This window comes from Sceloporus occidentalis, unplaced genomic scaffold (genome assembly GCF_023333645.1).
Source record: "Sceloporus occidentalis isolate IW3139 unplaced genomic scaffold, rSceOcc1.0.p SCAF_16, whole genome shotgun sequence".
In the NCBI taxonomy this organism is placed as follows: domain Eukaryota; kingdom Metazoa; phylum Chordata; class Lepidosauria; order Squamata; family Phrynosomatidae; genus Sceloporus; species Sceloporus occidentalis.
The window spans coordinates 3,542,760-3,666,139 of record NW_028316996.1 but is presented as its reverse complement, the minus strand read 5'-3'; the positions used below and the strand labels follow the sequence as shown (position 1 = coordinate 3,666,139).

At 37.1% G+C, this 123,380-nt stretch overlaps 1 protein-coding gene across 1 annotated transcript; it reads left to right on the top strand.

Moving 5' to 3' along the window:
• Positions 1-10,986: 10,986 nt before the first annotated feature.
• LOC149302949 (putative histone-lysine N-methyltransferase PRDM6) lies at positions 10,987-70,487 on the top strand. Its single transcript, XM_089481916.1, has 7 exons — positions 10,987-11,440; positions 24,155-24,462; positions 48,914-49,041; positions 51,494-51,618; positions 54,756-55,098; positions 64,986-65,162; positions 70,373-70,487. The coding sequence occupies exons 1-7, from the start codon at positions 10,987-10,989 to the stop codon at positions 70,485-70,487; spliced, it is 1,650 nt and encodes a 549-aa protein (XP_089338042.1).
• The last annotated feature ends 52,893 nt before the right edge of the window (positions 70,488-123,380 follow it).

Sequence of the window (123,380 nt, the reverse complement as noted above, 5' to 3'; positions counted from 1 at the left end):
AAAAAATAGGCCCGGGCATTTAAGACTGAGCAGCCCATTTTTATTTATTTCATTTATTTATTGTTAAAGCCCACCCTTCATGTACCATCTTTGCATTTCCCCAAATCACTTAAACATTCATGATAGACACAAACACTTACTCACTCATTCACACAAATCATTAACACATATTCATTAATGCAGTCTCACAAATCATTCAAGCAATTCATCCACACATGAATTCATTAATTCTCATACGCATTCACACAATTCATCCACACACTTATTCATTCTCGTACGCATTCACACTACCCCCTCTCCCCATCTACCCCTCCCCTTCCTATCTGCCCCTTCTCACTATGTTCCCCTTATCACTATGTACCCCCTCTCACTATCTATCCCCTCTCCCCCTTTCTCACTATCTAACCCCTCTCTCCCATCTGCCCCTTCTCACTGCACCCCCTTCCCTCACCCTACTTACCTTGTTGCCGGAGTAAGCAGCAACTGCGACCGGGTCCGCCACTCTAAGGGGCCGGGCAGCACCCACCAGGGCCGGCCTTAGGGGTGTGCGGCCTCACAGGGCATAGGCCCAGTCACTCCGGTCCTGACTGAGCCTATTTTAAGGTAGGGGCCTGGAGCTGCAGCTCCATCAGCCCCTACGTCAATCCGGCCCTGGGCCGCCCGGCTAGTCCGGGCCTGCACCAGCCACACATTTTTTTTTCCAGAAACAAAATGCTGGCAAAACTTGGTATTTGTATGCAGTTGTAAGACAGGTGGCCTGAACTCACAAGGTGCTATTGGAGATGGTTTGGTAAACCCCTAATCAAGCACCCATGTACCATCGTGTTCTACAGTCACAATAAGGTGGAAACAAGCGAACAAAGTTACACTGTAAATCAAATACACTATTTCATGTATACACATAACCCTACCCCTGCAACACATAAAACCACACCACCTAAAACCAGAGTGTCCCTTGTTGACCTAGGGAGGGACGACAAATGATAAATGGTATTTTGCCCAAGCAGACTGACATATCTCCACTTTTGGGCCACAAGGAAAGTCAAAAGTACAGCTCTCTTGTATGTAGATTAGACTTGGGATAAAAAGGTTTTCTATTTTAAAAAAAGGATATGAGACTTAGGGCAAAAGTTAATTTTATTAAATAGACAACGCTCTTTATACAGATCGGCTTTACATACACCGTGAACCAATAAACACCGCACTACAAGACAAAATTTACCAATAAGGACAGTTAATAAAATCATTTACAAAGTACAAGTTACAGGTTCAACTAATCAGCGGGTTGTAGAATTACACTTGAACATCTCCTAGACGTTGCAGTCAGTCCAGACGATGTGAAAATCCCACTCCTTGGTGTTGTTGTTTGTGTAGAAGAGAGGAAGTTGTGGGGGTAGATGCTGTTTCATAGGCTTTAATTTCTAATTGTTCCAGATGTTTGAAACATTCCCAACAACTGTAAATGGAATGTTTAATTCAGACTTGGCCTTTAAGAAAGCATCCCAGCCCTGAAGCATTTTACTCTGAGTCATGTTGCGGCTACGTGTTACACTTCTTACCAAGTCTAAAATATTGGAGCCTAATACAACGGTGTCTTTATAAATAAATCCCCCCACGTGTCATTCCAGTCTACAAAGTGTTTGCAATGTAACATTTTATTCAGCAACAATAAATGCTGAACATAAAAGAGTTAACAGTCACCTAGTATCTATAGGCAATAGCAAAGTAACAATATTTCTTTTTTTGAGGTTTGCTTTTCATACATGTATGTTGTAGGTATGTCTGGTGTGAAGAGACATGTTCTCCGACCGAATTCTTCTGCTGTTGTAGATCTTAAATCTAAAATCTGGCAAATTTGATTTCTGGCCAAATTTACCCCACAAAGAATTTTAACAATCTGTCTTTTTGTAGGGTGTATCTCTATTTGTTCAGGTCTTAACACACTGTTTAGCAATATATTCTGGAATATACTTTTTATTCTTCTCTTACCACTGGTGCGCCAACTTTGGTAACCTAAGGCCCCCTGTTTATCTCTGAGATGCACTATAAACAATTCAGTGGTGGGGTTGGGGAATTGCCAGATTTCACGGATCTTACCCATGCGATAACCCTTTTCCAATGCACACTGTACTTCAACAATGCACAGAGTACCTGTAAACGTGGGGTTCCCATTGTTATGTAAGCAAGGTGCTGTCATGCTATTTTCTGCACGTGTGGAATAAGGTGAACATGCGTTTACCATGCATTTTAATAGGTGGCACCAGAATGGATAAAGCTCTGGGATGATATACCTTTACTTTACCAATTGCAAAGTAATGATCAATTGACTTGAATTACTTGATTGCTGGGTGACCTATTAGGTATATTTGTTTTTTTCACATATGGGTACAGATTAGTAAAATCATAATAATGTATTCTCTCATGCACGGCTGCTTTATGATACAATTTTTTTGGATTTGTACAAACGGGGCAACCATGGTAAAAGCAACCCTGGAATTCAAACAACCTTTTTCACCGTCTTGTAAAGCATGCTGCACGGTGATCCCCTTCTTGTGTGAAATATACGCTAGTTACTGTATAGATAGGGTAGAAAAATGCTTCTGTTTATGGTAATTATCACTTAGTATAATGGATTTTATGTCCGCTGGTAAAAAGTTAGATCTGTACATAGCCACGCACACAGAGTTTAGTGTAGTCCGTTGAAATGGTGCAATATAATGAATGACTACCTCTAGACCTGATTCAGCCTCAGCTGTTTTCTCTTTGTGTTATTCCCTTCACATTTTCTCTGAACCACACAGTCACATTTTTTAGGATTACAACATCCTTGGTGCAGTTTTTAAGCTCAGCTTGAAAATTTAATTCTGGTTTTCCTGATAACACTTTAAAAATAAAAAAATGTTGGAATGGGCCCAACATCATTTCGATTCTGTGTGGTTAAAAAGTGAGGAAAATAGCTTTCATGTTCTAAAACCCCATGGCTGTTGCTAATGTCCTCAGTTTCATAGGTAGGAAAAATAGTAATTTACCACTCTGAGCTAGCAGCTTAAAATGAATTTTCTCTTTAACCATCTGGTTCTCCACAAAGTAGGCATTATATTGCCTGGCATTATGGGCTATGAATGTGTTGCCGCTAAATGGTTTGTCTTTGAAAGCTTTCACAAATAGACGTGTTTTCCTTTGATGCTCCCAGCATTTATCACCTTCTAGCTCTTTAACGTAGATATAGTTTGGAATATTTAGGAGAGTGTATTTTCTCATATAACAGACATGATCGTCAAAGATTCAACCACCACATGCGATGCCATTGCCTTTCACCTCTACATATGACACATTTTTTGTGATGAAACTGTGTATGACAGTAATCACAAATGTTATGTTCCCCAATGAACAGTTTTTTATTTTTAATGCCATGATAATGATCATCATGATGATACATAAACAAACCTGTTTTTTACATTGTTTACCGGAGTGGAAGAACATCCATGCACCACAGTTGTGGAAGAGAACCTTAATGGTGGCATCTAAATGCTTTTCAAATGCCGGAATGTTGCTAAAACTCACTCAACTGTCATCAGGGATACCCATAACATTATGAATTTCAACAAGAATGTCTTTAAAACTGTTTAGAGACCAGCAGAGAAGACACAAGTTATTATCAACATTGATTCAGTAGAGTCTAAAAGAAAAAACAACCAATCCCTACCAATGTAATTTAAAAACATTCAGAGTTTAGCGTACATTTAGACATTCTAAGAGAGTGTAACGGTCTGCTGAGCCCACCTCATCCACTTTTAACTTAACAAAATCATTAGACGTTATTCTATTTAAAAGGGTCTGAACAGCATCATGTACAGCATGACTTTCCACTTCAAATGAAGGAATTCTATCTAGATTTACAAATCTAAAATGCTCATCATATTCAGAAGGGAAATAAATGTGTATTTCCCTGGAATGTTGTTGAATATGTTCCAAAATACACGGTTGGCTAGCACATTATTGGGGCAGTTCATGTACTTTATTATGTTCAGGAGGGGCTTAAATGAGTGGGCAGTTCTACAAGGCTTGGTGTCCCTTGATGCACATCCTGTGATTGTGGTACCTGAGATGCAACCATTTCATCATTTGTGTGTGTGTGTGTGTGGTGTCATGGGTGATACAAAACTAACACAGGTGAAACTAAACCAAGGTGCTTACCATATAGCAGGTAGGAAAGAAACAGAAGAGCAGTGTGAGGCAGGTTTAGTACATGGCACAGAGAAACAAAGTAAGGTATAGGCATACAGGGAACTGAATGTATACTTATGTGGCGGACCGCAAAACATGGGGCCTGACATAACCCGTCTTGAAGGCGCTGCCTCCAGACACGACCAACAGGAGGCCCAAAAAAAAAGACCAAATGTTACAGAGGAAGAAAAACAAAATACATGAAGTAGCAGAGGATACTAGACAAAAGAAGAATAACCATGGTGAGCAACCTGGGGCAAGGACCAAGCAGCAAGTGGTACCAGATCCACCCTGCAGGCAAGCCTATTGACTGGAAACTTAATAGAGACAGACTGGCAAACAAGCACATGGGACAACCCAAGGCCACAATGGTCAATGTTACAGAAGGCAGTAGTCACACCTGACATCTCTAGCTCCATCAAAGCGGCCCAGATCCAATAGATTCAGCTAACAAGGCAAATAAGAAAACATCCCCAAAACAGGCTCGGGTTTGCTGAACAAAAAAAAAAACACTCGACAGATTCCCAAGCCTTATCTACAGCTATAATGACCCACAGAGGGATCTTGTGTTGTAAGATGTAGTCAAATAAGCAGATGTACCTAGATGTACCTAGTAGTGGGCATCCCGTACAGATATGTGTAAGTCATACCTGCAGGATCTGTGTGCAGGCCTGGTCTGATGGCGAAGGTGCCTATGCAAATCCAGATGACAAGCAGGCATATGGCCATAAGATATAACTTTGCCACCACTTTATGAAACTTCACGAGGCAAGTCCTAACACTAACTCTAACTAAAAAAGTAAAGTATCAAAACTAAAACAAAGGAAACCAAGCCACAGTGCTTACCATATAGTAAGTAGGAAAGAAACATAGGAACGGGTTGGCTTAGGTTAAATACAAGGAACAGACAAATGTAAAATAAGGCACACATGTACAGGAACTGTGGCAGCATGCAATACATGGAGCCTGACACAATGATTTTATACAATTCTTTATTAATTCTTTGCCTTTTTCTGCTTGTAAGCAGGGACTTCAATGATTACTTGGCATTGGTAACAAAATTTAACTGAAACATTACTTTTTCTCAGGCCTTCCTTATACTTGAACCATAACAGTCATTGATTCTTGGAGAGTAGAAGGCGATGGGTGTCATAACCATACACTTTTTTGTTAGGCACACCTGAGTCCTGGAAAGATAACATTCAATATTTATCAAGACTTTCAGTTGTTGGGTACCATAACATACACTGATTCTCAGGAGTGCCAGGTTCAAACATCCAGAGTTTAAATATGTCCAGTTACTAAGTCTGTGTAAAGAGAAGATCCAATCTCCCCTCTCTGTCTAATAGCTTTGTAAAGAGTGTTCCACCAAATCTGCTTCTACAATAGATGGACACTAAATGGCAGTAATTATTAAACTGTAGGTTTCCAATCGAAATAGGGAAAATGGACATAGCTGTGTTGGACCAATAGTTTGTATTGGAAGTTGATACCTTGGACTAATATAGGAGAAGATGAAAAGGCACATAAGCTTTAAGGACCCCATGGGTCCTCTGATTTCATATAATGAAAGCTTGTATATGGTTACATCTTTTTCTGTGTTGGCCTATTAAAATGTATTAACTTCAACTTATGAGTACAACAAACAGAAACTTGAAGCATGCTTCAGCTATATACATATAGGGTTGGTGTCTAATAAATTGCATAAAATGGAACATTTGGAATCTGCTGATGCTTATATATAAATAAATGTAATTTAGCTGTACTACTACAATATTTTTCAATTAATTTTATCGAACAATAAAATATATTTCTTAGGATTAAAAATGAATATTAATGGAAAGTAGGCAACCTACATTCCATTATAAGTATTTTAAAATGAATCATTAAGTATTTAAACTATGAATTATAATGCCCTCTAGTGGACAACGTATGCAATGCAGCTCATTCCGAATCGTACTGCAGCTAACTGGGAGAGGACAACGAGACTTCATGTAAGTGATGGAAGAAACTCCGACTACACTAGGATGTCTTAACTCCTTATGACAAAATAATGACCTATTGCATTTTTCTCTCCATCACGTAGAATGGTTCTGCTCTCAAAGTATAGGTTAAATATTATAATATATATATATATATATATATATATATATCATCAAATTACATCACTGTGTATACTCCCGTCACATCTAGGTATCTGAGTACCATTCCAGGTTTAGGTGGGTATAGATAGGGGTGGATGGCCCAGCTCTCTCTCATAAGAAATAATATCTGTATTAATGAATTATTAACCCTGCAGACCATGACCATAAAACAAGTCATCTGAAGATGCTTTGGGTCCAGAAAGGCTGCAGAATTCCTTATCGTCTCCTGTCAAACTGTTGCAGTCCATTTGTCTTTGGTGGGCTGGAGAGAATTCGTTAATATAAAATGCAAACTTTTTAATTGAGTGTCAAACGAAATCAGATGAAAATGTGACTCTGATGTGAAGCTTGGATTCTTCCTGCAGCTTTTCATCTCTCCCCGGAAAATGATAAATTTGGATACTTAATTTATTGATCCCAAATCCTCTTTCTTGCTAGTTTTATTTTATAGGTCATTAATCAATGGAAGAAAAACATCCCCAGGTCTCCCCTCTTTATTTTTTCTTTAACTCCAATACACTTCCAGTCCTTGTTTCTGCAAAACTAAATTTCCGAGCTGTTTCCCTAATCGATTAGTTAGAGGATGAACATTTGTTAAAGAGTTTGATCTCCTGTTAAGTGGCCCATGTGTTGGATCTGGTTCAGTTTTCCTGATCTGAAAGGCTGCAGCAACAAGATATTACAGTGAGGGATCGAGGAGAGAAAAAGTCAGCTGGCTACCACTCCTATCATCATTAGCAAGCCATGTTAAGGCTGAGCACAGTCGGAGTTGCTGCACCTGTCTTAAGAAGAGATCGTCAATTTGTTTAGCAAACTGCTCAAAAAATTCATAAAAGCAATTTACTTGATAAAATCTAATTAAAATCTCTCTATAAAGGATGTCTGAGAGGGATTGCACTAACACCCCTTAGGAGATCCAGTCCCATGGATCTGGAGTGGGGGGCAACGGTGTTTATATTTTAAGTAATCACAGCAACATTTTTTACATTATCCATGGATTTATTAGTGAAAGAAACTGTAAAACACTAGCCAACGAGCGGATGAGCCTAATGGGAGACTGTAGGTTGTTGATCTGTGTAAGAGAACTTTATAATTTATGCAATTCTTATAATCCTGATAAGGAAAGAAGCAAAGAACCAAATGTCTCCCAGAATGCAAAGCACAATATATGGTGTACAAGACAGAAAACATATTTCAATTAGAAAGGCATGAACAATGTGCACACATACCGTTACTGTTACAATAACACAAGTGCAAGCATTGTTATTGTTCTCAGTGTTACTATTGGGAGGCAACCCCTGCCACATCCAAGCCCACCCCCTTGCAAACACAAGCCACACATTTACTGTATTACACAACCCACCCACCTGTCATACTACACAACTCACCCATTTGCTATATTACACACCCCATCCCGTTCCTATACTTCACACCCATCACACATAGCAGTCTCTTTCTGCTATATTATACCAATGGGATCCTTACTCATCACTTTGCTGATTTACACCATTAATGCCACAGATGCCACAATCCACTAGTCCCATATTTTATAATATATTATTATACGATACTATATTATTATATGATACTATATTATTCCATACTATATTATATATTATTATGTTATATTATATCCTCCAAGACAGCACCACCTGCTACATACACCCAGTGTACACTATGCTGCTATTACGCCATATCTTATTGTACCACATCCCATTAAGACACTACAGGTGTGTATAAAAAGTGATTATACATTTGAATAAGTGATCTTAACCCAACTGCACCGTTGTCTTTGTTAATGGGACAATGGCATGGGTTGCTATGGCGACAACGCCAACACCTAAACATTGCACCACCAACTTTTTTATACTTTACATCTCGGATTAATTTATACCAACAGATGGCTTATCCTTTAATAGTAAAAGCACATACTGCACCCAGTAAGTTAGAATTTACCATCACTCTACCCTCTGGGCTATACTTTACGACTGTGATATGGTTTAACTCCCTGTGTCCCAAGACAGTGCTCATCTGCTGTCTGTCCCCTTCTACCAAATCATCACACCATTCTTTTAAGTAGAAATGTATTGGTTTGCTTTAATATACCAGTACAAATGTATTTTATTACCAGTACAAACAATCTCATTGCAATAATGTAACCATGCAAAAAGTCTGCAGTAAACTTACACATAGTATTAACACATTAAACGCTTTAACTGGATAACAAGCTTTTGTGGAAGAGTTAAGTCATTACACTCAAAGGGTTAATCTAAATTGTCTTAAGAAGAAAATACATACAGTATTTAAACAATTTCTTGATAAAGCAAAGACTCATTTTTGCTCCATTCTATATGTAATTCATTTATTTTTTTTATATCCTGGCACATAATTACGTTTAAAATAAAAAAGGCAAAAATGTAATTTAATGATCAAATACATAAAATTTATATTATTTGATTTTTTTGCACTGTTACCATTTAACTTTTATTAATTCTATTTTTTAAATGTCAAAGTTTTTATTTTTGTTATTTAAAAATTCGATGGATTTATGTAAAAAGCGAATTTTAGGGAAAGCAGATTGATGGAGAAGAGATTTAAGAAGCTGTGAGGGCTGACATTATCAGGTTGATCTAAGTTATTAGTGGTCTTTTACTTGCAGAAAATCCGTCTTTTCCAGGCTCTGTTTTCCTTGGTCATCGGTGTTATCAATCCGTGCTGAGGATGACTGATGACCTTGTCAAAATAAAGCAGTCGAAACGTTTCTACAAGTCGCTTTGTTCGTATTCTTGTAAAACTTTCCGGCCGCATACACCAACAGACCCCAAACACAGTCCCAGTTCCAAGTAATTTCTCAGGGAAGCGATACTAACTGGGATCATAAACTGGGAGGCTGTAGATTGCGTAAGGAGCGCTAAATGCGATCATTCGTTAACGCAGCTAGAGATTTTTGCAAGGGATACTGATCGACATGAATTTAAAATTTTGTTAACGATAAATTAGGAAATTTTAGGCGTTTTTGTGTCTCTACACAAGGAAAGATTTAAGGATCATTCGTTAATATAACCTAACCACTTTTAAGGTGAATATTTAGAAGAACAATTAAATCTTAGTTATTAGACAGGGGATGACTAGCAACACAATTGTAACATATGTCACACGGATTCACAAGATGATTCTGCAGATGCCTCTAACATGTGTTATCGATCATGGTTAACTGATAGGGGATAGGGATTATAATTCCGAATTTAAATTTCGCAAATATATATATATATATATATATAATTCTTCTTATTATGTTTATTTTTAATACCTTATTAACTGTATTATATACATTTGCAATGGTATAGATTTCTGTTAGATTACCTCCAGTAGAATAAATAACGGTTCTGTTTCCCTAAACCTGAAAGTAAAACAATGTTATAAAATGTTCTTTGTATAACAACATTGATATATACATTGATTTTTTTTTAACCTTTTCCAATCAACAAGGGAAATATACGGTAATTTGAAATTCGTGTTCCCTTATTGTCTTTAAAAATATTTGCCTCAGTATTGTTTTAAAATTATTAGCTATTATTCTGGGCACAGGGATAATCTCTGGCTGTGTTCACATACAGATGTAAGCATTTGTGATTACTCCAATATCTATCTATCTATCTATCTATCTATCTATCTATCTATCTATCTATCTATCTATCTAGAAACATCAGATCTGATATCATTGCTGGCTCTCACCGCTGGCTGGGCTGCAGAGCTTGCAGTCTGCATACATTGCCTGGAGCAGACAGACTGGTCGTGTTTTAAAGGGTTAAGCTCCCCTCGCCCCCCGTGCCTCCCCTCACTGTGGGGCTGTAGACACAGACACTTGTGTTTGGTGCTGTACAGCCCACGTGTGCAGCAGGAGTGTGCCAGAGAGCAGCAAAGCACACAGCACTGCACAGTGTGATCAGAGCCTGCCCAGCGATCGCACAGCCCGCAGACTCCCACCACCCCTAGCTCGCTCTGGATACCCCCGGCACAGATCTGGACCTTTTCAGCCTCCTCGGAGATATTTCTTGGAAGGATCACCACCAGGTAAGTACATAGGGCGGAAATATAAGTTGTTTGGGTTGTGAAGGAGCACAGGAGCTGCATATATACTGCTGACTTCTATATGCCTGCATTACAACAGATTGTCACATACACAGCTATACTAACAGCATGCACAGTATCTGGGGTTTTTTCTTCCTTAAACCCGTGTACTGCAATCACAAAGTACTACTTCAGTTATAACTAATTATAACCAACACACATCACGACGTGTTTTGGCTTACATATTGCTGTATCAGCCTGGCTGGACTGATGAGTTGATACACAGTAACGTAAACAATACATGGATGTAACTTGTGTATTTGGAGCAATACTTTGGGTCTTTGTCTCCTGGTTGTGTATACATACAATGTAATGCAATCACATTACCCTTCATGTATATGATGACAGTTCCCAGATCTTGAACACATACTATTGGGTCGAATGGGATGTCACATTTATTAACCCTTTATACTCTGTGGAGATCATGGGCTGCATGTTGATGGTTTGCTGGACTCAGGCTTTGTTGTGTGTTTAGGTCCTGGCCATGCTGAAGCCTGGAGAAGCTGGAGGATCTGCCTTCCTCAAGGTGGACCCAGTATACCTACAGCACTGGCAGCAACTGTTCCCCCAGGGCCATGTGAAGAGTACAGTCCTCAGCCACTTACCCCATCCTGAGAGGCCTGACCTCGCCACAGACAGCCTCCGACTGCGGCCAGCTTCCCTCTCCTCCACCTCATCCTCCAGCTCCTCCACCCCGTCTTCTGCACCCCCTGCCCATGCCTCTCTGGCCGGGATCACCGCAATACCCCCTATTATTGGAGCCCTTCCTGGCACTGAGCTCGCAGCACCCCAAAGAAAGGAGTTAGGGGGCCACAAGTTCACCGAGGGGTCACCCAGCCACTTCCAGTGCAGCCCTGAGGAGTTGGACTACTATCTGTATGGACAGCAAAGGATGGAGATCATCCCTCTCAGCAACCCCACCAGTGACCCCAATAACCGTATGTACGACAGAAATACACACTAACACTCTAAGCCAGAGGGTTCAACACAAATACAAGCAATAATGCTCACATTACTGGGCACCTGTAAGGTACAAGCCTACAGGTGGAGGAATGAGAGTGACATTTCTAAACCTTTATAATGGGGAAGGTAGAATGATCTATTTAGTGCCTTGTTAAACTTTTGTGTTTTTTAAGTACCACAAAAGTATATATATATATATATATATATATATATATATATATCCGCTGCCATGGACAACATTCAACATTGATACTAGAAACGTTATATCGTATTACTTATTCTTACAATGTTTTATTTGTTGTTACTGTTTTATTTGTTATTACTTAGTTTTGAACCGATGCGAAACATTTTTGTTGAATGTCATATGTTAAATAGACAGTTATATAGAAGTCTTTGTATCATATAGAAACATTGGATATGAAGTTAACAGATATATAATTAACGCTTTGTGTCACTAAAGTTTGAATTGTGTCTTTGGGGAAAATAAGAAGTGACACATTTATGGCAGGTCCATCATAATATGAACTACCAGTCTCAGTATGCTCAGACAACACAATGGATGCTGGCCTAGTTCTAATTAGCCGAGTACGGGTTGTGTCAAGTATTACTGAGCTGTCACAAAATATACATTAGGCAGAATAAAACCAGCAAAGCTTTAATATTTAGTATGCTTGTTTTTATATGCATTATTATGGTCTTTTTTACTGACCCAGGTTTGCTTTTTACATGTTAATTATTCGGTAATTTTTACAAGAATTTGGCTAGTCTTCAGAGGGTCTTTTCGTTTTTATTAGTAATTTGAACTTAAGTATTTTAAAAAAATATCCATATAATAATAATAATAATAACGTGGCAATATGCTCAAATAGTTAATAAAGGCATGTATGCATTTTATGATCACTATATATAATTTGGTATTCTTCTAGGAAATCTAGATTTATAGAATTTTGCAGGATATTTTCAGTCCTTTTGAATCTTCGGAAAAAATCACTTATTTCGCTTAAGTAGAAATAAAAAAAATCTGCAAAGACTATACAACAGAATATATTATTATAAAAGTTTCTTTTTATTCATATTTTCAATCCAATCGGCAATTTATATTTTGAGGGGTATCTGATTATGATCAATACCAATTTTAACTAAAGTTAGTAAACAAACAATATATATATGAGCGAACGTAACATACTTTGCTCTATAAAAGTTTGGAAAAAAGACTGAATTACTATTTTCTTAGATAAATCTTATTTTATTTAGAAACTTTTCAAGTCATAGTGGAGTCGATGTAAAGATATCGGACAAATCGATTCTTAACGTTGTATTTTGTATAATGTTAACAGTAACCCAATAACACCAGCTAATCACCAATTAATCTCCTTTAATCAGATAAAAACAATGTATTAAGAATAAATGTATTATGTTACTCTATAGCAATCTGGTATTACTATATAGTATCTTGACTCAAAACAAAACAAAAAAGCATAGCTGCTTAATACGATTAATATACTAATAAATAGCATTTCCAAAAAATAAAGACAAGAAATAAAAACTATAATATCTAGGATATATATTTTTAAAAAAAATCCTTAAAAACATTTAAAATGCCCGATTTACTGAAAACTTTCACTAAAAGTGGAACTTAACTGGAGATGCAGTCAGTATTAGTGAAGGCTGGATTTAACTGTAAAGTATCATATTATCATTTAACTATATATATATATATATATATATATATATATATATACTCGAACTACTTGGGAATATATTGGCGGAAAATAATTCATGATCTATGACAGATTTCTGGAAATGTAGTATTTAGGACAGCAAAATAACTACATTATAAAACATATATATATACATCCGATGGGCTGTCAAAGATAGTAAACTGGTAGCAGATCATGTTGACATATCATGGGTCACATATCATTTTCATCACAGTGAATTGAGGCAAAAGAGATCATCTCATATAATATCATTATATATTATATATAACATTCCGTTTATAAAGCACCAGCAGATTCCGTAGCGCTGTTGCTATCATTCTATCTCTTCAACTCACTGGAAGTAATCTAGCAAGTTTTTGATGACCGCTCTTTTGAACAGGGCCCTTCTTACGTTTTGTTCGTTGAAGTCCAAATTGTTATCTGAAGCACTATTTGTTATGTCCCATTCACCCTTTGTACAGCGCTGCGGAATATGATAGCGCTGTATAAATCAAGCAATAATAATAATAATGACCGTCGATGGGTCAGCGAATCGGTATTAAATTGAATCAGTGATGTTAGCTAGTGCAAAGCTATATGGGCTCACATATTCAAAAATAACAATAATAATAATAATAATTTAATGTTTAATAATGTATTATTATTGTTATTATTATTATTACTATTATTTATGAATCATAAGGAAACAAGACTATATATTGCTCAGAAAAAGCGCCATGATAGAGTCAGGCAAGTCATATTTTGGGGTAGGAATATGGTTATAAGTGGGTGTTTTTCATGGTTTCTGCAGGGGCGAAAGGGTTAATTCTTACACAGGCATTAGATCCTTAACTATGGAGCCGCTGGATATAAGTGAGGCTTAGGGGCAGATCCGATACTTCTGATCAATCAGTGGCTGGTAACGCTACGGTGCTGCAGGATGATCTCAGACTCCTCTCCCCAGCGCTGCCCATACCTCAGATATACCGCTCTGTACATGCTATAATAGGGAGAGCACATCCGTAAGATGTTGACTACAACTCCCATCAGCCCTGCATACAAGCTCTTATCTCACTCATTAGGCTCAATGTGCAGGATAACATTTGTTCTGGGTCAGTATGAGTATTCTTCACCATAATGTTTTGGTGCTGCCAAAAATCATGGATTACACAGAGGTATGATGATGGGGGTTACTTTGCACCCTCCCTCCAACCCTACACAGTATATTCAGTCATATATTAGATTGAGGTTAGAAAAGGTGGTGGCTGTTTATTTAAGGTGATAAAATGGTCCATCAGCAGTAATCTCCATCGATATGTGCCACTAGGAGATGAAGGATGAGGGGACAAGCCACAATTAATTGCCCTATAGTTTTGTTAGAGAGAGTGGAGCCAGCACAGAGGCAGCATCGATCCCAGCTCCCAGGTCCTATTCATCATCTGTACATTGTATATGGGGGTCTCTGAGGGGCAGGGAGCATGGATTATACACACAATATTCTCGTTTTAACCTTCTCACACTGACATCAAACATTTTATTCATTAATACAATCAATCCTAGCAAAAGTCCCATCCACACATGCATTTTATTTCATTTTCCTTAAAATTTCTTTTATTTTTGTGATAAAACATCAATAAATTCCTGTATAAAGAAATTATGTTATCGGGTTTACAGGAGATTTATAATGAGAAAGAACCGACATTAATACATTTAGTATACCATTGTGACCATTTAATAACTTCTTTATATATTTAATATTCATATTCTATATTATAGTATGATACTTTTCTATACACAGTAATAGTATGACTATACGATCATTATGATGTACCATTGTATGTGGATTTAAACAGTGACATCTTGTAACATAGAAAAAGGATGTAAAAGTAGATTGTGAAATACAGAACATTAATGTACATAGCAGGTAGGTATAGGATAATAAAGTATAAAACCATAATTTGGCATATAGTGAAATTAATAGAATATTAAATGTCAATTATATAACATTACATAGATATACAATACAGGCAGTTAAAAATGCAGATGAATATATTGTTATGTGGTGAACATAAATAACATTATAACATTTTATATATATATATATATATATATATCCTTTAAAGGTTACAGGACAGCATTCTAGCTACAGAAATTGCAACATTTTAAATAATATTATTCTGTACTGATATAAATAGTAATTTGAATTGAATCAGCGTTGAATGATAAACCAAAATAAAGAACATTATAAAGAATTACTTATAGGTAAAATAATGTCGCAACTTGTCACTAAAGCATACTATCTATGTATGGTATGCAGTTCTATGTAAAGTGGAGTGGCTGCAGTCTGGGGTGGAGGGCTATCTCCTAACCCATACATGTGTCCCGGTGTCCCTAGGTGTGAGCTTACATATCAGATGTCCATTCTAACAGGTAGAATTGTAATGAATGGAGCTTAACGATATGTTAACTGGTTTCTGAAGATGCTTCCAAATGAGAAACACACACATATGTAATTCCTTATAAGTTACATACAGTGTTTTTACAGAGTTTCAAAATCTTTTCTGTAAAAAAAAATAAAAAAAAATTTAGCCTTTAAAAATCCTTTAGGCGCCAGGTGCATCTGGATAATATGTTAGCAACAAAACTATGGTGAATGAAAGAGATTTTTGTAAAATATTACAATAGCAACAAAAAAATGCTATTATTAGTTGCTATGGCAATACGACCACTTTTAACACTTTTGCATCAGAATCACATTTTATACATAACCCTAATTGATTTTTGACCAGTAGCAGCCCCTTAATGACTTAAGGCCTCAGTACATTGGCCGCACTGTACCGATGGCGGCTCAGACTCTGATTAGCCCTGCTCCTAATTAGCGATGCATTTACATCTCATGTTCTCCCTCCGCATCCCACAGTAGTTTTGGTGGCCTTTTCATCCCATTTCATTTGCATTTACTTGTACAAAGAGGATGTATAAAAAGATCACATAAAAATGCATGCAGTTCTACAGAATACTGAACTATACGTTTCAATGTCATATTATCAATACTTCACCAGATCAATAATTTATGTTACAAATTGGCAAATGCTTTAATTCATATTCCACCCCTACTCCTATGTAGACAATCTTATTTTTATATGTCCCTATAAAATAGGATGATGTGGACGGACAGGCTCACTTCCTTCATCGTTAGCTGATACTCATGAAAACGTGTAAAAATAAAGAATGACAAAAATATTACATTCTGTCCTCTAGTACAATGCAACAAGCCTGATTACTGCTTAACGACTAAGGAAAGGGTGTTATTCATTCATTCACGTCGGGCATCTGAGTTAGGGTATGTCTGCCCTCTATTAATACATTAAAGTAACTCTGCATTAGGGTCTGACATATTCAAAGAGACTGTATGGGTATTCCAGTAGCAGAGATGGTTTAAGCAAATACTTTTTTTGTGTATACAATGTACATAATGGCGTGCTGCACGCAGTGGGTGAAAGCAAATATTCAGCGGGGTAAATGATTCCGGGCATATTGGTAAATTATAAACTTTTTGCTCCAAAAATACAAAACAATTCCTGCATCTATGTACAGTATAACTGTAAAGTGATAAATGGTTTGCAGTATAAACATTATCTGGAAATACTATAGGATCTCAATATATATAGCTTGGAGGAAAGAGGAGACAGGCGATGCGATGGAAACATTTAAATACTTAAAGGAAATTAACAAAGTGCAAGAGGAGAGTTTATTCCAAAGAAGGAGAAGTGTTAGAACAAGATGTCACAATCTAAAATTAGAAGGTTTTTATGTAATGTAAGGATGTTTTAATTTACTGAGAGGGTGGTAGATAAATGGAACAGTTTCCCAGCAGACATGGTAAAGGCTAACACTGTATGTAAATACCAAGACCAATGACTGAGTAAGGCCTGAGTCGTTACATGGGCAGATGAGCTGAATGGTTCTTATCTGCCTTTTATGTAACACAAATACCCCTAGTATATGATAAAAGAGAAACCATGCTGTTTATTAGCCTGTTTTAAAATCTGATATAGTTGGTATCAGATCAATGAATTCTCTTTAGAACAATATAAGGTTTCAGGGTGGTCTAAAATAAAGGCCCGGCCAGGAATGTTCTAAATTATAGCCACGGCTCTGTATAGTATAAAGATGTGTTTCTCAAATACAATACATATGGATGACATACATCCTGTGCCACAACACTTCTGCCTGAACACACGTGCGATTTAGTGGACGGGTCTACATCCGTTATTGATCTACACAAAAACTTTAAAACTCTCTTAAGTGGATAATCGGAGAAGATGGTGATCATTTTCATTGTGGGTAGAGCTAATCTTTGGTTGTGCTCTGATTAGTGTTGGTTCCCAGAAGGGCAACTCCAAGAAGACAAGGGGAGTGATTTTAGGAACAACCTGTCCAGGGTTACATTTGAAGAATGTCAAAAGACATGAGACATCCGTGAGCATGCAGAGGAGCTTAGCATGTGCAGAGTTGACTGGAGGCCCACAAATCACGTGCTTTTCTTTTAGAAAATCAATCTTGGTCCTGAGGGAACAAAAGGTGAGATAAACATCAGGTAAAAGTGTGGACAGGACACCAATAGGCCTCATCAACTTATCATTCAAAGCATGAGCAGCGCTTTATGGAAGTGTCCAGTTTCCATTGTGAAAAATGTGACCATTATGGTTTCCTGAGGCTTGCAGTAAGAGCGAGGGTCACCTCCCAATAAGGCACCCATTCCGGGAAGGCCTGTTGAGAAATTTTCTTTCATGCCAATTAAGGAAAATTCATATTACAGAGATATATTTTCTATCATCGTATATTGTCATATTGGGTGAGAAGTCTACAGAGTCGCACCGTTATCAGTTTATCACAGGCTATACAATCCAGCTCTGTGATAAAGTACGGGGATTCTTTTGACTGATAATGTAGGGCAGCATTTTTGTAATATGTCTGATAAATAGCCCCCTATGGATCAGGATCATATGAAACCGAATCAATTGGTTGAGCGGCCTTTACATTGTAGAATTGTATTTGACAGTCCTTAACCCTCTCCATGCCTGCAGTACGTGGTTCCAGGGCCGGCCCGACAATGGAGCCGAGTGGGGCAACTGCTCCAGGCGGCACTTTTGAAGAGGAGGCACTTTGCCGCCCCAAGCCCTTTTTTTTTTTAAAGCGAAGAGAGAGAAAGGGGCGTCGAGTGGATTTCGCTTACCAAGCTGTCAGTACCCGCTCGGCGCCCCTCGCTCTCTCCTCTGCGGCGAGTCTTCCTGTTCGGTCTCGGTGCCGGCTTGTAATGCTGAGTGCCGGAAGATTTCCGGCGCTCAGCATTACAAGCCGGCACCGAGACCGAACAGGGAGACTTGCCGCAGGACTGCTGAAAGGTAAGTACAAGGGAGAGGGGGGTGGGCGGCGGCAGGGACGGAGGGAGAGGAAGGGTAGATAATGGGGGGGCGGCAGGGACGGAGGGAGAGGAAGGGTAGATAAGGGGGGGGCGGCAGGGACGGAGGGAGAGGAAGGGTAGATAAGGGGGGGGGGCGGCAGGGACGGAGGGAGAGGAAGGGTAGATAAGGGGGGGGCGGCAGGGACGGAGGGAGAGGAAGGGTAGATAAGGGGGGGCGGCATTTTAAAATTCGCCCCAGGCGGCATTTTGCCTTGGGTCGGCCCTGCGTGGTTCAGGTTAATGTACATGTTCGGAGAAGCAAATCTGGACTCACATTACACTGTCAGCAAATTAACCCTATTACTGATAGAATGGTCTTGTATGTATTAACATATTAATTGCCAGAATAATATGATTTGTGAGATTGCAAAATATTCTGGTATTTTACAGCCTTGCCACCATTTTCCCCTTAAAAATTAATAAATTCATTGTATATTAATACAGTTACCAACATTGTAACCAATCACTTCTAAATTTCTACTGCTGACAACTTTTCATGGCATTTTATACCGATCTATATGATATTTTATATCATAATGAGCTTTATATTTACTTTTATCTTGCTGGATCCAAAAAACCAACATATTCTATAAAAATATATCCAGCTCTGCAAATAGAAAACCACTTGATTTTTTTTATGCTCTGTTCTATATGTGTTTTAGGCCATGCTTTCCTCTTTCTGCTGCCAACATTATAAGGTGATCAGCCGGTGATCACTCAGTTCAAGATGTATCAGTATAGTTATCTAGTATAGAAAACTCTAGTTAGTCCATTTAAAGATAAGCTAAGGATCGGTATTGATTCAATTATAGATCCGTATATTCTTATAAGAAGGCAGAGAAAGACGTTACCTTTGATTTAGACAGTAAGCAAATTATGTGGAATTAACAGAACAAAATCTTATTTAATTCATAAAATAATGGCAAACACAAAAATATCAGAGCATATTGCCAACTAATATAATACCCAAGTTCTTACAGGAACATTAGAAGTGTGTCCGTATATTACATGGTTTGGTATTAAATTTTTCTGCATAATCGTAATATTACATTTAGGCCTGTATGTATTGATTAAAAATCTTGGCGTTTTATTGGTTGTTATTTGATTGGTTTATAAATGTGGAAATTTAATCCTAGTATTCTTCATTTACATAAGGGGTGTCAAGTTCCATTCCATGAGGGTTATAGACATGCCAGAATTTTAATATAACATATGCCACATTGCCTAGTGATGCACATCAGTAATTGATTAATTATAGCCTTTGAGGACCAAGTTTGACATCCGTAATTAGTAACAACCACTCAATTATATTTTGTATGTAACATAAAAATAGTGAAATATTATTTTTGTCTTTTATTCAGCGTGTTTACATTTTTTAGAAACCATGAGGCCAGTGCATCGACTTATCTTGCGAAATACTGTTATTAGTTCCTTTATAAAATATCAACAAATCCTATAGCGGTGTTCATTGACGAGACACACCATACGAGTATATGGTGAGATTCAAAGCATGTAAGGGGAGAACAGAGCTGTTTGGTACACGTTTACAATCTATAATAAAAAAAAGTGCTAATTCCTCTAAACATAAATTAACAAAAAGGAAAGAAAATCTATTCCTAGACTTGTAGACTTTTTAAACGATTTTGAAATTCCATAATAAAAAGCCGTGAGAACAGGTTTTACATTTACAAATAAGATTATATGCAGATATATTGATATACAATGTTTCTTAAGGACAGAAACAGATTTTTATTTTATTTTATATATGTATGTATATATATATACATTTTTTATATACATATATATATATATATAACTTTTTTATGTTTGATTGTAACTAGCAAGTGTAACAAAATGTATATAAACTGCAGTAACATTCTCAGATCAGTTATTTTTATATTCTTTAGAACGCTCATATCTAAATCTATTTTAAATTTTTAAAGGCGTTTAATAATCAACAGCATTTATATTATCTATCTATCTATCTATCTATCTATAAAATTATTTTAGCTACATATTTATCATATTTTCATGAACAGATATCTATTTTTTTATCTTTCTTGTAGGAAAATATGCCTAATCTCATCATATGTCATGCAAAGCTGTCTGTGCTCTGGCTAATAGGAGACTGGCAGATAATAATTCAGGAGCTATATGGTTAGAGAACTGGAATTTCAAAAGCATTAGTATCTTATATTAAATCCACACTTAAGTGGGATGTAAATAGCTATGGACATAAACTTGTTCACTCAGACATAGCTTTTTAAAGTATTGGCCACAGTTCCCATGCACAGGAAGGAATTGCATCACTCTATGCCTTTCGGTGCTCAAAATAGTTGAATATATACAACGGGTTAGACGCTCTGACCTTAACACAGTCTTAAAGAAAAACTACAACAATCATGTGCACTTTGGAACATGAGCCTAGACTGTCCCTTTAACATATACATGTTCATTAAATACATTTTTTAAGCAAATAACAGAGTAAAATAAAAACCACCACAAAATTGGCAATACACATTTTTCGAGTCTGCAAAACGGTACAATCTCAATATTTTTTTTTCATAACAAAAACTCTTATATTACGCCTCTTACATATTTACTTATTTCCAGTCCGCACTAATTAATTCTGTAGTCTGTGATTTGAGAATGTACATATATATACGTGACATATGTACGTTTTAAAGATGGTCGTCTTTTATGCTTATTGTTTACAAAACAGGAACAAAACCAAATCTTGATTGCCTTGCTAGTCCAATAACTTTATTGTTTTTTTATCAAATGTTTTTGCTTGCATGAGTTTCAAATTCAAAGCACACAGAGAGTTCTGTGATGGCGGGTGTATGGGGACCTTTTCAGAATGAAAACACTGCTCCTTGTGTTTGGTGGACAGGACACCTCTGAAACCTTATCATGTGGTGATGGGTGATAGGCAAGGTTTCTAGACCTGCTGAGTTGGCAGCTTTCATTCATTAAACCAGTTATACTTTTTGGATTAAATTAAATGTAATAGTATATTAGGTGAAGGTGAGTCCATCAATGCTCAGCCCATAGAGTAATAATACAAAGTTCCTCTTAGTGATCTGAGTCACCTCAGCACATCTAGAAACACGATCAGCCGCAGCACTTCATACTTGGCCTTTTACACAGGCTGCCAGCGCCTTCCCAATTATAACAGTTTTTTTATGTGGACACCTGTCACTAACAAGTACATTGAGAAGAGCAATGGATTTCACCAAGGCCTCTCAACAGGCCTCAAGGGACGGACACTGACATTTGATCACTATTGACCTGAGCAGGATTGGACAGAAGTGCTTTCATTTGCCATACATGTTGTCAGTAAAAGCGATTATTTTAAGTCATTATAGCAACCTTTCTGCATGTGTTGTTTTTGAATCATTGTATCAACAAAGTAGATTCCATAATTACAACGGTATGGAATATTGTTATGCACAAATTACCCAAATGCATATAAATAGATATACCTTGTGTTTCCTTGTTATGATGAGCCAATTGGCTTTGTGTTGTAATATTTAGGTCCTGAAATCCTCCCTTCTCTTTTATACCGTATAGCAATTACTTATACAAGAAATATGTCTTTCCATATTTTTTTTTCGTTGTGCTTCCAGGATTTATTTCCTTTTCTCCTTCAATATCAGATTTAAATATTGGTAAAATAAGCAACCAGTATTACCACCAAATGCTGCAGTTTTAGTGATTGCATACCCTACATCACAGCTGATCTGTGTTTGGAGGGTATGACAGGAGGTGGGATGGGGGGCCAGCCCTAGAGGTGGGCATAGTTATGGCACAGTCACCCAGCAGCCTTACAGGACGAGCCACCATGCAGCACTTGCATGATGGCCACATAGGAGCTGCATTGGAGGTCTGTTCTTCAACAGTCAGGAGAGAACAGGAGCCCTGACCAGTCAATAATCCCCGCCGTACTCTCCAGTTCACATGATGAATTCGGGATTATTATTTCCATTTTTTTCTCATTGCTATTTGGACATCCAAGCAATAAGTTTGCATTATCAGCAATCCTAAAGTTATGTACCTGATAGAAGGCGGTGGTAAGGTAAATTCATTAGCAAACTGTGGAAAGAATCTATAAGATCACTGTTTATTTAAATGTTTTATTTTATTGAACTGCCAAACTTCTAATTCAATTCAAAGAACAATTTGCCAATTCAAAGAACAATTTGCCACATGTACAAGATAAATAGCACCTCCAGTCCAAGCCAAAGCTCCATGTCTTGTAAACTCATTCTGGCCAAGTGTAGGCCAATTGGCCTCATAGTTATGATATGTTTTCACATAAATAGCATTGATTTTCATTATGTCTGTTTTCCAAAGGTGCCTACTGCACTAGTTTACCATCAGCTGTATTTGTTTTACATCCATCGCTATATCAATTTCCTTCTAAATTCTGTAAAAAAAAAAAAATCATTTGAGAGATACTTGGGCCCCATAGTGACAAAATGTAGAATATTTCAATACAAACATTCTGTCTGAAAATATTTGTAGATGGATGACTTTTATATTATATGCGTAGACAACATGTCTCCGAGAGAACCATTAATAACCAGGAATTTATACAGTAAAAACCTAATTAAATTCAGTAGAACCTCATTCTTTATGGAAATATACTCCTTCATATAATGCAGTGAAACACAAAATAATAATTCTTAGTCTCCGAGTTCTTTTGTTACATACTCTCATATGACTTTACAGTGTGCTCTGCAATTAGCTGAATGCATTGAACAGAAATGGAATGTTTAAAGGTTACTTATAATGGGTCAAATACTAGCTTGTGTTATTACTGTATCAATGAATCATTGGAACTGCTGGCCTTTATACTATTCTCCAAAAGTTATTTATTCCATGGACACCAATCTGCTTCCTATGGAAAGTGCGTATCAGGTACATCGACACCATAAACAGATTTTGCATGAAAGCCATAGATGAGATAGAGGTAAAAAGTAGCAGACAATGGTCACAAAAAGTGACAGACTGCTGTGTTAGCAGTATTACCATTTAGTTATGCCTCCTTCCTTTAACCCACCAATAAAAATGCCAGATTTGCCTGTTGAAAAGTGTCTCCAATATAAATTGCACGGCTGGATTCTCATTGAAGGACCTTGCTAGTTCATATAAATAAATAATTGCAGATTTATAGACATACATTCAAATGGATATCCTGGTGCCATTAAGTTACTGGTGGGCCATAAGCAGCACTTCTTAGCATGGACCTCTCCAATCTAATTATTGTAGTTATCCTTCATTTCTTTAGGGAAAAAGCTCCCAAAATGTAATCCTTGAAGCTATGGATGAAGTAGGGATGTGATCTGATTTCACTCAGCATGTAATACAGAATAAAATGGTTGAATTATTTAAATTATATGATATATATTCATATGCTGTGCAAAAAGTCAGCATATTGTTTTAGATATTTATGAAGTTTCATAATACCTTATAAATATGCATTTATAGATTTGTATTTTCCTATTTCTGCATTGCAGGTTGTGACATGTGTGCTGATAACCGTAATGGAGAATGTCCCATGCATGGACCACTCCACTCCTTGCGGCGCCTAGTTGGCACCAGTAGCACTACATCAGTGGCTCCTCCACCAGAGATACCAGAATGGTTGCGTGACCTTCCACGAGAGGTGTGTCTATGCACCAGCACTGTTCCAGGTCTAGCTTACGGCATCTGCGCAGCTCAAAGGATCCAACAAGGCACATGGATTGGGCCGTTCCAAGGGGCCCTTGTGTCACCTGATCAAGTGCAGGCAGGAGCCATCCGAAACACACAACACCTCTGGGAAGTAAGTTCATGATTTAACTGACTTGTTGCCTTTTTCAAATAGTTTATTCAACAAAATGCACGTGCAACTGAATAAATTGGTTAATTTAATACACACTTCCACTGACAATTTATATAGAAAATAGTAGACATGTGCACAAGGACCAAAAATGATTGTAAATTTTTTTTTTCATTTTGTTTTGGGTCATTCACAGTAATACATCGTAACATAGTAATTTAGGTCGAAAAAAAGAGCATCAAATTCAACCCTGCTCATCAAAATCCTGCTTTTGATACAAAAAGAGGGGGATCCTTCTTATCTCAAAAAGACAATCAGATTTTACCTTGGATTAGGAAGCTCTAAAATATTAATGTTTATTCTATAACGTATAGCCTTTTTGAAGTCATCCATTGCATATGATAGCACCACCTCTCTTGGCAGTGAAATATATATAATTATTGCCCTAACTGGAAAGAATCCGTTCCTTTGTTGTGTATGGAATTTGGGCTCTCCCAGTCTCAGGGGATGACCTATTCTTATTTGTACATTTCTATTAATGAACAGTTCACTGTATAATTATATAATGTTATAATATCCCCTTTAAGATATTGTTTTTGTAGCATATATAGATGCAACTTATTTTAGTCCCTCTTTATAACTCTGAATTATTACTTTTGTAGCCCTCCTTTGTACCTTTTCTAGTTCCATAATATCCTTTTAAAGGTCCGGTGCCCAGGATTTCTCCGTATACTCAAGGTGAGGTCTTACCATTGACTTGTAAAGAGGCAAGATGATATTCTCCTCTATTTTATACATGCCAATGGCATATTGGCCTTTGCAGCTGCTGACTGGCATTGCACACTGTTGCTAAATCTGTTGTCTACAATTATTCCTAAATCCTTCTTCTTAGCAGTCTTTCCCAGGGAGATACCATGTAAAGTTTATGTTGCATTGGTATTTTTTTCCCATGATGTATACCTTTACATTTGTAACATTCGGTTTTTTTTTCGACATCCATCCTCGTTTTACAAATGCACGAATTTGCCAACATTCATTCAAATTACAATTGAGTCAATGCTAGAGAGAAATCTATAACATGTAATTGAAAAGCAATCATTGCATACATTGCAATAAGAAATAGACATACAAATCAGAGATATATAGACCTAGAAACATATTTTGTTACTTTGTTTGTCTTGACATTTTTTGGATGTTCAAAAATTTATATTTTTCACTGTTACTAAAATTAAGTGGAAAAGTGGTTGGTTTGGAGTATTGAATAGCAGTTCAAATTCCGAGAAACTAGTTTAATAGGAAAAGATTTCTTGAGCCAGGAACTCAATTCAGAAGAAATCTGTCTTGTTATCAGAGTTGCTAATTTACTGCTTACAGCTTTCTGTTTCCGATTTCAATATTTAAACACAGTATCTGCACCTATCCAAGCATTGTTACAATTCACTACATGTATAAAAATCTACCTGTCAGTTCCTTTGCACTACAGTAAAACTCCTCTGATCTTTGAAGTGCATGGAATAAACAAATTTTGTCATTAATATACTCAGACAATGGTGGCCATATACAAACAAAAAAGTAGTGGTATATTGATACACAATTAAAGTAGCTCTATATTCCACACAATGCAAAGAAGGCGCTTGTCTGGATTGACCTAATGAGAGTAGTTTCTCCTGCTTTCCGCACATCTTTATACAAACATTTCCCAGTTCTTGTCTATAGTTTGCCATATACACTTTTTTATTTTTATTTTGCGGAAGAAAGAGAAAAATTAAAGGAAAATCAAATCATCAACAAATAAAAAAAAAAAAAAGAGAATATTAAAATACACACAGACACACACACATATATATATATATATATATATATATATATAGCAAGAGCATATGTGATATGAGAAATGTCATTTTTGTTAATGCTCCATTTCTCAAAGATTTAAAGTGTCACGTGCTGTATAGGAGCACAAATACAACCTTGATTTGTTTTAAGGAAAAACAGTGTGAGACTTAAGCAAACATTCACTCTGGATACACAACATTATTGCCAACAATACTTTTATGCCTTATGAAAATTCCTGGTCATTTTCATTTTGAAGTAATGGGAACAATCCTTCTCTAATGTTTGTGCAATGTACGGCAGAAACTTTCTCAGCAATTAGGTATTATGGATGAGTGTGAGATAATTTTCCCCTTATGCGTTTGCTAATAAAGAATTGAAAAGGCACATTTGATTCCAGCATGTAGGAAAACATTATCTCAGTTATTAATGTGCCTTTATTCCCAAGAGATAAATTAATCTAGTTGCACATGGTTTCCCCGTTCTGCTTAACATCACAGTTTTATAGGACTAGACTTCAGGAATGCATGCTCTGTAAGCCGACATTTCTATGGGGAAAAAATCCGGAAGTTGAACAAGAAAAATAACTTTAGACTAATTGAATAGTTTTGCAAACTCTAAATGCATTTAACCATATTTTGATACATCCATACTGACATGTATCAAGTGCTGAATTTGTTATATAAGTAAGGCATGAATCTAGAGAACCATTATTTGAGGACATGAGCTGTGGGAGAGGAGCTTAACGGTGGCTCTATGCACTCCCACATATGCCTTGCACACATTTTACACATAATTGTCATATGTTTCACATATTTATTTATTTTTCAGTGAAATAGTACTCCGTGTCACCTAAAAACTGTCCACGCCATGTATTTTTTCAGATTTTTTAAAAATAAATATGCATGGCTCCTTTAGTCCAGTTTATTTTATATTTTATTACAACCTACTCTATCTGCTTTCCATTAAAATAATCAATTCATTTATTTAACACGTTCTCTGATTGTGTCATACAGGTTTGTTCCATTTTTTGTTTCGGATTTGAGCTCTCGAAAACCATGTAAAAATAATATTCTGAGCCTTGAATGATTTGCATCATGGATGCCCTTATCACAGTCAAATAACCAGTGTCATGAAATCAGTGCTATGTAAAAAAGGATTTATTATATATTGGTAATTTATATATCCATTGTGAATTTGTGAACACATGGTCATTGTTTTTATTAGAATTTCAGATACATTATAATAACTAATAATAATAATAATAATAATAAATAAGCTTGAAGAATTTGTGTACATTGATAACATGCTTAATCTGAATTTGTAGGTACTCAGGTAAAAAAATACGCAGAACAGGGTCCATCAATGATGGAGAAGAATGTGGAGACTCAGCCAAAGCTGTGTCCAAGTTCACCTCACTTGACCTATCTCATATCAATCCAGTTGGTACATCCCTAAGCAAATCACTCTTTTACTAAATAAGTGGCATGACCACACACACACGTTATTATTCTACAAATGCGGGAAGATAGCATAAAATGTACGTTTTACACTTATCTCATGCAACCAAATTCTTAAACTATGCACTAATATTTTGTTTCTTTAGTAAGTAAACAATATTCTGTTTCCTACCAAATACCATTAATGTTTGAAATTAACAGGATTTTAAGTGTTTTGTGGCCTCACGGGAAGTACCCTCCTAAGGGCTGCACATACCACTGGTTCAGAAATATTGGCCTAAGTGGTATTACCCAGAATTCCATTTTGTAATTCAATCATGATAAGATGTCGCACATTGAAAAATGTGTAAGGAAAAACAGTTTGTCATTCCTCGGCTACTATAAATTGGATCTAGACATACCCATTTCATCAAAACAACTTGTCCAGTACATATATATATATATATATATATATATATATATATAATTCTGCTTTACGTAAATTACTTTGCTGTCTTTACATCCCTGTGTAGATGTTACATGTCTTTTATTCAATATATTATATTATGCTCATAGCTATTTTGAGATCACGTTTAAAACACTAAAGATTATTGATATTTAAGTTAATCAAAATAGTGTATAATAAAAGAATTATCTAGTGTGTGCTTTAATGTTTGCTTGGTTTTTTTTTAACAAGAAAGAAAGATATATACATACTTTGGGTTTTATGATTATTGGTAACAAACCTAGAAACAAGATATATTGATTTTAAAGAATGTCAATAAGAAATGCAAGGCGCATGTGTTTCTTTCTTTCTTTCTTTGCAGATGAAACACGAACCAAGCAACTGTTTATTACAGACAATTGAAAGGCATGACTATTTAAGATCAATTATATTATTTTAATGATTACATTAAAGAGATGGATTGTTATTGCTTCCAATTACCTTCTGCCTGTTCTCTCTTACAGGCATTGCAATGAGCTGCTTTCTCTACAATGCAGATTTCTTGCAGCAATAGTCATAATTTTCCCTTACCTATAGCAGCTTATCAGTGAGTTACTTTACAATTAATCAAAGTATATGAAGGCATGCCAGACCCTTTCAATCTAAAGTTAATGTCAATTCAGTATGAAATCTTAAAATATTTTTTTTATCAGTTCCATACATGGATACATCTTCAATAGAATTAATACATAATATTGCACTTTAGTCCATAGGTAAAGCCAATGAACATTTACATCATTAATCAATTAATATTAGGAGACTCCGATTTTGGATTACAAATTGGAATTATGTTTTTTAATAGCCTTTGAGTGCAGGCTATATAAAGGTAGCCCTTGTAATCTTACGAGCCCATGCAAGGAACCAAGTCCTCTCTCGATCATCTTTAATACAAATTAGTCACTCGAGGAATATTCCATCTTTGGGACCTAGAAAGACCCCAGAAACATTTTCACTTTATTATTACAAACATTATTCTTTGGGGCAAAAATATGGTTAAACTGCATGTTAGCAAGTTTACAATTGTGATATTGAATGTAAATTAGAATTGTCCTTGCTGTATTATCTATAAAGCCTTCTTGCCCTTCTCTTATTTTATCTGCCATGTATTTGCTACCTTTATTATTACACGTGTGGCAGGGGCTGACCCTCTGTCATGTCTATGAAGGCCTCCATCCCCAACCTAATAGCTCTAGGCCTGATTTACTAGCTATAATAAGGGCGGAGGGTCAAACAGTTGTCAGGCAGCCTTCACATTGCCTGCTTGAAGGCTGTTAACACAAATCTTTTCAATGGAAATTTACAGCCACCACCACTGACAGGGGCCAATCAGCGCACCATAAATGTCAGGTTACACAGATTGAGCAGTAAGCAAAGCACTGACAGTTTACCAGTTCCTCAAATCAATTGCTTAAATTCACATATGACTATCATTTTTTTTCAGTTAATGAAGCCATCTCACCGAACATGAAGGAGAATTGTTTGGAACAGATGTAATGTCTGGAAAGTTAAATGTATTTAAGCGTAATAGTACAGTGGCAGTAGAGGACAAAGCAATAGGCCTTTGAAGCTGACTCCTTTAGCATTCTAGAGTTTAAGTAATGATTTAGAACAAAACGTTGCTTCAACTACCACTAAGACATTTACAGATGAAGAGGTCTAGTCTTTTCACCTATATATATATATATATATATATATATATATATATATATATATATACTGATAACAGCCCTGAATTTGCTAGGACAGTCTTGCCAACAAAACTTATATCTCAACTATTGCCTTTCCCTGCAAACATTTAATGCATTGGGACTGTTGAACACTAAGCATACACAATGTCCAAATTGCCACTGGCCATGCTAGAAAAAGCGAGGATTGGTATTGTAATGCAGCCAGACTAATGTGGTAAGACTAACACATGAACTCATGTATAATGATGTTCCAGTGTAGTCTAGTTTCACAACCTGTTGGTAAATGCTCTTTCCAAGGCATAACCCAGGGCAGTGCCACCAGCCACACTCTTTGCACCGCCGTCCTTATTGCTGAGTGTGGGCTATGACAACATATCCCAGCGCTCTGCCTTTTTACTGATGTGTGGCACCAGGCAGAAATGACTATAGAGGCTGTGCCGACTTGGCACTGTCCTCCATGGTGTTAATTAGCTGGGGAGACCAGTGATCTCTCTTTTAACTGCCCCCTACAGCAGTGGCACCACACCAGACCTCTGTCTTGCATGTGACGGGATGGAGCTTTACAATGTATAGCAATTAGCAAAGTGTAAGTAGAGAAAGGCTTGCATCTCTTATCTATCAGTTATGTGCTATCACTGTGTGTTGAGTGGAAACTTGTACAGGATGAACACATGTGGGATTGGATAAGACTATAGGAACCACTTGATTGAAATATACCCTTCTATTTACAGTCATTACTAAAAATACAAATGGCCTTAATCATCTTCATTATTGCAGTACAAGCATAGGGAAAGTCACTGTACTCAGCAGAAAGTTTTGTATCTGTCAGAGACGTGATTCAGAAATTCTGTCAACTTGTCATCATTTCCCCAAAGACTGTACAGATATTAACCGTTCAAGCCCCAGACTGAGGTGATAGAATCTGACATCCCTTTATATAGGTATAACAAAACACTTTTTTGGGAGACACATGGATAAGACCAAAAACACTAAAACTAATTGCTATCTCAGAATGACAGATATCAGTGCTGAAGAACAAACAAACTATCACGTATTTGAAGGAGTTAAAGAGCCATTTCCTATATTTATTTGCAACTGGGAAAGGCAGCTAACAATAATGCAAAAAATGTTGTAATAATGTTGTATCCCTTCAAGATTTTTTTTTATTTTTTTTTCGTAATTTGGCCATGGGGTCATAAGGTATTTAAAATAACGTGTCATCAGACACAAGAAGCCAAACAGGCAACAGCATTCAGAACAAACATCGAAGGGTTAACAGTCTTAGCCAATTTCAGTTTCTCCTTTCTGTTTGTGTATATGTTCTGCCCTTTCCTCCTCCACATTCCTTAAAGTGACATTAGGAGGTATAGTCAGCCAGCTACTAATAGTTAAAGTGTTAGAAGCATCACTCACTTAATTATCGGTATACTGTTATTTATTTTCTGTACTGAATAACTGAACTTCTGCAGAGGTTGTAGCTGGTATCTGGACGATTCTGCAAATAATTTTTACAGTATAATATTTATCTGAACGGTAACCTTACTGTGGGCTCACATACCTATGCATACTTTATAAAAAGAAACAATAACATGTTTGGGCCGCATGGGCACCATAATTCCCTAATGTACACCTTTCATTCATATTTTTCAAATTTGTTTCTATTTCATTCTGTGTCCTATTGCTGCTGCTACTACTGTGATCAATATTATCCAAATAAAACAGCTTGAACAATTGGCAATAACATATCAACTGCATCTGCTTAGATATTATGTTATTTACTAATTAATACCTACATTTTAATAAATTGTAAAACTACCAAACAGTAAAATAACTTATAAATTGTTTTTACAAAACAAAAAAGTGCATATTTTTTTAATTTGGTGACCCTCCATCCTAAATGCTTTTCACTCTTATATGTGATCATATTATCTGTATGCACAAAATAACTCTGTATTCTATGCAGTTTCAATGCTTACACCAACATGCGTGTTTATCACCCATGAGTCATAAAGACAGAAAGTGCAATCCATTCATTTGATTTAACACCAGAATTAAAATGTGCAAATCTATTAAAATAATGTGACCAAATGTATATAAATGTAATCAATTGGTTGATTATCACAATAATTCTTTACATTGATTATCCCTCTATGGAATAGACAGGATTTACAATAAAGACCGGCAGCTTGCACATTCTGTAATGTTTATAACACTGTTTAGTAAACCGGCAGAACACAAGCAGATCACTCATTTCATCGTTGGCTTTAGGTTTTGAGGTTTTGAGGAAGCAGAGACCTCCCTTCCATATTCTTGGGGCTCATTGGTTTTTCAGAGCCCCAAGCAGTTGCTTCGTTTGTTTAGATGGTAGGGATTCCTAAACCACTGAATTACTTAACATTCTGGATTACAACATGTTAATGTCAACTGTTTTTTTAAGTTAAAATTATGAAAAGGCAGCTACTCTATTCCCCCCCCCCCCCACACACACACACACATATTATGGTATAAGAGAAGACTGGGAAAAGGTCATGATTACTTCTACATATGGATTTAAAATAGTGTTTTCTTATCTTGTATTTTTTCAAAAATTCTAGAAAAGTCCAGAATAAACAGATAGTAGTAGTTTTCTAGCCAAAACTGTGTTAGTGGTGAATCTTTATAGCAATCACTTTAAGCAGGAAATTAGAGTTAGTTGGATGCAGTCCCCACACAGGGATACATATATTATTTATAGACCATCTGGGCAAACTGAAGTAATTTCCTTGCTATTAGTAGATGGATAAACCAAAACATACCTAAAACATACTTTTTTAAGCTTTGTCTAGAGCTGTAGAATATTTTGGTGCTTTATATGTGAAACAATAAAAAAGTAATTATAGATTATTGTTGTCCACATAAAGACATGTAACCCACCCGGGAAGTAATAAGATCCAATGTATTACTGCATGAATTCATTATCTACAAAAAGTATGTGCTAATATTGGGATAACCAACTACTAGATGAACAATTTGACTCATAATCATACTTTGTTGTGCTAAATGGTAGAATAGCTCAGTCTTAATCACCAGGGACCGATTCATAAAAGTCTACAGAGGAAAAAACAGGACCTAACTTTGAGCAATCTATGTGAGCCTTTTATTTCTCCTATACCCAGTAAGACATTTACATATATGTCTGATAGGGTAACATAATTAAGATACAGAACCATATAACATAATAGCCTGTACTGCCACCTTTATCAGTAATAACAAAGTAAAATGTCAATGGCTTGTAAAAACAACAACTAATTTTAACAGGGATATTGGTCAAGTTATGGCATAATTGACAAGAACAGGAATATTGATCTCGTAAAAACCTTAACACTTAACTTTGACCTCACCCACTTAAGATATTGAGCTCCCAAGACCAGCAGCTTTGCTTACTTTACTATGTTGGGCAATAGCATCTTTTAGTACTTAATAAATACATAATAATATAGCAGCTACTGTATAATAAGCATGGAAATGTCCATCCACCTACATCTGTCTAATTACAACAGAGAGATAAAAAGATAGATAATATAGCGAACTATAGATGTTGCCAGGACCCACTGCACCCCCTACAACTCCCGTCCCTCGTGGTCCAGTTAGGAGCAATGAAATTTGGGCCGACATTATCACTAGAGTTTGTTCTCACCAGGCACATGATAAGAACTGGGTTATGATGTTTAAGTTGGGTGCTCCCAGTTTTTCTGCATAAAGGTAAACATAATGCTCCTTAATGGATCATTAGTCTTTGTCTGTCCCCAGGCAGTCCTCCATTCCCACAGCACATTATAGACAGACATACACACAAGACAGGTCAGCCTGCTGTAATATGTGGGACAAAGAGGTTGAGGCCAAGTAGTAGCCCACTCTACCCAACTATGTTTTGCCTATATCACCTACAATCTGTCTAAACCTTATTCATTTCGGTGAAGTGGTACGGACAGACTGGAGACCAGAAGTGGTCCCTGGCACTTTAAAGCCAGTAGGCAATAAATGACATACATGCGGCTGCCTGCTGGGGATACAATACGCTTCCTGTTCTCCCTTGGAGTTTTGCCCCTACACCCCCACACAAAGAAATTGTTAATTTACACCTGATATACAAGTCCAGTACATAAATTAAACGCTACAAAAGTAAACGCTAAAAAGTTGAAAGTATCCTGTCAAATATGAATTTGTCTTCATAAAATATTCAGTCAAGAATAGCAAAAGTCTTAATCTGTAGATAACTCCTTCCACATTGTGATGAAATTCTTAATACATTCAATGACAGCAGAAAACAGGAGGGCTTCATTTCCCCTAAGGCTCTGAAGCTTTGTGTATTAAAATGTAATTCTGCTAAATTTGTGTGAAATGAGACATATTATTTATATAAATAGCGTAAAACATTGCCTTGTGGAAACTCGCGTGGCCATTAAGTTTATGTAATGTGGCATGCTGGTGATGTCATGTTTCTGTCATGCTGTTTACATCACATAATAGCGTCACTTGTGGTGTGATGTCAGCAAGTAAATATTAAAGGTTTCCGTAGTACTTCTGCTTGTGTTCCAGTTGCAGGTTTTGTAAGACGTAGGAGAGTCACGGAACGAAAATTTGACTTTTATGTAATAACCTCACATATTATGTAATAACCACACACTTGTCAGCTTTAAACGAAATATACTGCCACCTAATGCCAAACATATGCTGTTCATTATCACCAATCCTCAAGTATGCCTATAGAAGAGCTAACTGCATGTATTTTATCAGTTAACAATTAGAATACTGCATTCATTAGCGATTATTGATTTTCTAATGAATGGGTTCAGATTATTATTTGTAGATATTGGTGCTCATATTTACCAAAGCAAAACTGGAGAACTTTTTAAGCAAAGTACTATATGGAGCAATAAATGAAGCTTTCTTGCAACATGTACACATTTGCATTTGAAATGGTTGAGTTTGGCTTAAGAACAAAAGTATGAAAAGTATGTGACTTATTTTCACTTTAACACTTTAAAATTAACAGTATTCTGCAACAGTATACATTAGCGCAATGTTACCTAACATAAAAGGTGAAAAAGGGATATCTGGACAAGCTAAATCAATATACTATCTAATTTCTAGCCATTTTTTGTGGGCCAAAGTACCACTGAAGGGGAAGTGCCCTGCACCTCTGGAGCTGCAGCTTCACCTAAAGATTGTTTTTGGTTTACAAGTAAGGAATGCATATTAACCCCTTAAGGACAATGGGCGGTCCCTAAACCCATTGAAAACCATGCATTTTGACCCCGTACATGTACGGGCTTTGTCATTAAGGGGTTAAAGTACTTACAAAGTACCTCAATATGCATTCTTTGAATGTGAGGCTGCATGGGACACTAAAATGGCAATTTAAGATATCCAAGGAATCTGTTTGTATCTTACGGTGTGGTTTAGTTGGCACCAAGCTGCAAAAGACAAGCTCCAAACTCAATGTTAATTCATTGTTATCGAAACCTCAGCTTGCGTCAGGTGCTCAGGTTGGATGTGATTATGGGAACTGGAGTTGGAAAATATATTTGAATGAAACACATGTCATCTGCGGGAACAAATTGCTTTATTAAGCAGAAACATATCTGCCACAGTCACATATTTTTCAATTAATGATATTTTTCATACAATGAGAAGCTCACAAATGTGGCACTTAGTAAGTTAATGTTCATCTCAAGAACTATTTGAAATAGACGGGAGTCCGATATCAACTTGTTTGTGACAATTCCAGTAAACTCATGACAGGAGGAAAATTGACTTGATCTTCTGAAAAAACTGCTGGTAGTCTTCAGTATGTTGTTGACCCAGGGTTAAGAATCTTGTCCAAGAGACTCAAGAGCCGCTAACTTGTGCTTATGTACCACTTTCAGCTGTCATACAAGTTGAGAGAAACAGTGCCACTTAGAATGACTGAACTCAAGTTGCTTAGGAAGAACTGGATAAGTGCATTAGCTTTCATCACAAGTTATTAAACAAGCTCAGAAAATCTAATGAGTGCCACACAATAGTGTATTATACTTAAAGCTACTGTTCTACGTACCCTGTTAAAGTAAACATCTTTATAACTAAAATCAGTTAGTTTCCAATATTGCAGAACGTACATTTCCAGAAATAATTCTTTATAGCCATTCTTTATGGCAATGAAACAGAAAAGTCAGCATACTCTTGATAATGCAGTTGTTAAGAATTAGAATTTATTATGCGCAAAGAATTCAAAACCCACTTTTTAATCTTTAGAATATTTGTAGTATGTCTTGGGACTAGTAAATGGTTTTTTTTCTATCCTTGGTTTTCTTCTTTTATTTATTCTTCGGCATTACTCGGAACTAAATCAGCACATTAAAAATGAGTATCTATCCTCCTTAAGTATTAAAATCTATTGATCTTTGCAGGGATTTACTTTGGATTCCATTTTCAAAACATGGCAAGCAAGCGTATGTAAAGCAGCTTGGACACGTTTATTTTATAAAGCTGTAAAAAGGACTTTTTTTCTTACTGATATCCATGTGTCTTTCTGTCTCCTGAATTTTTTATATTTATGTAAATACTAAAAAAAAAAACTTGAACCATAATCAATAGTGATATTCATTTTTTTCACACCTATACACAAAATTAGCATAAAGTTACAAAATCTGTGTTCAATACATCTGAAAACAATAATCAGTGGGATACTTTTTTAAAAAAAAATTAATGTCTTTGAACCCATTTTTTTCCATAACATTTTTGGTAATGTTTTAACCACAGTTAGTAACTTTTCTAGACTATTCCCAATCCTAATTTTTACACATACAGACAACATTTTACCAACATATAATTTTAAATTGTTTTCTCCTGATAATGTATTTGTGATTATAAATTAAAAGAAATTCCATCATTATAAATGATCTACGGGCTGATGTCCGATCTGCAAAGAAATGAAAAATACCATATGGGCTGACAGCATGATTCTAATGAAAACCGATGGGGCACATGAAAAGAAATGAGCATTTGTCCAAAATATCCTGGCTAAACTTCGGTAGAGGCAAATGAATGGTGGGAAAATATATTATATTGAATAACTTAATAATGGAGAATCGAGTTAAAAAAAGAAACTGCTAGAGATATATGGTTTTCAAAACTTTTCAAAGACATAGAAAACAATTCATATTCAGTGTGTTATTATAATGGTTCACTTATATATATCATCAGCATGACTTATAACATGACATATAATAAATACGAAGCAATCATACAGAAGGTGCGGAGGGTGATTGTCATTAGACCTCACAAACTAAAAGCTTAATATGCAAAGGGTCTTTGATGAATTTTAGGCATTCAGAAATGGCATTGTAGTCAAAGAAAATAAAGCAATACAACCCCCTCTACCCAAAGTAATTGAGGATGCATATTAGTCATTCGCTTTGTTCATACGGTATAATATATGAAAATATAAAAGCATGCGTGCAAAAGCTATAGATTAATAAAATGTATTAAAATGATTAATACAGCTGGATGCTCAGTTTGGAGTCTGGGCCTCAGGAAGTCATTCCTCATAAATATTAAAAGTACAAAACTGAGATAATGTGCCAAACAATTGAATATTCCAGAACCCCAGTTAAAACGGCTAAATTTGAACCCTGCTGTTTTTCATTTCGCTGTAAAACTAAACACTATAAAATGGCCGTAGAACATTTGGCTGCCTCCCATTTACACTCCTGGTTGCCGTGAGACGATCTTTAATAATTTAAATTTTTAACAATATATGGGTTGGAGAACTTGGTATACTAAGGGCTAAAAAAAAAAAAAATACACACACGCTTTATTTTTACAAATAACTCACTCTGCCAAGTTATACTCGAGTGGTATGGTAACTATTTAAAAATATTTAGTTTTTCCATATCTGATATGTAAAATAAATGCGTGTTACAAACATTGATTCCTTCTAAGATGTCAGTAGGGCTCGATTAACTAAAAATATTTTTACAGGGTGATCGTGAGGTTAACGGGTGAGGACAGAGTCTGCGGGGCCTGTATATGTATGTTCTGCTTGATCACTGGGGTCAGGCCATATATTATGAGAAGAAGTAAAGGTTAATTCCTTCTGTCACAGCATTAAATTATACTGCCTCCCTCCTTAAAATTATTGAATGATTGCCAGTGATCTGCTAACTTTGCCGTTTAATGCCAACTACACTGAATATACAAAGCCACTTAATAAAAGAACCCTGTTTCCTCAAGTTACCAAAAGTATGAAATCGGATTCATTTCTGGATTAATTTATCTCCCTAAATCAGATAGGAGTTCATTTGGGTCGTATTGTTTAGTACCACATTGATGTAGCACAGTATATCATTTATATTGTTATACTACGCTGCCTAAATTATGTTTCTTGGATGGATCCCATATTCCCTGCTGTTATGACATACTGCATGGGAAATATTATTAAAATGATAAAATTCTGCCGTTGCCACACGGAAATTCTTTGTATGAAGTTACCACTTTCAGTTCTAAATAGGTTACTAATGTTAAAAAAATGGTGATTTTTTTTCATTTTTGAAGGTGCTGTTGAAGTATGCTAAGCAAATAGATATTAACTGATCTGTCAGTTCCACCCATCAGTGCCCACCTTTTTGTCACATGGAAATAAAGTATTTGTTGCAAAAAAAAATATGAATGGAGTAATATATCAACTGATTTAAATGACTATTTCTGGGAAGGGTTTGGCCATCCAACACTACAAAGAATGGTGCTTCTGATGCCACTTTTAGTTGTAAAAATGTTAAATTGAGGCTCGTTGATGAAACCAGGAGCATATTCTGGCCTTAGCTGACAATGTGTAGGGCAGTAGGTCCAGGGGGCAGCAGCCCCTCAGTCGCATACCAGAGAGCCAATTGCCCCATTGTGCAATCAGACTACTTGTAGCACCACTGCTCGATGGGCCATATAGAAAGGAAATGGCTGATCTCCCCAACTCCCATTAACACTATGGACTGAGTCGGCACACCCTCCATAGCTGGAGACATATCTGGGGGGAGACTGTTAGGTTAGGCCTATGGCAGCAGCGAAGCTCAATATGTCACTGGGTGGACAGCGTTATATTTGGAAGAACCAGACTTAAGGATGTTTAGCTGAGAGAAACATATTTGATGTCTTCTTTAGGGAGATTACTTATAAGAGTAGTAAGACATTTGAACAGTCCTATTGGACGTAGACTTGATTTGTTGTCAGTACAGCATAGTGAAGTGAGCATTAACATTGTCTTAAAAGGAATTAACACAGTAATTGCTCAATATTGGTTATATCTCTAAAACTGATTGTTTACTTCCTTAGAACAAGCAGATTGCTATACTTCTTTTTAAAAAAAATGTGAATACCTATGTAAAATCAGTAAGAAATTAGATCCTCCTCAAGTACATTTGACCTATATAGCCCCCATTTTTGGTCATGGGACTTTATTATCCAAGGGTAAATCATAAATAATAATAATATATCTGTTTGAACACAGTAGTTCAGTTGTATTTTACAGTGTGATATGTATTTATGCACATTTATGTTGATTATTGTAATCTTGAAATAAAGATAACTATGGCCAAATGGGTCATTCTTATTACACCAGCCCCTACATACACCTTTAACCATCACAACTGATACAAAAATAGCAAATAAGGATATTGGAATAATCTATTGAGCTCTAGTTGTCTAAAAATGGCATTTTGATACAATGAGGCAGGAGTATTAAGCAAAAAACATACAAGTAGAACTTTCTTGGAAGCAATGGATTGTAAGCTTGCAAGAACATGGCCCTCTTCTTCTGTAGCAGCATGTGTTAACGTGTGTTGGTTATTTTTTTAATTTTAACTTAATTAAATAAGTCTTTCTTAAATATTTTCACTGTTTCCTATTGTGACAGCAATACAGAATCTGCTGGTGTTATATAAATAAATATGTAATGTTTGGTTAATGGGTCTTTCAGAGACAAAACAGATTCCAGCAAAATGCTTAAAATAAATAAATTTGACGTGTAACCGCTAATTTGCCATAAACTTCAAATACATGGCTCTGTAGCACATTTAAAGTTTCAGAACACAAAAGAATTTTCGTGACGGATTCCTCTTCATGCCAATTTGGCCCGTGAATCATATCTTGGTATCTCTACTGAAATTAAGTTTCAGCAATACTATCCAGAGCCATCCTTAGCTGTCAGGGCAGTACATTCTGTGATTAACCGGACCTTGATATCTTGTAGATCAGATTAAAATACAACCTGTCAAATGTTTGTTTATACGCTGACAGAATGATATACATTAGGCAGGTCAATGGATCACTGTACTGTTATGGTGTTCCTGTCATTTTCGCTTGAAGAACATTAATATTCATCTTTTAAGAGGCATAATGGGATATAGAACACTACACCCATACTTAACATGGCTTGTTCTTCCTGGTAAGACGGGCCACATTTTAATATATTAATCAAAAAAGGTTTTTTTTTTCTTTGTGTTTAACTCAGTTCATGTCACAAGGAAGCAATTTAACTCTCTGGGTAGTTAAAACATTATCCACCCATCTATCTTGAGAAAGTTAACTCCTCCATAGACAATAAACAAACATTTAACCATAAATCTTGAGGAATGCTATTAGCACAATTGCTGAAATCTGCCTTTCATGAACACATAGCAGAACTTTGTAGAAGACCTCCAGTGCTTCCGAAAAGTCATGTATCTGGTGGAGGAATATGATTATTTTGGGGGTTCATTTTGTTCATCTGTTGAACTGTGCAAAAGTACATCTTCAATGCCAACCGATTTAAAACAAGAATTTTCAATTATTAATTTAATAATAATAATAATAATACATTTTCCGTTTAAAAGACAAGTTATTGGACTGAGTGCTATAGTAATAAGTAAATCCTTTTTGTAATTAGTTGAACAAGTTAACAACCGTAATTTCATTCTCTAAAAAAACATTATACTGTATACATATGGTTTTAGAGAAAAATAGAAAGATGCTCATTTTATAAACATATATGCAAATTAAAATGCACAAAGACTATGTCATTTTATTTTTTTTTCATATAATTTCCATTTAACAGCCGTACAATATCCATCATGACTTTATTAATTTAAGACCCTATGTAAATAGTACTGATATGAATAACTGAAAACATTATTTCTTTTTCTCATGTGAAGCTTTTATCCATTTTAAGATCATAGAAAGTTCAGCATGACATGGTGAAATATAATTATTTATTTAGAAATGTGATCTGAACATTGTGGTTATGCTTCTACAATACACTTGATGCCGGTACTAGATTTAAAACATATGTAGCAATATAAAAAATGTGCTTAAAGCGTCACTTTGATCTTAGTAATTTTTATACTGAGATTTTTATTTTATTTTTTTTTTCTGCATAAAACAAGAATTTACCAAAGAAAAGCAGAGTGTTTAAACAGCTGTGTTGGTGCAAGCAAAAAGTTATTTTTGGGGGTATAACGTGCAGTGGATTTGCATGAAAACACACAATACCTGATTTCAGTGTGTTTATAAATGTGTAGTATAAATGAAAGATGTGTGTTTCATTTACAGACCTATTTTACTATAGGCTCCAGGGTATTTGTTCTTACCAGTGGCAGACTGGGAATTAAAATCGGCACTGGCATTTTAAGGCCGCTCGCAGTCGCTTGCTTGGGGGATCTTTATAAATCACACCCCCAATATTTCAGATCTAATGATTGCAGAACTTTAGTGACGCTGACTCAAAAAAGATATTTGAGAATATATAGCTGAATATGGTTTGCCACCAGATTTTGTCCACTGTCACAATCCTGCTGAGAAAATATATTAAAGAGCACAACTCATTTAATCTTGTGCTTAAAAATACAGCTATAATTGGTCCTCTCAACAGAAGGCTTTATAAACGATTGAACATTTTTTTCAAAAAAATACTGTAAGAATGAGAATATTTTTTTCCCGTATTTTGGATTGCTGTGTAAAGATTGTACATGTCACAGTCTGATGTTATTTATTTCCTCAGATTAAAGGATTTCTTTACACTTTAAAACCCTTTATCGTGGAGACATCTGCCTTCTGTCTGGGTAGCTTTCTATATGTTCACCATTCACAAATGTCGGCAAACCTCTGATGAGGAGCATACATGTAAACTCTGAGGTCTGGCCCCAAGTCTGAAGAATGGCAAATTCACTGAGTAACAAAGTCACTTTGGAGCTGATTTACATGCTACCCTGATGTACTAATATTTGAACCTCCCAAACGGCACCTTCATCACTGGTATCACAGCCAATTGATGAGAACAAGTGACAGTTTTCATAAGGATCTCTTGGTTCCCGCCACTAGCAAGACACTAAAATCTTGAAAAATCTTAAAATTTTACTTCATTTTCAGGGTCAGCCAATTTGAAAACCCTCCAAAGTAAGGTTATGAGTTTTAATCCAAAAACAGCCAACTTTCTCTTTAATATAAGCTCCCCGATTATACCCTATTCACCATCTTTGAAATATAGTTTTACATTATTTTATTGACAAGGAGCCTCCATACTGTCTAAGTTAATCTGGGTTGTATGCTAGAAACCAAAATATAACTTGTGTATGATCAGGTCTGGAAAATTCTCACTGTAATAACATTCTTTGTCTTTTGACCCTAATGACTTATTCCAAGTTTCGATATAGAATTCTCCCAGCTCCCACCATTCCATTGGGTGGTATTACAACTTTAATTTAGTACTTCAGAAGCAAACAATTTCAACATACCAGTTCATTTTTAACTACCATAGCTGATTTTACTCTCTGATCATGAGGAATGTTTTGACTGATACTCTTAAATATTGAAATTGTATGTCATCTGAAACTCTATGTGCAAGAGGTCACTTTGCCAAAGCCTGAGTGTCTGAGAACGGTGCTTTCTTATACGGGTGATGGAAAAGAATGCAGTACACTTATGAAAACATAATAATTTAGAAAGTGGCATTCCATCAGAGATATAAAGCTGTAAGCTATAAGGAAAAGAAGTAAAACCACAGGAGACCATTACTTCAATAAAATAAACATTTTCTGCAACTTTTCTTGGTCTATGAAAGAACATTTGTTTTACAGTCATTCTTAGCTGTCTGATTATAGATTCATCTGAATGCACGCAAGAAATACTTACTCTGGCACAACCGATCAACGTTTCAAAACACACTTTGTCTGTTAACTGAACATATATTAGGGGACAAATATTCACCTGAAGCTTCAGTTTGAGTCTCTGAATTGGTGTTGGCTAAAATGAATACAATAGTTATTTGGTATAGCAAACCTTCCACAATTCACCAGCCAGCAATGTCAGGCAGATGTATTTTTCAATGAAGAATATTAATAATATAAGTAATTCCTAATACTAATAATATATTAATCGAAATAGACACTGTGAAGTAGAATTGACCAGTGACAGACCAAAGAAGTGGAGTTAATGATGGAGTAGTCCCTTGTTGTAAAGGGTAAGTGAGATATTCTGTCCTCTGCATACTTTTAAGCCTCAGGCTGGTTCCTTTTTAGACTCTACAAGGCTATGTCACTCCACTTCTGGTCCACCAGCAATAATGGTTTGAAACCATAGATATTTAAACACTGCGCTCTTAGCCAAAAGAATAATTGGGCAATGGAGATTACTTGACCTACAATTTTGTCTTAACATTGGCTTGATCCATCAACCCCTGTGTTGCAAATCACCTATAAGGTGATGAAACAGAACTCTTATGTGTAAATGTCCTCTACTTCTCTTTGAGTAACATAAAGCAAAAAGAGAAGCATACATTAGTTAACCGCTTTAACCATTTCATCCTTCGAAAATCAGTAAATGTTATATTATTATTTATTGTTTTATATCACTCCATCATATTTCGTAGCTCTGTAGAATGGGTTATATAAAATATCTTACTATAACTTTCAAGAAAATAATAGTTCTAGAAACATCAAAATATATGTGTAACTGATAAAGGAGACATTTTTGTAAGTTATCTACTGTATAATAAGTATTGATAACAGAAATGTGGAGATTGAGTTATGAAAATAAAACTTTTAAATATTAGGTTTTATCTTCCATTACAGAACAGAATAGAAATCAGTTGAAAAAAAATGAATCATTAGATTCTGTAAAACCGGAAAAGCGCTTGGAAAAATTACGAAACAATGGCTATCTTTTACTGGCAGTATAAGCGGCTCATGACAGGAGTTTTTATTGCTCAAAAGCTCGCACTTAATAAATAAAAGCTGACAGAGATTTTTGTGATTATTTAAACTAACTGTTTATTCAGGCTCTCATGAGAAGCTTAACTAACTTTAAACAGAACTGGTCATATAACACAAACACTATTATTGTAAATAAGCTACATAGTTAAACTAATTTTAGCAAAACATATGGCCCCATGTATTTTTTTTTTTTATGAATTAAATATTTATATTAAAAATCATATTACATACAGAGGATGTATTGTGTTAAGTTCAATATTTATAAAGACACATGTAACACATGTAACACCATTCATGTATTTTTGAGAACCAATCAAATGTCTGCAAGAATTTGCCAATATCCAGTATCAATATTTACTTAAATATTTCATTGCCTAATGGTTAAAAATATCATTTCTTTAAAAATGAATGATGCTTATGTCAACCATATAAAATGCATCATAAACTCATGGAAGATGATGTTAAGGAAATATTGCTAATATTATAAAAATTGTTGTGTGATTATTTAGCAGGCATGTTTGTGTGTTACATTGCTGCTGTGTAGTCATAGCTATATTCTTAATATTATGTGTATGTTGCTGCTGGGTGGAAGATAGCACAGATAGGTACACATCACAGTCTGGAGGATGCCTCTACTCTAGTATCCTGAAAAATGGTAGTTTTGTCACTTTCAACAGCTGGATGAAGAAATATTTCACTTTAATTTGGAAGAATACATTTTTTCCACAGCAGGGCATTCCCAAAAGAGCAGAACATCAAAGAGGGTTGGTCTCACTAGTCAAACATCATCTGGTTCTAGAAAGGAGCTGAATGAATGAACTGTAAGGACTTTTTTTTCCCACTGGAGAGTGTTTTGTTCTGATCATAGTCCTAATCCAGATAATAGAAAGCTAATGCCCTAATGTCTACATCTGTCAAACGGAGATCCCTGATTGACTGATGGTCCTACTTTGTACTGTGGACCTCCAACAAGTCAAAAGATAAGTGAGATACTGTAAGCGAGAGGAAAGTAGGGTAATGTTTGGTGCAGTACACAGAAAACAATATTAGATGCTTTATTCCCATGACACTTACAAATATATCAAGCTAAAAAAAGACTTTTTTGTAACTAGAATATGAGTTGAGATGAGTTTAAGCGAGTTGAAATTTTACTTCTAATTATTAGAGAAGAAGAACTAAGTTGGTGCTGCACAATTCGTTATTTTAATTAGCACGGTTTAAGGAATAAAGACTAAAGGCAGATGGGCAGACAAGATGGGCTGAATGGTTCTTGTCTGGTGTCAAATTCTATGTTTCTGTGTATGCCTTCTCAAAGGAGACACTTGCTGGAGCTGGCCTTTCTTATTATATAGTAAAGTTTAACCTCAACTCAATGTTTTGTGAATAATCTTTAATGTAATTGTTCCTCTTTCATCTTCCAAGGCATTGGACAAATAGGGCAAACATGAAATCCATTGTCAGTTGTTAAATGGGAGTTCATACTGTACTATGGGATTTATATGTCATAACATATTCTAGTGACTAACATATGCAATAACACTTATTAAGTTTAAGCAAAATTACAGAAAACGGAGTCTTAAAAATAATGTGTTTAACATTCATAAAGAAAATGTTTTGAATCTGCCCATAACTAAATGAATTTGATACAAGAATTTATTTTACAAGAAGCAGAACTCAGGATGATAATCCAGGAGAATGCCAAACTAAGACACTGGGTTTAAATATTTAACATTAAGATAGTCTTTTTATCATGTGACTGTGGTTTAGGAATTTAAACAATTGGCTTGCAAACTAATTTAGGAAATACTATGTAAGTCATAATGACACAGATTTAAGTATAATGATTTATGTATTTACATTAGTATTTAAAGAGGAATATATACATTATAAATATAATGTAATAATGTAATTTGAGTGGATTTACATAACAAGCTGATACAAAGGTTCTGATAGAACTAGGAGATTGCAATATTCACAAACAATTTTTAAATGCAAATATATACATATTTAAATTGTTTTAAAAAGGTTTTTTTTAGATTTTAATGCCAGTTTTTGTCATTCTAAGAGTTGAGTGAGGAGAAGGGAGAGAACCTCAGGATAGAAAATGTTTTAAACATGCGGCTTCTACTGTCTTTTTCCACTGATCATTGCTAAAAAAGAAATACAACCTTACTTTTAAAGAAAATACTTGCAAGAAGGTGTGACTGTCTATAAAATGCTTACATTTTTCAGAAGCAAAAAAATGATTGTAAAAAATAATTTCATTGTCTGATTGAAAAAAATATTCTTTGAAACATAGTGAGTATAAAAGGAAACTAGGTTATTGTTAGTTTGTGAGTTTAATTATGAATTAAACCAGAAAAAAAGGTTCCTAGGAGATTAAAGCTAATTTGTGAAGCAATTTTCATAAAATTAATATAAAAATGTTCTATTTTTCTATTATTACACAGTAAAAAAATAAATTATACATTCATAATTGCTGTAAAATGGATTTCAATGGCTATCCATATTTCTAATATTTAATTTAGATTATTTGTGCACATACATTTTTATAAATGAACCAATTTCCCCATTAACCTTATTTATAGTATTTTATTAACTGAAAAATAAGACAGTAAAACATTTTGAGCATAATTTTTAATTAAGATGAAAGTGTTTCCATAGACGATAAGCAGCAAAATAACTACATATATATATATTTTTAACTGTTTTAACATAGCATGTCTAATTCAGAAGCTGAAGGTATTTTTAGTGTGACCTAAGATTACCCATATCAGGGATTAGCATATCTCTAAACTGGAACATCAAAAGAACAATATGTTTATTTACCAAGTGGTGTTTAACTGCTACACAAGAGATTTTCTCTGGTAAAACTCCTAAACTGCTTGTCAAATCAAAGACGTCAAGATAACAAAACACTGTTATCTCACAACCTAATATTTGGTATTACAGCATAAGAATAGTTCTGGCATGGAATTTTACCAAAATCTTATTTTTTCTTCCATCCAGAGCACAAAACAATAGACACATGTTCCTTTTGGTAGACCTGATATGTTTGACGTTATAGTAGCACTTGTGTACTTCGACTGATGAATGGGTTTGCAATGTTTTTTATTTATCTAAACACTAAAAGCAAAACATATGTAGCCAAATGCAGTAAAGTGTACATATAATAATAAATCACAGAGACCTCGACCATGTTCTATGTAGGAGGTAGGGTCTTAACCATAAAATGGAAACAAAAAGTGCCAAGCATATCCTTATTGTTTCTGATAAACAAACAACAGTCTTTCTTCACATGATTTAAGTCAAAATAATGTCTTAAATCTAATTTGAATCAGCATACACAAATTCTATGTTTTTACTTACACATCACATATGAAAAACAATGACAAAGACTCCAGATATATTATGTCATATACAATCAGCATTTTTGTGGCATTAATGCAAATATCTATATTTGGTTAACTTGAAAAACAGAATATGCTTTGAGCATGGAACATCTCATCTTTTTTTCCTTTTTTTTTTGTCATATTCAATTTCCATTTTCCCCTCCCCTTTATTTTAACTTTGGGGTGCCAGCACCCAATATCACTGGGCAATTTCCACTGGCAATTTTTCTACCTAATCTGATCCTGCTGGGTGGGTGATTTTCCTCTCCTCACATTCCCTGGTTTCTTATTAAAATGAATGCTTCATGATGAACAGCTCAATTCTGTGGCTCCCTAATTCTAGCCGTTTGTGAATAGGAGGGCTCTTGCTGCATTCGTAAGGACACACACCATCAGATAAAAAGAACCGGCTATTTAAGGATACACGTCCGCATATTCCTCACTATAACATGTACAATGTCTCACCGGGCTGATTTCAAACATTTCTTTTTGATGCAATAATCACCGCAACTTTCACATGCAACTTTCATTAATGTTTTACCCTAATTACAATGTGCCAGTGTTCCTCCCAAATCATTAAGTTGCCTTCATACATGTTTTTGTTTAGTATTTAGGTTAGTGTTTAGATCAACAGCAAGGGAACGATGAGCACATCAATGTAGCGTGATTAAATATATACAGCTGCTATATACCCACTTCCCTCCCATGGTCCTTAAAGGTCACATTCTAGCGAATCTCCCCAAAATACTGTATATAGTGATTATGTCAAAATATAGTTTTCAGTGACGAACAACATTTTATAACATATAGGGTGGAATATTTCCACATGTCATTATAAGTTAATTATCTACCATGTAATATGTTTTGTCTGTTGAATGAATGTGCAATAGTGAGTCACTGACACAATATATATCATATTAATATCACTATTTTATTAGCTGACCACATTGACTCGGTATGTTCTTTTTTTGGCAGCATTGTGCCCTATAATCATCATTCCTATGCTGCCATCTATTAAGTAACTGCCCATTAACTAAGAGTCTTTGGCAGTTGATAATTTTGGACAGTAAGCTGAAATGATTCCTTGGGAAGCATCACAAGATAAAACGCTATATTATTATGTTTACAATAAGATTGGGCTGATTAGCAACACAATTTGAACACATTACAAAGTATTTCACTGTCATGTCTACTAGACCTCAAGATTCAGCTGTAAAACAATGACAAATGTTGGAGTGATAAACTCTTGCAAAAGATATAGCGAGGCATTGGCTACACAGTGAAAACGATTGTTATTGAGTCTTTTTTTTTAAACTAATTGACCTTCCAACCTGTTCTGCAGATATATGACCAAGATGGGACATTGCAGCATTTTATAGATGGAGGAGAACCCAGTAAGTCAAGCTGGATGAGGTACGTCCGATGTGCCAGACACTGCGGAGAACAGAATCTGACTGTTGTTCAGTACAGGTAATTTATTTCTTTCTAATCACATAATTTTCTGATCACAGAGAGGGATAAGAGGTAGACAGCCCAAGAGAAAGCACAGATTAATGACCCATATATGTAATTTAACATAAATGCGTGTTTCACACTGTACGCCAAGTAGAGTTCTTTTCTTCAAATGTAGGAAAGAGGGTGCCATACCAGCCATTTTATATTGTGTGATATCACAGGAGTATGATGCCAGTATGCAGCCATTAAATGATTAACCAAGCAATATTTCAAAGAAAAACACTTTTCTGATTGCAGGAAGACAGGTATGGTGAAGCAAAAATCTGAACAAAAAAATTAGCATGACAGGATCTTTGATACTTTATTTGGAAACAAGCTACCACACAGTTACAGGACACAAAAGTTCCCAGACAAATCATGATTCCGCAAAACAAAAAAGCTTGCTGTATTAGGAAGAAAAACAATAAAAAAAAATCTCTTCATCGTCTGATACAATGTTAATAACTAGTACAGTGTGGAGTGTTTCAGATCACAGAGCAGTGAACCAAGAACTTTAAATAAACTCAGTTCAATCACCAATGAGTTACTTCATGGAGTAATGAGAAGCAAATACTTAGGCTCGAGATGATTTTTTTTTTTCGTATCGACCACGGATGTCCCTTTCACAAAAAGTCAGCTGGTTTGAATTCACTGTGTTATGATTTCTAATATCTAAATGGAATTTTCTTCAAAGAGCTGTGTGATTGATTGACCCTCAGTTGAACGTTTTGTTTTTATTTTGAGGCTGACAATAATGTCCGTTGGCATGTGTTCCACTTCAACAGCGTTGGGACGCCATGAAACTATCTTTATGAGTCATCCAACCACAATACTAAATACATGTCAGCAAAGGAAATATTATCCGAAACGAGAAAAATCCCTTTGATGTACTTCAGCATGCAGAGCGTTGTGCGAGTTTTGGAAGCATTATCCGCTTGGAAGAAATGGTGTATGCTTACACTATTTTTTCGGCCTACTCCAACCCTCAGAGACCACCCATTGCTTGAAAACAGTTCTGCTCTTTCAGCAAACTGTGTCATTTGGTTTTTAGTACATTTGTTGCCATTCGGCCTTGTTTATATTAGAGAGAATCTAGTGAAAGATTAAATGTTTGCAATGGCGAAATACAAAGTACAACCAATTTTTCTCAATTTTTACAAGTTATTATTATTATTTTTTTTCATTTTATCTTTTCGGCTGGTCTTACATTTTTAAGGCATTGAGATGAGAGAATTGTCGTGATCATGTGAAGGAAAGATACTGGGGTAAAAAAAAATCTAAAAATCCCTTTTTTGTCAGAAATACATAAAAACCTATAGAAAAGAAACATTTTTTTGCTTAGCAAGCAGTGCCCTCATGAGAAAATATAGCGGTAAATGGAGACAATAGCAAGATAAATGGAAGTTTTGCAGCTGCTTGTAAAATATTGAGAATCTGCACTTTTTTATTGATCTTTATAATTCTGTTGCCACAAGCCACTTTGTGGTGACAAAATATGTTGACAAGTGCATATCTCACGGCAGTGAAAAATATGGTGAACGATTCCCTCTATGTCTGCAGTGCTACATTATAGACAAATGGCTCTGTTATGTTCAATTCTTTATGGAAAGATGAAAGTTAAGGTCTAACATCTATTTACACTTTTATCTGAAACTTCAGGCCAATACTTACAGAAGTGATTCTTCACCCAGAAAATTAGTCGAGGGACCACATATTTTTTGTACGTCTGCAATTTTTTCCAATTTTCACTGGCCTGTGTAAATAATGATGTTTTCATGCTTCCTGGGCTTGATCATTGCAAAAAGTTATCTTACAGCCTGGTCAAGATTTCTTCAGTACATACAATTTCAAAGGTTACAAACAAAAATTCCACGTAATCCAAATTTTTTTTTTGCCACTATTTGATTTTGAACTCAAGAAATGATAAATTGGAATTGTTTTAAATATGTATATTTCCAAATAATGGAGCAGGGATCAATCTTTTTAGGATAGCACTCATACATTGCTAACGCAAGAATAAGAGCCAATGCTGATAGGAACGTGGCAGCAAAGCCACAGCTTGTGAAAGCAGTAAATTCATTAATTCAGTATACAGGTAATATGGCAGCAACAGGTTCGATCATTTTCTGGCCACATGCAATTATTTTTCAGGGTATTCACCGTTATAGTTCCGCTAACGTAAACACGTTTTTCAATGAATATTTCCAGATATGGATATATGGATTTACATAGAATCACAGAACTAGGGTGTCCATTCCAATATAATTAATATATATCACACTGTATGACCCTACAATGTTATATTTAAAGTCTTAAATTAGATGTATTCATTTATTTTACATAATGGTCCTTGTGGGGTGATTGCCAATACAGTGACTATTACATATTGCTGAGGAACTTACTTGAAATCTAATTTTATTGTTAACAGGTCAAGTATCTTCTATAGAGCTTGTGTTGATATCCCCAGAGGCACGGAACTGCTGGTGTGGTACAATGACAGCTACACATCTTTCTTTGGGATTCCATTACAATGCATTGCTCAGGATGAAAACTGTAAGAATTCTAGCTTTTACATATTTAATGATGCTTCAAGTGTTCAAATCTGTGAATCCAAAAGGATTGTTACTTTTGTATTTTACACATTTTAAGCATATGCATTATTTTAAAAATGGTCCTATAATATGCAGGTATTGTGTATATTGAAACATGAGACAAATGAAGTTTGCACACATCTATGTATAATAATTAATAGCTATATGCAATTATTAAAACTTACTGTGGTTATTATATTTTTATCAAGAGCTACTTTAACTCATGAAACCTGAGATCTATGGCAAAATATGGCTCTTCCTCCCCCACCCTTATCATATTAGCCAGAACAACGCCTGGACTGGCCATCAGGCAAATGTCTGGTGGATGGGTAACCAATGGCGCTTCCCATTTACCTTTATTGCAGATCAGCAAAGTACTGGAGGGAAGTTTATTTCAAAGGTGAAGAAATGTTAGAACAAGAGGTGATAATCTAAAACTAGATGATCAGAGGTTTTGATGTAATGTAAGGACATTTTACTTTACTGAGAGGGTGGTAAGTGGCCTTCTATCAGAAGTGGTAGAGACTAATACAGCAAGGGAATTTAAACATGCCTGGGATAGACATAACACTATCCTGAATCTAAGAAAAGATCAAGGGCTGACGAAGACACACTAATTACATCAGGAATAATGGGCAGACCACATGGACTGTATTATTTTTATCTGCCTTCAAATTCCTTCCTTCTTTTCTGTTCCTAGTGCGTGGCCACCAGCTTGATTCACGTGGTCACATGCAAAAGTGTAAGAGCATAGTACCAGTTCAATCCTGGGCTAAATAAACCAGATACCACGAAAAAGAGTAATAGTTAATTTGGTAAAAATAATTAGTTAAATCTTGAGAACGGGAAGTTGAGATGTTTGGTACACTAATTTATACCTAGGATTTGTTCTTATTATAGAATAACATATAGCTTCACATATGTGAGAAATATGTCATGCTCTGTAATATGGTCTAGTACAGTATGCAATATAAATAAATAGTATTTCACAACTCACTACAGGAAAACATCTAGAACAGATGCCTAGACCACAATAAGATTGTCTCGCCCAAAGTACAACCACTAAGTATAACACAGATATAGAAAAAGCTCAGTACACTAATAGTAATGCATCAATATTTTATATGGTGCATGACATCTAACATACAAAAGTGCTGATATTAGTTCAACATAAAAGCTAGAACATATAGTATAGAAGGCAGACACCTGCGAGCTCACTTCAACGTTTCAGAAAAAGACTCAATTTTCAAGGGAAAAACATTGAGATGTGTAATAGTAGAGAAGACTAACTGCTGCTCATCCACTAAATAATGTAATCCTCAACTGACACCCCACAGTTCTTAGAGACGTCAGCTAACACAGCAGGCATGGAAAGCAAGTACACCAATAGTTGATTAAAAACATAGAAATTCTTTTTTTTTTTTCTACAAAAACTATTTATGAGCCAGTACTGGCACACCAACACACCACAGAATGATGTATTGTGACTTCACTGACCAAAATGTGTTTTTTTGGAGTAATTTCTCATAGATTCACACAAGCCAGCACAGATTTAGAGCCTAGAATAATAACTGGTAATTACTAAGAGCATACAAGTGCTTCAAAACAAAATATAAGGACGTACTTGTTAAATTTAGTCTAAATTACATTAATTTTTACAAATACTGGATAAGTGTATTCATTTAGATAAAGAGGTACAGTGTGGCGGACGTCAGTAAAAATACCAACTGCAGCATCTGGCCATGTGGGTTCCTATAAATAATGTTCATTTCCAAGAAGCTGTCACAATTAAGGTTTGGCATAGTAAACAAAAGGAATAAAATACATTTTATTTTAGTAATAAGTTCAGCTATATAACACATGAAGATGCTTTAAGGGCAACCTCTGTATACATTTCACTTGAAATATAAATATTTTATTGATCTCGATTTGTTGTCTTGCAATGTTCTTTTCAATGTGTTGTGCTTTCAATTAATTGTAAAGCATATTATTTTCCCAGGTTTTATTGGTTTTCTTCTGTTAGGTCTATATTATATTGATTAGCTTATTTTTCAAGTGTTGGGATGCATTGAGGTATGAGAAGAGATTGTCATGGAGATAAGCAATGGTGCAGCTATCACATCACAATACATGAAAGATGTGATTGTCTGTTTAACATTAATTTAGCTAGTACTGTGACAAAAGTTTTAGGCAGTAAAGTGAGTGCTTCAAAAAAAGACATGTTAATTTATTTTTATCATTTAAGAAAATGTAAAGTGTGACTCATTTTGCATTTTCTTAAATGATAAAAATAAATTAAAAATTTAAAAATGTAAAAGAAAGTACCTTCTGCCTTTTTTTCTGCACTCCAGTTGCATTGTTTTCGTGAATAGTTGAGTCGCTTGGCTTTGTTTCCATGTCAGATGTATGGCTTTTTGGCTGCAAGTCTTCCATGAAGATGACTTCAGGCCATATTTCTCCTGACAGTAGATGGCGGTACCATGGTCCCACTGTTTTCTGCCAATGCTGAGGTGATGGCACTGCTGGACACTGCAACGGGATGTAAGCATGAGGTTTCCTTGGCCAACCACTGCGTCTATGGTCCTCAATGTCTATTTCTTTATGCCTTGAAATTCCTCCCTGGGAGAGACCTTGTCGATGCAGTAAATCTATCTTGTGTCTTGTTGCTGCGCTTAGTCTTGCCATGGTGTATGTATAGGCAAACTAGGTCACCACTCGAGATCTATGATTTCTCTTCAACCTGACTACTTTAAAAAAGTGAAAAGGGGGTCTGTGCAATGTTGATGTTGTGAAGCTCCCTCGTGTTTTTTTTTCTTCTTGTTTTGGCTAAATTCAGCAGTATCATTAGCAAGGGGATCATCTACCCTACTAGCCCTGCTGAATCCCACTTTTGCTTGGCATCTATAGAGCAAACCCTGAGCTAAAATGAAACAGTTTCCCTCCCACGGCAGCAATCAGTCCTCACATGTCTGGACCTTTGACAAAGGTGGACTCGTGGTTCATGGTGGGAATGACCTGTCAAGTGAAATTGGAATTTTGTGTCATATATTGTTTTTGCCTTCTGGATAATGCATTTAGCAGTGCATTTTTGTTTTGCAGTGAACGTTCCGACGCCAGTAATTGAAGCTATGTCCAGACAAGACACATTACAGTCATTCAACAAAAATGGCAAGTTGTCCTCTTCATCATTACAAAGGTCCATAGTTTTCCCACAGACTCCATGCAACAGAAACTATTCTCTTCTGGATAAGTCTGGGCCGCTGGACACCGGGTTTAATCAAATGAATGTAAAAAACCAAAGAGTGCTTGCCAGTCCGACCTCAACGAGCCAGCTTAACTCGGAATTCAGTGACTGGCATCTTTGGAAATGTGGACAATGCTTTAAAACTTTCACACAACGGATCCTCCTACAGATGCATGTGTGCACCCAAAATCCAGACAGGTAAAACAAAAAGTCCTGAACAGAAACAAAAATGTGAATGATTTTCTAATTTTGAAAGCCCCAATGAGTAGCTACTTAATCTGGCAGATACTTGTCAAATTGTAATCCTCTATTTAGACAGTTAATGGAAATTTGAAATACTAATTGACTTATGTTAGTCAAATATATAAAGACAGACAACTATCCTTCCTCATCCTCTATTAACTGGAAACGTACATTAGTATAATCCATTCTTTAACATAAATGATCACTGTGTAAAAATCTACAAATGTAATAATAGATAAAAAAAAAAAAGTCAATTTTATATAAAAACTGTTATATGCCAAAGCAGAGATTGTCCACCGGCCCATCAAGCATTTGCCTGGTGTGCACGATAGTACCACCTATTCCAATCTTGTAATGTTGTTTAAGAAGTCCACATCTCTCGTTACTGTTTGGAGGTGTATATCTTTTATTGGCCAGGGGTGATTTGAATTCTTAGTTTGTTCTTGAGATACTACATACAATTTTCAACATAGCTGCTGACACCAACTGTAATGTGTACCCTTTGCCCAGCAAAAAATCCTAAACTACCCAGCAGCTAAACAGGCAACCCTCCAGCTTTTACCTGTTTCAGCTACAACTCCCACGATCCTCTGCCAACATTTGCAGAGCTACCATTTGGCCACCTCTGTTAAAATTGTGCATTCCGGTACAACTATAAGAAAATTATACTCATGCTTACTTATATAGGTGTAAAAAAATATATAAAAAGCCCTGTTACAACGTTCTATTTAAGAATGAATTCCATTAGAAAGGTTTCTCAAGTGTTTATCTCTTTACACCAGCCACATAAAAATATAGTAAAAATACAAGTGATTCTAAATGCAGAGTATAGTTATTTGAGTATTGATTAATAATTAACCACTTAAGTACTAGATAAATGTACAGTACACTGCTGATTATTATGTCGAGAGTTCCCATTGGCACTTAAAGAGTGAATTACTGAATTTAAAGAAAAGAAATATAAGTTTCCAAAGGTGGCTGTATGTCTTCAAGAGGGCTTGCTCCTCTGCGGTTGTCACAGTCATTGCAGGGTTCACCTACGGTGTGCAGTGTATATGAACTTAATTAAGTACTAACAGGCAATGAATTGGAATTTTCTGCTTAGTGCTATTTTTCTTCCGAGCATGCAAAGCCATAAATCCTACAGAGCTGTCAAAAAGATATACCTGCTCTAGCGGTGATGTGGAGGAAAACAGATGCCATTTATTCAATAAACTAATATCCATATAGAAGAAAAATGTTGACCAGATACCTTAGAGTCAAACTTGGTTTGAATGTTTGTCAATATGGAATTTTATGACTGTGAAGTGAAGATGAAATTTAGCTGAACGTGGGAATTAGTATTTCTGGTGCTTTGGCTACTGGCATAGTATATATATATAATAGATCCATTATTTATGCATCAAAGGTAGCTTAAATGACAGCATCAGTGACTTGTATCAGAGGGAAAAATCGAATTACCGGTATTTAAAATGAACATCTTACTTGTTTTGCGCTGTTTGCAATTAAAAAGTTAACGACTTTAGAAACACCAAAATGGCACAATTATAAATGCTTTCAATAATTACTAATAGAAATGTTAGTGGCATTTTACCTCTGTATGTGCAGACATGCAAGGTGGACAAATGTAGGAATACAATAGCTCTGGTTCCAGGCTCATACAAAGTAGAGCTTGGATCCTTGCTTTGCTTCATCTATGGGCTTTTCATCCTAGTACGTAATATCGACACGACCAGCCATTGTCCATTTATCTTATTGGATGATTTACTGTCCTACCATAAAATGTGACCAATACGGTGGGACTGCACCAAGATTCCTGCTACAAAAACAAATCTTCTCTCAGTTCCAACAAGGAGAATATGAACATTTCCAGTTCTGGCTATCACTCATAGTATATGCCCAGTTTGAAACATTTGGACTTTAGGTTTGTTCACTAAATGAAGAGTTGGCCGGAGAGTTGCAGTTTCAACTCCCTCATGTAACTAATCATTATGAAGTGCCAGCACTCTCATTTCTCTGGAAGGTCTGAGCTGACCCTGTATAATGCATATTTGACCATGCCATGACACTGTGGAGAAATCTCACTGATTTAACTGTACATTACACAGGGCCAGCCAAGCTCTTCATGCTGCAGCAGAAGTTCACTCGTGTGGTGCCCTTCATAATGTATAGTGAAGTAAAGGAATTAAAACCATAATTCTCCTACAAAATGTCTCAGATGCCTGGTTCCATTCCTGCTTGCATACCTCTGTCTGCTCTAATACTCTAATACTACTAATGCAGGATCATGTAGTTTTGTGCTGCATGACTCTGCCATAGTGGTAAAGAATTATGACCCTGATCTTGGGCCAAATCTCCCCTGACTTTTTAATTCTGCATCAAATGGCATACTAGACCCACTTTTGCACGCAGAACATGGAGCAATGTCAAAACATACGTTGAATGCGGTTTTCTTAAGAATTGCCGTACATGTATTTAAGGTCAATGGGTATGCGGTGTTAATTATTGTGCTTTGGATAACATAATGTAACTTGTGAGGTTGGTCATTTGGGCTGTAATAATACATAAACTGCACACATTAGCATGTTACAAATATTGAGAGTGCCCAACCTTGCAAAGTCTTGAAACTGTGTAGACCTACACTAGACCTCAAATAGAATATATTTTCAAGTGAAGCTTTCATTAGCAACTTAAACTGTAGTATCTACGAGTTGCAAAGCTGGAGAGGAAAATTAGTGTTTACTTAGGTGTTACAGCCAGCCAGCCATCTGTAACTTCAATAGTAAATGGGAACTCTTAAAGAGTTAATGTCACCAGTTTTAAAGCATGCTGATAAACTTTCACTGTCCCTTTCATCTTTTGACATACAGCAGTATGAAAGTCATATCTGACTAAAGCACTGGGTCACATCTCGATCACTGAAGAACATCTGTGCAGTTATGGGCTATGCTACCAAAGTGATGGGGATATTAAAATACCATACAACCTACCTACTGTTTTCTAAACGTTGTCACCCCAAATTGGAACATAAAAAGCTTTAGACATGACTTCACGCTATGGCAAGATACTTTATCCTTTTAGTGCAATACAGAACAGACCACAGTCCAATTAGCGTCACGAAGTGTGGCACTGGGTGCTTTTATAGTTAGTTGGCCTCGATGTAACTGTAAAGTTAGACCCATAGTGTAATCTTGCTGAATGTACATCACACCTCATGTTTCTTTAAATGACTAATGTTTCTGTACCTCCGAAAACAGTTCCATAACACCAAAAAAAGCTTATTGATTTGACAGTATTTCAGCGAGAGATTTATGCACGCATTAAAATTACCACTGTTAGGAGCTAATTGTATGTGCAGACTGCATTACTCAGATGTGATGGAACATGATTCCCCGCAGGGTAACATGATATAGGAGAAAATATTTTAGAAGCATTTTTTTTCCTCTTCAATAAACATTTAGGGAAAAAGCAGTGGGACCTTAGAATTAAACTGCAGACTTTGCAAAAAAAAAAAATCCTCCTAAGCAGACGTAAAATCCTATAAATAAAATTGACTTCTGGTTGTGTATCTTCTGTGTTTACGGAGACTGCATTTTCATGGAGAATAACAATCAATAGGGAAGTTTAATCCGCCATCCTAAATATCAATTTATATGTAGAACACTTTATAGATGTTGTTTTTGCTTTTTTTGTATTTTAACCCTATAGGGTGTAGGTGTGTTCACACATACAGGTATCACATCTGATAATCAGTCTTTTTTTTTAAATAATATCTAGTTCTAAACGGCGGTACCCTGCTAGTCATACATCAAATACAGTGTACATATATTACATTTGGAATCTGGATTTCTTCTCTGAGCTAGAGGGCAGCCACCTCATCCCACCAGATTAATATGTTACTATTAATAAGCTTGCGTATTCCTAATTATATAAAATCAACAGCTCCAATGAGAAAATTGAGTTATGTGGATAGGAAGGAGCAATAAAAAAATAGATTTGGGAGTTTTTATGACGGTACTGCTGCTTTAATTGCAAATAAACTGGAAGATTTTAGGAATATGCAAACCTTATCAGCAAACTGATGGAACTACAACTCCCATTATGCCCTGTTGACCAGAGTTGGTGTTTTTTTTTAGTTAACTTAAATAATGTATGGCATGTTAATGGTGTTAAGTTATTCCGGCCGAGAACTTATTTCAAACACATTGTTACTGAATATACTCAAGCACTAGAAATGTGTGCTGATGCAAGTCTATTCTTTAATAGATCTATTATACTAGAGGTAGAAGTAATTGAACATTAGTACTAAAACGCAAGGGGAAGGATAATTAAATGTAATCATTAAATTACCCATGGGCTCTTCACTGTGGTAAATTCTTTGCAATCCTAGTCCCCAATGGCCATTACTACGGCCATGTTTTTGAATTTGTACCATCAATATGTCAATGTGATCCTATTGACCTGCCTGTGACTAAGACATAATGGTAGGTATGGACTGCCTTGATAAGCTGACCTAGAAACGGCCTTTAAGGAGTGGAGCTGGAAAGTTCTGCCTTAGCAGTTCCAGATGGAAGACCTATTCCTGGATCTTGAAAGAAATGCCCTTGCCAGGAACGTCTTCTATCTATGTCTGCAGCAACATATTGTTGGTTACCAAATGAAGTTATTAACTGTGGCCATACGTTATAAATCTACTCAATATTAGTAACATATTCCACTTATTAAAAGAGGAAAGCAGACTAAAGCTGAGTAGATACACATTAGAAATCTAATTATTTCTTTGTTTTTGGAAGGGAACGTTTCTCCAAAATATTATAATTGTTACAAAATCTTGGACACAAAGTTAAATTCCCTTCAAGCTAATCTGTACCATGCTGGTGCAACCTATGGTCCAAGCAGAGGGTCACTAAGTGCTAAATCATAAGAGGCTGGTAGATATGTGGAACAGCCAGCAGAAGTCAAGAAGCTAATATAATTAGGAAATGTAAACATGTATGAATATGGCTAACCTGAGTCTAAAACAAGATTAAGGACCGGTTAAGGTTTGATTCTTTACATTAGGAAAAACCGGAAGACTACATAGGCCAGATGGTTCTTATCTGCCGTCAATTTACAACAAATTATAAAAAATAAAATCTCACAAAATTAGCATCAAAATGTCAGATTTATTTAAGGCAGTATGGTGGTTTATATTTATATATTTGGATTTATCTGCTGCCCTAAAGTGATACCCATGTTTTAATTACACTATTATTCTGATAACTGTGCAGATGGGTAGATCATCCCAATAGGTCGTTTCATAAACCAGTCTTGGATCAGTCAAGTCTTGTTCTAGAATTTAATTTATTGATTAATTACTCAACAGAATTACTTGCATTTAATTTTAATAATTCACATGGGACGCTAATCACAAGATTATAGGATCAGTAGCTCTTCAGATCTTTAATGCTGGTAAACTACTCTAAGGCTAGGTTTCCACTTGTTTTTTTTTTGCTAAAAACGCCCATAAAAACGCCAATTCAGCCACACGGCATTTTTTTGTGAAAAAACGCTGCGGCCAGATGTTAGCTGTTCTTCAATAGGAAATCGCACAATGCCATATCCACTTGGTGTTTTTCTGTTTAGCGTTTTTTCAGTCCTCTTTGGCGTTTTTCTGCTTTTTTGGGCTCTGTGGCAGTTTTTCAAAATCGCAGCATGTTGACACTCTGGCGTTTTTTGCAAGGAAATCTTGGCGTTTTTCTCCAATAGAAGTCTATGGGAGAGAAAAAACGCCATGAAAAAGCCATGTGGGTTTTTTGCCTTGGCGTTTTTTATGGCGTTTTTTTCCACAGTTACAATGCAGAGGATGGACCCAGTATCTGTGTGTCCTACGAGAAATAGGCTGGAAACAAACAGTTTCACACAAAACAAAGTTCATATTGAATTTTACACCATTTGGAACAAACATGCCATTACAAACAAACATACGCGACGCATCAACTGGATCCTGCGTGCCAAAAGCAACCGCAAACAATTTTCACCATCATTTGGGGCCAATCCTCCTAGAGGAGCAGACATTCGGAATAAAGCTTGCCCTACAAACCACAGAAAAGAGACAAAAGGGTCCGCCAGGGCGTGTTTAAGTAGAACTCTACCAAGTAAATGACATCAGGAGGGGGCAGATACTTGCCATTTATCCTAATCCCTTTTAGCTGGGTGAAAATTCCAATATGTAAAGGCTGGAAAAATGTCGGTGCGCTAAGCTAGTCACAGGCTCAAATAATACAAATGTATAATACGAGGCCTACCAAACAGTGTGAGCATGCTGCATAGTGTGAGACTTGCTTAGCGCACCAACATATTTTCTTTTCCCTGTTTGCACATATTTGAGGTTGTTGGCTCCTCATCAGTCTGGTTGCAGCTTGCTGTCCAGGGGTTAAATGGGAGGAGGTTTAATTGCACCTCCCCAACACATTAATAAGGTTTTGGTAGCAGTATAAACTGCTTTGTGTGCCCACTATGTAGGAGGTGAGAGTAGGATCTCACCCTATTGAGAGTGTGCCTTGACGTGGCGGGTGAGCTTAATTATGCTTTGGCCAATTCATATAACCAAAACCTCTCATTTATATTATGTTTATATATTTGTTGCCAACTTTATTAGGGTGAGAAGCGCAGACAGTATTTTGTTTTTTGTATACATTGTACAGCCAACACACTGTATTTGCAGCATGCTCACACTGTTTGGTAGGCCTCATATTATACATTTGTATTATTTGAGCCTGAGGCTAGCTTAGCGCACCGACATTTTTTCTTTTCCATCTTTGTAATTAGCCAAGGTCTAGACACTGACTGACCAACTTGTCTATATATCAGGATGAACTGAAAGTGTACCCAGTTGGAGTCACTTAAGGTTCCAACACTGGAATGAACATTAACAAAATTAAAAAAATGACAGCATTGGTTAGGAATGAATGCAATAAAAATCTTACAGATTACAAAATTTTACAGACCTTGCCCATTGTTGAATTGTAGTGGGCTTACATCAGCACAGTCCTGGAAGAGGTATGAATGGGATATGTATATTGGTAGTTAACAGGGTCACCTCTCTGATTAGAACTGGACACCTAGGAATTCTATGTGTTGCAGCTTAGACAAGAATGTTCATTTTGGTATCACCAGGGTTCATTAGTATAGGGTGACAAATCGTATAGTGAATACCACTATGAAACCCCAGGTACAGATAAGAGGTACCCTGTATGTGGTTAGTATGCCACACTAAAATACTTTGGTTATATTATATTATATTAGAACCATATGGTGGTTTAAATGCAAAGGGGTTTAGTACAAAAATAACAGTGTGTACAATGATAATGTCCTACCTTTTGGGGCTTAAAGCTTTCAGAAGAACCCATGATTGACAATTAATTGAACGCTATACATATTTTAGGCTAGGTTTCCACTTGGGTTTTTGTCCTGCGTTTTTTTTCTTGATGAAAAACGCCAAGAAAACTGCCACTGCATTTTTCTGCGTTTTGGCGTTTTTTTCTGGAGTTTTTTCTGGCGTTTTAGCCTTTCTGTGGAAATTGCTTTTTTTGACCTTAGGCAGTTTTTCCAGCCTTTACAAGTTAGAAGTTTCACCCAGCTAAAAGGGATTAGGATAAATGGCAAGTATCTGCCCCCTGATGTCATTTACTTGGTAGAGTTCTACTTAAACGCCCCGGCGGACCCTTTTGTCACTTTTCTGTGGTTTGTAAGGCATGCTTTATTCCGAATGTCTGCTCCTCTAGGAAGATTGGACCCAAATGATGGTGCAAATGGTTTGCTGTTGCTTTTGGCACGCAGGATCCAGTTGATGTGTCGCGTATGTTTGTTTGTAATGGCATGTTTGTTCCAAATGGTGTAGAATTCAATGTGAACTTTGTTTTGTGTGAAACTGTTTGTTTCCAGCCTATTTCTCGTAGGACACACAGATACCGGGTCCATCCTCTGCATTGTAACTGTGGAAAAAACGCCATAAAAAACGCCAAGGCAATAAACCCACATGGCTTTTTCATGGCGTTTTTTCTCTCCCATAGACTTCTATTGGAGAAAAACGCCAAGATTTCCTTGCAAAAAACGCCAGAGTGTCAACATGCTGCGATTTTGAAAAACTGCCACAGAGCCCAAAAAAGCAGAAAAACGCCAAAGAGGACTGAAAAAACGCCAAACAAAAAAACGCCAAGTGGATATGGCATTCTGCGATTTCCTATTGAAGAACAGCTAACATCTGGCTGCTGCGTTTTTTCACAAAAAAAACGCCAGGTGGCGCTATTGGCGTTTTTATGGGCGTTTTTAGCTAAAAAAAACCAAGTGGAAACCTAGCCTTATAGAGAGAAAGGGATTAAAATAAAAGAGTGTGAAGACTTTGCTCCAAGGGTGAGATATGGGGAGAGTCCATGTACAACAAGGTAGACAATTCACAGTAGAAAACTGCAAGATTTAGATGTTAGATAATATATGTTGATTGTCACCTTACATTTAGTTTTTCCATGTTAAGGTGCAACACACTTTGCAGGTTTGTTAAATGCAAGGAACATGCTTTTCAGCCTGATACACTTTGATATTAAAAGGGAATAATCTGTTTTTTTCGGATAACTATTTCTACAATCTAAAGATTCCTTTTTACCAAAGACCTTTGATGTGTAGGATGACAGCATGCAGCAATTCTTATTTTACGTGTGTCGGTTAAATTACTGTGACACTTTACCGCATAATCAAGTAGTTGGATAATTGTTACCATTTAATATATATAAAGGTATCAGTAGATCCTTTTACAATCATGCTACCTTCTTTCGGCTTTGCTAAGACTAGACATCTATAGGTCATAAATGTTAATAGCTCTTTTGCCCATTAGGAAAATTGATTGATGCTATGAAATATACAACACCCATTGAGTAGGTAACTGTATATTAAATGGAAAGCATTACGGATGTTTCCAACGCTAGGACATATACATACGTTTATTTATAGCTCCAAACAATGTGTAAAGCACCTTAAAAAAACAAGATAATTAAATTGATATTACAGCAAATGGCAAGAATTGAAGACAGAAAAGGGATAATCATAAGCAACGCATTCTAACCTATTATTAGTCCTGTACAATGAATTAGGATCAACGGCACTTTTTGTTGTATGTATTTTTTTTTTACACAATAGTCGTTTGGTTGTTTGGGTCTAGGCTTTATGTTATAGCCAATGTAACAACAGTGCCTTACCATTGTGCTTTATAATGAGAGAGAGATCATCATTTTTTAAACCAATCGTAGAATTATCATTAAGTGTCTGCCTTCCTTTGTTTTTGGAAGGTGCTTCTACACCATAGATCATGGCTGGCAAGTGGCCCACACCCTCCCCCACTGCTGATACCCCAAATAATCTTTTCTTTCCATTATTAACATTTATATACCTTTTAGAATACTGCTTATTCATTATTAATTACTTAACTATTTCAGTTGGTTTATACTGTAGATTTCAATACATGTCCATACTGTAAACAATTCTATGAGAAAATATTTATCACAACAAGGCTTGCTTAGCAATAGCACACGTGGAGACATTACACACTAAGAATTATATACTTACATACTATACCTTGTACTATTATTATCATATTTTATTAATATTGTGCCAACAGTTTACACAGAACTTCTTCCAATACAATATATTCAAAGGGTATGCCAAAACTAGAATTGCCAGACTAAGGAGGTTCCCGTTCGCAAGTTTACGATGTAGAAGAATATATTCTAGTTTTAGACATTCCTGTAACAATGACTTATAAAACAGTCCTCATAGAAACAACTCAACTGTGTTTCTATCTATTTTAGGCCTTACCAGTGTGGACACTGTTCTCAGTCCTTCTCCCAGCCATCAGAATTAAGGAACCACGTTGTCACCCACTCCAGCGATAGACCCTTCAAATGTGGCTATTGTGGCAGGGCCTTTGCTGGTGCGACCACATTAAACAACCACATCCGGACGCACACAGGGGAAAAACCATTTAAGTAAGTAGCTAATGTGATTCAAACATTTGTTAGCATCAATTTAATTTTACAGTTTAAATATTGTTCAATTTTAATGGGTTGATTTTAACAACTACTTCCCAGTCTGAATTTCACAATTTACTAGAAGGAGAACACATTATTACATGCTAGGTTTAAATCATAATGCATAGTTTAGCTTCTAGTGTCTACTCACCACACATGCCTTCTTCAGATTCTTGGATTACTTTGCCTGGCTTCTATTGTGTTCTAACAACCTCGACAGGTAGTCATATTTCTTAATAATCCATGAATGTCTGTTCATAAACCCTGACTTGAACATGTACCCATCCAAGCCTCAATTAATCGTGTATGTCCACTCATTACATTTACCCACTCTACAGAAAATAAATAAATAAATGTTAGAATTGAATAGTTGGATGTGCCACCTCAACAAATAATAAACTAGTATGCAACAAACAGTCCAGAATGCATCAAGGTCAGGGATGTCCTATATGTGGCATCAATCCAAAATTTGATCTATCACTAATTTTAGTGCATTCATGCCCTGATTAATTAATGGTGAATTTCACTAGACAATTGGCCCAGAGGAATGTATCATAGTGAATAAGTTTTTGTGTCATAAATAAGGTTTATTAACCCCTTAAGGACAATGGGCGGCCCCTAAACAGATTGAAAACAATGCCGTATATGTACGGGCTTTGTCATTAAGGGGTTAAATCTTGCAGTATTGGGAACGGTCAGGTGTATGCGCATGTGGAGGATTCTTAGGTATGTCAAGTTTTTTGATGTGTTAGTGTTTCCATTTACCATTGTGGAGGCTTGGACAACACACACCTATTTTTGGTTGGCAAACGAGTTACATGAGTTCTTAAAGTAGCCTTAAAATGTATTCAATATTTATTATTAAAAAAGGTAATTACGATTAAATATTATAGCATTGTTTTCAAAACGCTCCCAATCAATAGATTGTGTGTTCTGTGGTATCCATTGGCTTTGAAGAAATGGCTGCCAATTGTCGCTTCAGCATATATCAATTACTAAGTTTAATATGTCACAGTACAAAATAAGAGGAAATAAATGCAGGGTTCAGGGCTGGCCATCAAATGTCATTGTCTGGTTTGCTACTATGATATTCCACAAATCAAGGAGATATAAAATTATTAAAAGAGCAATGCTCCAGTTTATGCATATATTTATAATAAATGGGACCTATCTTGCTCTCAGAGTTAAAGGAAAAACTACAGTCAAAATAGATGGATTTTGTTGTACAGTTATTATTACTGGGGTTGCCTCCTTCTCTGTTTTGTCCTGTATTTACAGATGAGGAACTGTGATAAATAGTGCCGTTTAGGGTGTTGCTGTAAGGATAAATTGAAAAAGCAAAAGCAAAATCAGGCAGATATGTAATTGATTTCCTCTGGCTGCTGTGTAAATAGATTTTAGTAATTAATTGAAGAGGTTTCGAGGTCAAAATGAAAAATAGATTTGTTTTAATGTTTAGATATTAGTTATCTGTAACCTGGTTGGCGCAATTACTTACTTGTGTTTGGTTTTATATATATTTTTTTTTTTTTTTTTTTTTTATCTTTCTTTCAAACTGAACACGACACTAAAAGGTAATAAACCTTCCTTACGTTTTAGTACACTCAGTTTGTCCCAGTGTTATGCCTTTTTTATGCCTGGTAAAGTTATAAAAATCTTTTTGTCGGCAGCAAATTAATTAAATGATTACTTGAAATAGCCTGTAAAATGTATGGTAAAATATATATAATATATTAATAAGTCCATATATTGAGTAGATATTAAATAAAAACATAGAAAATTATAGTTTTATTCTAAAAAAGATGTCAGATGTACAAGTTTAATAAAACAAATGTGGGTGCAGGGAAAGGACCTCAAAACTGTATTAAATAATATATGCACATGCAAAGTACAGTTAAACCAGTCAGGGAATTAGGTGAATTTGTTATATTACATCAGGTAATTCGCAATTAGAAGGGTGTGTCTCAGTATTTACAACATACTTGCATTGAGAAGCTTGGGGTAAAAAAACACATCCTGGACAAAATGTAGGTGGATCTTTGACAGATAGGTCCAAATAGGTCACTGTGTGTTCAAAACTAAACTATGCCTGAGCAGAACTGAATAAGTTAACACTTGTCTTTCGCTTTACACATATTATCCAACCAAATATTTAGTTAGGCTCATGAGACTTCTGAACCTGTTTTCATCCATCCTCCTATTCTTCACAAATTCTGGCATACTTTAAACCAGGGGAGGGCTTTCTGCCCTGGAGGCAAGTAAAGGCAAGCAGCCTCTGTCCCTCCATGTGTACATACACACACACCCTACCACTCACTGATTTTCTCACACATACTCAGGAACCTGGTTTGTGCCCTCCTCCCAACTAATGTAAACTACTGCAGGGTGAAGCTACACTGTGTTAAGTGAACTCATTGGCCTTCTTGGCACTGTTTGAAGAATTTGGACCAGTCCACCCTAATATCTTTAGGCTTAAGAAGCCCATCTGATGGTCAAATGTTCAAGAAGATTTATTTTAGGAAAATGTGTAACATATATGCTTGGATTACCGCCTAGAAAGTGTATTAGATCATTGGCTAGCAGTATGTTGTATCAGATACAGTAGTAGTATCAGCAAGTTGTAAGCAAAATAAGGTCAACAATGTCAAATATTATATATAATTTGTCATTCTTCATATAACTTCCTTTGTAAACTGCAAGTTTTCTTTTGCGATGTCCTATCCAGTACTTAAACAGTACTAAAAAAAAGTATTAAAGGTCTTAGTTCCAATTTTGTCATGCAATAAAAGGTAGTATATTTTGGCACACCAATCCACTAACTAATCAGTTTTCTAATAAACAATCAGCAAAGCACTAATGTGTCATCAGCACTTCAGATGCTTGGAGGGAATCATCTGCCCATAGATGTTAATGAATACACCAAAAAAAATCATTAGGCAATCAATACTTCTGAGTTATTTTCATTGAGCTGATAGGTCGGATACATTAAAGCTGACATTTTACATTTGTCAAGATCACAGTGCAGTTTTTTAACAGAGGAACTGTGGGAAGAATATTCCCAGAAAGACAATCATCAAATCACAACTTATTTATAATGATATGATAAGTTGCTTTAGTAGCTGCAGCACATAAATATTTATACTGAAACCCGAAGTTATACAGTTCAGGATTATTTGAATGTGTTTTAGAGGAATATATTTTGAACAGCAATACACACACATATATTAATTCACAGTTCAAACAGAGAGCACCAAATGATGCCAGAAAATAGACAGCATGGGTTGGAATAGTACACTTCCATTGAATATATTCAAAACTCCCAGCCTGATATTGGATTGTAGAGAAACTGGATATTTTCTTATACTAACTCGTATGGTGAAATGTTCTTTTATTCTATAAATGACAATTAAAGGTCACTGGTGGCATTGGTAAAGCCTGCCCAGTGGTTTTTGGAAAACTACCCTTAAAACCTTAACTTTGATCTCTCATTGCCTGATGAGAGGCAGATTAAATCACTTTAGCTGTCATTTTGTGTTGAAAAAACACATCTATATTTTTGCATGGTAGCCTGGACGGATTCATATGGTTCGTCTACTATAGTTTTAGTCTAAATCACTTGAAGGAAAAGAGTATCTCCTAGGGTTTATGTTATCTCTATACTGCTTGGTTAATTGGTCATACCGATCTCATTCCCATGGCTTATTCATTTAAAATGAGGTAATTTAACATTTAAAGCGTTGATCATTTTTAAACTTAGGAGCGGTGTATCATTGTTTAGATAGCATGTTGCATATTTGTGTTAAACTTGTGGAAATATACAAGTGCTGAGTGTGAAACTACAGGGCAAACCCGACAATGAACCGCATCTTAGCTTTTGAGAGTTCCAATCTCATTCATTTCAATGGGCAATGAACTCATACCAGCATTTGTGGGAAACTCAAGATTCCTGTGGGTTGCACGGTTGATGGAAACATTTCTATTTAACTTTTACCAGCAAGTCAGCCCATCACATCTGTTAGTGAATACCTCAACATAAAATTCATAATTTTAGGATTATTTTCAAGGCAGTTTGGCTCTTACTGACTAGTACCCTATACTATAGCAACAGAAGATGTTTTATGGTAAAACAGTGGGGAGGTAATGTAGAGGGGCAACAAAAACCCATCCTAGTGTTGCAAAAAAAAATGATCAACATGCAATGCTAATATCTTGTTTCGTACACCTTAAATGTCCACGTAAGGTCACGTTTAAAAGAGAAGACTTTCCTCCTAACAGGAAGATTAGTTAGTTGTTTCCTACATTTCTCTTCTAATGTATAATATGCCTTTTGATTGTTGAAAAAAAATAAAAAAAATTGTAAAAAAACAAGTTGTTTGCACTCAGGGCAATTTGCATTAACAGTCAAGCCTTCAACTGAGATACTGATTCAATTCTTAGTGAACCATTCACCTTTAGGGAACAAGAAGTTCATTAGAACCATAATCCTTATGCTGCCATACTGTAAAGTGAAGCGATATATCACACAGGTAAAGCAAGGACACACGCCGTGGAATATACTTGTAAAAGTTGATAAAGGGTGCCTAAGCATCCACCTAATGGTATATTTATTGGAGATTACTAAGAAATGTACTGCAGAACATTCACACATCATTTTCCCTGTATAACTAATGTCTATTTTCTCTCTATATATATATATTATCATTCCGTTCATCCATCTCAGACTTCAATGCATTCCAGGGCCTCGGGTATTGAATTCCAGATTTTAAATTAGCAGAAGGTGAAATTCTATTTGTCATCAATTTCTTTCTAGAGGTTACAGAGCAGAAAACCGCAGACAAGCAGGTTCTTTGATGGTTCGCTTGGAAAAAAAATCTCTTTTTATTCGTTATCTATTTGATGTGACAGCGATCAGAGCAGGGACAAGACATGACTCCCTGGAGAAATCACCTTTTTACTTTATATTGACAGATTTCTCAGATCTGAATCAGAAAGGCCACAGCCTATCACAGTCAACAATGTGCTACTAGTAGCCACCAATTAAACCTTTGGGGATGTGGAAATCTGAAGCCACTTTTGAGTGTCTCTTGTTATTAGGTAGGATGAGACAAAACCTTTCACCCTAACGGGAAGCTCACAAGTCTCGATATTTTTCTTCTTGCCTCCAATAGGTGTGAAAGGTGTGAGAGGAGCTTCACTCAAGCCACCCAGCTGAGTCGACATCAGAGAATGCCCAACGAGTGCAAGCCGATAACAGAGAATACAGAATCAATTGAAGTGGATTAACTGATTGACTGGTCGGAATTAAACTGCAAGGAAAGTCATGATTAAATGTCACGGACACTTAAGCAAAACCAAAGATTTCCTCTGAACAACTTTCAATCAGTCCCAGAAAACCGAAAGCAGTAATAAAATAACTAAGATGTTAAGGGATATTGATCTTGGCGTGGAAGCAAGACCATGAAATACATTATTTATTTATGAGTGGGGGTGAAACATATTTCAAAAGACAAGGGGACTTAACCTTTTCTGTCCCAACATATATATATATATATATATATATATCTATATAACTTTATTTGTAAGTACGTTTTTTAAAAACAAACAATTAAATATTTGTTATTTAATACCAAAGCGAAGGTTCTGTCGAGTTCTCCTGCCTCTGCCAACATATATGACTCTAAATCCAAATGGACTTGCTTAGGCTTGCACTGTTTTGCAGCATGAGATCTACCTTCTGAACGGCGGGAGCAGCACAATACCCCTTATATGATGTTGATACCCCTGACCTAATGGTCTTTGAAGAACCAGAGAAACTACTTATTCTAGTTTTGTTTTGTATTGACAAGGTGGCGGTACATCTTTATGTCAGGATGATGCCAGGAAAAGAGCTATGTCTGAGCCATTTGCTATCGATCTCAGACCAAAGCGGACTTTTCCATTCCATCATCTACTGAAACTAGTTACGAACCATACTTTGTGCACTTTTCATGTAAACTATTTCATAGACATTGTTTATGATGGTATGAGGGATAGTTTGGGAAGTAAACATGTTGCAATATGCCAAATAAATAAATATATATGTATACAAAACACATTTTTGTTTATGAGAACATCCATTAAAGGATGCTAAAAATGTTCACATTATAGTTAGACTGGTAAGTAAAGATTACAGCACATCTTTTTCTCTTGTGAGCTACAAAACTGGATCAACTTTTAAAAAAAAATAAAAAATTCTGTAATTGTATGGACAAACAGCCAATTGTTACCAAAAGTATTATTCGTTTGGTGACAAATCAAGTGCTGTGTGCCTACATATTTTTATCATATATCATTGAATTAAACCTAGGGCCTGCGCCCATTTTTAAGGGTCATCTTTCCGACCCACAAGCAAAGTCCTTAATGGCTAGGTCTGCTTATGATAATTTTAATATAACTGTGTAGATGGAGAAAGGTAAAATGTATGTTAAATGGATATATGGATGTACCTCTATTCATCTAAACGAAATCCTGGCATACGAAGAAGCAGTACAAAGTTAAGTACAACTATACTCAGCAGCGTTTTCAACAATGGGTTCTTCCCAGGCTTGGAGGAAAAGAAACCAAGTCTGAAAGAGAAGAAATAAAACCTACTTAGTCTCATGTACCGGGTGCCTTTGTAATTTCTTTAACATATTGACTGGATACTTTCTATGATTTTTATGGTTTTTTTTTTTCTATAAAGCCACTTTTCTGTCTGCTTAATATGTTTTCTGCAACATTATCAATTGGCCACTTGGCTTGCAACAAGGATTAGTAATAGTATTAAACTGTTTTGCTGCCATAAAAATTTACCAAGCTGGCTAGTTTTTTGTCAGTCACTGTTTTCTCAGATACCCAAATTTTATATCTTGGAGTTACGTGGCTGCAGCTTGGTATGGGCAAAAATACTGAATACCTGGGAAAATTATTAACTATTAGCAATTAAATATCATTTTCATGTAACAATTAACATGGGAATATAGTTAGGCAATAACAGGCTCAGTTTTCCTAATCTGTTATTGAAGGAGAACTATCACAGCTTTTACCTTGTGACTTTATTGGTCAATCTGTGTAATTTTGGAGATATTTAGCTTGGACGTTTTTCTACAGTTTTCTACAACTGTAAAATGACACATCTAGCATATGTAATTAGTTTCCTAACACAACTTACTACCCTTTTTGTGCCCCATTACCCCATTTCAAATTCTTTTTGAACCAAACAGCAAATTAACAAGGGAAAGAATAGTACTTATTTAGGTCCTAGTTACAGGAAATTAAGGTAAAATGCAGCATGAGATGATTTTGTATACATATGCTTATTTTCAGTCCCAGACCATCTAGCCATCTAGCAATTGACTGGTAGACCGATGCCCTTGTGCCTCCCTCTTACCATTATAGCCACTCATGTGACTGTTCCAGTCCTTTAGTAAAAATCTAGGCACCAGAGGTAAGAGTGTATAGGTAAGAATGTAGAGGTAAGAGTGTAGAGGTAAGAGTGTATAGGTAAGAGTGTATATGTAAGAGTGTAGCAACTTTTATGTATTGGATATTGGCTTTAAAGTACTAGGTCCAAATTTTCCCTGCTCAAATGATCCTGCTTACTGTAATCTGTAATCACCATTATGTAGCAATTGCATAAATTACAGAATTTGGGAAAAGTGACAGCTCCACGTTAACTAGACACATCAGCTGTGCCACAGACAAAAAAATTCTGTTATAGGATTCACTGAGAGAGTTTCCAGAAAATAACAGCAGGCGAGAGCTGACTGTAAAGGTTAACCCTAATCGCTAAGGGAAGGGCCAAGAGAGATAAGCCCTAGCCTAGCCACATGTTCCAAAGGAGGCACCCAAAGAATTAGTAACCCAGTTTACCTACTAAGTACAAACATGGCCATAGGCCAAAGAATGATCAGGATCACAGAAGCATGGCATAACTAAGCATTCAGCATGACAACAGGCAAGTTTATAAAGTCCTTGTATAAGTTGCAGCTGTGTTTAATGCAGAATTGAAACAGGTGTGCATCCCTGCAGCACTAGACCATTGGCAAATACAAAAAGTGTACAACTGCCGGGCTCAGGTTTCTAGACTCACCAGTCAGATGAGCACATTTTTTCCTATGTTCATGAGTTATTCCTAGTACACATAAAATAGAAGCACCAGTGAAACAATGGGATCCAACAGTTTCCTTTAACATGTACATCAGTAGTGCACAACTCCCCTGAAAATGAGCATCTTAATGAATTCTTAATTGAGACGTCAGTGCTAATGCTTGGACATTCAAATGCTCTGGCTTGTTTGTGGCCCACGATGAACGGAGTTGTGCCCCTTCACCTTGAGACCCTGATATTGGGGTAAAACCTTGAGAGTTCCCATGTAACCCAGCAAGGTTCTCCTGCAGAAAGAGACGGACCCCTGTATAACATACATGTATAGTTAAATTGTGAGATTCATTTACCCATTGAATTATGTTGGCCCTTCGTAGTGTATAGTGAAGTCAGGGAGTTAAAACCACAACCCTTCTGCCGAATCTCTTTATAAAAAAACAAATTTTCAGATTTTCATACCGGGGAACTTATCTAGTTCTCCGGGTCAACACCTGAGTCCTCTGGGTCGTGGGAGCAGGGTCTTGACATGCCTCACTTCCCCTTTAACTGGGGGTGTTTCCTATGATGTCAGGATTGACAGTTCCCGGATCCTCGGGCAAATTTTGTCCCTGAACATGTCCCGGGATGCATGGCCAGATTAACATTCACTTCCGCAGGGGCCCTGCTGATTACCCGTGCTGATTACCTGTCTCTTGTACCGCCCAAAGGAAACAGGAACCCAGCGGAGTCACGTCAATTTACATCACCTCACATGACTTTGCTCCGCTCCTGCTTCCCTACAAGAGAAGTTGTTTGTACAGATTGCGAGCAACACAGAGGGAAGCAGCTGCCTCTGCGGAAGTCTGCGAGCGGCACCAAGAGGATGTTTGAGGCTAGGATGCCACATGGAGGCTGTCTTTTTTAAAAAATATTTTTTGTAGCTGGTTCGGATGTGTGTGTCTGGGTGTCAGTGTGGCAGGCCTGTCCTGGTGTGTGTCAGGGTGTCGGTGTGGCAGAGTCTGTCCTGGTGTGTGTGTTTGGGTGTCGGTGTAGCAGAGCCTGTACTGGTATGTCTGTGTGTTTGGATGTCGGTGTGACAGAGCCTGTCCTGAAGTGTCTGTGTGTTTGGGTGTCGGTGTGGCATAGCCTGTCCTGGCATATGTGTTTGGGTGTCGGTGTGACAGAGTCTGTCCTGGTGTGTGTCTGGTTGTCGTTGTGGCAGAGCCTTTCCTTGTGTGTGTGTGTTTGGGTGTTGGTGTGGGAGAACATGTCCTGGTGTGTGTGTTTGGGTGTCCGTGTGGTAGAGCCTGTCCTGGTGTGTGTGTTTGAGCGATGGTGTGGCAGAGCCTGTCCTGGTGTGTGTATTTGGTCATCTGTTTCCTAGCACTTTACTTACTGTAGAAATAAATTGAACTAGTTGATTTTTACTTATCCAGAGATAAAACGCCCTCCTGAATTTGTAGTCACTTCAGTGGACAAAACTTTCTAGGCCCAGAAAAAAGGAGAGGAAAAGTAACGGTTTTGTGTATTTCAATCTGCATATTTTATTAAAAGGATTTGTCGCCCTAAATTGTGGCTTCAGATATCGCATGTATGATGACTTTTGTTTTTAGTGTCCTCCCAATCCCATTACATAACATTCTATCTAATATAATCTGCCTATCACTGATATCATCTTTATCCAGTACATATAGATGCAGAGAAGTTAAGATTCTGTCTATTCTATCTATTTTACTTATTTCCATAAAGAGGCACCGCACCCATGATGCTCTTAATCCGTAATCCTGATGAAAACGCTGAAATGTAGAAACGTGCATCGTGCCGTATCCCACACTTTTTGTCTTTTTGTATCACGGTTCTTTGATTATCTTAGAGGTAGTGGTTAGGCAGCAATTGGTTTAGATGGGGTAGTTTCTCAACATTATGTAATGGTAAGCAATAAAGGAAAATATATTATGCGGGAGTCTTTCAGCAGCCCTTATATAGTGTTAGGAGATTAAGCATCAACTAATATTTATTGATGGTCTATTTCTCAGCCTCAGATCCACTCACGGTGTGGAGCTCTGATAGGGGCCCAGGGTATTTATCAATTGGATGTTTTAGTGTATCAGAATAGCGATTTAATACACCTAGTCCATACACAGTGCTTCATTCTCTTAGCTTTTTCAATACATGTTGGCATTCATTATTAAAAACTAAGAATTATAAGTCTATAATTGACTTTAATTACAGGGGTAATTACAATGGCTTTGTACACTAAAATCCTGTCTACTTGAACACTGATACTGACCACAGCTGTAAATTTCACTCTACTTACAGACCTTCTTAGGGGATCTGTTGGTGTCCTGCCCAGATCTTATTAATACCAGAACTATAGAATGAATCCCTATATAACATATTATACAATTACCGTATTTGCTCGATTATAAGACGAGGTTTTTTTCAGAGCAAATGCTCTGAAAAATACCCCTCGTCTTCTAATCGGGGTCGTCTTCTAATCAGACCTCAAATAGAGGTCTGATTAGGAGACTAAGATCCAGATCCCCCGCACCGCTGCAGGGGACCTGGATCCTCCTGTCTCCCCCCCCACACACACACACACACACACACACACACACACACACACACTTACCGGTGCTTCCTGCTGTATTGCCGGGGCAGCGGGTTGACGTCTACGCGATCCGCGTAGACAACGTCCGCTGCAGCCGGAAGGAGGTGTGGCTAGCAGCGGGGGTTGTCTGCGTCCGTCGCGTAGACCTTCCCCGACTGTCAGAGATCAGTGCCACACCGGTGCAGGGAACTCTGATCTCTGACAGCCGGGGAAGGTATCCGCGACGGACGCAGAAAAACCCCCGCTGCCAACTCCACCTCCTTCCGGCTGCAGCGGAAGGCGACGTCAACCCGCTGACCCGGCTGGAAGCACCGGTAAGAGAGGGCTGAGGGGAGAGAGGGGGGAGAGAGTGTGTGTGTGTGTGTGTTAGTTAAATGGGGGTATAGGGTGTGTGTGTGTGTTAAATGGGGGCATAGGGCATTTCTGGAGTGGCGTTAAGGGGGCATTTAATAGAGCACTCTGCCTCCTGAAATGCCTTATACCTCCCTATATGCCACTCTGCCCCATAATATGCCTTTTAACCCCCTAAATGCCAGAGTGGCATATAGGGGTATAAGGCATTTCTGGAGGCAGAGTGCTCTATACAATGCCTTTTAACTCCCTTAATGCCATTCTGCCTCCTGAAATGCCTTATACCTCCCTATATGCCACTCTGCCCCATAATATGCATTTTAACCCCCTAAATGCCAGAATGGGATATAGGGGTATAAGGCATTTCTGGAGGCAGAGTGGCACATAGGGGGTCAAAAGGCATACCATGGGGCACAGTGGCATATAGAGGGTTAAAAGGCATATCATGGGCCACAGTGCCATATTGGTGTGGCAAGCCTGGGGGCAGATGTGCGTAACTGGGGGACAGGTTGGAAAATACAAGAAATAAAAACAAAAAAAATATTTTTCTCAATCATAGCTTTTATTAAAAAAAATAGTTTACATGAATTAACATTTACTGGTAAAACTTTTTTCCTTTGGGGTCGTCTTATATTCAGGCTTTTTCTTTTTTTCCTACGTTAATATTCAGATTTTGGGGGGTCGTCTTATAATCAGGGTCGTCTTATAATCGAGCAAATACGGTATATAGTGTACAGTTTGTAAAGTAGCTAACAATAGTATTTTATTCTTGTACAACCAGGGCCGGCCTTTGGGGTGTGCGACCTGTGTGACCGCACAGGGCGCCACACTCCAGGGGGCGCCGCCGCGGGGTCCGTCGTGGGGTCCGCCACCGCGGGGTCCGTGAGAAGAGGGGGGGTCAGTGAGAAGGGGCAGAGGTGGTAGATAGTGATACAGGGGGATAGATAGTGAGAAAGGGGAGTTTTGCTACAAGTTTTTATTCCTTTCTTTTTTTGGGATGGGGGGGGCGCCAGAGGAGTAGTCCGCACAGGGCGCCAGAACACCTAAGGCCGGCTCTGTGTACAACATCAACATCATCGCTTTTATTCTGATTTTGGGCTTGTTTCAGAAATAACAATGCTGAACATTTGTTTTTATTCTTATTCAAACATTTCCAGTATGCTTCTAAAGTTAGACTTATTCTCTGTATTTTTATTCTATTAGTGTTTGTTTTGTGTTCAGTGGTGGGATACAATAGGGATGGGTGAGTCAACCATGGCGAGGAATAAACTGAGCTGAGGCTTAGCCAGACCCAAACTCACCTTATAAAGCTCATGTACAAGCCAAGCCAAGTGCTCAGACCGTATGTTAAATATAGAAGCACCCACTCTTGCTGCCCCTTAACCTCCTAAGCATGTTAGTCTGCCATTGGTAAGGATGGATCTCATAAGGGTTTGGCCCTGAACAATGGCACAAGGCAAAAGTGCATTTGGAGCCAGCAGACTGAATGCCGTATAAGACAACATTACATGTACCATATTTACAGTCATTTTATATTCAAATAATTACTTCCATGTAAACTTTCTGTGCACCTTCTGCTTTAACAAATGGACTAACAATTTGTGTAAAGAATATTTTCCTCCACTATAAACCATAATCCATTATTTTCTTCTTGAAAACAAAAAGTCTAGGCTGATTTATTTATCCTATGTTTATCGCAGTTCAAAACTATATTACAACACTGATAAATTTTTATATTGAATATTCATTCATTGTAAAACTGAATGATTTGCCAACACTCTAATACACTCATTAAAAATGAAATCCGTTTCCTTTTTTTTCCTTTTTGTACAAGTGAATTGAGATGTGCTTAGCTATTAAAATACCATTAAAAAAATGTTTGATTACCTATTTTTTGCAAATGGATTAGTGTTATGGTATATTGCCTAAACACAATAGTTATGAGTAAGTGAAAAGTGAATGTATTATATAATCAATAGTTTATGACATAGTATGCTAGGTGATATATATATATATATATATATATATATATATATATATATATATATAGTCTATTTTGAACATAATAACGGGTGTAGTCCAATATGGCAGGGAATATATATATATATATATATATATATATATATATATATATATATATATATATATATGCAGTGGCTCAAGCAAATGTGTTCATATGCTTCTTCTCCTACAGCCAAAGGTTAATTTACAATGTGCTATCTCATAGTTTAACAACCACCTTCTAGAGTTAAAATGTCCTTGCTTGATGGAAACAACAAAGATCCACTACTAGAGGCTGTTAGAATTAGACTTGTGCATTCGTCTTCGGGCGAACATGAAAACAAACACGAAGAGTGCGTTTTCGTGTTCATTCCGAAGACACGCCAAAGAGAAGACAGCGGCGGTAAAACGTAGGCGAAGACGAAGACGCACACCACGAAGATCTTCGTGATCGTCTTCGTCTTCGTCTACCAGTCTCCCCCCTTCTAACTTACCTTGGCATCGCGGCAGTTCACGGAAGTGGAAATCCGCAGGTTCGCCGTCACGGGTTACAGGGCAGTGCGAATGAGCCCATTGGTCGCCTACAGGGACCTCCTCTGGCATCAACCAATTGGTTGATGCCACAGGAAGACCCTGCAGGTGACCAATAGGTTCACTCGCACGGCCTTTGTAACCCCTGACGGCGAACCTATGATCGATGCTGCTTTAGATAACGGGAGCGGAAATCCGTAAGTTACAGGGCCGTGCAAGCGACCAATAGGCTCACTCACACGGCCCCTTAACCCCTTAAGGTGCAACAAGTGCACCAGGAGATAAAAGTCTGTACGAGCGACCAACAGAGTTGCTCGTACAGACTTTAAAAACCCCAATGCTGCAACTTACCCGGCAGATCCCACTGGTCTCCCTGTTCTATCAGTTAAATGTCCGTACGAACGACCAATAAAGTCGCTTGTACGGACATTTAACTGATAGAACAGGGAGACCAATGGCATCTGCCAGACAAGTTACGGCACCAGGAGTTTAACAGTCTGTACGAGCGACCCTATTGGTCGCCAGCAGGGGACTCGTCTGCCATCAACCATTGGCAGACGAGCCCCCTGCTGACGACCAATAGAGTTGCTCATACGGACATTTAAACTCCTGGCGCCAGAGCTGCTGCGGTACATGTTAACCCCGTATTAACCCCTTAACCGGAAAAAACAAAGAAAAAGCGAACACGAAGAATGTCCATGAATATTCGCCCGAAGAGAAGACGGGCACAGGCGAATATTCGCGGAATCCAAAGATTTTTTTTCCCCCGAAGACGAGCACGAAGACGAACACGAAGAGCCCCCTGGTGCCCAAGTCTAGTTAGAATACATCACTGACAGTCAGCTCTGTAATCATTAACTAGGTGGGTGATGTTGACTTTTGAGAAAGCTTAAATAATATTAGGGCACCAGAATGTGACAACATACAAGGATCAATTATCTGTTTCAGCCTGCCCATTTCCCGTCTTAAAAGTTTGAGACTTTTTGTTGATCTTGTTTTCATGCAAGAGTAATTCCCGAATTCTTCTGCTGTATTATCTGCCATTAGTTGCTGGTGCATCAACCTCTGTTTCACCACAAAAAAGTGTTCCCCAATGTTGTTTCAAAATTTCCCACTTGCATTATACAAAGAAGGGTTTCTAAAAATATTATGTTACTGGTGACCATGGTAAAATGTGTTGCATCGAAAGATGGGGACCTTTTGATCCAACACATTCTACAGTGGTCTCCTTCCTTCGCTATACTATTTACAATCATCGTATCTCTGACAGCTTACAACTACACACCCCAAATCCCATTAGGTAGTAAGACTTCCCACACTGAGAACCCATAAAACGAGTCTCATTATTTATTGAAAAGCTAATATAGAACATAACTCCTCATTACAGACAATTATTAACTGGAATTTTTGTTTTTTGCCGTTTCACTGTTTTTTTGCTGGGAAAAAAGATTCATGATGGGTCTACTTTTAAACCACTATGCATTTATTTTAATGTACCGGTGGAAAAATAAAATAGAAAGCATGCTTTTATAACATCTAAAAATGTGAATTAATTAGGGTAACTCTTTCTTTCTCCCTTAAGGATGCAAAAAAATCATCAAATTATTCAAAATTAATGAATTGTTTATAATGAGTATGTCATAGAGTAGGGTCAAGCTATGGTGTGACCAATGCAAGCTTTGGAACATAATGCATAGGACTGTTGACAAGAGTGTTACTGCTTTTTAGCAATCACCCAATAAAAGCTTAATGCATTGGCTAAAACTTCTGTCTGCAAAAATGAACCAGACAGCAATTTTTGGCAAGCAAAACACTTATGGGATATGTCACAAGTTGGTATGTCTAGTACAGTGCAATCTTATACATATATATGTGTGCGTATTCCTCTCCAGAGGCGTATTCAGACCTAGGGTAACTTGGAGATAGCCCCTCTGCCACCAAAATGTGGACAGATTTGCCTGGTGCACGGCTGCAAATTGGCCGGTTACATGGGACCTCTTTATGCTCTTATCACCTTAGCCAATGTATCCAATACATGTAGTTGTAGATATATTCATATTTCATGCTGGAATGCTGATGTAACAGTAGATCATCTGACAATATGCAGGCATTTTCATTTATTTATTTTGGTACCCATGGAGAGACATACATATTTTTTTTTCTTTTAGCTGATGTCAACAGTGTAGTTGGCATATCAGGCCCGCTATGCTGACCGCGCATATCTTAGTTGGTTCACAGTGAAAGTTAAGGAGAGGTAAGGAATCTGTAAATATGCAGGTTAGGTGAACACAGTCCTTTTCATCCTTTCAACCTCTCCTGTGCTTTGGAGTGACAGGCCAAGTGAACTTACTACCCAGGTCCTACCTTGAGCTACACGTCCTCCATTCTCGCTGCTGGCACATGAAGAGATATCCAAGCACTCTCTGAATGACAAGCCAGATGGTGGAATAATACTACAAAGGCACAGACCCCAGTAATGCAAATGGCCTAGTTACAAAAGAAGATCATTGATCTCTCCAACTTGCCAATTCATTAAGCAGCACTTAAGAGACTACGCCTGAAAGTGGGCCCAACTCTTCAGTTTAGAAAGCACCATAACCGCTATTGACAATATAGATTTTAATTGTATTCGCAAAAAGGTTTGTCTAGGTGGTTTCAAATTTCCAACACTTTTGATTGCATTTCTCCAGAGACCTCTGGTAGGCATTATAAGTTCATTACTGCTTGCCTTTGCCAGAAAACATCTTTCATGATTTTCTAAGTTTCATGTTGTAACTTTCAGGGTACCAACATCCTTAGTGAAATAAATAATGAGACACTTAGTAAACATTCAGAATATGGAAAAATCACCAATTCCACTAGAGCACCTAAGAGTAGAAGAATTCCAGCAACAGACGACGCAGTCTCAACTCCCAGAGGAAAATATACAGACATGACCCAAGCTGGCCAACTTGATCTGGATTAATCTCTTTACAGTGTTTCAAAACTTGAACATTTGGTGTCCATTTGTCTGCCTCCTGTTCTACACTGTAACTTATTAGTTACAGTACGTTTGGCTTTTTGGTCTGCTGTTACCGAGATGTTTCTCACAGCTTGTCCCCATGGCTTTTGGCTTTTTCTATCCAAACAACCACCTCTCCATAAAGTCATAACTGTTCAGGGAGGTTCCACATTGTTACTTAAAAGTGTGATGCCACTTGATGATTACAGTGCATTTTTGAACCTGGACATTGAAAAGCCTCATCATTTTAAATAATGTGAACATTAAATTTAATGTTTGGTTTTGATTTCTTAACCCCTTCAGGACCGGGATTTTGATACAAAGGTGTCACTAAAGGACCGGAGCCGATTTTGTGTTTTTGCTATGTCTTTCTACAACTGTAATTTCTCTCTTATCAATTAGTGCACCCACAGAAATCATATATTGTTTTTTTCAGCACAAGTAGGGCTTTCATTTGAAACCATATTAAGCTGGGTAGTACATTGTTTTGTTTTAAATAAACTGGAAAAAGTGGGGGGAAAATGGAAAAAACGCATTTTTTTACAGTTTTGTATACATACAAATTGTACACACATTGAACCAAAGGGAAAAAATTATCCAAAATATATTCATTTACTTGTCCTGATTTGGAAACCACCCAACATGGCCAGGATTTTCATCTATTTTGACCAGTATAGGGCAAATAGTGCAAGGCATGCATCACGTTTTTAAAACGTAATTTTTTTCAAATTTGGGATGGTAGTCTAATAACTGCAATAGTTGTCACAGATACTGATTATCCCCCCAAAATTCTATGTTTATGAATAGTAGATAAGTCAAGGTGTACAACTAGGGTCATTTCGACACTTTTCAAACAGGGATTTTATCGCCAATTGCTGCCAAATTTTGAGGTATTTTTATATTTTTTTGGTTTTTTTCCATATGTTGCAATCTTGCTTTAGATTTCAGAATATATTTTGTATAGAATATGTGCAACTGCAGGAAAAAAAAACACAAAATTGTGTTCACCAACATCCCCCAGTTCCAACAAGGCCTCACATGCATGGTTCATGCAAAAAAATGTATTTTATTGCGTTTTTAACGCATTCATTTCAAAGTTGCAATTTATTTCTTGCACAGCATATGTGCAACAGTGAAAGAAAACACCACATTTTGTTCACCAACATCCCCTGGTTCCAACAAGGCCTCACATGCATGGTTCATGAATTTTTTGAGGAAGTTATGAGGGCAAAACTGGAACATGCGCATTTCAAATTTTAAACTTTTTTAAATATTTTTTTTTCATCAGATTACTTGTAAGTGACAGGTTTAGGCCGCTGACATCAATCAGGGAGACCGATCAATAATCAGGGACTTAAAACGTCACCGACAAGTGATCAGGTAATAATTATGTTGTTTTTTTTAATTAATAATTTGTGTTTTTTCATAATTACCCTAGATGACCCCTCTCTCTTTGTAGGGCAGGGTCATCCATGGGCTGCCATAATGATCCGATCACTCCTATTGGCCAGGAGTGATCTGATCATCATCAGCCCAGCCCAGCATTTGACCTGGAAGCACCCTGGACTTTCAGGTCAGTGCTGTTATTTTTTTTAATTTTTTTTTAAATGTAAAATATTTTTTACATTTTTTTAAACTCTTTCAATGCTGATGCTCCATTGAAGCACAGCATTGACTTAATATTAACCCCTGCAATGCTGCGATGGGGGTCATACACAATCACAGCATTGAAGGGGTTAATTGAGCAAGAGGGGGGTAGGGGTTAATTGAGCAAGGGAGGGGGTGGGGGCTGGTCTCCACACTCATGTGGAGACCGAAGAACCCTGTCTCCCTGTCCCTGAAGCTGCCTCTGGCAGCTGGGACACAATCTCCCATACACTGGAGATTGCAGGGGAGGAGTCTCTTTGATCAGTCCTACAGGACTGATCAAAGGGCTTGTGGGGGCTCGTTTTTGCTGTTGCTGGTCTGCCTGGGCTTCCAGGCATACCACCAGCAGCATAGCCCCATACAAAAAGGGAATTAACCCCTTCAATGCCACAATCGCGGTTTCAGTGGCTCTGAGTGGCTGTGCTGGTCTGCCCAGACTCCTGGGCAGACAGCAGCAGCAGCGCCCCCGCGATCACCACGATTGTGGCGATGTGGGGGCGGTTTTTGGGGATGACGTATCTGGTACATCCCGGTCTACCGGTGACCTGTGACCAGGAAGTACCAGGTAGGTCCCGGACCTGAAGGGGTTAATTCAATAATTTCAAGTAAAACTTTACTGTGTTTTGAAATGTTATTTGCATGAGACCTGGTCTAATCAAATAAAACATGGTGTCTCTATAACATTTTGGATGCACTACTGAAATCAGTGCTATTGTCGATTAGACTTAAAATTATGGAAAGGAAAACAAATTACAGTTATATTTTAGATAATTTGAATTTATTTTATTTTTATTTTTATTTTATTTATTTTATCTGCAAACAAAAATAGAGAGAGAGAGCTTTTATTAAAAAACTAGTGCAAGATAAATGTAAATTTATATCTCATAGAATATATTTTAGTTCTTCTTTTTTATACATTAGTATTTCTATATAAAGTAAACTCAGTCATTATAGCATAGAGAGTTAATATGCAGACTTAAATTACAGAAGTTAGACTTTTTTTTACATTTTCCAGCTGTGATGTGGTTGAAATATTTACATGACTCTTGGGATCCACAATATAGCATAACATAAAAAAATATGTTTTCACTTGAATTTTCCTTTATTTACACAGTATGGAGGATTATGTTGGGTTAGGTTTTAGTTATTTTGCCTATGCCAATATTATATATATATATATATATATGCAGATAGAAAAATATTAACATAGTTTGTGTATATTTATGTCAAATATCAATCATCAATCAAATATATGTGTAGATACATGTTGATTACAACTTTTATATTATAATCACATAGAATAAAGTCTTCTGCATTGTGTGTTGAAAACCTTTAATTTACCTTTCTAAATATTGTTAGAACAAGAGGTCATAATCTAAAACTAGAGGGCAGAGGTTTAGATGTAATGTAAGGACATTTTACTGTACTTTAGCCAACCAGCCCCCCATCCCAAAAAAAAAAGAAAGGAAAAAAAATCTCCCCCCTCAGCCCCTTCTCACTATCTACCACCTCTGCCTCTTCTCACTGCCTTCCCCCCTCTGCCCCTTCTCACTATCTACCTCCCCTGCCCCTTCTCACTATCTACCCCCTCTCCCTATCATTACTTACCTTGTTGCTGGAGTCCTGAGGTGGGAGCGGGAGGGATCCGTCTTCCCGCTCAGCCGCGGTGCGCGCTTCACAGCTGAGCGCCAGGAATAATTCCGGCGCTCAGCATGAAACGCCGGCACGGCAAAGCAGTCACGGAGAGTGAGGGGCGCCGAGCCGTTGCTAAAAAATTCCCTGCCCGGGACTTAAATTAAAACATCGTTTTTTAGGTTTTTTTTACTTTATTTAACATCCTCCGTGTTAAATAAAGTTAAAAAAAAACTTTATTTAACATGGAGGATGTTAAATAAAGTTAAAAAAAAAAACAAAAAAACCCCCGATGTTTTAATTTAAGTCCCGGGCAGACGCCCCTGTTGCCATGTCGCCCTGTGCAGCCGCACAGGTCGCACACCCCTAAGGCCGGCCCTGACCCCTATTCTTATTCTATGGAAAAGTCCTGACTATGATAACTTAATAAATAGATATAATACAATCAGTTCAATCACCTGTCTAAAGCTTAATTGGTATCAGATTTGTTTGAAAATGGTTTGCATTCCAGCTCCTTCATTCATCTCTATTCGCGATTCTAGACTACCACTGTTAGAAAAAGCTACATTAAAATCAAAAGAACAAAATCAAGATAATTCAGAGAAGATTCACAGTGACTTCAATAGGGATAGCTTGCTATCAGGCCCGGAACTGGCCATCTGGCACACCACAGTCGTTCCATATTTACCTGCTCTGCTGCTCCAGTTGCCGGCTGTGTGAGCATAAAAAGTAATATGTGGCCTCTCATATGCAGCCATCAGCCGCACTTATGTAAATATTGTCCGCTGGTCTTAAAGGGGCTGCACAAACATATATTTTCACTTTCAAAATCCAAAAAGGGAGAAAAAATGCTTTGGGTTAAAAATATAACAAACAATATTGTCATAACAAACAATATTGTCATACATTAAAAATTACCAACAGTCGATAGTCCTTAGTAATCCACATAAACATAAAAATTAGACATATGGTAATTCCAAATCAATGCAAGATTCAAAGTAACAACAAAATATAATAAAGAATAGTTATTGTGTTTATGTCCTGAATGCCACTATTCCTGACACTCATAATTTGAAATTGCTTAGCTTTCCAATACTCTATGGGAAGCCATGCCAGGTTTTAAAATGCTAGATTATATCACTTCTTGTTTTTGGAGGAATTGGGTTAGGAGATCATGTCGTCTTCTCCAACATTTTTGAGCAGGGTACCATTTGATTTGAAATTATGGGAAGGACCTTATCTGAGCAATGACTTGTAGTGAGTTTTGGGGGGACATAGCAGCCATCAGAGTAATTTCATGGTGGGCCAAAGCAGTGGCCACATTCATAATAGTCTGCATTCAATCATTTATTGCATCATAGATTATTTAACACATTTAATAGCTGAGATTTAAGTTAAAATCTGGCAGAATCCAAGCAATTCCATTTATTGCCATTCAAAATTATTTCGTGACAACTTGACATGAACAAGAATTATGGCCATAAAAAACAACCTGTATATTAATATGTTTAATGTTTCCCCTGGGTAGTAATAGCCTTTCTTGCTTGTGTGCATTGTGTTTTTTCTTAGTTCTTGATAAAGGAATATTTGTCTCTTAAACTTTTAAGTTCGGTGTGTCATATCCCATGTAAATGCAAGCTTGGCAGGCATTCGTTATACTGATCTTTCTGTGGGGTGTTTATGTGTTGCAGGTGTGTTGTTCAGTTGATTGCTGCCTGGCAAATGAATCATTGGCACTATATATATATATATATATATATTTATTTATTTTTTATTTTTTTATTATAATTTTTTTTAATATATAAAAATCTATATTTTGGGGGCCGCCCAAAATCTTTTTTCCGTTTTTTTTTTTTTAATAAGGCAAGCCGGGCCACGGAGCTGGTGACGACCACCTAGTGATTAGAGCAGCGTGAGGGGTGAAAGCTCCGCCCCCTCACGCTCAGACTGCAGGAGCACCGGATCGTGTAATGAGAGCAGCATGAGGGGTGAAAGCTCCGCCCCCTCACACAGACTGCTGGAGCTTCAGCACCAGATGTTGTCACTCACTGACATCCTGTTTAAAAATAATACAGCGGTCTGCATCTATCAGGGCCCCAAAGTGGAAGAAGTAGGTAGGTCAGTAAAATAATGTATTTAAAAAAAAAAAAAATTGTATGTGTGTATATGTCATTAAATTATTATTTAATTATTAATTAAATTATAAACATAAAAAGAAATCTATGTGTGTGTCTGTGGAGGGGGACAAACTGCATAAAGTTGTTTTTTTAAATTCTTTTAAAAAATGGAGATTCCTAGATTTCTTTTTATATAGATATATTTGTCTAGACACATATATAAACACTTATATATAGACACACGAGTTCAGCTCCCCAGTATCACCCTACGTGTGTTATCTGGGTGCTGGTCAGGTTCTATGTGGGCAGTGTGGACGCCAGGGCTGGCTTTGGGGTGTGCAACCGGTGATCTATGCCTGTAATTTAGGGGGTTTTATCTATACCTTTAATGCCGTGTTTTTATGTGAATTCTAATTAATCTATACCTGCAATGCTGGGTTTGTGTGTTATTCTGTTGATCTATATCCGCTATGCTATGCTTCCATACATTATTTATGTATTCAAAGAAAAAGAGGCGCATGTACAAAAGGGGCCCTAGGTACATGCGCCCCTTTTTCTTTGATTACGCCCTATGTACATGCAACCCTTTTTCTTTGATTACGCCCTATGTACCTGCGCCCCTTTTTCTTTGATTACGTCTGATCTTGAACATCCTGAGGAGTGTTTTGTCGGGTTGCTGCAATGCATTGCTAGGGTAGTCTTGTTTATTATTTTTACTTTTAATTTCACTTTTTAATTTGGACACATATCACGTGATAGGGTGATCTATATTTGTTTTTAAGCCTTATTTATGTATACCTGTAAATACAGGGTTTTTATGTCTTATTCAGTTGATCTATACATGAACGTACTGTTTACATGTGTTGTTTATTTGATCTATACATGAACTACAGGGAGTAAGTAAGAGAGGTATGGTTTAGTGAATGAGGGACAAGGGGACTCTGGGGATGATTACGGGGGAGAGTACCATGGTCAGGGTCAGAAGGAGGGAAGACTGCACCCTAATGTTAGGCAATTTTTTTTACTTTCTGTGGGAATAAATAGAACTGTGTAATTTTTATTTATCCAGAGATAAAACACCCTTTCTGAATTTGTAGTCACTTCAGTGGACAAAATATTCTAGGCCCTGAAATCAGTGAGAAGAAAGGTAAAGGTTTTATGTTATTTACTCTATTTCAATCTGCATATTTTATTAAAAATGATTAGTGGCACTAAATTGTGGCTTCAGATGTAACATGACTTTTTTTAGTGTGTCGATGTACTCCCAATCCCATCACAAAAGATTCTATCTCATACATCTGCCGAGCTCTGATGTCATCTTTATCTAGCATACATGGATGGTGAGGAGTTAATATTCTGTCCATTCCCTGCTACTTATTTTGGCCTTTTAACACTTTTGGTTCCTGGGATTGTAATGTGGTATTCTGTTATTGTAAAAAGTTGAAAAATTTGACAAATATGATTCAATATGTAATTTGTTGGAAAAAAATTGTTGTGTAAAAATCATGTTTTTTGGTTCTCGTACCCGGGCCCCGAGGCTTCTAGTTACGCCCCTGCTGTCTATCCATCGTACAGCGCTATGGAATATGATGGTGCTATATAAAACAATAAATTATATATATATCTTATATACATATATATATATATATATATATATATATATATATATATATATACACATACATATTAGATAGTAGACCAGTGGTACCATGGACAGAGTGGACTGGTGTAAAGGACTGTGTCCACTAGATGGGTCTGGAATCCTATGGCAAAGGACAACAAAGTCCAAAGGCATCAAATCCAAAATGAACAAGCATAATCGGGATCAGGCAGTCTAGGTTTGGGGCAGGCAGCAAAGAATCACAGATCCGTATAACAAGCCGAGGGTCACGTAGTTGCATCTTCTTCATCTTCTATCTTCTTCATCTTCTATCTTCTTCCTTCTCTCCTCTCTTCTCTATAATATCTTCAATCATCAATCCTTAATCTGACATCTCCGTGGGGGGTCTGACCTTGTTTTCGGGGCTTTGTATGAGTCCAAGAATTTACCAAAATCCTTCAAATTTGCAAATTGTATGAGTCCAAACGCACAAGTCTAAGGCATATCATAATCATATAAAATAATAATATTTTCTTCAGTCTCAGTTTCACGGAGGAAATCGGGGTCGTCTTATAATCAGACCTCAAATAGGTCTGACTATGAGACGACTAAGATCCAGATCCCCCGCAGCTGCAGGGGACCTGGATCCTCCTCCCCCCCCCCGCCCCATTTACCGGTACTTCTGAGTCCCCGGCGTGTAGCTGGGGCAGCGTGTAGATGTCTACGCGATTCGCGTAGACAACTTCCGCTGCAGCAGGAAGGAAGTGTGGCTAGCAGCGGGGTGCAGGGAACTCTGATCTCTGACAGCCGGGGAAGGTCTGTGCGATGGACGCAGACAACCCCCACTGCTAGCCACGCCTCCTTCCAGCTGCAGCGTAAGTGCGTGGGATCTACACGCTGCCCCGGCTACATGACAGGGAAATCAGAAGCACCGGTAAGTTTGGAGGAGGGAGGGGGTGGAGTGTTAAATGGGGGGCATAAGGCATTTCTGGAGGCAGAGTGCTCTGTGAAATGCCTTTTAACCCCCTTAATGCCACTCTGCCTCCAGAAATGCCTTTTTAACCCTTTATATGCCACTCTGCCTCCTGAATGCCTTAAACCTCCCTATATGCCACTCTTCCCCATAATATGCCTTTTAACCCTCTAAATGCCAGAGTAGCATATAGGGGTATAAGGCATTTCTGGAGGCAGAGTGGCACATAGGGGGTCAAAAGGCATATCATGGGGCATAGTGGCATTTAGAGGGTTAAAAGGCATATCATGGGGCACAGTGGCATATAGGGGGTATAAGGCATTTCTGGGGCAGATGTGCATAACTGGGGGGCAGGTTGGAAAATAGAAGGAAATAAAACCAAAATATTTTTCTCAATCATAGCTTTTATTAAAAAAAATAGTTTAGATGAATTAACATTTACTGGTAAAACTTTTTTCCTATAGGGTCGTCTTATATTCAGGCTTTTTCTTTTTTTCTAAATTAATATTCAGATTTGGGGGGTCGTCTTATAATCGAGCAAATACGGTATTAAAAATATTTTGGTAGATTAGGTCTTTGAACCAGATAATATTCTGAAGGATTAAGAAAACACCTAATTTGAAACATAAAATAACATCTACAAACATAGCTTAATCTACTAAACTCTATGATAAGAACCAGGAATTAGTAAACAATCCACCTCCAAATTTTTGCACTCTGATTTGAGATTTTTTGAAGAAAAATACAAATATATAGACAGATGTGACTTGTTAGAGGGCAGGAGAACAGTTGAGAACAACTGTATAGAACAATGAGAAATGTCATAAATAAAACAGCCTAATGCCAATTTTATAAGTATGTAATTTCTATGATATAAAATACTTTTCTAGTTTTACTGAATCGTGATAAATAAAATTCTATGAATAAAAATAAATAATTGGTGATTTACATATATATATATATGCAGTATATGTGTTTATACATACATGCATTTAACAGGTGTAAACCTTTTGTACCCAAGGATTGATTTGTGAATGTGGATTTACTGTTAGTTTACATCCCACTGTTTCATTCTGTCAGACACAATGAAAATAGTGTTAACGGGCTGAGCAGAACAGATGTAGCCAGTCTTACTCTGTGTTGTACCATCCTTGTAAAACACTTGATCCCAGCACTTGACAGCTTGTGGGTCCTGCTAACAAGTTTAAAACATAATGTATTGTACCATAAATAAATGAGACGGACAACCAAATGGATTTTGAAAAGGCCACAGCTTTATTTATTATAAAAGCACTGTGACACGTAAAACTTTATTTGAATTTTAATCGTACATAATGTTGTAACTTTGTAACCTCCATGACTTAGGGTCCCTCCACCCCTACTACAACACTTCACCCCATGGAGGTTACTACCACACCCCTTAAGGATAAACCGAAATCCTTTTCAGACAGCTCCACCTCCGTCCGGGAGCTGTCACCACTTTTGCCATGTACCCCTACCACGAGCCGTAAACCTCACTAGCACGTGGAATAAGCACAATGGCCCCCTCATTCCCTTGGGACCGTGCCCGTGGGAAAAGGCCCACAAAACTTGCCAAATAACCACGGTTTCCATACCTCGGATGAGAAACCACCCAATTATAACCAGGTACCACGAATAAGTATCCTAAAACAGCCAACTGGAACCTTAGTTCCCCGCCAACGAAGTCAAGCAGCACCACACGTGCCCCAAGCGAAAGGAAACAAACCAGAAAGAGAACACGAATAATAGGGCGGGCGGGAGGGAAACTTCTTCACTGCTTTCTTGATTTAAAAGAGGAAGGCCACGACCCCTGATCTTCCTTAAATAGCCAAGTGGCCACACGCCCCCTTGATTTGCCTAGGGCCAATCTGAGGTCAAGCCTGACCCTTACAATTATCAAGGCCGGAATATGGGGCCCCTCCTGCTATTTGTTGTGTCTCCGGGGCCTACTATTTAAATAATGTGTCATCCAGCCAGGATGTCCTTTTGTCCATCTATGGTCTTCAGTGGCCATGTGGTTAGGTGCTTGTTACCCTTGCTTTCTCATTTAAGGTATTGCTCCGTGATTTTTAAAGGAGGGTGAAAGAAAAAAAAAGTGTTTTGGTATGTGGTGTTTGAGGAGAATATCCCTAAGTGTACATAATAAGGCTGTTAAGGTATTTTGTGTTTCTGGTCAATGTTACGTATCACTTTCCATGTCATGGCTTATATTTCACTTAGACCATTTGATGACTTAACAGCCTTTTCATAACTGCCTCAGACACTTATCATATATATTATTTATGTTGTTATCAATACTGACACACCTCCCAGTAAATATCTGTGTTTTGCTTATCTCTGGCTCTTCTAGTTTCATCCCCCTGTCTTGCTCCGGACACAAACCCTCTTGGGTTTCATCTCTTCTAGTATTACACATACTGTGTGGGGTCCATTCTGTCTAGAATAGGTAGATTATTTCACAGTGAAGATACTTCCCAAAAGTATAAAGGCATCAATGAAATCAGGAAACTATACCTGGCCATACCAAATAATTAAAAATAGATTTATAAACATGCCAACATTCTTTCTAACTGGAGTAGTATTGATAGAGATCATAGAGAGATGTCTGTATCTTCTTCAGGACCAGCCTTAGTGGTGTTTGACCTGTGTGACTGCTCTTCTGGACAGTTTAATAACAGCTTAAAAACTCAACTTAACCCCTTGTGACAATCGGACAATTTCTGCTGTGTTTGTGTTTAGCTTTAATATTCTCATTTACTGGACCCACACAAATTATATATTTGTTTTTATATAACGGCTTTCTTTAAATACCATTTTGTTGATGATATCTAATTTACTATAAAGAAAAAATAAAATATTGCGAAAGATTTAAAAATTTTTTACTCATGTATCAAAAGTTAATGATAAAACCTGCAAAATATATTCTAATTTTGTTTGTCCTGAGTTTAGAAATGCCCAATGTTTTTATGTTTTTTGCAATTTATAGGGCAGTGAGTACAAGAAACGTATTGCTATTTCACAACTATTTGTTTTAAATCTGGTTATACTGGGCCCATGTCCTATTTGGGACATCTTTGAAGCCAGCCAATTCAATTTTCGCTATTCATATATTTTTGAAAACTAGACACCTCAAGGTATTTTTAATGCTAGTATTTTACCACCAGCCTTTGTCAAAGTTTGCAGTAGGAATTTTTTTATGTGTTTTTTTTCACACACATTGTGGTATGAATTTTTTGATCCTAGTATGTGTCACTGCCAAACAACAACCCAATATGTATTCAGCATCATCTATTGAGTACAGTGATACCACCCATGTATAGGTTTGTCGAGTTGTTTAGGGGATAAAAGGCCACATTTGGGAGGTGCGCATTTTTGGGGAGGATTTTGATATCTGATAAGTCTGTACCCCTGCTGTATTTGGGATACACATTATACGGAATAAAGTATTGGGACACCTTACAAAGAACCTTACCAACGGGTACTTTTATGACATCACATTCCAAATACATAGACATTTATATGTAGTTGGTCCCCCTTTGCAGCTACAACAGCTCCAACTCTTCTGGGAAGCTTTCCACATGATTTTGGAGTGTTTCTGTGGGAATTGTTGCCAATTTATCTACTAGAGCATTTGTGAGGTCAGACACTGATTTTCGACAAGAGGGCCTGACTTGCAGTCTTCAATCCAGTTTGTCCCAAAAGTGTTCGATCAGGTTGAGGTCAGGGCCAATCAAGTTCTTCCACACCAAACTGATCCAACCATGTCTGTATGGACCTTGCTTTGTGTACTGGGGCAGAGTCATGTTTAAAAATAGGCATTGACGATAGCACATGCCCACCCTTCATCATATAAGACTATGGAGCCCAGTGTCAGTGGACTTGTTTCTAGCATGGGGGGGGGGTGCACAGGAGTATATAAGAAAACTCACACAGTTAGCAACCAGTTTTCAAGACACTGCTATTATTCTGTTGTATAAAGTGGATATTATGGAGTCCATAGCCCATAGTCCATAGTCCATAGCCAGTGTTTTTTGTTTTGCTTTGTTTTTAACATTCATTGATAACAGGGTATGTTTTGGAGACATCAATATTTAGACTTAAGTATCCTTGACACTTTCAGTACAAAGGGCTTTTCCTACTCGAAATACTGGTAATTTTTTTAATGTTTACCATATCTTGTTTCAACCTTGATTTCCCTTTTCCATGTTTGTCATAGAAAGTAGGGATTGTTTTTCTCAGGACAAGTTTATTTTGAGAACATAGAAACACATAAAATGATCATTCTATAATTCTAAAAACCTATACTAAAACACAAAACCATTTTACCATTTTCGAGTAGGTGGCACTGCTAAACGATGACCCACTTATGTGGGAATCTCTCTTGTATTTTGTGGGTTCCCTAAAGGTTATTTTTTTAATTCATTTTTCCATATATTTTTTTTTTGTATATCCCATTCTCCTTTGTATCTCCCATGCCATGATAATACTGTGATCACCCAGCAAAGAAAGTTACTAGAGATCCCAGCAGCTTCTGGACAGATCTCTACCGCTCTCTAAAGACCTTCCGGAGGATGTCAGCATTGCCAGAAGGGAATGCCGAATCGTGTGCTGTCACACCAGATCTGGCAGCTAGAAGCCATAAATAATTGGCTTCTACTAATAGGGTACAGTCCTGGCTGTGTTTAAATCTCCCTAACCACCCTAACATCTTTTTTTGTGGGCGTATAAGTACTTCCATTCAAAGACAGACGTAGGATGGAATGTTTCAGGCCCTGTATATAGTATCCCATTATCGTATGATAAGTCAGTAACATTAGAATGCTAAAAGAAGCTACAAGAAGAATCCATTGTTATCATTGAATTATATAATGAATGTAAGAAATATTATTAATAAAAAGTGTCCATCACATGTTTACCATTTAACCTCCCCCATATGCCTTGTGTTACAAAGTCCCAACAGGATACAGCTATGGGATGTCACTAATCATGCTCACCAGCCATCGGAGCTGGATTAGTATTGAAGAAAAAATAAATAATATTAAAAAATATATAAACAAAGAAATAAACCCTAGAACAAACATTTTTATCCAAAGAAAACATTTAAAATACTAAACAAATAAAACAATTGTCCAGTTTATGATTAGCTTCACAGTGTTTTGCTTACTTCATGTGTTTGTACTCTCTAGCTTTAGTGCCAATGCAACCAAGTGCCAAAATGTTCCTGGCAAGCCAACCATGTAAATATATTACAAACACAGGACAAGAAATCAACATTTTTTTTCTTCCCTATCATATGCGTCTCCATCCCTCTGCTTATCGGCATATGTTTATCCTGGCCTTGGAATCAGGGTTTTATCAGCTCAAATTTGTAGTTTGCACATTTGATAGGATGTGTGTTTTTTCTGTCTATGTTTTGTAATATTTCTTAATATTATGTATTTAGAGACCCAACTAGGTGTTAATAGATCAAGGAGGAAGACCAAAAAATACAAATGTTCTCAATTCCGCTCAAAATAGCATCTATTACCTTCTTGTTTGTCTGCATACAAGAAGGTAATAGATGCTATTTTGACAAAATTACTATACACAACAGTGTGCATCAATTTGCCCATATAAATTATGTTTGTTTGTTTTTAAGTATGCAAATATAGAATGTGTCAGCAGATAATAACTATTTGGCCCATCTATCTGCCCATGAAGAAAAACACACGAAAAAAAGGGTCTATTCATGAAAAGGATTTTATTAAATAACATTAGCATTTGCACTGCAATGATATCAGTGTATATAAAAAATAAATGGAGCCTAACAATTCACAGTACTTGTCCTGCATAGTCTGCCAACTCTTCTACATGAGGATCAAGAACTTTACATTACTAAACTTTTTAGCAACATTACCATACCTGGGAACTCTCCGGAGAACTCCAGATGAAGCACCGGGTCAACACTCAAATCCTCTGGGTCACGGGAGAGGGGTCTTGACACATGCCGCTCCCTGCCCATTTCCCCTTTAAATGGGGGGTGTTTTCCGTCAACGGGAACTCCCCCATCGCTATCAAGAACGCCCCCGACGTCAGTGGGTATTTTCCATAGCTCTCAGTTCTTATTTATTTGTATATGCAAACACCTTGCACCAAGCCTGTTAAATTTAAATGTATACGAACAGAATGTGTGCAAGGTGCTTGCATATATACGGATGTACATTTAGATTAAACAGGATGGATACATTAAGATATTAGAAGAGTTAAATGCAGATTCATCATTTCAGTATATATATTTATAAACATTCAACTTCTATGAACCTACAGTACATGTTGCCTTGAAGTCAGCGAGCGGCCCCAGCATGACACACAGGTATCTTTGACTTTAATGCTGTCAATGAGTCGCCCCTGCGTGTCACACAATTTTTTTTTTAACTTCAATGAGGATTGAAGCTCCGCCTAACTATGACAGATCGCTCCGCCCACCCAAGACGTCGGTGTGCCGTTCACAATGATGTCAGCCCTCCTCCTACCACAGACATCTACGTGCCGCAACTGAAGGTTTTGCGTGCCCGTGGTGGCACGCATGCCATAGGTTCGCCATCGCTGCCATAGGGGATACAAAATGCCGGTTGTAAAGACCAAAGATCATTCTTGCTTCTTAATGATAATTTAGTCCTATCAGACTCTAATTTATAGTGTTCCTTGAAATGTTAGGGGAATACAGATTAAAATGTCTTCTCATATTAACAAGAAAAAAAGTTAACCTCTTACTGATCTTTATATCTCATTGGCTAACCTAGAAAAAGTTAACAAACAAAAAAATCACAGACGCTATTAGAATAAAGAAAATTCAGGTGTAAATCAACGCTAGAAGAAGCAGCTTAGCGCTCACTTTCAAAGTTTGTAAAGTTATAACTGTGACGTGTTTTTTTTTCTGTGAGAACATAACCTGGCATGGTGGCGCTTTCTATATGTCCTCTCTCTCGATCCTCCAATCAGGAGGAGAGAACATCACCGAAAGCCCTGCAATTTTGGAGGATCAGGGGAGATGATGTCACTGGAAGTGCTGCCATTTTACCAGAAGTTTGCGGTGGGTTATATCCATGTAGATGCGAATGAAGATATAAGATAAATGAGAGAAGATGAAAGACAGAAGGTAGAAGATGAACAAGGTGCAGAAGCAGTCAACTTAGAACGTACAGAAACAATTAGAGAGCGTGAGAGAAAATGAAAGTGAATTTTTTTCTGGAATTAAAAATGACCTCCAAACCAAATGGGCAGGGAACTTAATTAGTTGCCTGAAAACAAATGGCTCAAAAATTAACCGAAAAATTTCAATTGTTTTTGCCCATTTGCACATGGTGCTGCTAAACCTGAATTATTTCAAAAATCTAAGTCAAAGTCTCTCAAAGTCAAAAATCAAAAACAAATATAAAAATACAAAAACACAGATAAAATTATATATATATATATATATATATATATATATATATAATTCAGCTGAATTAGAATATATGGAGTTCCAAGACAAAACAAAGCTTTGGTCTGCACTGATTAGAAACAGTGAGGTGAGGCTGGCTCAGATACAGAGTGCATGTCATTCTTCACAGTAGAATGATTTGTATATATAACCGATGCTTTTATTTCTGGAAACAAAATAATTTCTTTTACAACTAATTCCTTATTCAAATGATCTTCCAGGAAATTGGCATAGTGTTTCACAAAGAATTTATGATATCAGGAAATTAATCTAATGGGAATAACAGTTATCTAGAAGAAAAATACAATTAAATCTCCAGATATCAATCTTAATTAACCCTAGTATGGGAACATGAGAACATTACAATATATTGGTAAGAAATTTTTAGTTTTGGGTTCATTTTATGGTTTGTCTAGACAATTTTATTTATTGGCATGAAGACTACATTGTCTATCCTGCTTTGCCTTAAAATCCTTAGGCGGTCCTTATAATTACACAGAGTTAGGTTCCAGGAATACAAGATACAAGCAAAATTATGTACATTAAGTCTTTATATACATACAGTATCTCACAAAAGTGAGTACACCCCTCACATTTTTGTAAATATTTAATTATATCTTTTCATGTGACAGCACTGAAGAAATGACACTCTGCTACAATGTAAAGCAGTGAGTGTGCAGCCTGTATAACAGTGTAAATTTGCTGTCCCCTCAAACTAACTCAACACATAGCCATTAATGTCTAAGCCTGAGACTGAGGCTGCCCAGGACACGGGACATGAAGTTCAAATGCGATCCGGGACATGTGGTCACCCTAGTGTTCACTGACTGAAGCAAACACAGACTGTAACAATGTATGTTAGATGTATTTTGTGAAGTAATTTATTATAAATCAAAACATAGTAGTTAAAAAGAGTGCCATATAATCTAAAAATTCACACAGAAGACATCTACCAGAGTACAAACTGTCAGAAAAATTGACTGCCTCACAAATATAACTGCTCCGCAAAGAAAACAAAATGCCTTGCACAGCCAGGCCCAGTCTAACTACAGCCTGGGAATCGACGGAGATCATTAAATGTATGCATGTCACCTTCCAACCAAAGCAAAGAGCAAAACAAAACAGGATTATAACAGGATTGGTGTATTATAGTTGGGGCAATGATTTTCTAGCAAATATGTTGCAAAAAAATTTCACAAATCAAAATTATATATAAAAATGACTAAGAAGGCAAAATTGCCAAATATATTACAGAGAAAACAATGGGACTTTTCAGGTCAACAAAATACTTAGAAAACTCCATCTTAAGTAGGCGCGTATTCAGTCAAACATAAAAAAGAACACGAAGGGTGCATTTTCTTTCTTCAGCCCGAATTCCGAAGAAACGAACATGGTGGCGGCAAAACGTATACAAAGACGAAGACACACAACATGAAGAATCTTGGTGTTCGTCTTTGTTTACTAATCTCCCTGGTCCCTTCCCCATCCAGCCTACCTTATCTATGCAGCATTGCATGGGTTAACTGGAGCGTAAATCCGTAGGTTTCCCAACAGGAGTTAAAGGGCCATAAGAGCGACTCTATTGGTCGCTGGTAGGAGCCTCCTCTAGCATCAACCAATTGGTTAATTGGAGCGGGGAGATTAGTGGTCTCCCCACGCCGAATTTCGGCACAAGGATTTTAAAAGTCTCTACAAGCGACTCTATTGGTCGCCACCTGGGGGCTCGTCTACTGTCAACCAATGATGGTGCACGTCATTGGTTGATGGCAGAGGAGGCCCCTGCGGCCACCAATAGAGTTGCTCGTACGGACCTTTAAAATCCTGGCACCAAAGCTGCTGTGTAGTGTGTACCGTGTTAACCCCGTATTAACCCCTTCTACAAAAAAACACGGAAAAAATGGACACAAAGAATGTACACGAATATTCGCCCCAAACCGAACACTGGAACAGGCAAATATTCGTGGAATCCGAAGATTTTTTTCCCCATAAACACGAAGATGAAAACGAATAGTTTGCCGGCGCCCAAGTCTAATCTTAAATTTAAATAACCAAATAGTATCCACATCAGTTTATGAAGGAGATTGAAGAAATAATAAGGGAAGTTTTAAGAGTAGGTATTTTCCTTATACTGCATTGGGGAATTCATATGTGGGTTTTTCCATCTTGTTTACCACACCGTTTTATCCCCTGTCTCCTTTTACCTGCTCTTTTGCACTATATGCAGGCAGTCCCTACACTTTAGGTTCCAGGAAAGTTGATATAAGTTAACCCCTGATTTTACTTTTTGTACCCTTCGTGACAATGGCCGTTTTAACATTTCTGCGCTGCTCGTGTTTAGCTGTAATTTTCTTCTTTCCCGTTTACTGAACCCACACAAGTTGTATATTGTTTTTTTCAGGACAAGAAGGGCTTTCTTTAGATGACATTGTTTTGATTGTATCATATTATTTACTATTAAAAAAAGTATAAAATATGGTAAAAAATTTAGAAAAAAATGACTTTTTCTAACTTTTAGTTGAAAAATCTTTTACTTATCTATAAAAGATAATGAAAAAACCTGCTAAATAGATTCTACTATTTGTCCTGAGTTTAGAAATACCCAATGTTTTTATGTTTTTTTGCTTTTTTCTGCACGTTATGGAGCAATAAGTACAGGTAGCGTTTTGTATTCAGCGATACCTCACATGAATGATTTTTCCTGGCTGTTTGGGGGCAAAAAGGCCACATTTGGGGCATGCGCATTTTTCAATGTTGAACTTTGGCATTTGGGGATCCACTGCCCATGCCCTATTTGGTACATCCTTGAGCTGGGCCATTTCAGTGTGCCCAATAAAACCATATATTTTTGAAAACTAGACACCCCAGGGTATTTTAAATGCTGGTATTCTAACTCTTTGCATGCACACATTTTACCACCAGCATTTTTTAAAAGTTTTCAGTAGTATTTGTTTGTGTGTATTTTTCCCCCACACACCTACTTTATGTATGAATTTACAGCTCCTGGTATATGCCACTGTCACACGACACCCCAATATGTGTTCAGCAACATCTCCTGAGTACAGTACACATGCATGGGTTTGTCATTTTTGGGGGGAACTAAAAGGCCACATTTGGTTCGTGTGCATTTTTCTAATTGGAAAATAGATGTGTGGCCATCCCCCCCCCCCCGTGTTAATTGGGACGTTGTTGAACCCGGCCAATTCAATTACCCCATCAAATCATACATTTTTTAAAAGTAGACACCCCATGGGCATTTAATATGTCAGTATTTAAACTCTTTCCATGTGAGAATTGTTTTAAGCTAATGTGCTAATTTTAGGACTTGCTCACAAAAATATATTTTTTATATATATATTTAATTTTTTTTGCCTTTTTTAAAAAAAAAATTAACTTTTTTTTAACTTGAAGGTTTCCCTGATTATTATTAATTTTATTTTATTTTTTAATTTATTTTTACTAATCACACTGTGATTAGAAAGCTCGGCTCCATTGACTTGCATGGTTGAATGCAGTACCTGTATTCAACCTGCAAGTGGAGTCAGAGTTCTCTAGAGGGTCTGGAGACCATCTAGCGAGCTTTTGCATCTTTATTCTTTTTTTTCCCGGGCCGCCGCCATCTTGCGGATGGTGAAGACTGCGTGCAGCTGCGGCTGTGACCGCTCTCCGGAGCGGTCACAGCCCGCCCTGGGGTAAGTAATTGGTGTCGCTGAATGCCTCCTGATCGAGGCATTCCAGCGACACCATTTAAGTTTAGGAGGTGATCGTTGATCGCCTCCTAAACGCTTTTAAAACGGGCGTCCGCCGCCATACAATGTATGACGGATGTTGACGCCTCGGGGAGGGGCCAGACATGGCCCCTGGTGCCAATCGTGGCATTGCTGAATTTGCATTACACTACGTTCACTTTCTGCACCCATTTAAAGACATGCCGGTCTGGCTCGTCAATTGTTGTAAACGACTTGTTTTTCCGTGACGTGCCAGAACCGGCAATTGTCATTAATGGGTTAAAGTTATGTAAGTCAGTTCTATTCATCTGTGTGAACTGAGAAGTGTATTTCAAAGTTATCTAAGGTTTACTACGTTACATAAAGCAGTTTAAAATTCTGGACATTGTACAGAGCATAGACATAATGTGAACTATAGTGCTCATGTGCAGAAAGCACTTCCATTGATTTAGGGAGGAACACCTCCCCTGCCATGCACTGCTTAAAGGGGACAATTTAATGTCCCTGACACCCCACAAAAGAACAATGCATATTAAAGTACTTTCTCAGTAATATGTATTCTTCAAAACAGAAAAATAAATAAAACGCTTACCTGAGCTACAAGCTGCAGCCCTACTGTTGTCCTCCTTCTCCACCTCCGTGGTCCGATGATTCTTCAGGCAGCCAATCAGTGACAGGGAAGCGTTATATAGAGTTGCAAGAAAAACTATGCAAAACCTTTGGAATTACAGGGATTAGTTGGCCATTAAATTTGATCTGATCTTCAAAAAAGTCACATCAATAGACAATCACAGTCTGTTTCAACTAATAATGCACAAAGAATTATATAATTTCAGGTGTTTGTTGAACACTGCATGGAAACATTCACAGTGCAGAGTGGGAAAAGTATTTGAACCACTAGGCTAATGACTTCTTCAGAAGCTAATTGGAGTCAAGAGTTCGCTAACCTGGAGGCCAATCAATAAGATGAGAGTGGAAGTGTTGGTCAGAGCTGCCCTGCCTCTAAAAAACACAAAGTTTAAGCTTCCTATGCTTCCTATGCACATCAACAATTCTAGAGTATCATCTACAGAAATATCATGTTAACATTTCTATTGACGAATCTACCATAAAACAATGGAAGAAGCCACTGCTGTACAAAAAACACATTGCTGAATGAAGTTCCTACTGTATGGTGGAAGAGACATCATGGCTTGGGGCTGCTTTGCTACCTGTAAACCTTGCTATTATCAACAGATAAATGAGATGAGACCTCTATAAGGCCATCTGTCTGCTAATTGAAGCTCAACAAAAGTTGGGTGGATCAAACAGAACAATGCCACAAAGCACAGGATTAGATTAACAGAATGGTTTCCACAGGAGAAAACTTATTTTCTAGAGTGGGCCATGTAGAGTAATGGCCTCAAACTGATATACTGTAGATGCTGTAGCATGATCTCAGAATAGTGTTTCATACTAGATCCTCCTGTCTTAACAGCAGAAAAGGTTTGGTTGCTGCTAATTGGTTAATGCCAGATGAGGCCCCTGCAGACTACCAATAGAGGCGCCCGCATGGCCCTTTAACTCCTGACGGCGCAACTTGGCCTGGGGCATGGTCTCCCCACTCCAAGAGTTAAAGGTCCGTACAAGCAACTCTATTGGTCGTTCGTATGGACCTTTAACTCTTGGAGCGGGGAGACCAGTGGTAGTTGCGGCACCAGGGCTTTAAAAGTCTGTACGAGCGACTCTATCGGTCGCCAGCAGGGGGCTCGTCTGCCATCAACCAATGAAGTACAGGTGCACTTCATTGGTTGATGGCGGAGGCCCCTGCCGGTGACCAATAGAGTTGTTTGTACGGACATTAAATATCCTGGCGCCAAAGCTGCTGCGTAGTGCCTACCGCGTTAACCCCGTGTTAACCTCTTCTACAAAAAACGTCAAAAAACATAGTGGGCACACAAAGCAGTTTATACTGCTACAAAAAACCACTATGTAGGAGGTGAGAGTAGGTTCTCACCCTATTGAGAGTGTGCCTTGACGTGGCGGGTGAGCTTAATTATGCTTTGGCCAATTCATATAACCAAAACCTCTCATTTATATTATGTTTATATATTTGTTGCCAACTTTATTAGGGTGAGAAGCGCAGACAGTATTTTGTTTTTTGTATACATTGTACAGCCAACACACTGTATTTGCAGCATGCTCACACTGTTTGGTAGGCCTCATATTATACATTTGTATTATTTGAGCCTGAGACTAGCTTAGCGCACCGACATTTTTTCTTTTCCCTGTTTGCACATATTTGAGGTTGTTGGCTCCTCATTAGTCTGGTTGCAGCTTGCTGTCCAGGGGTTAAATGGGAGGAGGTTTAATTGCACCTCCCCCAACACATTAATTTGGTTTTGGTAGCAGTATAAACTGCTTTGTGTGCCCACTATGTAGGAGGTGAGAGTAGGTTCTCACCCTATTGAGAGTGTGCCTTGACGTGGCGGGTGAGCTTAATTATGCTTTGGCCAATTCATATAACCAAAACCTCTCATTTATATTATGTTTATATATTTGTTGCCAACTTTATTAGGGTGAGAAGCGCAGACAGTATTTTGTTTTTTGTATACATTGTACAGCCAACACACATAATATAACATACAATAAATTAAAAAGATCACTGTCTTAAATTAATGGTACATGTAAAAATAGAAATTAAACAAGAAAAGCCATAAGGTTTGTTACTTTTAGGTTGAATACATCACAGTAAGTTTTTCAGACTCTGATCAGTCATCCCTATAGAATAAGATACTGTTTCTGGACCATTTTCTCTACATTAGATAAATGTAGGATTGAGACGACTGGGTAATTGTGTGCAGATGGTCACAGTCTTGTAAACAGACATTTTTTCTGACAACACATTACTAGGAAATATTAGTTGTGCACTATGCACTGGATGTCCAATATCTGTGAATTAAAAACCTTGTACTGTCCAGAAAATATTTTGGGACGAAACATAAAATACAACTAAAGCCAGCAATTCAGGTGGGAAACAGCAATATCTCATGTTTGTTTTGGGTTTTTTTAGCTTCATATGGTGGTAATGAGTCAATTAACAAGTATATGTGTTTTTGAGATGCCTTTAGTAATACATAGGCTTACTCCATCATTATGAGAACATTTGCTTAGCTATAAAGGGAAATGCAAACTCTATAATACCGTGGAGCATTTTGGGCGTTTGAATTAAATAATAATAAAATACATAGGAAGAGAAAACTAAAGAGAGAAAAATAAGAATATGAATAAAGAAATTAAGTGGAAAATATGAACTAAATTGGCTAAACCAATCATATTGTGTGCCATATTGATCTAAGTATAAATTACAGAGGGACTCAGCACCCACAGTGGTTTGTCCCCTATACTAAACCAGGGCTACGGCCTCACCGCCCGTATGACTGTCCTATAGACATTCTTCCTGGTACTATACCTCCTAGAGGACGCACGTATCCTTTGTCCTTACCGGAATCCAAAGCATTGGAAGAATATATAAAAGATAACCTTAGGAGGGGGTTCATTCGGAAATCCAACTCACCAGCGGGGGCAGGATTCTTCTTTATTGCTAAAAAAGATGGAGGCCTGAGACCCTGCATTGATTAGAGAGGTCTTAACCGTATTACCATTAAGAACAAATATCCGTTGCCGCTCATTCCTGAATTGTTCGATCGTCTCCGGGGGTCCACTGTTTTCACCAAATTAGATCTCAGGGAGGCCTATAACCTGATTCGTATTCGTGAGGGGCATGAGTGGAAAACTGCATTCAATACACGTATGGGGCACTATGAATACACCGTTATGCCTTTTGGGTTATGCAATGCCCCAGCAGTCTTTCAGCAATTTATTAATGATATCTTCCGGGACATCACGTTACAATTTGTCATCGTACATTCGGATGACATCTTGATTCACTCTTCTGATTTACAATATCATCGAAAGCATGTCCGTATCGTATTACAGCGGTTTCGTCAGAATCAACTTTATGCTAAATTGGAGAAATGTGTATTCGAAGTTCCCAGAGTCTCCTTTTTAGGCTTTATAATTTCGGCATCTGGATTTGAGATGGATCCCAAGAAACTTTCGGCAATCTCGGATTGGCCCCAACCCCAGGCTTTAAAGCCCCTTCAAAGGTTTCTTGGGTTTGCCAATTATTACAGAAAATTCATTTGTGACTTCTCCAAGATTGTGGCTCCACTCACTAGCTTGACTAAGAAGGGTGTGGACTGTAAACATTGGTTGGAAGATGCTGTACAGGCTTTTGATCAATTAAAACATGCCTTCACCACAGCTCTTGAGACACCCTGATGTATCTAAACCGTTCATTATTGAAGTTGATGCCCCTGAGGTAGGGGTTGGAGCAGTGCTTTCCCAAAGAAGGGAGTTTAACGAGAATATTTCTCTAAAAAATTCTCTCCCGCGGAAATCAATTATGATGTGGGCAATCGTGAACTTTTGGGCATAATCATGGCCTTACAAGAGTGGAGGCATTTATTAGAGGGTGCCAGGAATCCCATCGCCATTTTGACCGACCATAAAAACTTAGAATATCTCAGCACAGCCAAAAGACTTAACCCTCAGCAAGCTAGATGGTCTCTATTCCTCTCTAGATTCCAATTTATAATATCTTACCGTCCGGGTTCCAAGAACATTAAAGCTGATGCTCTTTTTAGCCAGTTCATTTATAACTCTGATAGTAAGCCTTCTCTGGAACCTATGATTGCACCCTCTCAAATTGTGGCATCAGTTATCACTCAGCTATCCTTGCCTATGGTATCTCGGATTCTCAAAGCCCAAGAAAGAGCCCTGGTTCACAGTAAATGGCCTATGGACACTTTGTTTGTTCCCGTATCAGAAGGGGATAATGTTTTAGCCTGGGCGCACGCATCTAAATCTTCAGGACATCCCTGTGCTCGTCTTACTCAGGAGTTAATAGGGAGACGTTTTTGGTGGCCTACCTTGGTGGAGGATTGTAAGGATTTTGTTGCTTCGTGTATTCCCTGTGCCCAGTGGCGTCGCTACAGGGGTGCAAGGGGGGGCAATTGCCCCCACTAGGTTAATCCTTACCCCCCTGTTGGCCCCCTGCCGAATTCTGAAAAAAGTCGCAATGCGACTTTAAATCCCGTCTTTTTTTTAAAAAATTTTTTAATGCGGAGGAGAGAGAGGGGCGCCTAGCCTAGTGTCTGGGTGTCGGTGTGACAGAGCCTGTCCTGGTGTGTGTGTGTCTGTGTGGCAGAGCCTGTCCTGGTGTGTGTGTTCAGTTGTCAGTGTGTCAGAGCCTGTCCTGGTGTGTGTGTTTGGGTGTCAGTGCGTCAGAGCCTGTCCTGGTGTGTGTGTCTGGGTGTCGGTGTGACAGAGCCTGTGTTGGTGTGTGTGTTTGGTCATCTGTTTCCTGGCACTTAACTTATAGTAGGAATTATTTAATTTATATTTATCCAGAGATAAAATGCCCTCCTGAAGTTGTAGTGACTTCAGGTTACAAAACGTTACAAGGCCCTGAAATCATTTAGTGGAAAAGTTATTTATTGTGTTATAATATTTATTTCAAGGATTGGTCGCACTCAATTGTGGCTTCAGGCTTCCCATGTTGAATGATCAACTATTATTTTAGCCCAATAACAAAAGTATAATTCCATAGCACATTACTTTTGGAAATTATTAATGCCCCCCCAGTTTGACTGTGGTATCTTGTGTGCCCCCCTATATATTGTTTCTAGAGTCGCCACTGCCTGTGCCACTGCCAAAAGTCTTCATTCTAAACCTGCAGGTCTGCTTCAGCCTCTACCGGTCCCTTCTCGCCCTTGGTTTAATTTAGCAATGGATTTCATTGTAGAACACCCCATGTCTCAAGGGAACACTGTGATTTTGGTTATTACCGATCGTTTCTCTAAAATGGCTCATTTCGTTCCCCTTCCTAAATTTCCATTTTCGTTAAAGAAATAATTCGGCTTCATGGTCTTCCACAACAAATCGTCTCCGATAGGGGAGTTCAATTCACTGCTATGTTTTTTATGGAAAACATTCTGTAAATCCCTTAATATCTCTCTAGCTTTTTCCTCCGTATACCACCCGCAAACTATCTCGGAAAGAACCAATCAATCACTTGAGTAGTTTCTTCGGGTATTCATTAATGATCACCAAGATAACTGGACACAACTTTTGCCTTGGGAGGAATTTGCGAGGAATAAATCTTGTCATGAGGCCTCTAAATTGTCCCCATTCTTTTGTAATTATGGATATCACCCTACTATGTTGCCACACACTTTCACACCGACTCAAGTGCCTGCAGTGGATCATTACATATCTCAATGACCTGCCCTTTGGGACTCTGTCCAACAATCCCTATCCAGGGCGGCTAATATGTATAGGCATCAAGCTAATCGGCATCGCAGGTTAGGTCCATCTTACTCAAAAGGGGATAGAGCGTGGTTGTCGACTAGAAATTTCAAACTTAAAGTCCCTTCGATAAAACCGTATTTCTCGTGAAATTAACCCTGTCATATATGAATTGCTCCTCCCTTCTTCTCTTAGAGTGCCTAGGACCTTTCATGTCTCCTTACTTAAACCTCTCATATGTAATAAATTTACCAAATATACCCCGGGCCCCAAATCCATTTTTATTGATTCCCAAGAGGAATATGAAATCCAGTCCATCCTAGACTCCAAGAAAATACGTAATTCGGTTCGTTATCTTGTTCATTGGAAGGGGTATGGCCCGGAGGAACGATCTTGGATCCATTCTAGAGACCTTCATGCTCCCGCATTGCTTAGGAGATTCCATAAGAAATTTCCTAATAAACCTGGCCTTTTTCAGCCTACGGCCGGCCCTCGAGAGGGGGGTACTGTCACAGTCCCAGATCCCGGCCGGCACAGGCAAGCTGTTGCCCGTGTGCGGCGAACATCGGGATCCCGGGCTGTATCCTCGGGTCCCGGCAGACACAGGCAGGCTGATGTACTGGCTTCCTCTGTGCAGTACAGAAGACCCTCCCACAGGTAAGTAGCAGGGGGGGGATTCCTACGGCCATGGGGGGGATTTCTTAATTATCGGTCCCCCCCGCATGAGTTACTGGGGGGATCTGTCCCCCCCGGTTCCTACGCCCATGCCAGATACCAGGGCTGAACTTCAAGTGAAAAGTAGCCCTGGCACTTTGAGGTCAGCGGTCTCTAAATGATGTGCATGCAGCCTCCAGCTGCGGCCAAGTACAGTATATCCAGCCAGCAGCCGCACACCAAAGGACTAGATATTTAAACTTACAAATGGAACGCCATTTGCCACCAGCCCACCAGGTATTTTCTGGTCTGCCACGTACATTCTTATTCTAAAGAAACCAAGACTTTGTGGCAAAATGGTAATAGCTGGGATAGTCAGATGTGCTCACTGCTGCATGAGTTAACAAATGGACATTAGCCATTATGCAACATCCTATATGTGAGATTTCTACTTTTATGATAGCTAAGCCCTATGTAAAAGAACATAATTTTTACAGAAGGCAATAATGACCCTTTGCCTGACACAGTTAACACTGATATTTTTCAGAGCGGTCATTATAAACGATAATTAAAATGGGACACCCAGGCGTGAGAACACAAGTAATATATAGTTTATTGAAACCAATAAACATTTTTCTAGAGCTATGAAAACGCTGCTTTCCAAAACAAACACATCATAAGGACAACAAGCAAATACCTCATTTCAACAGAGCTGCCAGCATTAAAATCAGTGTAACTTTATCCGCCGCCACAAAATTATGTACCAAAGAGCCTCACTGTAAGAGGTGTTCAGCAATACAACAAAGCATCCTAAAACAGCCACATAAAACCACCAGCACAGGCAAATGTGTGATTTATTGAACTTTAATACTCAGGGAACAGATTGTTTTGGTATATGTCCAAGCTATTCCCTCAGGTTGCATGTATTGACCACACAGCTAGACATTAAAACTTTAGGATTTATTTAGAAGATTTGGTTTTGTAATAGTCCGTCTCTGGCCTTATTCAGCACTCATATTAGCATTTGCGTGTTTTATTACAAAGGCCCATCTTAATAGGCACTTAAGAGACTCAGTGCACAACCAACGTGACCAGTGACTATGGGAATCCTATTGAGTGCACCAGTCTTTATGCAGGAAAAAATATTAGAGACCTAGGGAGACACGTATGCCCATGAATGATAAAAATATATTATCAATTATTACTATGCATACTATTGATCTTAAAAGACCTACGTTAATCATAATATCCAGTATTGGTCTTTCATAGATTTCTGTTCTTCACTTTTTTATTATTGTACAGAAATGTGATAATGTTGTAGAGGCTTTCTTTGTGATGTGCTTATGTAACACTATTGTACATTCATCTTAATGTATACATGTATCCACTCACAGTGAGGCCATGGTCATAAGCATGCATTAGTCTGTGTGTATATATACTGTATGGACAAAAGTTTTGGGACATCTGACCATTACAGGGACTTGGATGACATTGCATTCTAAATACATAGAATTTACATAGTCCACTCTTCTGGGAAGGCTTTCCATAAGACTTTGGAGTGTTTCTGTGGGAATTTTCACACAATCATCCAGTAGAGCATTTGTGAGCTCAGACACTGATGTTGGACGAAAATGTCTGGCTCGCAATCTCCGTTCATCCCAAAGGTGTTCAACGGGGTAGAGGTCAGGGCTCTGTGCGGGTCAGTCAAGTTCTTCCACACCAAAATCATCCAACCATGTCTCATTGTACCTTGTATTGAGATTTTTCTAAATGCACATTTTTAATGGGGACAAAATCATATTTAAAATGATCTTGCAAATTACCATTTAAAAAAATAAATAAAGCTTGCTTTGTATTTGTTATTTTAATAAACATTAGCATACTCATACTGAATGGTATCTTCCGACTCACCATGATAGAGAAACAGATACAATACCAAGATGCAGACCAACATGTACAAATTGCTGCAATGCATTCATACTCTTTTACCTTTAGCATCACTTTGATCTACATTGACACAGGCTAACCAAAGATTAATGTGAATGTTTATTTTGGAAAAGTTTATATGATGCAATTTATTCTTAAAATGATTTATGAACTCATTTAAATCTGCATTGGTGACTTGATGCCTTATCAATTCATTGATTATTGTGATTTTATTTGTGTTTATGTTTTTTTGTAAATTGCTGAGCGTCTGCCATTCTAGAAGAGAATTTGGGACAAATGATTATGGGCTAGTATAATTATTGAATAATAATGAAATATTAGCATACTCTAATGATTATGTTTAATGTTTAACCAATTCACCTATCAATATCAGTAATTTACTACCTGTTTAAAAGTGTTTAGGATAATTACACATTCATTTCAGAGGTCAAAATTCTAAATATAATTATATCAAGTGTAACATATATAAAATGTTAAGCATTCCTCAGTTTCATTTGTGTCACTAAATATATTTAACTGGAATTCAATTTTTTTTTCTAATCATATATCAAGATTTTACTATCAAACACCCATCATTTGGTCAACATATTTACAGTAGTATTATAATACCGCTAGCTTTTGTGACAATCTATACAAATGTAATTACACAAATACTGGGTTTATTCTTTAAAGGGAGAGCTGTCAAGAAAGTTGTTTTTAAATTATGAAGGGCTAACCACAGTCTTGTATACTGTTTATTAAAATCAGTAAGATTTCCTCAGTCTGCTCACCCATTGAATTATTCATTAAACAGGGCCAGCTCAGCCCTTCAAACTGGACAAACTTGCTAGTGTTGGCCCTTTGTAATGAATAGTGAACTTAACACCAGAACTCTCCTGTGACTCTCCCAGGATTAAAAGGCAGTGTTAGTCACAGGAGAGTCTAAAATTTTAGCTACCTAATGACATCAACATAGGAAAAAATCTCCTTCAGCATTTCAGACTAGACTTACCTCACAAGAGGTCTGTAGAACTGCAATGTGGACCCATTTTTAGACTTCAGGAGACCCCAAGGGATTTCAATAGGAACTACAGAAAAGGTGTAGTACAGCACACATGTATTATGGGGCTTTACTCCAGATCTCTAGACTAGCAGTACCCCTGGTTGCTGGGCAGTTATCACGGGAAAACACCAGGCTCTCACGCTCTCAGCATTATTTCTCACGGCTGTTAAATTATGTTGTTGCTAATGCGGGGCCTTCCAGGAGTGAGAGCAGATCAGCCAATAATGGACAGTACTTAAATGACCTGTCCACTGGTAAAGCCCCTCTCAGGACTCTCTTGGGTTCTCCTCAAGTATAACGATTGGGTCCAAATTTTGTTCTTGCTCACTGTGCCTAGAGGGATACCAAAGCATACATCCGGTGGTTATCGGTTCCAGTTCTACAGACCTCTTGTGGATGAGTCTAGTCTTAAATGCTGAATGGGATTTTCTTCATAACTATTGATCTCAATTTTGAGACTCCACAGAATTAACACTCCCCATTCATCCTGGGAGAGTTGCTGTCAACTTTCAATTGAGTTAGCTTCACCTTCTTGATGGATTACTAAACATCTGTTGGAAGGACAATTTGCAAGAGACTTCTGGTTTTTACTTCTCTCACAACGCTAGCACGCTTCCCTAGCTTCAAGGGCTGAGTTTGCCCTGCATAATGAATAATTCAATATGTGAGGTATACAGGACCCATCAAGCAGAAGCTACCTGGGATTGGCCCTTTGTAATGTTAAAGCAACTTTCTTGACATGGCTTTTCCTCTCCCTCAGTTCTCCCACTCTCACAGATTTCTTACAGCACATACTCTCCCTATCATCATTACTTTCTCAAAGCTTTCCCTATCCCTCATATGAGAGCTAAAGTAGAGGGAGAGGTTTGAGAGCAGGGGAAAGTCAGATGAGTATGATATATATTTATACCAAAATGAGAGTGGGAGCAACTCAGATTTTAGCTCTCTTGTGCCATTACAGAAGAAAAATCTCCATCTACATATCAGTCTAATCCCGAACAAAAGGGCAGCCCAGAACTGAAATGAGAGGCAAATTTCCTCTGCATGAAGGAACCAACAACCCCAAATGTACCTTTTGCCTTTCATTGGCCTCGACCGTTTGGTACAGTTGGTATCCCTCCATGCCTGAAATATATTTGGCAGCGGATGTTGAAGATGGGTATAATGGACCCTCACTTATATTTTTTTTTTGTAAATTTAGCAGGGGGAGTTATTTAGAAAGTTACAGAAGAGAATATGTGAGTTCACATTGAACTTGCATGCCCTTTCCTGTAATTCACACAGTTTAAAGTCACACTCATATACCCTTACAAACAACTCACAAATTATTCAATCTGTTTTTTTGCAAGGGTTAGCATGAGAGAGCACATGACTGGAGTCAAGTATGGTCAGTCATGTTAACCCTTAACTTGACTGACCATTTAATATTATTATTTATTGTTTTATATAGCGCCATCAAATTCCGTAGAGCTGTACAATGGGTAGACAGGACATAACAAGTAGTATGTAACCTAACAGGTGAGGAGGGCCCTGCTCAAACGAGTTTACAATCTAGAGGGATTTGACTTGTTAGTGGATGGACCCAACTGATAAATGTTTACTACTACGAATCTTGTGTTTCTAGTAGACCTGAAAGAAAGGTATACAATAACAATGCCTAATAAAATTCCTTGTTAATGTGATGTGAGGTAGGATTTGTAAGGCAACATCTCAAATTAAGGTAGGCTTTTATAAGACAGACCTAGTTTAAGCATACTGCTTTAGGGAAAAAGTCACAATGTTTTGTAGAACAGCTTTCAGTTGTATTAAAAAAAATTGAAATGAAAATTGTACCTGTGGTTTTTTAGCAAGATGTACTTTTAAAGCCTGGAATAAAAAAATTATAAAGAAAACGCTGTACTCAGTCTGCCAAAATTCTTTAATAGACATCAAAAACTCAAATATCTTAACTCTGAAACATATATAAATTCAACCGAAGACTGTTCTAAAATGCTGTTACATGTAGGAATGTGTATTTTAGTTTAAATGCTGTTAAATGAAGCTAGATACATCCTTCTAATAAACTGTAGAGATTTAGGTGAATTTTGCCCTTCAAATCATCAAATTATTTTTCTGCAGTAATAAAACCGTTAGATTCATTTTTAACCTTAAATTACGACAAGGTCCCGAAATTCACTCCTGCGTAAAACACATTTAAGCTAAACTATATACACCAGACAAATGGCGGGATAAAGCATTGTATAAACATATAGCATTTTATACCATGTTGTTTTACTATGATGATTTATGATCATTTCGTTGTGCAGTTCTCAGACTAGGACATAAAAGATCTGGGGCTCTTTACTGTTTATCCAAGCTAAATCCTCTGTTTGTTCTGTATAAGCGGCCTTGATTCCTTAATTTATTATAGACTTGGACTGCAGACGTAATGCTTAGGCAATAGAGAAATTTGATACTTTAACTGACAAAGCAGTTATGGACAAATCTGAGAAGAGCCACAGTAATCTTGCAAAGCCCAGGCTGCATTATTTTATCCTTAGAGAGACTTTGCAGTCAGTTAGTGAAGAGAGTGGAACTATTTTTAGTATGTTTGCTTGCCTTTTCAACCCAGTCATAGCGGGGCCTATACATAAACACCGCAGTGGCTTGTCCTTTCTATGTACCACTATAGCAAATGGGCTTTTGATTATCGCACTTCTACCGCAAAGTTTTGGGCCTCTGCTTTGAGGCAGAAAAAAAATACATAGCAGGACAATTTTGACTAAATATTTCAAATCGAAGAGCTCATAAAGACAAGTGGTTCATTGCCAATTAAAAGAGATCTGTCTACTTCAGTTCCATTTTTACTTGCATTAAAGGAGAAGAAAAAAAAGAGCGGTAAAGTAAAGCAGCTTAGGAGGGAAATATGGTTTTTTTAATTGTCATTTTAAGCTTTATATATCCATTTTAGGTATTTTAATAGATGATCATAGGATATTTTGACGTCATAATTCATTGTCACTTGTCAAAATGGAGAAAAGGGTTTGCCCAAAGTGCTGCATGAAACTAAAATGTGTAATAGATGTGGTTTAACAAATTGTGAGAGAACTTTTAAATGTTGCTGTTTTGCTATTACACTCATACAGCTTATCTCATGTAAATCTAATTTTTGTTTAAGGGATTAAGGCGTGTATACATAATTAGGTGAGAAGAAATGAGCCCTGGCTAACCCATGAGTATTACCCATACTTACTTAACCATAGGGGGTGTGTTGTGTTTTTTAATGGAACATTTCTGTTATTATAATACACAGCACCAAAAATATTATAATTTGTTCTGTAGTCCAACTTTCTGTAGAACCAAGCATTTTAATGTCAGTGGCTCCAATGTAGGCCACCTATTGTTTTCCAACAGTGAAGACAATATAATCTGCTCACCACTTTAAACACTGGTCCTTTCTAATTTAGTTTCGGGGCAACTTCCACATAGAAGACGTAGGAGCTTGTCTAGATCATTCAGCAGGTTTGTTCCTGTGTTGGAGGTAAAAGAAAATATTGTGATGTTGAAACATAGTTTGTCTAAGAAACTAGCTGTATGCTTGGCCCTTTTTTCTTTACTAGACCTTTTGTTTCTTTTTTTCTTACTTTATATGTTCCCTAATCATTCTGTTACTCTCTCTCTAAAGCTCATTTGTGGGAGAGGTGATATAGTAGCCCATGTACATATGCAGCATTCTACATAATCGTATGATACTCCGACTAAACCAAAGATATCATGTGTTACAAAAAAAAAATGGCAACAGAGCTGTCCCATATTTATGAAACAAACACATCTCATAGTAATGCATGTTGTGTCTGACATTAAAACAATACATACATAGTAAGACATTTGTTCCAAAATGTTACAATTCAAATCAAAATCAGAAGTATTGAATGCTCAATACTTAAAAATGCTTTGATGACTTAGAACACATGTTTAGTAGATAACATCATATCAACTGGAAAATGTAACAGTCTTTCCTAATGTCTTAAAATATTTACAGATGTCTTCAGTATCAATAGATTCCCTTCAATCATTAACTGCACGCAAAAGTGATCTAGCATATCTTCAAGTGCCAATCCTGTGTATTAAATTAAATCCATAATTTATCTAGTTCAGATGGAATAGTACTTGGACAGAGTTGACACAACATTAAAGATTCAATAAAATGTTTAGAAGTTATATTTTTTTGAATATCTAGAAGTTATTATTATTATCCTTTATTTATATAGCGCCAACAGTTTACGCAGCGCTTAATACAATACATAAATTCAAGGGATATGACAAGACAAGAATTGACAGACTAAGACAAACCGATACATTTGGTGGAGAGAGCCCTGCTCGCAAGCTTACAATCTAGAGGGAAAGTTGAGACGTGTTATGTTTTTTTGTATGCAAAATAAAACAAGGGATTTAACAGCGAGTGTCTTAGTCTTCACTGAAGTCAGACTTACATTCATATTGTTTTAATCTCTGTTTATTACATATGAATAATAAGAAAAAGATAATAAAGTTTGTATTGTATACAACAGATGAGGTACACACTAAAAGCATGTTTCAACACATCTTCATGGTATAGGCGACCCTTTCCCTGTGTTGTTGCAGTGTAATAACAAAATAAAAGATAACATAAAACCTCTGAGCGCCAGGGCGATAGAGAGTATCGCAAGTACATCTCATCTGAAGGGTCTAAGAACTTGTTCAGTCAGAAGTCTGAGGTCTTTATATTGTCCTAACAAAATTCTTGCAAGCATTTGAAGAGATTGTCCCCAACTAAACCACTGAAGACCCACCTTGGCTCCACTACCTCTAGCAGTATGCACCAGCTCCTCCATCTCCTGAATGGACTCCAATTTCCAAACCCAATCACCAAATGAGGGAGGAACTATTGATCTCCAGCGTATAGGTATTAATGTTTTGGCATCATTGAGAAAATGTACTGTCAAGGATGCCTTATAGGATGACATATTCCTCTGGGTCTGATTCATCAAGACAGTGGCTGGGTCCGCCTGGACCTTTTCGTCATCTTCTAATGTGTGTGTGAAACGTGAACTGATAGGACTCTGTACCACAATTTATGTAATTTATAGGAGATTAATTGTACCCTACTGCTAATAGAACAATAGATAATAAGTGCTACTGTCTTTTTCCATGCTGTGGTGTAAATTGAGCCAATGTATTCATAAAAAAACATGAATTAAAATCTTATTGTATGTTTGTCCTCATTTTACCCCTTAAAAAGACCTTAATCAGTCCTTGGTATTGTCGTTCAGGATTCAGGATAGCTTTATGCCTATCCCATGTATGTTTAAATTCCCTCACAGGATTAGCCTCTACCACTTGCTATGAAAGTCTGTTCAATTGATCTACCATCCTCTCTGTAAAATATAGCAGATATAATATTCTTTCCAAAATGCTAGACTCTTTAGTCGTAATGATCTAAAGCAACACAACGTATCTCCTTAATGCTATTCTTCTACGTTTTGGAATGGGTCCCAGCAGATTGTCATCCTTTGAGCAGTGTTCTTGTGAGGATATGCATGCTACAAATAAGATCAAGACGTTCAAGCTAAAATGCATCAGAGAGAAGCTCTGGGATTACTGTACTATAAACATATGTCTGTATCCACATAACCTCTGGAAATACCAACAGTTTCTGCAGACTGGGGCCAATTCACAAAGGTACATCTCGGTATACTCACATCATGTTATGGATTACACTGAAGTCTTGGGGAACAGTTTCAAACATAAGAAAACCATGTGTTCATCCAGCTCTGTTTATGGAGTATCTTCTTATTTCTATATTCTTTGAAGCAACTGTATTTTAGTATTAGTATAAATTATGCAACTGCACAGACAGCTCCCAAGATTCTCAACTATCTGTTTTTGCTAGGCGATTGTTGGTCGGTAGATGTTTAGAAACATCTGGGGACCAAATGTTGTCCCTTGGGATCCACTGACTATGCAGGTGCATCTGCCAGAACCCATGCGAATCTTATCTACTATGTAAGGAAATCCTTAAAGACAGTGGTGCCTTTAAAAGTTATCTTGACACTAGGAATTATCATTATTGTGGGTTTACTTTACGGTATACTTTTGGTGAAGAACGGCCATTGAGCTACAGGTTGCTTTTGTATAATTTATTTAGTTGAAATGACAACTTGACAAATCCAAAGTGAAGTGAAAGAACCATGAAAAGTGTTCATTCACAGATGAGAGGTTTTGGATAAGCAAAAATGATCAACTGCCAAGGTGAGAAGATAGAAAGAGGAGCTCTGCGCATTAAAAATGAAAAACACTCTGCAAATTGCAATAGAGATGTCCTAAGTGAACATGGGCAGATTTGTTCCACATAGATTAGAAAAAAACAAACAAAAAAACAAAACCAGTCAACCCTCTTGTATACATAAATCTACAAGTGACACTTTGAGTGTAAGAGTCCGATATTATATAAGATTTCTTGCCTCTACAGGTATCTAAAAGCCTGCAGCAATGAAAATGGAGAAAACATCTCACACATAGGTTTGGTTTCCTCTATTTGGGTTGGGGAAGGGCTGGCAAGGGGGCAGAAGGAATTGCCCCTTGGGCTGCCCTATTTTCAGCTCTCATTTGGACCGGTGCTTCCTATATAGTCCCTTCTGTTGAATGTGTGCAGAATAGTGTCGACTAAGCACTATAGTCTGCTAAATGGAACAGTACAATAGCAGGAACTGCATATAGCGTTAACACTCTAGTGTTAAGTTTTATATTATACATGATTACCACTGCGCCACTTAAAACTGTAAATGGTAGATCATATAATGAAATATATCTCTTGACTGTTCCTCATGAAATGTATGATGCACATAAGTTATGCTGCTAGTGGGCTTTTATCTCAAACAATTAGAGCCTGCCCCATCCCCACAAATAAACTCCCACTTAACCTCCTCTCTCCAACAAAGTCTACCCCACAAATCGGCCATGTACATTGAGCATTATTTTGCAAATATAGTGTATATATATATATATATGACAGAAATATATATATATATTTATATATATATAGTAATGAACTGTTGTGTTTCTAAGACTACATAAACAAAAAATCAAGACGGACCAGTATCCCAAATAGAAACCTGCAGGTATCTTCAAGTGGCCTTAACGATGCAGACAGAAAATCTGCTCAAAAATGTACAAAATGATCACTGACAGAGACCAGTTAACATATACTATATTCATAAAGCAGTGGTTGGAGAAGTCCGCTTCAGTGGAACTAAATGTGGAGGTAAACATAAATCTCTTACCTCGATGTAAGGTAAGATGTCTAGTGTTTTCCACCCTGTTCTTAAGAAATCCATCATTAAAGGCTGAAATCAATTGTGTACTATTGTTGTTCATTCAGTGTGGCATATATTTTATTGATATTTCAACTTTTGTGGATTCGATTAGAGTTGATGATGGGGAAAAAAAACTATTTTTTTTTTAATTTGTGAAAAAATGACTCTTATGTATACTTTTTACTATTTTCATGAAGAAATTATATTGTCCATAGAGATAGGTTCTATTGAACCACTACAATATATTTTTTAATCATATTGTTAAGTTGCAGAGAATTCTAAAAACTGTTAATAAATTACACTTATGCAGCCCTAGATTTTTCATTGGAAATCAATTTGAGCTTTTGTGAAAAATCCAACAAAATCATATAATTTAAAATAATATAAAAAAAAAAAGCTGACTTAAACCAGGCCCTTATGAATTACAATAATGCTTAAAGCAACAGGTGACAATCATGAAGAAAACTTCAAATGTACATTTGTTTTACAAATTTATTTTCTCTCGCTTTAATCTGAAGATGACAGCATTATTTCAACAAGTTTAATAAAACTAGACGCAGTTTTACTCCCTTTGATACCAGCTCATTTTCCTTCACCGGCATGTTTGGCATTAAATGTTGGCTCAAGATCTCAAACACGTTAGCAAAAAAATGGTTTGGACCTTGGAGACGTCTTATCAAAGAACTCACAAGGACATAGAAAGTGTTATATCAAGTTAAACATGGCCAAATATGAAAATGACCTTTAATGGGCTTCAGTGAATAGCAAACATAAATTAAGGTGGTCTGTAAGAATAAAACGTGGAGAGAGATAACGTTTAAATAAAGAAGCAAGCACGTATTTGTATGCTGAATCTTGTGAACAGGGTTTTCTCCACCTAATGTATTGGCTTGTCTTAGTCTGTCCGTTTTAGTCTTGTCATACCCCTTGAATATATGCATTGTAAGAATGGCTGTGTAAATTGTTGGCGCTATATAAATAAAAGATAATAATAATAATAATAGTCAGCTATAAACTGATATGTCATGAAATGTTGGTACTAAAATATATGTTGGTCCCTCCTAAGAGATTTCTGTTTGGTCCCAAAAAAATAAATAACTTTTTTAAAATAGTCTTTTGTTACCAGTAAATGATTGAGCTCTGAAATGATTGCCAATATAGCTAAAAACCTTACTTGGTCAAAAATATTAATGCATCACAAAATGAAGCCTATATCCTTTTACAGATGGATGAAATAAACAGTGATCAAAATGTATTTCTTTATTTTTCTTTTTATGATGTTCTGTAACAGCTTTAGGTTAAAAAACAATTGATTAAAAGAACGAACCAACATTCGAATATGTGATGGAGCACAAAGAAATCTTTGAAAGCATATGTAAATGACTGCTAGATACCTATTTTCATCAGTAAAATAAAAGTCTTCAAAATGTATTGGATTACAAATTACCGTACTAGGGGGATGACCAAGGAGTAACAGCAATTACCCAATTTGCTCAATTATAAGATGGCCCTGATTATAAGACGACCCCCCAAAATTTGAATATTAATGTAGGAAAAAAGAAAAAGCCTGAATATAAGACTACCCTATAGGAAAAAGTTTTACTAGTAAATATGAATTCACATGTAAACTATTTTTCATATTTAATAAAAACTATGATTAAAAAACATGATTTTTCTGTTTTTATTTCCTTTTATTTGCCACTCTACCCCAGTTATGCACATCTGCCCCTCAGATATGCCTTATATGCCACTCTGCCCCCCAGAAATGCCTTATACCTCCTATATTCCACTCTGCCTCCAGAAAATGATTGAAACCCCCCATTCCACTCTCACCCCCCCCCCCCGGTTTACCAGTGCATCCCTTTACTTGTGACCCGCCCTTCAGACTGCCTGGTGTCTAGTGGGGCAGCCGGTGGAGGTCTGTGCGATGCAGACCTCCACTTCTGCTGGCCAGTACTTATGCCGGGGCTTCTATGACTGAGCGCCGGCATCACATGACCTTCCTGATGGCAGCAGCGGAGGTTGTCTGTGCGCACCCCGGTGAATGTTCAGGCTGCCAGAGAGGAGGATTCAGGTCTCCTGCAGCGCTGCGGGGGATCTGGATCTTAGTCTTGTAGTCAGACCTCTATTTGAGGTCTGATTAGAAGACAACATGGAATGTAAAATGAGGGATATTTTTCAGAGTATTTGCTACATACCATTAAGGGATAATGTTTGCTATACTAAAGCCCTATTGGCATCATGTTGAATCTCTATTCTTGCTGTGTAATGGGAGGACTGAATTTATGCCATTAAGCTAAGAGGGCTACATGTATAGGTGTAATTTTGGAAGAGATTAGGTATTAATAGCGAGGGGCTTTAAACATGCATGGATTAGGCATAGAGCTAGTACAAGCATTGAATAGGCTACGAGGTTTTACATCATACAGAAAAAAAATGTGTAGAATGACTCATATCTAAATAAAAAAGTTAATTTTAATGAAATAACCAAGCAACTATTAGTAAGGTTCTTTTGTTTTACATTAATAAGCATAATACAATAAACAATTTCTGTGATAAGATATGTAGGATAATATAATTATAAGTTATTGTCTTTAGCAATAAGGCCTTGTATATAAACTTCTAAACCACAACATAAATAAGAACATAAAATTATGTTAAAATAAGCGTTACTTAATCTCCTCTTGGCCGAGACTGGGTTTATTTAATGACTCCTCCACTTTTCAAACACTGGATTGCAGACAGTTATGTACTAGTAATGCAGTCATAGATTGTACAACATTCATATTGTGTTTTCAGTGCCCAGACAGAGTTTGGCCTCGTATTTCTGGACAAACTCTTGGACGCATTAAATAAGTCTATAGATAGACTGATGCTTACAGACTATTCCAGCTATTGGACAGCTACCAGTTTTTGAACGGTTACAGACATATGTGACAACAAAATTTTTCTCCAGACAATTTAGTTTCAATCGTAGGCTCCCTCTAGACATCTAAATATGAATTAATGTCTACAACCCTAAGTACAAAAGCCCAGTAACCTTGTTGATGATCTTCGTTTTTGCCACCCAAATACTGGTGCTGTTCACAAGCATTTCAAAACGTACATCATAGTAAACATCTGGGATTTCTGTGGGAAATAGTCTTACATTCATGTACAAAAAATTCAGTCCAAATGTGTCAGAAAAAATATTCATTGAATTTCATTCCTGGGAATTTATACAGTTTGGGATGATTCATGTTTTTTTTTTACCTTTTTGTTGATTAAGTGAAGGGGAATCTTTGAAAGGCCTCATACACGATATACTCTTAGCAAACATTTTATCAAACACTGCTGGTTCACAGATATCTTCAGCTGATCAATTTCTGAAATCAATGAACCAATCAGAGCTTATTGTAAAGTACAGCTACTCATACAACTTCTATTTCTAGAAGATCTGTTTTGTGCCATCAGATTAAAGTTTTCAGCACACAAGGTTTCAAAGTGAAATCATTCCACTTCGTTAAATATCATTCTTATACACCTCTGGGGAACAGTTGCACTGTTGGAGGCATGTTGACCAAATGGAAAAGTTTTTGGAAAGTTGTGAATCTTCCCAGGAGTGCCTATCTTTAAGACACTTGGAAAACATGTAATTCATGGCAAATCACACAATACACACAATATAGAAACCAGTGCTCAAGGAGAATATGACTGCTTGTCTGGCGCAATAAAACGGCACCCAAATGCTCCTCAAGAGTTCAAGATTTGTCATTATTGAAGAAACATTAAGTGCTGATTGGTATCAGTGAACCAACACAATTTGTCACCTTCTCTTACCACTCCCCACCGATGTTGTGTGTTTAAGTCTTCCTGCAAGACTTCTGTTCAAAATGGATGCCTCAATACATGGGAAATTAACTGTTAACAGCCAAGGCTTTTGAAATTGACAGCTTCAGTGTAACGGTCTTGGACAGACCCTTCTGTGGTCTCTGATATGAACACCTGTGTGATCAGATACAGTGGTGATTACAGAGAGAAGGAGAACCAGAGTGTCACCCTCTTAAAAAAGGAAGAAAAAATATAAAAGAAAAATACCTCAAATTCATGTCCTTATCACTAAAAATAAAAATAAATAACCCAAAATGATTAAACAAAAATATGTAGTATATAAGCAAGGGCACCAAGAATGACCAAATCACTTTCTGGACCCCTTCGTTTACAGAGAGCTAGGATCCAAGAAAACTTTGGTCAAACCACCCTTGCATAAGCCACAAGGGCTCCGATGCTAGGACACTTCACATCCTAAAAGGTAAATGTTCAGGAAAAAACATGCAAAGCAATGTTTTTACTAGCCTTTTGGGGGAACAATTATTATTATTTATTGTTTTATATAGCATCATCATATTCTGCAGTGCTGTATGGGTGAACATAAGTTGCGTTCTAACAATGTTAGAGAATACAATGAGATTTCTTTTATTTGGCAAAGTTTGGGAACCCATGCTTTTAGACAAAACAATGTCATGGCATTCACCACCTTTAAATATGCATCATTAAAAATCTGGCTCCCAAACAAACAAGCGCTTTCATTGAAAGGACCCTATAAAAATAAATATTGAGCTGGTATTCTTATAGAGAAGACTTACTATGGGAATAATGATACTTATTAGCTTTGGATACATGGCACTTAATACATGTAGCACACAAGAAATACAACAGGAAAAAAGTTAGCATAAATAAAATAATTTGAGTGACTTGATGGTCGGAAAGGGGCTAATCCTGACACAACTGAACAAGAATTACCAAAATAAAAAACTGTAGTTTGGGGTAGCCGTATTAGTCCAAACAGACTTGCTTGGTCAGAAATGCTTTTGACTTGATAAAGGGAGGACTCCCGAAAGCTCGTCTATTATTTTAAATACTGTTAGTCCAATAAAAAAGGTATTACAAGATTCTGCAACATTCTGTTTTTTTGCATTCAAAATAAAAAAGTTACTTTTATTTATTTCTTTAAAAATAATAAAATTTAAGATAATAAGAGTACTGAATGAGTATTTTACAAACGTCACCCAAGGTACAAAAAAATAAATAATG

What these genes read in the sequence shown, in the direction of transcription:
- LOC149302949 (XM_089481916.1), top strand. Translation starts at nt 10,987, where the DNA reads ATGCTGAAGCCTGGAGAAGCTGGAGGATCTGCCTTCCTCAAGGTGGAC. An exon ending in CACCAGTGACCCCAATAACC is followed by an intron (nt 11,441 to 24,154) that starts GTATGTACGACA and finishes TCTGCATTGCAG; the next exon opens with GTTGTGACATGTGTGCTGAT. An exon ending in ACAGGGGAAAAACCATTTAA is followed by an intron (nt 65,163 to 70,372) that starts GTAAGTAGCTAA and finishes TGCCTCCAATAG; the next exon opens with GTGTGAAAGGTGTGAGAGGA.